Source organism: Podarcis tiliguerta, assembly GCF_965153285.1.
Source record: "Podarcis tiliguerta genome assembly, chromosome: 5".
In the NCBI taxonomy this organism is placed as follows: domain Eukaryota; kingdom Metazoa; phylum Chordata; class Lepidosauria; order Squamata; family Lacertidae; genus Podarcis; species Podarcis tiliguerta.
In genome coordinates, this window is record NC_139538.1 from 61,431,016 (window position 1) to 61,575,194 (window position 144,179).

A 144,179-nucleotide genomic window follows, 5' to 3' on the forward strand; every position below is an offset into this window, starting at 1 on the left:
CTTGTAATCATTCCTTTGGCGACCAGGGGTTAATTGTGAAGGGTTATCTTGACAACCCACTCGGCTAGAGAACAAACAGCATGGCCTGGAACTCCAGTGCAATTGTTTCTTGCTTAAGCACCTCTCTTGTTACAGCCTTGCAAGCAGGTGATTTGCTAGAATCTGTGTAAATAAAAGCAGAGCTTTATCCTTACATGTGCAGCAAGCATTTTCCATTTCTAAACATTCTCCAGGTTTGGGAATGGTCCACCTTTGATAGGAAACAACTATGTACCACACAATCTGAAGTTCTGATTTCAGAGGAATATATTTCTAAGGAGGTATGGTTAGGATTGTAGTCTAATCCCTCAGTATTCAACACTATTTCAGCATATTTGAGATTGAGCTATACTGTACTTGAATGAGAATAAGGCTTCATTGATCTCAGGGGGCACTTGTTCCCAAGCAAGGCTGTTAATCTTCAGTGTACTTACCAGGAAATAAAAGTCTGTTGATTTCAGTCTACTTTTGCTTCTGTAACTTGCAGTTTTGTGTCTATTGATCAAGTTTGGCTCCGAACAGGACTTCTGAGTGTCATAGTGCCCAGATGCAGTGGCATAGCGTGGGTTGTCAGCACCCGTGGCAAGGCAAGTAATTTGCGCCCCCCCCGCTGCACTGTCCCTCCCCCAGATAGTCCCTCGCTCTCTCTCCGCACCGCATGCCTGGCACCCTCCCCTCCACAGTGGGCGGCGACCCGGCGGCTTGGATCGGATTCGCACAGCCAGCACTGCAGTGAGAGAGAGAGAGTGAGCCAGGTAGGGGCAGAGAGCTGCGAGTGCGAGCGCCCCCCCCCGATGTTGCGCCCGGTGCGGCCGGCCCCCCCTGCACCCCCCACGCTACGCCACTGCCCAGATGGAATCCATACAGAATATACCTGCCTAGAAATAAGTTGCACTGAAATAAATGGGGCCTATAAATGGTTTGTAAACTATGCCCACAGCGTTCCCCTGTGGGGATAGTAACTCAAATAAAAAAGAAAAAAAGGAAAGGAAATGAGATTCATCTAGCATGACTTGCTTTTGATAAAGCCATACTGAGTTTTAATAATTATAGCATCCTTTTCTCAATGCTCACAGACTGACTGTTTAATTATCTGTTCTATGACCATTTCTGGTATCAATATCAAGTTCACCAGTCACTAGTTACCTGAGTCTTCCTTTTCCCCCTAGCTCCAAGTCTGCAGGGACCTTGCCTGGTCTCCAAGAAATCGCCAAGATTATAGACGGAGGCTCTGGGATTTAGAGAAAGTAGGCTGGAATTAAAGGAAACAGAAATCTCCTTGGTGCAAATTAAGACTGGAGCAGCAAATCCCTTTCTAGTAAAGCAAAAGCACTGTACTTCAAACCACGTTTCGGAGACAAATACTTTGGAAAGCTTAAAACAAAATTGATTAGTGCAGCTGTTAACTCATTCCTAATGTTTCTGCCATACTCTGGGTGTTTTAAAAAAGCAGGGTGGACCCTAAAAGGTAAAAGTGAAATGTGTTAGGAGACTTCGCTGAAAGCTGTAATCTAGATTCCTAAAATGACGTATTGTGCTCAGCAAAGTCAGCTGCTGACAAATGCATTGCTACCAGAATGTGACAAGTTAAAAATAAAACCATTTCAGGACTCGAGGTTATATTCAGATTGTTTATTGTCAAGAGTATGACAAGCACTCTGTCATATTGTGTTCAACATGCACCCAATTCCACATTAACTGCTCAAAATAGCACTTGCAAAAATTACAGTAGTCTAGTCATAATTTATGATTTGTTACATAAATTTTGTTAACGAGCACTAAAACTGAATTACAGTGTAGTCTAGGTAGTCTGTTATTGCTTGTTGACACTGCAGCTTTGGATCTACTGGAGAGAATCCACTGATATGCCTGAGTTATCAAACTGCATTTTGTTCTACTAAACTCGGAAATCATAAAATGCTGGAGAACACTTAAAAAGAAATTTAGTCTCTCTACTGGACACATTGGCATTCACAGCATGTGGACACACTGACTTCATGATATTTCAGAATAAAGGTTCATTGTACAATGGATTTTTATTTATTTTTTTACGATACTGTTGATATATTCTGCTAGCCGCCTTGGCCATTCCTATAAGTAGTGAATAAATAAATATAGTTCGGGATGCCGAGGGGCCACAAATGGTGAACTGCATGCACACATGAAACTGTAGTCAGTTTCATAACAAGCCAACTTCAAACTATGAGTTATGCAGTTGGCTAATTAAATTAGACACAATGTTTTAAACCAGCAATCCTGGTTGGTAGGTAAGACTAAGACAATATGTTTTAGAAGTGAAACCAAACTCGGCAGAAGTCCTCCTCTTGGCTGTGGAGGAGCGAAGGGGGGGCATGGGCGCTCGCTGAGACTTGCCCATGGTTTAGTGGTGCTATATGCAAACTGGACCAATATCATGTCACAAAAAAGAATGTTCTGCTTATGTTGTAACCCCAGCATTTTTTTAAAAAAACATTCAGTTCGGCAATCATGAAATCACTTTGGAGCATGTAGTGAACAGACTTGTATTCAACCAGTTCCCTGGAAAGTGGTTTCATGCTTGCTCTACAAAAATAAGGGGAGCAATTTCCATCAATGTGTAAGTTGTGATATAAATTCAAAAATATTGCATTAGGAATTATCTATTTCATGAACTGATTTTCTACACAAAGTCATTGGGTTCTTCTTGAGAGTTGTGCATGTTTTAACAAGTCTCAAAATATATAATTTTGCAGTGTGCATTCCAATCTCTTTAAAATAGTTGTGCAAATGATTTTAACAAAAAAAAGGGGGGAAGCTAAACTTATAAAAATTAGGTATTTGTGAGGAAAAATCTAAAACATTTTAAACATTTGTGAAAAGCACAGTGGAGAGAAATATGGTCTGTACGAATGAAAAAAAAGAAGCATTTTTTTGTTGACAGCTGGCAACGCAACAGTAAAATGGCACATTTTCCAACATGTTTACTCCACTCCTCCAAGATTTCCAGCAAAATGTTTTTTTTACTATTGAGGGAAGAGTGGGAGAAATGAGATTAAGACCACTGCAGCATTGTGAAGTCATTCTTGAGACTGACCAAACATTTACTCGTGCCCAATGTTCTATTACAGGAAACTAAGTATACAATTCCCAAAGTGTGTTCTCGCTGAGAGAAAGTTACCAGCACAGACGTTTAACACAAAATGGGAATCACCATGGGTATGTCAACATTTTGCATGTGAATAGCATAAACCACTACTGAAATCCTGTGCATCTCTTAGCCAGTGTTCCCTAAGGATTTTTTTGATGGTTCCTTATCACACACACTATTTGCCACAAACAGGGTCTTTCCCCCTAGATAATGAATTAAAAGCTTCCTGGATAAAATTCTGTAAGTCTTGTTCCTGTGCAACCTTGCTTGGGTTGGATGAGGAAATCCCTGAACAGATTGCATGCATATGCAACAATACTAGCATAATTAAACTCCAATGATGCCTCTGCCATAGCTTGCATCCTGTAAACAAAGTTTGCTGTATAATTAAGTATCAAGGTATACTGATATGACAATATCCATGGCGTGTGTGTCATGTCTAATGCCACTTATCACATGAAGAGTTCATCTGATTCCTTGTCATGTTTTCAGTTTTTGAGCAGGTTAGGAAGGGAGTGGAAAACCTATCATCTGTATCACATAAAAAGCTACAGCTTTCTGTGTAACAAAACAACCGAATGACCTCTTTACCATGATGCCAGCCATAATGAGTAATGAACTTGTTGGACGTGAAGGGTTAATGTTCAATAGCATTAACACTCCCTGAGAGATTATGTCCTATTTCTTTTAACTCACTGCACTGCTGTAAGATGCAGGAGGGGCCTTGAACCTTAACAAGGTAAAATACAGCAATGATAAAACATTGCGCCCTTTAAAGATACAGGCAGGTTAATTCTATGTCCCAAGGTTAGCTGTTTATTTCCTACTCGGGTGTTATATATTGTATCTCCAGGAAGATGCAACATACAATTTTATTCTGACAATTCACAAGGCGATCAACATTGGAACTAATAAAACAAAACAGTGGACGGGGTAGCCAAGACATTCAGATTCCAGCCTCAGACTGCAAAGCATGTAACCAGTGCTCTTATACGATTAGTGCTATGCAGGTCAGATTTCTGAAGTAGGAGGCACATTTTCTCTTAGAAAACCAAACTGAGACTAGAAATCCATTGGGATCTTTGAAATACTTCAGACTTAGAATCTGTATAACAAACCTGGAAAAAAAGCCAGCATTTAAAAGACATATTACTTTGGTAAATGTATGCCTTTTCTCTCCAAAAACCAGATTAAGCAAAACTTCAGCACCTGGCTCCCTTGTCTTCCTATGAGCTTTTAGTAGCACAACCTCCACTAAAACCAATAGGCTAGAGATGAAAAAATTATTCTATTTTATCATTCCTGTTTATTTTGCATACAAATCTCTGCTTTGTGCTGTTTTCCTAGAAAGCAGTTGGCACCAACTTCCTGTATCCTGATTATTAAATTGTGCTATTATTGCATTGCAGATGCCTGAAGTGTCAAATAAAAATGATCCAGGATAAGCATTTAAACTGTGTTTAAAATACTGGCTGCAAGCTTTTAAGCACAGGGAAGTTTGCCTTGGTCAGGCTCAATGTGATGTTGCCCTATTGAGCTGATGTTTAATTGCTGGCATGGCTAAGCAAATGCTAACCTTCCATTTGTTCTGGGATTTCTTCTTCCCTGTCACTTTAAAATATCTAAGCCTGATAAAGCTTGAAAGCTTGCACCAAGAGCTGCAAAAACAGTGGTAGGTCAGATTAAGGTATTGTTGTATCACGTGCCTTGAAGGGCCACCCTGTTCCGGACATTCAAATAGTGCATTTGTGGAATCAGGCACACGCTGTGCTGTGTCTTTGTGACAAAGACTAAGATTTCCATTTTATGCCTTTTCACAGAAGTCTGCCCCATGTCCACAGCTTAAACACCTATTAAGGGTCACAGCCTTTTCGCCAAGTCACATACCCAACAAGAGAGGGCAAGTTTGATGAGATATCTAAAAACAATACATGAACAACCGGAAGAAAAAGCGCCAAAACAATTTTATTTATGCAAATGAAACATTTTCCAAGTAACCCTGAGAAAACACAAGGGTTACAAGCAGAAGGTAACACTCTGGGCAAGAAAAGGGTGGCTACCCAGGTGTTTCCAGCATTTTACTAGTCTGAATATTAAAAAATGTCCTCAAATGTGTATAAAGATTAAAACTATGTCAATATGCCTGGTAACTTATCTGAAATATATCTGTTGACGTTTTCCCCTCATTTCCACTGATTTATATAGTGCCTAAACGGTTGGCTGCTCTGAGGATCAATATGCTTAAGTCTTTTTCTTTAAAAATCAGTATGTGCATTTTAATAATGTTTCGTTCCTCCACATCCAATAAATTGCTTAATCTTAATGACTTTTCATAAGAAAAGGAAGGGCCTTTAAAATAACACCAGTTTGCTCAGTAAGCTTCTTCATATTCCATTATGCAAACAAAACCTTTAAAAAGGCCTCACTATTGTAAAATATACCATTACCTACACAGACCTTTGAATATACCACTTGATTTTGGTTTCCAAGAGTGGCACTACAATAAACATGACGCATGACTACAGCCTATTTGCCTAATTTGCTGTAACCCTATCACACCAGAAATGCCAAATGAACCTAGAAGGAATCAGGAACCCTCATAATGGACAGGATTGTTTGTCCTAACAACAGCTTAAGATGTTGGTTCATTATGAAAATCCACTGAAGTCATACAAGACTCTTCCACTTCCAGTTCTTCACCCAGCAAAGGTTCTTCACAGTTTTGCAGCCATGAAATTGATATGGGGCTTCACCAGAGGAAAGAGTGGCAGACTGTGTTTGAACTCTGTCATATTCTGAATCACGTCTGGCTGCAAAGAAACATTTTAGAAAAAGAAACTTTGAGAATCAAGCACATAGCCTATATGTAGTCACTGAAGCAAAATTCATTTTTTAAATCATCAGCCAAAGGGTGACCAAGTCCTTAAATCTGTTAAAAAGCCAATAGCAAAAAAAATTATAACTAAGATCCAAACCTTGTTAACATAAGAACTTCCTTCAGATGCAAAATTTACGAGATAATATTGCCTTAAAAATGGCTTCTTACAAAACCATATATCCAATATGTTATGATGACAATCTTAAGACAGGAACATCTCTCTGTGCTTGACAGGTAGGTGTGGTTTGCTTCAAATGGCCAAATACAGAAGCCTAATTGGGCCTAATTAGCTCCATGTACCAGAAGTGCCACACCCCAAATCTATACTATTCACGACACTCACAATTTTTCTAAAGGCTTGTTCACACAGTGGTTAAGCTGTCCCAAGCATAGCAGCCAGATAGGTCTCATGAGTAATGCATTTCCTGGTGGTGATACGCACCACCAGCCCCATTTGAACACAGGGATAGTTACTTCTAAACATGATAAGGCTGAGCGAGAAATAACAGTGCTGGAGCGTATATTGGGCACTCTCTTTTTCCCCATAAATGATTAAAAAACATCTTACCTGTGGCAGTGGTGGAGCTGGTGCCAGGTTTACATCATTCTGAGATGGAAATTCTCCCACAACAGGGCCTGTTTAAAGCAACAACAACAACAGTTCATAAACCTCTAGGTAAACATCTACTTTTATACACAGATATTAAACAGACCACTAAAAGCAAAGGGTTGAACTGCTTTTCGTGCTGCTTGAAAATCTGCACACTTGCAAACTTTTCTCACATTTGTTATTCTCCAGGACTCCTGAGAGTGAATACTCCCACCAATCCACTAGAGGTCATAACCATCCTTTGCAAAAGATTCTGTTTGTTCTCCCAAGTGTTTTTCTGTGCAAACTTGAGTGAAGATTATTTGGAAACAAAGAAAGGCACTCAGTACTTACAGGAATCCATTTCCCGTGCTAGTACATGCACGGATACTTTGTGCCTTCTTTGAGCATCAACCGACAACATCTCCTACAGAAAGACAGGAAAGAGAGATGAGAATCGGTTATTCCAACAAAAGCACAGGAACATCTGCACTGCAGACCAAAGTGTGCAAGAAAGTCTGCCAGCCTGGAGCAGATGTGCCTGACCCAAGCAGGACACTTTATCCAAGTAGGGTGGAATGTCCAAAAGGGAAGAGAAATATGTAGCCTATGCACACTGTGATATGCAGCCAACTGCTGCTTCTTATGCTGTCATATACAATCTCAAGTCACTCTTTTGCAAACATGAAAACACCTGTTCAGTGTTAAACAAAACTGACCTACTGGGCCCCTCCCTGATCCTGAGCAGGGCTGGCTTGTCAATATTTCAGTTATGCCAGTGAGTCCACCCCATTACCTCACCCTGGCTATTACATAGTGCTTGCGGCCTGCCCAAGAAAACCTCAAATTCTGCCAAAATCTCTTCCACATACTGTGGAAGGTAAATAAAATTAATGATGAAATAGGTGCACTTAACTAGAGATGAGAGCCATTTTTGAATAATCTAGAAACACCAGCAATGCTTAAGAGCAATATTAAAATGTATGGCAAGACTAAGAAATTCAAAGTCGATATAGCTGTCAGTTGCTCAAATCTTTTCAAAGCTTCATTAACAGAATTAGCTGGGGAGTAAATCAAATGCCTTCCACAACAGTAATCAAATAATTTAACTACAATGCACTTATATCAATAATTAACATTTTCTTAATCGGCCATAATGACAAGTCTACTGAAAACCATGATGCAATGCGCAGTCAAGTTCTATTAGCACTGACTTGAACACAATGAGCATTCATAATTAAAAGTAACTAAAGTGGTTCTAGAAAAAGCATCTCCATTCCAAAGTCGGGGGGGGGGGGCAGTTAATGGCAAACTCCTTACACAATTATTTTTTAAAGAGAGGCTTCAATTCCAAAATATTTTTTAATTTACTTTTTTAGGTGGCAGAAAGAAGTTTGCCTCACTTCAAAGTGTGTGCATTTGGCTTCCCCCGGTACTTCATGCTCTGCAACCATTGGGGCATGGAAGGAAATACCCTTTTGTATGGTTTCTAGCCTGGGGGTGGGGGGAGGGTTCATTAGTTGGGCTTCTAGTGCTGAAGAGTCATGTGCTTCCTTGTCCACCTCCACCTTGTTGTTGTACTACTCCCAAAACCAATACTGGCATATATGTAACATGTATTCTGCTTAGGCTATTCAAACCAAAGATCCAAAAAGCATGCATGAATTTGTCTGAGTCACTTCAAAACTGTAATGACCATGCTCTTTTTAATAAGCACCAGTTATTAAAGGGGGGAAATTAGTTCGTCTGAACTTGAACCAACAGCCCTGGAATATGTTTAATGTATTCATTTTTACCTGCTTTGCAAGCTGCACACATTGAACCCTTGCTTGTTACTGCCACCTGGTCGTATTGCTTTCTTCCACTGGCAGTTTGGAGGGGGGAAATGTTTTGCATGTGCGCTACTGCTTTAGCAGACAGCGCTGTGCCTTTTGGCATTGTTTATCTTTCTGTCTTTCTTGCAAGTTGTGGGCATTGTGACCTGATGGTTGCACACCTCTTAGCATGCACAGAGTGCCTCTCTCTGTGTCCATGTGGCATGTGAGTGCTGTTGCAGTCTTGCCCCTGATTTGGGAAGGTTATTCCAGGGACATTGGGAGCATGACTGCTGTTAATATCGTAAGAGCGGCCCTATTGGATCAGACCAAAGGCCTAGCTTGTGCAGCATTCTGCTCTCACAATGGCCAAGCCAATGGCTATGGGAAGCCCACAAGGAGGACAAGCAAACAATAACACTATTATCTTTTGTATTGTTCCTGTTGTTTTTTTCTCCTTGTATCTTCCAAGCTGGGCTTGAGTTAGACCAGAGGTTTTCAACCTTTTTGGGTCCATGGCTCCCTTGACCAACAATATTCTTTCTGTGGCACCCCGTGGGCCTCTGGAGCCCAATTATGTCACCCCCTGCCTGCAAAGCTAGCAGCCCCTCACCTCTTTTCAAACACCCTCCCTTGTAGAGTGTTCCCTCAGCCTCTTCTCTTCTCCCCTCTCCTTGGGAATCCTCTGGGTAGCTGCCACCCCTGGTCTCTGAGCTGCCCCCCCAAAGAGAGGTGCCTCCTCCCACTGCCCCACAGGGGCCTGGGAAGCACCCCCTGGCCAGCCCCAGAGACACCATTCGCCTGGGGAGCTCATAGCCAGGGCTGCTGCGACAAACAGTTGTGCAAGCCTTTGGGAGGCAGAGATGCAAGAGGGTATCAGAGGAGGGAGGGAAGGAAAGGAGGAGAGACAGAAGCCAGTGTTGTCCATGGCACCCGTGACCATCATTCAAGCCACCCCAGGGTGCCACGGCCCACTGGTTGAGAACCACCGAGTTGGAATATAGGACTCCTCTTGTATTGCAATAAGAAGCTGCTCAGTAAGGCAATATTATTAATTTTGCAAAATCACCAATTACTGTTATACACACAGAGATGATTGCAAGGTTCAAACAACCCTATAACTTCCTTAAATACAGCATACAAACAGTTCAGGGGCTATACGTAACAATGACAATAGTAGCTGCAGAGATGTCGCCAAGGACAACGTGTGCTTTGTAGAATCTGGCTAAAGAACAACAACAAAAATAGTTGTTCTTCCCCACCCCCCTCTACTTTAAAAAGCTTTTAGAATATAGTGTCACAATTTTAACCCACACAGATATATATAATTGTTCTTGTAAAGAGCTTTGGCTTCTCCAGGCAAAAAAGAGAAAAAAACCTATCATTTACATGTTTGAATTATGCTGACAGTATGCACAGAATTAAGTTAGCAAGAATAATTGGGGAGCAACATTTTTACCCTGATAAAAAGAATGTGGAATAAAATAAAAAACAGAAGAATGTACTCACAGGCTCTATTTTCATGTTCATAGCACACAGCAACATTTTAACATCTGGTATATGTATACTCCATTTAGATAAAAGTTGTGATGCTCATCAAGTTCTCAAACTGTTATTAATATATTCCCTTAAATTTTACACAATTTTACAATCAGAAGCTAAACTAATCAGAAATATTATGATCAGCTTACCTTATAAAAGTGCATAATATCATCCTTAGTAAGAGTTTTGAGATATGCCACTTCAATGTTATCTGGACGACAAAGTTTCTAATTAATACAATTATGCAATTTACACTTCCTTCAAATCACAACACCTCAACATATTGTAATTATAATTATTATTTATTGAATTTATATACCCCCCAATACCCGGGATATGCCTGTCACTGAAAATATTGCTATCCTGAAGGATCAGGACATTTTCTGAATGCACATGTGACATTCCATGTCCTTAACTATGATTAATGGATCAGGAGTATCTGCATCAAGCATCATATGTTCTTAGAGTGATGCAAAGGAAGGGATAAGGCAGCACTGGAATTTCTAGAATGCAAATCCCTCATCACATAATCGGTTATAAGAATACATGCCAGGCAGGTTTCAAAAATGGAATGTGGTCTAGATGGGGCAAAGAAATAGGTAATACCACAGAAATAGCTACCGTAATAATAATTTAATTTTAAAAAATTATTATTTGTACCCCACCCATCTGACCGGGTCACCCCGGCTATGTGCAGCAATCCAGCATTGTGACTTTTGACACTAATTAATTTTCCAAGTGTATTCCAGAACTAAATATTATTATTTTATCATGCATGGTGGGGACACTTTTAGATGGTCTGAATTGTTACTTTTGTTAAGCTGTCATCCAAAAAATTTACATTTCCAGCTTGGGAGTGCTTCTTACCTCTGTCAAAGTTATATTGCTGGGAAATAATTTCGCCCCAGTATTTTGCACACTCAGCAGACAGTTTCTTTGGTTTGTCAAGGCGACGGATTGCTAAAGCCTGGATGTGCTTCTGGAAGGCTTCATCAGACATGTCCTCTATACTCTTCTCCATGGTTTTTAAAAAAGCTTCAACCCTGCTCTCCAAGTAGTGTGGAGGTTTTTCTGACTGGATGATAAATCGTAGTCCTTGGATACCATTTGCCCGCCGTGGACCACTGAACACAATGTAACCTTGGAAAAAACCAAATAATTCATTCTGTTAGACTCACTAAATAAATAATTAAAAAAGACAGAAGGGGTTTGTATTTCTGCCCTTGAATTCTGGCCAAATTCTAACATAACCATTAGTGCCTTAAATGGCCTTACATCGAGTGAATAGATGATATAACTATCGTAACTAATCTCAGGTTTTAGCTTTCGTGCAAGCTAATGGAGGGATCTCACATTATGCATTTTGACCATGAAGAAAACAGCATGTATATTAAAACTGTATAAATCACTTTCATGATTCTCCTGTATCTCTTTGAAACAGTGATTTCATTGATTTGTCACTGAGCATGAAGGGCCCCAAACCAGCAATAAGATTCCACAGCCATCACATGGACAGCACATTACATTGAACTATAGTGGCTGAAGTATACAATCCAATTTCTGCTCACTATAACAATATTTAGGTGATCTATGGAGAGAGGCAATCTATTATTTACCTAACTGTTCTTTAGTGCGCAGAGTATTGAAGCAAGGCTCCGAGATGATTTGACAGAAGAGCTCCAAAAACATATTCTCTGAGGTGCTTTGCATATCTGTTTGATAATATATTTCAATGCCACAATTGTTATGAACCTCGTTCCTCTGTTGATAGACGAACCAACCTCCTAAAAAAACATGAAAATGATGTAAAGGGTCATTTTGAAAGATGGTCAAGCAGGGAACCATCCATCGTCAACAGAATTTGAATGGAAGGGGAAATATATTTTCTTCTCTAAACTAGTGTACATCACATAGAGAGTATAAGTACTCTATATAAATGCAATCTGGAGGCCCAGGACTGAAATGAATTACTTTTTCTAGTCATGGTTTCTTTGTTCCATGAGCAAAGAACTTCAGCTTATATTATTATCAGATGCATAATTACCCCAAACAATGCCAGTGACTGATTTGGTAAACAGTAGTTCCCGTTTCCACATTAGCAACTAGCCCCAAAATGGCACAGGATCTGCCCATGATGCACCTCTACACATTGCTATCCATTTTCTGACTCTGCAGTGCTTAACTCTTTGCACTGTCAATAAATTCAGGATATATATTTGAAAGTTAAATACTGAGACTTGAGTGATTTCATTTGTATAGTAATTCTGTACTCTATTCAGTGAGGAAAACCTTTTCTTCCAAAACTAACACAGAGATTCACAACACAGACCTAGATTATTGTTGCCAAAAATATATATCATTTTGGCGTTGATTTTGAAATATTTGCCATGCAGTACTGAAAGCAAGTCACTTTCTAAAAACAAATCAAGAAATTTCATCCTGACTTATTGCAAATGTAAGCACCATGAACCTCAGCTTTATATGTTTTATAGCTTATGTCCAAATGGACAACTTACTGTCAGGCAGCTGTACTTCTCTATACCTTACAAGCTGGCTCGGAAGCAGAGGTTTTGTATGAGCATGCTCAATGAGAGTGTCTTCAATCATTTGCATAATTCCTAATGCAGCCTGGAAGAGAAGAAATTCATCAGAGAGTTTATTCATCTCCTGGCAATTGTCCATGTGGTAGCGCACAGAAGGATAACAGGTATTAGGGGAAATGGCGAAATTAGAAAGGAAAAGGAGATGACTAATTGCAGCAGATGCAAGCATTAGGAATGCAAAGCCGAGTTAGTACGTGTGACAGCTATGAAGCACGCAAAACTGAAAGGCTGAATCTCTGTTTCTACATTATGTTTTAAATACTTTTAGAAAACAAGATCAACTTTTAAATAAATAAATAAATACACACACATTTGATATGCAATGCCTGTGCCCTACATTTTAGCACACAAGGCTGAATTGTTTTTTCCTCCCTGCCACCCCTCTTCATTTACAGAAAATATATCAACTCATTGCTACTTTGATGTCCACAGCCAGCATCTGCTGTATCATGGGTCCAAGGGCCCCATATTACTCTTGTCTCCTACTCTTCTGCATTTGGTTTCTGAAAGTTTAGTGAAACCACACAATTCCTTAGTTCCCCCTTCATTTCCTACTTTATGCATTGATTAAGTTCCAAGTCCATGGTCCTCTTAAGCCTGTAACTATGAGAGACGTGTATGCATCATGGGGCTAAAACAATACAGCTGCACAAACAGCAAAAATGCCTTTGACAAGCCAATGTTATAAAACCCTTTGACCATCTCCAGAGAGGAGTCTTACTTTCTGGAGTTGATATCAAAATCACTATGCATTAAAGTACCAAAGAAAACCTTACGATAATGAGAAACAAATCTTTAAAAAAGCCTGAAGTCAATCTAGGGAAAGCCTTTATAGAGGAAACAAACCCATCAAGATGTATTGAAATTAAATCCAAAATAATAAAGGCTGTTAAAAGCTAACTGTGCTTATAGAGATGCAAAACTCCAAAGCCTTTTTGAAAGATAGAGTCATATTCAGATATGCAACTTCAAAATGAAAACTACAAGGCTGGGTCAACTGATCTGAACTCAAGAAAATCTCATTTAAAATGTGCTTTCAAATTCAGTAAGCCAAAACCTTTTGGATTCTTACCTCACAGAAAGTAACCTTGCATAGAAAAGAAAACATTTTAAAACGCTAAACCAGGGTGTGGTTTGATTAAACAAATAGGAAAGCCACTTCCTCTTCCATGAAACCAAATATCCAGGTATGGTAGATGTAATTGTTCACTGCGCAGTTCACTATCTGGGGAGACTCAAATAGTTTTTACTAGTTCTTAATGGCTCATGCGGGAGGACTTTGAGACCTTGCCCTTTTGGTTTGCCTTAAGTCAAATTATTTTACCATTACTATGGCATTAAGGGTTATTTTAAGATGCTCAGAAATAAGTGAGCTGGACATGCTCATTCACTGTTGCCTCTTAACATAAAATATACACAGTTTCTACAGATACAGTACCTTAAAGTTTTTTCTACAAACATGGCTGTTGGTATCTTCCTCTTACTTATTTTATCCAACCAATATACGCAATACAGAGCTGTCATACTTAGTGCAAATATGCAAGACCCTAGTCTCATTTTACAGGTAGGTATGGAAGCAAACTAGCTCTATAATTTCATCAAAAGTACCATTAACATCGCTGCATTAAACTCCTTTGCTAAGATAATATTCAAACATCTCACAAAGCTGTACCACGCAATCTTATACTATAACATTAAAGTCACAATGTCTATTATTTCCAGCTCACAGACTGCCATTTAACATTAGCCACTGACTTCATTCTCAGCTATTTTAAATGCATGCTCTTGGTTCAAATTATATGCCTGTTTGAGAACTTAAGTGTGTGGATCTAGCATTCAATTTTACAGCCTTATTTTATCACTGAAGCAGACTGCACAGATACCATGAAGTATAAACTGCCTGAAAGCTCATTCCAATACATGTTGGAATGCAAGTCCTTTGAACATTCAAGTAGTTTTGCTTGATTTTAAGAAATCACTTAACAGGGTCAGTTACTTATCTGGGACAAAAAGGAAGCATCACACAGCCAAACAGTTCAATCTTGAATGTGAAAAGTATGCTTAAAGAGACATCACAGATATGATTGTGCACCTGTACTGTCCCCAAGATATGTAATAAGAAACAGAAACTTAAGTCTGGGATACAGCATTGTGCAGATTTCATTTCAAATAGATGTCATAGCCTTTCTGTGTTATTTTATACTCTTTTCTCTAGTTAAAGACACCCACAGAACAATATTGGACAAGCAAACCTGTAAGAGAGACTCACTGACAGAAAAGCTTATGAAGATTTAAAAAGCAAGCATGGATCAAAAGATAGAGAAACTTAAGTAAACCCTTGATTTTACGTACAATTATCAGTATAAATCTGCTTCTGGTGAAAAACGTATCAAACCAACCTGTTTTGTTATATTGCCATGGAGAAGTGCTTCAATGTGTAACCGTGACAACAGCTGAGAAATAAAGGCCTTGAGACGGGGAAGGGTGACATCTACAATAGATATTTAGATGTTTAAAATCAATCACATTTTCCATTTCGAAAAACAAGGCCTATATCATCCTAAAATGCAATACATGTCTTAGAAGATGACAAAGAAATTTATAATAATCAACAAAAGTCAGTGGGAGTTTTCTTCACAAATATTCAGGTTTGGGAAAGTTTCCAGGACAAAATTGCAGTGCTCACTGCGTAGTTTGCCTTGCTTAGAATTCACATGTTATTTGACCCAGATTCCAACACAGAAAAGAAAAGAGAAAGGCAGACAGACAGACTATGCTGCACTGCAGTTAGGCTAAACAGACATCCAGCCTCAAAATAGTAACAGTCATTCAGGTGGTGGCTGAAGATAAAGCTTAAGCTGTTAACTACATAAAAGAACATGTAGTTTATCATTCCCCATCATCTTGACAGCAATTATTTCTGAATGGCAGTTTCAGAGATTGGTGGTTATTTTGAAATTAATTAAACTTTTCATAGATATGTATGGTAGGATTAATGCCTTTAGCTACAGGCACATCCAAACACCCACTGAAACACATGTGAGTGTAGATGAATGTAAATGGTGAATACAAGTTTAAGTGCCACCAGAGTGGATTGTGGCAATCAACCTTAGAAACTAAACAATCAGCATAACCTAGATTTCACACCTCCACTCCCTTGTAGAAGTGTACAAAGGGAAAGATGGGACACATACACAGGGGTCAGGGGGTGAGGAGAGAATGTGGGAAAGAAATTTCTTCCTCCTGCCTGTCTACAGCCAGGCATATGGATCACTAGTAAATAGATGCTGTGTGGATAAGATCTCTGATATCACTGATGGTAAGGTAGAGAACATAGGAATGCTGTATTTGGGGTTGTTCTTGAGGATGCAGCTACCGCAGAATGATTATGCTGGCTGTTACACAGGGAGGCAAGAAGCAATCATATTGCAACAAATTCTGCACTGACTGATGGTTATCTGCTTAGCCCAATTCAAGGTATTAGTACTGGTGTACGAGACCTCTTCAACCTGGGATCCAAGTATTTAAAGGAGCGCCTCCCCTGATAACTCCCAGCCCAGCCTATGCTCCAAGACCTGTGGAGGAAGTCCTGCTTGGGTGCTGCTGGAGGGCGAGGCCCATGGGGTGGTGAAGTGGAGCAGGGCCTTCTCAGTGATGGACTTCCACTTATGGAACCCCCTCTCAACTGAGATTATATTGACTAGACGGTGCTGATGTTTCAGTGTCGCTTAAAGACAGTGCCGCATGCAATGAAGTTGTCCCATTACAGCAAGGACAACAGGGGGGGGCAACATAGGAGGGCTCTTGTCTTCATGTCCTGCCTGTAAGCATCTCCAATGGCATACAGATGACCACTGCTGCAAACAGAATGCTAAATTAGAAGGATGTTTGATTTCATCCATAAGACCATTTAGCACATCTGGCCCTGAAGATGTGTATGGGGACTAGGTTGGATTGGATAGTGATTTCCCCTTTGCTTCATTCTCTGTTGCTGTCAATAGAATCACTCATGAGTTTGTGTTGGCCCAGTTCTTTTGTCTGATAACAGACATGGGCTTCTAAGTGGAGCAGCGTGAGCCCTGAGTGAGCTATGTGGCTGCAAACTGGAGTGGGTGAATTAAATATCTGCTGCTTTCTTCCCGAGACCTATATTCTGCCCTGCCCCATGCAATGTTCCTGAACAAAGTGGAGCAAATTGTACGAGTCTGGCTGAGAGTATAAAACAAATATTACTGTGCTTGCCTTTGTCTTGAAAGAGACTGAGTGTTTACAGAGTTCACAGACTTAATATGACGGAGGTTCAGCTTGCCAAACTGGAAAAGCACCAACTCTGCTTGGTGAGCAGATGAGTGGCAGTGCCTGTACCTTTCTCCGATGTTCTGATTTTCCCTAGACTCAAAGAAAATTGATGAGCTAGAACAGCTGCATCTCTGGACTTTTAAAAGGTAACAGGGAAACAGGACTTGAGAGTGGAAGAAAGGAATGGCATTCAGCATGCTGGGGTTCTGAAAAGTATTTGGAAATCTCATCTGAAAACAGGAATATTCAATGTACTGACATCTAGGTGTTTTGCACTACAATTCACATCATTCCTGAACTATATTGACTGACTATATACTGACTATATTGGCTGGGGTTAATGGGAGTTAAGAGTCAAACATGGGGGGGGGGGGCACAGTATTGGAGACCCCTCTCCTAGGACTATCAAACAGAATTTTAGAACTGCACAACTGCAACTGTAAAAAAAATAAGAGGCAAATTATATATCCATGGGTCATACTGCATAACCACTTCTTCCACAGGAATATGGAATTAATTTATTAAAGTGTTTTTATGCTGTCCAGATCCCAGAATTTAAAAGGCACTCTTTAAGGGCAGATTGTTTGAACTAAATGAAGCCGCAGTTAGGGGGATTAAGTTCTTAAAATCTGTCTGCACCAAAACTGTGGGACTTTTCTGTGAGGGACTTCAAACTTCACATCTGAGCATACTTTTGGAAGCTTATGATCTTCTTGGATTGACTAGTTATTGCTGGTGGATAATTTTAAACTAGATATATTTTAGAGAAAGATATTTTGATGATTATGCTAAGCTTCTTCACAATGGACTTATTTTAAATGCTTAAAGCTTTGTTATTTTAATATTCCCTCTGTAACAAATGTGGTTTTGGTTATCATTAAGGATTATTTAAATTCTAAATTTAGATCTTAAAAACCTAGAACATGACAATAAGGTTTTAAAAGGTTTTCTCACCACCACTAAGTCAATCTAGATTACTAAAAATCTCCATACCCTCCATAGAACAGTAGTATGAATGCAGATACTATTTAAGGCTGAGATGAAATTAAAATACTTTGCTCAAAGTTCAGTTGAGATAAAAAATGCTTGACTAATAGACAATTATAAAATCAAAACAAGTAAAAATACACATTAGATAGAAAAGATGTAGTTAAAATGGGCAAAATATATAAACTGGCAGCAGCTCACCGTCTAAAGCTTCTTTTAATTCATCTTTGGTCCAGGCAACTTCTGTCATCAGTAGTCGGAGGTAATACATGGCATGCTGGTGTGGTTGTTCAGCTCGGAAGTTATTAAGCGACCGCATGTACTAACAAGGTTAAAATTAAATAATGGTTAAGAAATGAAGATTTGCAATGAACGTTGCCTGATGTTTTGATGTTCTATATTCAAATTATATGGTCAGATAAAAGAAATAAAGATGGGCAGGGCTCCCTCTTAACTGAGATCATATCATAGTTTGAAGCTGGATCGCAAATCATTATTCATCCATGATTAAAAGGTTCCCCTGACTAGCACTCATCAACCAATACTGGGGCCAATAAAACACATCAGGAATTTGCCTGTAATTGATGAGCAACTGGCAGGTGGAGGAGAAGAAGCATGGGATCTTGTGGTCTGTTCCTAATCTCTGAACCAGCACTAAGGGATGGGAACAGAATATATGTGCTGGCTAGAGGAAGAGAACTACAGAAAGACAGAGTCATAGCTGAAAAAGCCCTCACTAAATTTAATTGACTTAAATCTTATGGATGACTACTCTGAAGTCACATTATTTTCAAATGGAGCTTACTCTCAGGCAAGTGTGCAAATGACGACAGTCCAAGTGTGGCACCAATCATTGCCCCCAGCAGTTTTATACCTTTCTGCAGGCATATGTACATTCCCTACACATTGTTCATAACTTGTTTGAACTTTTAGGCTCCTGTACACCCCCTCCTGCCTTCAAGGAATGAAATATTGCATGTATGGTGTCTTCCCCTGCTTGATATTCTGATTTATAAGGATCAAAGTCAAGTTCAAGATAGCTTACCGCCTCCTTGATAATTTCAAATCTTTTTTCATCAATCTCAAAGGTAGCCATTTTCTCAACAATCTTCTTGAGCAGGATATGCTGCTTGTCATTGTAACCTTTTACGGAAAGCTATAGGAAAAGGATATATAAGCTGTTATGTGTTTGAAATATTCTGTTTTCTAGAATTCTAGATTGTCCATCAAAGCAGTAAACAGCAACTTCTTAACACTGGGAAGCATTCTCCCTTATTTCACCAGAAATACTAAGGTTTGCCCTTTACTACATCGAAGTCTATGTGTGATATTATTACTGCTTTACTTTTTCCCAGGGCTTAACATCTTCTTTTACAATTACAAACCAAAATTATAGTGGAAAACCAATATTGTTCCATGCTGCAAAGCAATGCTTCAAACGTCAGGGAACAGAAAACGGAATGAAATGTTGTTGCAATTTCCCAGGATTAAAATCAGAAAAGCAATATGCTAATTGGAATGAAAAGAGTAGTTTATCATTCTTCTTCCAAACGAAGAATAAAAGTATCCTAGGAACCCAAATCTAGAAAAGAATATAGGAAAGAAAAACTTCTGTTCCATAGTTAATAAAGCAGAAGAGTCCATTATATACTGATTTTTAAGAAGTAGGGACTTACAAATGTTTAAGACATCAAGATGACAGGCTCATAAAATCATTGCATAACTCGGTTGACCACCATACACACAAGGCTGTATAGAACGCAGTGCCAACTGGGTGCTGCTTGTGCAATGTGACTTCAGTTTCCTCTCCCTTTCCTGCCCCACCCCAACATGCTGCACAGGCTTCTCCCCCCTTCTGGAGCTTACTCTGAAGGTGTATAGGGAGCTAGAGGGGACAGGAGAAGAAGAAAAAAGAGGATTTGCAGGTACTGATGACCAGCAGCATCTGCAAAGCTCCTTGCGCATATAAAGGATAAAACCTTTGTTTTAGCAACACCTTGCTGCCTGCAAGATGCACCTACTCACCTGTCATTTGTGATGTCTGGTGACTGGTATGTGGGAGGCTCTGCCAACCTTGCAAACTAAGCCACTGAGGCAGATCCTAATAAGGATCTGGCCTATGAAGTCAAAAGGGCTCCCCAACCCCTGTGCTACATGATGAAAGAAATTAGAACGGACTTGACTCATATTGACTAGATCCCAGGTTGCAGTCTGAAAACATAACACCTTGGCAACCTTGCTGATGCTAAATAGGTCTGATCAGGAGAGAGGCTGCTGAACAACACTTTGTAAACCACACCGAGTTCCATGATGGAAAAAATGGCAAGCTACAAATGTAAATAAGCAAAAATACTATAAAACTGTGCTGTTTCCCCCCAGCCAATTTTAGCACTGAAACCAGTACATTAAAAAGCATGCTTTTTAGCAGCCCCATGTTTCGTCAGATAAAGAAAATATATGACCTACGCAGAGATTACTGGAGTCTTAAAAGTAAGTGCAATGTTTTGGGAAAGTTTAGGAAAGAAATAGTCATGTACTCATGTGTTATATAAGGAGCCTGTTTCACAAGTCATCTTGATCCTGAAATGCAGTCTTCTCTTACCAATGATGCAGTTAGTAATATTTAGTGAATTGCATGTCTGATGAAGGTGGTTCTGGCACACAAAAGCTCATGCTGCAATAAATGTATTAGTCTTCCAGATGCCCTGCAGTACTTTGGTGGTGGCTGGGGGTTTTTATTTTTTTAAGTATACATTAGGATCTAAATGACTGAAAGCCAGCAGAACTCCATGTTTAACTAAAAACATAGCAAGTCTTTCAAGGTTACTATACTATACAAATGAGTAAGAAATGCAGATCAGTAATGCATCAGCACACTTCTCAGTCATAAAAAAAACCATTCCAATCATGGCCAAACCATTCAATAAATGGTTATAAAACTGCACAAGTCTCACGCCCTTATGATAGGGATGCAAAGGACAAAACCAGGAGCCATTTTTCCAAGCAGCACTCAACTCTCACGCCATCTACTTTTTGCTTGTTCACCCCCCCCCCCATCTTACTTACAAGTATTGCATTCATTCCTGATGCAATGGCATAGACCAAACCTGAGAGGCGTGCTGCATATGTATACTCTTTTAAATCATCCTTCAATAACCTGATTAACAGGTATGTCATGTTGCAATGGAGAGGATCAGCATAAAGGTAGCGACTAACAAAAAAGAAAAACAAAACAAAAGGATGCTTTGATACTTCAAGGAGCGACACGGTAATGGATGAAGAAACATGACTGAAGAGTATGTATATGCAGCCTCATAACCAATATTCTCGGGAGTGAAACACTGGGAATTTGATTTCTCTTTCGGAATTTGATTTCTCATTGCAAATATTCTGGGGAATGACGTAAAATGAAGTGCAAAAATTGCTGAATGCGAATGGAAATGTTGAAGACTCCAGAAATTTCAAATTATGAGAAAGTATAGCTAGAAATCAAGGTTGAAAAAGAAACTGAAAAAAACAGGTTCTCAATTGGAAAAGCCATTGAAAAATTGCTTCCAGCAAATCAATTTTTTTCCTTCTGATTAGTGGAAGTAAATTTAAGGCTTTTAAGATTCTCCTTGATTTGGTACTTACATACATCCCATAGATGGTATTTTGGAGATCATAGTTCAAGCCAGCTAGCTCTGCTGCATATGCATACTCGTTGAGGGAGTCTTTGAGTAGCTCAAGGTACAAATAGGCCATGTTACAATGCAAGGGATCCACGTAAGCAAATGGGCTGGAAGAAAATGTTGAAAGTAAAATATCTGCTGCAATTACTTCCCAGTTCTGCTAGATCCTCCATACTGGATCTCAAGGACACAGTAAAAAAGAAAATCCTGCTTCCTGTTATGAGAATATTAAGACAGTATGTGAACACAAACACATGGCTAAAGGGGAAAAGATTGATTTAACAATTCCATACTGAGACAGACACACACAGATGTATTACATCTATGTTAAATCTACTGCATAAGATTACACAAAACCGTTTTTAGCCCACATTATTCTGAATTTGTTACAAAGACAAATGCTTACAAACAAGTACAAAACATATGTAAAACACTTAAAATATACAATGAGTTAAAAATCGCCACAGTGGATAAATCTAAAAGCTTGCCAAGTAGGACAGTCTCACACTTAACTTGCTTGTCATCAGGATTAAACCTCACTGAACACAGCTGCTGGTTTCACAAAATCAGGAAATAGCGCAGTTATAGGTTTGCTACCAAACCACTGGCATTTTCTATATTAGGCACAAAAATATCAAAGTTTTGTATTTAGCTATAGCACATAACGCTACCCTGATATATTTTTGCAATATCCCAATGAGGAAGAGTACGCTGCACAGACTTCCAAAGGTAAAGACAACTCAAAGACTCAAGTCATGTTTCAACAATACTGCTTTGCACCAACATATTAAGAGTGACAAACCAGATTAAGAGCAGAAGTAATTTGTGTACAGTATGGTCTAATATCTATTATGGATATATACATATAGCAGTTAAAAATATGAAATCATCAACATCGCCCAAGTAAATTGTTCACAAAGCAACATTTCTTACTGAAGAATTCTATCATAAGTAAAATACAAAAGTACAACAATATTCAGCATGTTAAAGCAAAATAATAATTATGGGGCAGAATAATGATTCAAAGAACAAAACATTTAATTAAAACCATGCATCTCGTTTTGAAGAAAAATCAGAATGTTCTTTTAATAATGTGAAACAAGTGACTCTTTGCACAATGATTTCTGACATGCAAACCAATGCTATTTATTCAGAAGTTAAGTTTCACTGGGTTCAATCAGACTTACTCCCAGAAATGTATGCGGCCTCAATATATGTTAAAACTCACTGGACAATGTTGCATTTTCATATACATCTTATCTCAAGGCTATTATTGTAGAGACCCATCACAAGCAGAAACAACATAATCATTTTTAAAACCTTTTCAATACAAAACTCATCAGAAGATAAAGAAGTTTGGGGGGGGGTGACTGCATTTTACTTAATATAGGAATTATCATTTCAAGATACATAACCACCCAAGTTTCTATCTATAAACTCTCTTACAAAACTAAGCAGTACTGCAGTTCACATGCTTTCTCAAAAATCAAAATGGGACCATGAAATTAGCTAGCAATTATATTAAGTGTAAAAACCTAACTTACTTGGTTTTATCTTAAATTTCATTTTCAGTGCTGTAAACTGTTAAGTATGCTTCAACTTTAACAGGTAATTTGACTTCAAAACCAAGCAATTTCACCAAAGTAAGTTTTTAACTGGTCTATACAAATATCCCCAGCTCATAATGCTCAGCCTTCCTTATGAATTGAGCAGCATTACACTGGGAAATTATCAGGCTTATGAGCATATTTAGCTCATAAGCAGCTCTGGAACATATATTTTCTGTCTGAACGTTCAGCTGCTTTGGGAAAACTACACACTACATTCCAGACACGACAGAAAACGGAGGCTTTGCAGAAAGGCACCCTGGTTGTTGCTAACCTTACAAGTAAGTTTATACTATAGGGATGGTGAGTCGAGGCTCACAGATTAGAAAGGTGTGCTTGGGCCCTCTTGAGATCCCAGTGACATTGAATCAAGAGTGCAACAGAGTTTCCAAATTGGGGTATGTGAGAGCTATTACCTGAGGGGGGGGAATATTATTAGCAATGTTAGCAAATCACAATTTCAAATTGAGTAATTCATCATCACTAGATACAAAGGGAGACCTCTGTGGGTGATCAGTTGTACTGCACTGGAAATGATTTAATGATTCAAGCACAGCCAATGCAGAGTTGCAACAGTAGTATCTGGCCTAGAGGTCTGGTGGGAAGGAGGCAAGACCTGAAGCGTAGTTTATGCAGAACCGCAATGGTGATTATGGGTTCACAGGAATGCTAAAGATATTTATTTTATTACTTGTTGCATATTAACTGTTCTCAAAGCTCCCAAGCTGAGACAGACCAAAACAAAGATGAATTATTTTGTGTGCTAAATAATGTGTTTTGTTTTTTTAAATCAAAAGCTTTAATGTGCAGTTCTAAAATTGTTTTGGACATTTGAAGGGAGAGGAGAATGAAGCCCTGTTCATTTATTTCCCTCCATATGACTGTATGTGGAGCTGGATCCACTGGCCTCATCGATATTGCCCAACATGCAGAGACAGCAGGGGATAAAACAACAGTGGGAGGCTAGAGCAGGGTTTCCCAAACTTGGGTCTGCAGCTGTTTTTGGACTACAATTCCCACCATTTCGGATCACTTTTGCTTTTTTAGGATGCAGCTTGAAGTGCTGCAAAGGCTCAAGAAGTGATTCTTCCACAGAATATGGTGGGACACAAAATGCATGTGTACAGTAAGGGAATTATGGTTCTACAATACTAATTCCTGCTATCATACCAGTTTCTGTCAAATACAACAGTCCCACATTCTACTTCTTGGACAAATCTTATTAAAAAATAAAAAACCTTCCTCCAAAATGAGATGCTCCTAGCACACACAAAAATAACTTTAGGGGTTAAATAAGGATAGTAGAGAGGGACGCGGGTGGCGCTGTGGGTTAAACCACAGAGACTAGGACTTGCCGATCAGAAGGTCAGCGGTTCGAATCCCTGCGACGGGGTGAGCTCCCGTTGCTCGGTCCCTGCTCCTGCCAACCTAGCAGTTCGAAAGCTCGTCAAAGTGCAAGTAGATAAGTAGGTACCGCTCCAGAGGGAAGGTAAACGGCGTTTCTGTGCGCTGCTCTGGTTCGCCAGAAGCAGCTTAGTCATGCTGGCCACATGACCCGGAAGCTGTACACCAGCTCCCTTGGCCAATAAAGCGAGATGAGCGCCACAACCCCAGAGTCGGTCACGACTGGACCTAATGGTCAGGGGTCCTTTACCTTTACCTAAGGATAGTAGAATGGTACCAAAGTTGTATAAAAGTGGACTTGTCCAGGTCAAACAAGGCACTCATCAGGATCATAAAGCTGAGGGACTGCTCCACTGAATAGACTGAAAGCTACTTCCCTTTGAGGAATGAATTAATCAAACAAACACCCATGTAGCCATACATGTGTGTAAGCATGTTTCAGTGCATATATTCCCTGTGCTGTGAAGCTCTATCACCAGAGATATGTTTGGTGTAGGAGTGTGGTGAAGGAGGAGAGTCATTAACAGCTCTTGGATTATGTTTAAAACACTCTTGTGGCACTTTAACAGTAACAAATTAAGATGCTACAAGACTTTGTTGCTTGCGCTGCAACAGATTAACATGGTTGCTTCTCTGGAACGTGGACAATACTTTTCAGCCAGCAGAAAACCTGTGCACACTGTTGCACATCCATAATGCTGGATTGTAGCAATAAGTGGGAACCGACAATCTCAGTTATTCCACTATAGCAGCCCCAAGCATGTCTAGAATGATAAAATGTTTTCTTGAATGACTCCGCTTAGAAAGATAAATTTTAAAGACAAAAATGCTTGCATACCTGAAAAATTCAAAGTTGAGACAAGCTTTGGGTAGGAAAAATTTGTCATCTTGCTTGAACCATAGCTTGCACATAGCAGTGTCCTGAGTTTAAGAAAACATACATTTTCTATTGTTATTATTAATTATTATTAAATTACAAACTGTATTTTTATCATTTAAATCTGTTTAAAGAATATAAACATACAGAGCCCAGGCCATCTGAGTTTGGGTGCAGTCCCACAGGGTTTAACAGAGCCCAAATTTCTCAACCCCACCCCAATTACACACAGTGATGCAGACCTATTCCCTACAATGTTCCCTCGTGCTGTCTAAACACATGCCTATATGCTAACATTTCTGAGATGAAGGGAGGACCTCTAAGCCCTGTGGGACTTTTGCAGGTATGAACACTAAATCCATACGCCATTTGTTTGCACCACTGCCAGGTAAGTCTGGAAAGAAGAGACAGCTATGGCAGGGTCTGGGCTTACCTGATACTGGGATGAGCCATTAGGAGTTCATCTCCAAACTCTGCAATTTGAACTCACTTCCACCACTATGTAAACTTAAAGGTTTATATATTTTGAATACGGGGCAAAAAGCCAACTGGACAGGAGCTAGTCACCTCTTAAAATAAAGATCCAATTTTCATTCATTTTTACAATCTAGTCTTACAATACTGTTCATATTATAAGCAGCCTACTCAATGACCTTAATCTTTTAAAAGCAATTCAGGAAATAATGGTACATATTCCCAAAATTCCACCCACAACTATTAAATACATATGCTTACCTTGATAAGAGTAGGGTACTGTGGTGCATCCTTCTCTAAAGGTACAATTTCAAAGTTAGTAGGGATAAATTCATTCTTCATTGGCAGCTTGAATTTCCCATTGAGGTCAGCATTTTGCCATTTCTACATTCAATGTGCAAACAAGAGGATAGTTTTGTTATTATCCAGTAGGTGGGCTAAAAACAATTGTGCTGCAATTGTGCTGCTCTGTGAAGGATTATCGACCTCTGATGAATCATGCTTCTTCAAAATTAATGACAAAAAAACTAATTTTTCAAATTATTTAATCTGTATGATTCCTTGCAGTTCACATAATACCATTTAAGTTTGCTTTTAACTATGTTCCATAAACACTTAGAACATAGTGCTGACTGAGAGCTAGAGTGCATGTTCTAACCACTGTGTAGAACTACTAAGAAATGCTTTCTGCAATATGTATCCCCATGTGAGCAGCTGGTTTTCACTCTTAGCAATATGTGAAAATATTATACAAATCCTCCAAACACAGCTGCGTGTGTGATCATAGCTGTATGTTCAGCTAGGTGCTCTGCACATAGTTTCTCTCTCGCTAAAGCTTATCAATCAGGATTTTTTTGGGGGGTGCTTTAAGGGTCCAACATGTATAGTATTGGATGTACCACAAAGTGATGTTCAAGGATTTGGTTCACATTTTGAAGTGAAATTTTCCCCCCATAACACCAGTTGAAATTAACTGACACCAATGTGACACACTTATACAAGCAACAGTATTAGTTGCTTTTGCAAACAACACAAAATAAACTTTATTGTAAGCAGTGGCGGAGCAAGCTGTTCGGGCGCCTGGGGCGGCGCGCGTGCCCTGTACCCAGGGCCACAGTCAGCCACCCGTTGGGGCGGGCCAGCCACCCACAGGGGTGGGGCAATTCAGGGCAGGACGCTCCACGGGGCCTCTGAGGAGTCTGCCTGCCTCCTCCCACTCAGCCGCCCTACAGCTGAGGGGGAGGCGGACCATTTGGGGCAGTGTGGAGCCTGCGGGCGCTCAAGCCACTGCGTCACTGCCAGGAGAGACACATGCCTCGGGTGTGCTGCAGGCCCCGCAGTGAGTGCTGCCCAGCATTTTGTCACCCCCTTCGATGGTGACACCCCGGGCTATCGCCCCCACTTCCTCCACCCCAATTGTTAGAAGTGTGAAAATACTGGTTACATATTCAGTTTACCACCAACTTTCTCACCACACCTTAATGACTTCATCGGAAATTGCCTCTTGCTTGTACTGGGTTCCATACCATTTTTCTGTTCTATCAGTTTTTCCTTCAAAAGACTTAGAAACTATTGCAACCCTAAAAAATAAAACCAAAACATAGTAAGTAAGCAAGCATATTACCTCCCCTGCCCCCCAAAATGCTATTCAAATAATTCTGCTTGGTCACCAAGTTCAAAGATTCTGTTATTAATACTGTAAATTCTATATGTCCTATTCTATTTTTGCATTAAATCCTCCTGTCAGTAAAACAAAAAGCAACATTTATCCATATCAAAATGGCTTTGTTAAACAACCCCTGGTTATTTTTAAAAATATATATGTATTATATTTTGCCAGAAAAGATATAATATATATATATATATACACACACCACACACACACACAGAGAGAGAGAGAGAGAGAGCGCTTATACACTGAACCTGCATATAAGAGGATATATTTTACAGGATTTAATATATTAAGCTCAGTTTGCTTTTTGCAGCTATGCAAAATTTCACTAAAAATTTCACTAAAATTTCACTAAAATAAAAGATTTCTAACTCTCATTTTAAAAAAGACATTAACAGAATATTTGAAAAAATTCCCAGCAATTAAGGGCATATATAACACACCCAAGGTGCTCCTAAATTCATTTTCTACCATTTCTAAACAGAAATTTGAAGCAAAGGAAAAGACCATACAAATGTCATCCATGGGTAAAACTACAACATACTTTCGTGATCATGCTCTCTGCAACATTTTAACAACTGTTTCCAATTAGTTTTAACAGTTTTCTAGATTTCAAATGGTCTAGAATTTTAAAGAAATGCTTTGGGGGGGGGGTAAGTAAGGAGAAATAATGCAGAATAGCAAGAGTAATTAGCATCTCTTTGGCCAATTATATGCGAGAGAAAACATTTACTATCAACCCTGTTCTAGCACCTCAGAGCCAACTCGTAGTTAATTAGAAAACTATAGGATAGTTGGATATATGGAACACTTAATCAATCTGAACATTTAGTACAAACAAAACCTTAAAAACAAAGGATAGGGCTGAATCAGAGACAGAAATAACTAGCAATTTTTCATTTTAACCTTGTCCTTGGCTGCCAAATAATATCTCAAGATGGAAGATTCTGTGCTGTAAATGAAGCACCCCACTCAGCCTTCTTTCACACTATGTATGAATACAAGGCACAATACAATAGTATGAGGGAAGCTTTATTTCCCTTTGAAATTAGTTACTATGGTAACAATTCTGTCACTGGCAATGAGCGAACACTGCTTATCTCAGTATTTCTAGGATACACTGGCAGAGAACCATGGCTTCAGCAAAAAAATAAAAGTCAATTATGTACACCAAGTATGAAAGTCTATCGTATTGAAAATAGCAGGAAGAGTTTACCTGCCACTAATAAAAACCTCTGTTGCCAGTGGACAACTGTGTTTCCACTCTGCTGCAACAACCTTGTTTTACAAATCATATGACAAATACAGAGCAAGTCAATGCATTATTATGAATTAAGCAGCAGTCAGGGGTGTCTGCTAACATGGTCCCTGTATGTGGACCAAGTGCAAAATTGGGGTGAGCATACAATCACAGGTAAAAACCATGATGAACCACTGTGATTCTCAAGAAGAGCTGCACAAAGAAGACTGTTTTCCTTAAGTAGAAGCATTGGGCTCAGTCCAGTTAATCCTACAAGCACAAGTTCCCCCTCAGTCCCTATTCTGCAGCAACCATCGTCTTTACAGTTTCCCAAATAATCAATTTGTGTCATCTACACCCCTCAGCCTGCCACAACTAGAATCAGATACCTAATTCAAATCACATTTTCAGATTCTGATTTCAAGGGCAAGCACTGACCAGTTTGCCAATGTGGCAAACTATAGTTACAATAAATAGAAAACAGAAAGAAAAGCATCGCGCTAGAGGGGAAGAGCATGCCTGCTGTTCCTTTCGATGCTTCACCTACTGAGCCCTAGTGTGAAAGCATCCAGAATAGTCAGTGACATGGGTGTGAAGTTTCAATGAAGTCTAGCAACATCGTATGATAATTCAAAAGAACTGCACATTAGTTACGTAAATATGACAAAGGGTTCTATCAGTTCTTAAAATTATTATGCAGTGTTCTTCCCTTCTTCCATGCTGTGCTAAATATTTTTCTTTGTATAGAATAGGAAAACTTAAATATTTAATTCAAGGAGTTTTGCACGTGTAAAGTTATTTTGGATTTAAAAGTACAATCTACAATCCATTATCAGTTTTAACCTGCAAAATATTTCCAACTCAATCTGTACAAAATATTGGATGTGGCAATATAGCTTACCGGACATTTTCAGGTCTTAACTTATCCAATACCATTTCTATTAAATCAGGCCTAAATTCTTCAAGTAAATATTCTGCAGCAAGAACTTCTTCTATAGGATAGTACTACAATAAAAATGTGATATTTTTAGTTTAAACCGAAGACATTATGCATAAAACTAAAGTGATATAGTTACTAAGATAGTTGGCTATCACTCTAAGTAACACTTGGAGTAGACTCACTGAAATCAATAGATCTTCTCAGAGTTATGACTAATGTTAGATGTCACCCATAGTACAGAAAGAATCACTGTCATTTAAGTGCACAGCTAATAAAAAAAAAGCTACCTGTACTAAATTGTTGATATTATAAGGGATAAAAAGAAGCAAATGCTGACCCCTGGAGGATGTTTTCAAAGTGAATGGAAGCAACATAAACATGTTCATGTAGCAGTATCTAAAAAAACCCCTACTTTCACAAATTCTAACAGAAAGCTATCTTCTCTCCCCCCCCCCCCAGCAAAAAGCAAAGAATTCAGTACTTATGAATTCATTCTGGAAATAAAAAAAGAGTGTAGAAGCAAAGATGTCTCCAAGGTTGTTTTGCAAACTGGAACCTTTGGTGAGTCTGCCTTCGATCTAAGTCACCAAGGCTCTTTAGATGTGAAGACACTAAAACCTAACAGGTCTACAGATAAATAAGACAATACCATATGTTTAGGACCAGGCCCTAAGAACACCTGGTACAGGAAAGATCATTTAACCAGTAAGCATGCTTTTGCATTGTAAAAGTCATACTGATTAATCAATATACAGGTAATCAGTTCAGTTATGCTTGGAAGGAAACAGTGCAAATTATTCAGCTATATCCAGCACCAGTCAGGGTCCCAGTCCACACTTGGTAACTAGTCTTTCCATGGAGATATTAAGTGAGGAGACAACTAGCTGTCGCTACCACTTTATAGTGTAATTGTGTGCCATATCAACATCTTTTGGCCTGCAATACTCATCTTAGACAAAGTAATTTATCACTATACATGCAAAAAAAATTGTGCTTTACCCCAACCTAATGACATTGATGCCCAACTTTTGACACATTTCAGAAATGTTAAGAAATATTTCAGCATTAAATTCAGTCCAATTTCGTAACTTACGTGAAGAATCCCTGCAACTTTTGATGTATAACCCCGGGGTCTTTCCTTATCTTTAAACCTGAAGGCTACAGCATTTAAATCCTAAAACAAGAAATAAAATTAAGTTATTCTGCAATGCCACTCTTCATATTGTAAACGATCGGTAAGAATGGTATTTTTAAACGATAATGGGAAATGAAGCTTGGACATAAATTTTATTTGTTTTTTGAAGTTAGCAATCAATTGAATAAATGCACTGTGGTTTAATGAATGCAGGCAAACATAAGAGAATAAGTGAAAACCGCTTTAAGTTATTACAAAGCATTTGGGGCAAAGTAAACAATGTATGTAATAAATTGCATTCAAAAGCATTAGAAACTAATTGATTGCATTCAAGAACATTAGGAACTTAACTAAGCAGATTTAAAGAAAATGGAAGTTATAATAATTTTAATCTTTTATAAAATGAATAAGATTATGGATTATTAGATATAATATTATTTTAGGTTGGGCATCTGTTTGTTCATAAGTTCATAAATTAATTTTAAAAACAAGAAAATTTAACAGACACAGTCTATTTCTAATTAAGGTATCTAAAATAAGAGAAGATCTGGTGTGAATCTCTAAAACTACTTGAAAGAAAACCCCAAATATGTTGCAATTATCATACCTTACATTCTTGGAAAACCCACTCTTGAGGTCCTTCTGTACGTAGTTTTTGTATATACTGAAACATGTGCAAGATAATATCTTCCACGTGTACTTTTAAGAAAAAGATAAAATATTGCATGCATAAGCAATTTCTCAGGGAAACACAAAGTGAACATTTTTAGTTTTCTTGTGGCCAAGACTAAACATGCGCAAAAGAGATCTGCGATTACAATCTCCTGTACGCATGCACAAGGCTTTTAAAAAACGAATCAGCAGCCCCATGCATACACTTTGAAGACTGGGATGTTTGAAACTGTTTTCTCCGATGCCCTTCCCCAATCTATTTGCTCCAGTGGGTGAGCCATTTAGGGCTGCTATTCTTTCCCCACTTAACTGAGATTAAGTCCCATTGCATTCAGCAGGACTTACTGCTGAGCAGATATGGTTGGGACTGCATTGCTGACCATCAATCTTCTAGTTCAGCCCTTATACTTAAAACTAACAGCTCAGTCTGACAGAGGATAAACTAATACAAAGTTGTACAAACCGAATGTATGCAGTAATCACACATTATTTTACTAATGTAAAAGAATACAGAGTATCAAGCAAACAACATGCACATGATACCTTTAGATGTACAAATAATTTCCAGAGAGATAAACTTGCTGATCAGTTATGAACTTAACAGTGGCCCAATTTGCACGTAACACAAAACCAAACCAAGGCTCAGTGTGAGCAACTAAAGATAGAAGATTGTGGCCAATTTGCTCCTCCTCTGATCCTGCTGCTGTTATGCTGCTGTGACCTTAGCATTATGTCCAAACATAATGGCTTAGCTTTATGTCTGAACCCAGGTTCATGTTTTATTTTCCCTGCACAAACTACGAATGGCAAAACCATAGAACAAACCTTGCCCACAGCTCATGGCTTGTTTTGAGCAAAATAAAGCATAAGCCCAGGTTCAGATGTAATGCTAAGGCAAACCATGTAGTAGAAGTAGCACTAGAGGAAAAGCAAAATAGCCACTATCTTATCTCTGAGAACCCACATTTGCTTCCTTGTGCCAAGCCATAATTTGGCTTAGTTTTATATGCAATTAGGAATCCTCCAACTAGCTTCCTGATAATTTCAACAGAATTAGATGGGATAAGAACTTTCCTCATATTTGGGCGAACACTAGCAGTGTTCAGATGCAGGAAAATAATTTTCAGATCTGTAGAATTAAGAATGAGCACATAGGTCATTTGTTCAACCCTCTAAAAAACCCCACCTACAATCTTAAAATTACAAATGTTTTGGCAGTGAGATTGTTCTTAACTCTACATTTTTGCATGTGATGGGGAAGTTAGTTTGAAGCCAGTTCATTTGTCCCTGACCTAGCTAATATAGTATGGATTTCCATCAGATTATTTCTCTGGGAGATGTAAAAAAAGTCTACTTAGAGTAGCTCACTTAGATCAATGTGCTCCAAATCCAAACTCAACAGAATAAAAGAAGGGATCCACTTACAAAGTCCTTCTTCTGTGAGGTCAACATTAATGATGAAAAACATGAAACCTCTAGCACCTTCTTTTTGTCCTCCAACCAGGGTATTTACCCAGCCTGTGAAATAGAATATATTTAAAACTCTCACACAATAGTTTATTTTTTCTTAGTTATGTTGTTCATGTACACACACAAAATTAGGAGGTACAGTGGTACATCTATGAAATTAAATAAAAACTATGAAAGAACCAAATGACAGAAAGACACAAAATCTAAGTGCATTGGGGGCAATCCTTTGTAAAGATCTTCTGCAACGAGCATCTTAGAATTCAGCAGATTCCCAATGCAGCTAGGCTATGTCAGCCCAAGTCCCCATCCCCAGCTCAGTTGGCGATATGCCTGTGCCCCCTTGCCACTCCTGGTGGAGCTGGAGCTGGTGCAGGCCCCTAAAAGGGGTATTTTGAGGGCAAGGGGGACATATGCTACACATTGGTAAACATGCCCTGAGCATCACAAACAGTCATCCTGTTGATGGAATACTGGCGAGGGGGGATATACTGCATACAAATGAGATCCCTTATAATCTTTCATATAAGAAGTACTGAGCCATTGATAGGAAAAACCACAAAGAGCATCAGTAATATAATGCGGGATTGTTTGAAATATTACAACTGCAACTTGGATTTTGTTTACTTCACTCCTACTTTTCAGGGGCTGAGCTGTAGGGAAGCAATTGCCCCAAGGCTTCAATTTCAACTCACTGCACACCTTACCTTTAGCTTTGAGTTCTGATAGAAGACTTCCTGGACCTTCATGACCAATAAGATGGCCAAGATAATGGCCAGGGTTTGATTTATAGTACTTCTGAAGATCTGGTATTGGAAATGTGACGTAAAGATTTCTAATGTCTTTGATAGGTACCACTTGGTAAAGTTGCTGTGAAACGAACAAAAAAGCAAAATAAATCTGATTTAAACTGAATCCAGTATTTTGCCTTTACAAGGCTACTGTTCTTCTCAAATCCACCACCCACAGTTCATTACACATATGACCATTTCATGCTTAGGCCATAACATAAAATTAATATTGCTCAACTGCATTTTCTAGCAGAACAATTAGTGAAGTTTCAGGAAGGGGCCAATTACACCTACACCCACACCTGTTCCAGCCAACATACATTTGTCTTGCTGTACAAGTAATTCTGATGTGTTATCACGCTACTCAACTTATCACAGTAGTTTTCTAGTCTTGCTTAAATACACAACATAAAACTTATTTTAAAAGAAGGCACAATGCAATAAACCCACCCTGAGATGTTCTTCCTGGAAAGGATGTTCAGGGAATTCTGGTAATGGAACGTTTTTGTTCTCTACTTCAGAAAACAGCTTCACTACCAAACTTGTTAGCTCATCTAAAGATTCTGTATGCATATATTTGGGAGGAAAATAAAGTTACACATGGTCAAAAGTTTCAGACGTTTTCCTTGATTGCTCCTTTTAGAGAAATGCTTGATAAGCATCTTCTTGAGAAAAGTCAGTATCTAAAATCTGAATGCATTTTACACATTCTTCAATATAAAAATTCTGTGCCCAGAATAAAACCTGTCTATGTACTGTTGATGCAGAACAGTGTATTCTGTGTACAGTAAGTATCTTCCTAAGGAATTAAAACTATGGAGTCTAGACTGGGAGGCAGAAAGCAGTGAGAATAAGAAAGATATGGAGATTGGAGCATGCTAGGAAATGAAGGTCACTGAAGCCTGCCCTCCATGTTCTGAGTTCCGGAACATCACTGCATGTTTATATTTTAAAATTCATCTATAAGAAAATACTAGGTCTAGAAACATATACATTATATAAAAACAGACATTTTCAGAATGACAAATTCTACAGCAGACACACAATCTTTTTCTTCTAACTACAAATCTGCAGAGTACATACATCCCTTCCTATATATTTTTTTTAAATCAACCTACAAATTAATAAGTGTAGATATTAGAAATGCTACAGATTTAAGGTAGACCTGTGGTTTAGTATTTGGAGAGTGGTTGCCTTCTTTACACACACACACACACACTCTCTCTCCCTCTCTCTCTCTCTCTCTCACACACACACACACACACACACAGAGTTAAGTTCCAATGCTAATCCATTGTAAATTGATTATATATTAAAAGCAGCTCCCAAAAAGTTTGGCATTCTTACCTCGTCCTAGAACACAAACAGCCATTAAATTTGATGAATAATAAGTGGAGTGAAACTTCAATAACTCTTGTCTTACATCTATTCCTTCTTGGTTTGGTCTAGTTTCCAAAGTGAATTTGCTTCCTACAGTACATAAATAAAAAGAAGGATGTGTTACAATAAGAGCCATGACTGGGTAAATGTGCTCAGATCTGTAAAAACTGTTAATCCCTGCAATCACAAGAGGCGATACTGCACATATCCCTCAAACAGATTACAGCATCTGGATTGTTTTATTTTACTACTACGTTTACACTCTCCATTTCCTCCAATGAGCTCAGGTGGCATACATGGTTCTCCGCACCCCCTAACTTTATTCTCACAAAAACAAATGATGGGCATTGTGCATGCAGATCCTATTTATATTTCTATCACATGATGGTACTTCTATCGAGTGCAAGATGTTTATCAAATTTCCTGCTTTCATGATTTCAGCAAGACCATTTGTGGCTCAGCTTGAATAGCTTGGAGTTAGGAGAATTGAAATCTGGAATTGTGTTCTCAAAGGATTGCTTCTACAAATCCTTTTTCTAAACTTTGATTTATTTTAACAGCTTTTATACACACATCGTACAGTATCCATCACTTATCTCTTTTCCTAAGACTTCCCAATCCATCTCTCTGTGACATTCTAGGGAAATCTTGATCTACTGCATATCCTGATATTTCACCCATTATTAGTTCAAGTCTTCCTGTTTTGATGTTATCTGCTGCTCATATGTCAACTCCTACTTGTAGGTTAAATTGTGTATTTTACCCTCTAAAATAATCTCCAAAACACTTATCTTTATCTCATCCTTATTCCTTAGTTTCACAGTCATGGTTACTAATGCTATGTATTCTATCAATCTGTTTTGCCAAATTTCCATCGTGGGTATTTCTTCTTCTTTCCGTTTTTCCGCATATACTGTTCTAGCTGCAGCGGTTGTGTACAGAAAAATACTGAGTGCCTTTTTTGGAACTGGAATATCATCACCTATTATCCCTAATAGAAAGGCCCCCGGTTTTTTGAGAAACGTGAGTTTTAGAATCTTATTTAATTCTGTGTGGACCATTTCCCAATACTCTCCAGCATATTTACATGGATCAGGGTTCCCTCCATCTCGTGGCACCTCCAGAATAAATTAGACCCTTTTTTATACATTTTCACTAATTTGCAAATCCTATTCTGATATTCATAATATAAAGGTTGTGTAGAGCAGAAATACAGGTATGTTAATCATACAATTAGTGTTGTGCCTAACAACAAATGCAGTGTATATCCTCATAGTTCATGGACATGTTCAGGCCACCGTCAGATATAGTGTTATTGAGTCAACAAAGCATGGTTTGTTGGAGTAGAAATGAGCAGTTAGCTCAAGCGCTTCCTCCTCCCACCCTTGGCCTTAGATAAGACTTTCGGGATAATTAAAACAGTTTCCCCACGATACCTGACTTAGGAAACTGGTTTAAGTCAGGGTGGATGTCACTCACTTGACATCATGTGGCAACTTCAAATGGGCTGCCTGCCAGTGTCTATCTCCCAGTTCTTATTAATCAATAATAATTTTCTAAATTACTTCACTTTTTTCTGGCAGTAAAAAAGGAAAATCAAGACTAGAGTTTCTAATTTCCAGTAAGCTGACTCTAACATTGCTGCTATGCAAAATAAAGCTAAAACACAGCATTCTGGGTTGATGAAATGCAGTTATGAAAACAAGCATAATGCAAGAAATCGTAAAATAAGTGAGGTGAAGATAATGTTCTAAAAATAATGAGAACAGGGATTTAAAGAATGATCAGCTCAATTCACAAATAGTAGTAATGAATATAGACAAGCACGAATAAGAAAAACCATTCAAGATACATAAACAAATGGTCTTATTCAATTTATGATGAAAGCACAGTAGTTCAGGTCTCCGTACACTTTCATTGTGAATTACCACCCTTACAGAATAATTCAACATTGCACTTTCCTGATTGCTTGCCAGACAGAATGATCCCCCCTCTCTTCTCCTCCCCATGCCCTGTTATCCTGACCCTCCAGAGCAGATCTGGGGGTTGTGGAGGGGGAGGAAAGCCCTGTTGCACTAATTGGAGTCCTTGCACTGGCTTCCGCTAGCACACTAGGTTAGTGGAATCTGACTCAACGTCTGCATTTCACATGGCAGAGTATCTGATGCTGCTATACCTCTTTAAGCTTCTGTTTTCTTTTTTTATTTTAAAGACTGCAACTACATTTGAAAATAAGAGTTTTTGAAATCATGTTTAAGACAAAAAGTGACCATTATCAGAAAGGGTTCTTGCTACCACCATTTTAAACCTAATACGTTCACCAGAGGTAATAACACTGTAATAAAAACGGACGGAATAAAACCGTAGGAGTGAGAGCTTGCATGCTGCTCTCACTTAACCAGACTTAAACCCTTAAATTCTCAGGAATTGCTTTGTTTTCTGGTTTAAGAAGCAGTGCTGGGAGAGGTTTCTTCCACCAGTACAGCTATATAATACTTTTTCCACACTTATAAAGAAATATTTCTTCTAGTGTGGCAGCACTCACACTTTGAAACTCTCTACCCAAGTACTCTTTTATGATCTGCTTAAAACATTTTTGTTTACGCAAGCCCATCCATGTAGATGTTGACATGCTTTAATCTCTCTTCAGTCTACTGTTAATTTTAATTATCTTTTAAATGTTTTTAATTACAGTATTTATTCTTAAACTGCTTTTTATTGGTAATTTTAATACTTCTTGTAAACCACTTATAGGCTTTGTAATTATCAACTGGTATATAAATTCTGTTAAATAAATGTGACACATTCTCAGTTGCTTTTAAAGGTGAATCAAATGCAGTAAACCACCATGTGTAAAGGCTACATCATCAAATAATTTCCATACAACATGTTTTTATTTTAACACATTCTTAAAAAAATAATAATTAGATTTTCCATCATACAATTTAAGAGAAAAAGAGAAAAAAATACATAACAGAAAAGAAACATTAATTCATTATACATTAAATCATTATACAATATCCAAAAAAGAAGAAGAAAAAGAACATAAACAAAATAAAATGAACCCACCACCCTGTTTAACTTCCCTCCACCACTACTCGTCTTCTCTAGAATCAATTTTACCCTTATCATTGCGTTCTGGTTGTTTTTATTTTCTCTATATACATACATATGTCACTGATAATTTATTGTTTTGATGCATTTACATTCTTAGTCTAAGCATATTAGCATGTCTTTTTTGGAGCAGTATTTTGCCATATCATAATCAAAGCATTGCCATTCATTTTTCAGTTTTTGATTCGACTGCTGTCGTATGGATGCAGTTAGTTTAGCCAATTTTAAATATTCATTTAATTTGAAAATCCATTCCTCCTTGGTAGGTAATTCTTTAGCTTTCCATTTAGGTGCTATTACTATTCTACCTGCGGTGGTTGCATATAAGAAAATTCTTTTTTTCGATTTCAGTATTTCTTTCCCTAATAGGCCCAGTAGGTAAGCCTCTGGTTTTTTCATTAGTGGGATTTTAAGCATTTTTTTCAAGTCCTCATGTATTTCTCCCCAGAAGTACTTAATTGGGGTGCAGCTCTGACTTTAATCTTCTCATATGTTGTTAAAGCCCTCCAGGTCTAATAAATCTGCTTTTTCCAAAGTGATCCATTCTTCCAGCCATACAAGGCATTCTGCTTCATAATATATTTCTTCCAATATAAAATAATGCCTTGGAGCCTCACAGCACAGCACAGTTTAAAGGGACTCCCCAATCGAAAGCAGATCATGTGCAAATGTAATGGAAGATTAAATACCTGTTCCAAATTTACTGAAGGGGTGATTGGGATTTCCAGTAGCCTTTTCCAGCTGAAATAGTCTCCAAGCATCATTCATTAAATTCTTCTCATGCTCAGAATCAACAGCATTCACTTCTCTGTCTTTGCAGCTTTCATCAAACAGAGGGCACAAGAAAAACTGAGCAAACCTGCAAGAAAAAAAGTCAGATTTCCCAAATCAATGTTTCGACAATTAAATTGTTGATAGTTTAACACATGAAATTCATGTTCAGTGTGGAGAAGCACACAATTTATTATCAGTTCAGGATAGGATTTGCCCACCAGGTCTGAGCCTTTTGTCTTCAATGCTCTGGACAGATGCCCATAATTTAATTAAAAATTTTGTTCACCTGGAGCCACTCTGTTGCTAAGTAGTCTCATCACCAAGTGGATGTTCTAATCTAGTGCAATTTACTATAATGACCTTTTTAGCAGACAGGACACAATCTATGAGCAAGATACCATCAGCTGCCTTGTTTGCTACTTCAGATCTGCTTCTTCTTGCTGTTGTCTTATGAACTAGCCACTCAAAGTTTCCTTAGCAGAGGCCTGCTGTGTGTCTGTGAAAAAAGAGCTATTGGGACCTGCTCTACATAGACATACTGAGGACCCTTCCAAAATCACCAAAGCTAATGTTACTAAGCCTCTCCTTGGCCCTCAACATGAACCAAAGAACTTTTTTTAAAAAAGTAAAAGAACACAGACCATGAAATGAGTGAGGGCTGTGCAACCTGTTAATTACTTTGTCTTTGGAAAAAAAATCATGCTAAATTACCTGGGAGTAAGCCCCACCAAATTCAACTTACTTCTGAGTAGACATACCAGAGATTGCACTGTTATTTTGCTAACTCTGAAGTAAAATCAAATATACAGTATGCAGCAGTAGCTTGAATATCCCTATTTTCACCAAATATAAAATTCCACAGAGAGAAGAGCCTTTGAGAGTCAGCTGATAAATATGCAACATATGCTGAGAGTGTAAGCAGAATATATTTATAGAACAAACATATGTGAGGTTCCTATGCAACACTTTCATGGTTATGTAAAGTAACAGCAAAATGATAAACCATATGAAGTTTTTAAGACACTCGCCATACTGTTGATGAGTCTCTCCTCACTTAGAACCTATTTTGATATACTACCGCAAGGGCTCATTCCATATGTTTTCTTTTATCACTGTTATTCCCAAGATGTTAAAAGTATTTCAGTAATTTAGTCTTTACAATTGTATTAAAGTCATTATTATAAAAAAGCAGAAGTAATAAATACACTAAATAATGTTATCATCTGGTAGGACTCTCATGTTAATTGTGCTTGCTGGAAAGACAAAACCAAACCAATATATTTAATCATTAATAGATATGCTCACCTGTCCAGGGCACCTTCCAAGTGTTCATGTGATACATCAAAATAAAAGTTGGTGTGTTCTCCACTGGTAAAAGCATTTGAACTTCCTGCGTGTTCACTGAGAAATTGGCTGTACTCATTTTCTTTTGGGTATTTCTCAGTTCCCAAAAAAAGCATATGTTCACAAAAATGGCTTAACCCAGCAATGTTAGGGGGATCAGATAATGACCCTATGAATAGGAGAAATGGGCAGAAATAGAGTCTTACTTTAAAAGCTGATACACAAATTCAGTATAAAGCAATCAAATCATCCAGAACAATCAACATTTTAACACTTTTCTCTGGGTCAGAGAAATCATCTTAGTGATTATGACTGCAAATATTTAGGAAATTATATAGCTCTATTTCCCTTTGCAGAAAAGCTAGGCTGGAATGCACCTGCTAGTATACAGCTGCTTCATACTAACTTTAGAGAAGCTATAGGAAAGGTGTTAGCTGGAAATCAGAGGCAAGTGGTTTATGTGAGCACCCCAAGCAGTTCAAACTACAAAGAAAAGATATTTGATAAAACAGGACATACATATGTAACCATTTTGGTTTTTGGTTTTTAATCAGAACATCTAGGTAACAACCATGTTCTAATTTCATGTTGGCTTAACATGCAAATACATCATTTTCAGGCCTACTATCTGACTTCTCAAACATATTACACAAGGAATAATTTTCATATGACATGCCATATGCCATTAATTTATACCAGGAAATTAAACTATTTTCTTCCATGCATTCCCCGGCAAACACACTGGGAGCTTAAGCGCAGAAGGATATGGAGCATATAAATTGAGTTCGTCTATCATTCATCCTCGAAAAACTTAGACCTGCTTTAGAACAAGTAATTTATACAGTCAGTTTTATGACAAACCTAACTTCTGAGGCTAATCTGGCTAAGGCTACAATCCTACTTCCATTTAACTGGGAGAAAGCTGCACTGAATTCAACAGGACTTACTTCTGACTAGAAAAGGATAGCCAGCACTGTAAGACTGCAAACCTATACCCATCTTCCTGGGAGTTCAATGAGGTTTTGTGCACTTCCAAATAATGTCAACTTCCAAGTAAGCAAAACTAGGATTGCAGCCTCAGTGTAGTATGTAGAAGGTTGTAAACCATATTTTTTTTAAAGTTATCGCATTTGAATTAGATTACAGTGCAAAACCAAGTTACAATATATTATAGATGATCATATACCTATGTGTACATCAAGTGCAGCTGAAGACTTGTCTGTAGTGGGGTCACTGATAAGCATTGCCTTGATGCCATTTGCCAGTTCTAGCCCACGATACTCTCGTTTATCTTCAGGTGATTTGATAATTTCATTTGCTATTCTTTTAATAGCAAGATGACTCATTTTGTTGTGTGTTGCTTGCTGAAGCCTAAAAAAAAAAGCAGTAAAAGTTAAAGCCATATCTCAGTTCAAATAGCCTAAGAAAAGGGGGAGACACATTTGCAACTCAAGAACAGTCAACTCCAGAAGGTCCAGATCAAAAACTTATTGTCCACAGTCCAACACTGTAAGGCATACTTAAGTTCACTGAAATCAATAGACTAAAGCTATATTACTTCCTTCAAATGTAGAACAGCTCTGAGTGCTTTCAATAACAAGTTGGCCTAATAATGGTCACAGTGAATCCAGTTTATTAATATCTATTTTATAATATTAAAAGCCTGTAATTTATTTCCTTTTTATCTATAACAATATAGTTGCTGTCAGCCTTCACTAATTGATAATATTGGCTATATATTGAAAAAAGTGCAATGTAAAATCAACATATCTTGTCTAAATAAAAGCATTATTTCAGTTATGATGCAGTTTATAACATCATTTTCATCTGCCAAGAGTAGATTACTATAGCTCTTTAAATTCATGATGAATTGCTTTACAATGAAAATAGAATGCTAGAGAGCCAAAATGAACTGACCAAGCAGGTTCAAAATGTCACAACCACACACCCAATGACAAGCCAAAAACAATTTACTTCAATGTCTGTGATTCTGTGAATTAATTCAAGCCCACATGAAAGGTGAAGTCATTCATGCTGGGCTATTTACCTGACTACACCCTTATTCGGAACTGAATAAATATAATTGCATTTCCTGTATTTGTTCATGCTACATACACCCTATTCCTGACCTGTCATTGATCTAGCTAGAAGATAGGAACAAAAGAAAAGAAGAAGCATAGAAAAATAAGAAAACCATCCCTGCACATATTCCAGGTACTAGGCATCATTGCAAGAGCTTCTTGTTCTGTCTTTGCATACAGTCTCTTGTTTCTTGGCTTTCATGTAAAGCATATAAATATATATTTAAAATATATGCCTAAAAGGAACAGCATGCCTTCTTCAACCTGCCAAATAAAAATGCTTTTGTGCTGCAATTCTATCCACACTTACCCAAGAGCAAGCCAAACTGAAAACTATGAGACTTATTTCTGAGTAGAAAGACACAACATCAGCCTGTTAACAAGGTCCCTTTTCAGTTCCTAGATCATTCTCGCCTCTTTCACCCAAGTATCTTGTACTCTGCAAACTAAAGTGCTGAATGATTTGTTCCCAGTGTCTCCTGGCAATTACACCACCAGGCTGAAACACTGAAGACAAATACAAAGTGTATTAGCTATTTGGAGCAGAACAGCATCACATTACGATTGTTCTAAATAATTCATTTGATAAAACTACAAAGCTATTCCATCATTACTGTTACTGCCACAAAAGTAAAGAAACTTCAAAAGGAAAAAATAACAGCATAGAATTTTGGGAACAGTGCTATTTACGTACTTTTTTTAAAAAAAAGGTAACAGAAGAATGTGAAAAATTAAGGCTTAGAGGAAGGCGAAATAAGTACTAGAGAATAGTGTGTTTAAGGACTATTATGTATCTAGGGACACGGGTGGTGCTGTGGGTTAAAGCCTCAGCGCTTAGGGCTTGCCGATCGAAAGGTCAGTGGTTCGAATCCCCACGGCGGGGTGCGCTCCCATTGTTCGGTCCCAGCGCCTGCCAACCTAGCAGTTCGAAAGCACTCTCGGGTGCAAGTAGATAAATAGGGGCCGCTTACTAGTGGGAAGGTAAACGGCGTTTCCGTGTGCGGCTCTGGCTCGCCAGAGCAGCGATGTCACGCTGGCCACGTGACCCGGAAGTGTCTCCGGACAGCGCTGGCCCCCGGCCTCTTTGAGTGAGATGGGCGCACAACCCTAGAGTCTGTCAAGACTGGCCCATACGGGCAGGGGTACCTTTACCCTTTACCTTTATGTATCTAGGCCAAAATCAGTCCACATATTTAAAGACACACACATCACAACTGCACACTCCAAGTAGTTAGCAAGGTCTACGAAAAGCATTTTGGGTTCCACACAGTCAATTATCATGCAACTGTGCAGAGGACATCCATCCATATGGAACAGTGGATATTTTTAAACATTTTAATAGAGAAACGTAAATAAAAATAAATAAACTTACTTGCATAAATATTTTTATGTTCTCCAATCAATCTCATACTGATCATGGGTTAAACTACAGAGTAAAATTCCACTGTCTACTGACACTATCAAAGTCCATAGCCCTCACTTATATACTAAACATTTTACATTGATGTTTTATGCAAACCAGTTTGATCTCAGCTACAGCACACTGCATTTCTAAAATCAAGGTGTTCATCTTGCTCTGTATAGACTTCCTCATCCCTCATTGAGAACTGTGCTAACCTATGAAACAGCAGATGTGAACAAGACAAGCAAAAGAAAAAATAGTCAAAAGATACCATGCCAAAGAGCAGAGGTTGCAGACAGGCACAATTAAGAATCAAACTGAGGGGTCAGGCAGCTGTAGAAGCGAAAGCCTGTAATAGCAACAACTGCTCCAGTAACAGAGGATTAGGATAAATTAATAAGAAATAATAGTTAAAAAGTAGGGGTATAGTGGGGTTTAAAAGAACAGAAGGAAATAGAGCCAATATGATACACAGATGTCATATTTGAGAGTTGCATAGGTATTCAGTGCAGACAGCAGTCGGACTCTGTGGAGCTTATGTTGGGATTCATGTTCCGGTTGGGAGTTCAACAGTGCGCCAGCTGCCCAGCTGATTTCCTAGCTTAGATTATGGACATGATCTGAGACCTAGTATTGGAGTGATCAGTGGAGCATAAAAGGAACTGACTTGTGTACCACAAGCCTCACTCTGACACTAATGCTGTTTAACGTGTATATGAAACCGTTGGTAGATACCATCCAGGACTTTGAAGTGAGACATAATTCATATATTGATACCACCCAGTCCAGGAATCACTTGGTTCTGAACCAGTGACTAGAATGCCACAGCCAAGTGCTGGAAGGAACCAATTGGGTAGCCACCAAGGGAAGAAGGCTCAGAGCCCAAAGAATGGTAGTGGGACAATGATGAGTAGTCAGAGGGAGAAGACTGGGAAGTTGAGATGTTGGAAGCTGAAGGGATAACAGGGCTCAGTGAGTTGGGAGAGTGTGGCAGAAAGAAGTCAAGAATCAGAGGCTGAAGCGGCAGAGTAGAAGAAGGGAGGTCAAAAGGCAGAGGCAGTCAGGCTGGTGAAGAGTCATGGGTGTCTCCCTCTCCTGCTGCAACAAGTTCCCCCTCCCAACTCACAGAACCAAGAGAGGAATAAAATGGGCAAAGCAGACAGACTGCACACAGGCAAAGTCTCCAATCGCTTGCAAGAAGCCCTGGAGAGGAGGAGACTTAAGACAAGGAGTACTCAGCTAAATCTGTGAAGACTGATTCTCTAACCAAGAGTTAACCTCAGCTGTGTGATTTGCTGACCGGCTTGCTCTGTGACATAGAAGGTGTGGATGTGGTCAGCCAAACTAATTGTAACCAGACAAGTCAGAAGTGATGTGAGTAAATAACCCTAAAGCTTTGGAGGGAGGTTATGCACATAATCATCTAAGGCATAGTTTTGGACAGAATCTGCAATTATTTAAATCAATGAGCTCTCGCCCCACTGACCCATGTTTTTATCACCTTGAAAATCAAGTAATGCAATGTGTACTACGTTCAGCTGCCCTCATAAATGACTCATGAGCTACAGCTAGTACAGAATATCACTGCTTACTTCCTGATGAACATGGGGAGGTGATTAACATATAATCAATTTTGCAGGAGCTGTACTAGTTTCCTGAGAACTTCTGAGCCTAATTCAATATCATAGTACTTACCTTTAAACCAGAGAAAGCTAACCTGTGACCCTATAGTTGTTTCTGGACTACAACTTCCATCATCCCTGACTATGGGTCATGTTGACTAGGGGGTGATGGGAGTTGGGAGACCAACATCATCTGGAAGGCCACAAGCTCCCTATCTCTGCTTTAAATCATGCACAGCCTGGACCCAGCATTCATCAATAGGAACCACCTCTCTCTGTATTGAACCCTATTATGGTGTAAGATAAAAGATCAAGTCCTGCTCTGTATTTCCTCAGGAAGTGAAATCAGCAGCTAAAAGCCAGTCTTTCATTTGGTATCACTCCGAGATTCTGGAATAACTTTCTAAATGGATTTTTTTAAATAAAAAAAGTCTGTCTTGATGGCATTCTGGAGGGATTTGCAAACTATTTTACATGAAGTAGACAGAAGATAAATAGGATGCTTTGGAGTGGTATGACTATTATTAGGTTGTGGTTTTTTGTGCTTTTATGTTCTATCAGATTTTAAGTATTGCTTTTCATTTTAATGCAAAGTGCACTGAGCTTAGTAAAAGTAGCATACAAATGTTTTGAGGCACAGACACTGGACTGGAAGTAAGAGGAAAGGGTCCACAGAATGGGTCCAAGTTAAGTTTTTCACTTAGAAAGCAACCAGAAAAGTGCATTTTGCATTTAAGCTGTGGGCCTTTCCCAATTTATACTGGAGCTAAGAAGCTGTATATAAAGTACTGCTTTGGCTGAGTGGCCTCTGAAAGCTGACATTATGGAACAGTTAACAACATTTACCTTTCGATCCACAGTTAAGGATGAGTCCTAAATTAGAGTAATAAAGCCTGTAATGAACAGTATGTTGCAAAATATAGCACAAGGTAGAGCAGAAGGATTCAAATGGCTACAATGTCAGAAATTCCCGCAACTGACAAATTCAGGTATGACACCCACAGAAGCCAATGTTTCCATTAAATAAAATCCACCAGCTGCACAATTCCTGCCAAATGGCAATCAGGTTAATGTAACTTCTCACCTCTTCTATAACGAAGACAGCATTCAGAGCTTTGGAGGAATTCATTAAAACTCACTACTATCATATACAAATAAAAAATAACCAAGTCCATTCCCTAACATAGCTTTTAGCCTAGTCCTCCTTATACACATTCCTTGTTGACCTTAAAAAACTCTTAAAGACAGGGAGTGAAGATGAGGGGGCTGATATTGTGACATATTTCCTAAAGTAATAGTGACATTTAAAGGCACATCAGCCAATAACAAGCTTTTTTTTGATATATTACTCTCAGTAATGAAAAAGAGGCATTTTCATCAATGTACAGATCTATTTAAATACATTACTGTTCAGTAGTTTTAAGTCACACTTTTTATATTGTTCAGTGTGGTACAACACAAAAGTTCATTGTACTTAGAAAAGATCTAGCAGTGTCACCCCCCTATCTCCAGAGTCAGACTTCAATCACATCTGCATCATCACTCATGTCCCAAGCAAGTGGTGTGGTAAAGTACCATCACTCACCTGACCTCTGGTCAGTTGTTGCTCTAACCAGGAGGTGAAGCCATGTTGGTACAGTGCTCTCACTGGTGTGTTTGTACCATGCTGCCCTTGCTGCTGCCTTTCCCCTCCCAATAGTCCTCCAGCTAAGCAGCAGCAACATGAGGGCAGGTAAGTGGCGACACCACACCACCTGCTACTTACCCCAAGTAATTTAAAAATCTTTGTAACTATTAAGTTCACTGTTTGAAAGTCACTGGCTATATCTAGTAATCAAGGAAGTGAGATAGATCATAGAACTATAAGCTTGGAAGGGACCTCAAGGATCATCTAGTCCAACTCCCCTGCTATGCAGAAATCACTAGTGACTCATGTTAAGTTTGTGGTCTACTAAGACCCCTAAAGCCTTTTCACATGTACTACTGGCAAGCCAGGTGTCCCCTATCTTATATTTGTGCAGCTGGTTATTGCTGTGCATGTGCAGAACCTTAGATTTGTCCCTATTGAAATTCATTTTGTTAGTTTGGCCCATTTCTCCAATCTGTTGAAGTCATCTTGAATCCCAATTCTGTCTTCTGCAGCATCACCTACCCCTCCCAGTTAGGTGTCATCTGCAAATTTGATGAGCATCCCGTCAATTCCCTCATCAAAGTCATTAAACTGACATTTAACAACAGGCCAGACTTGTCACTTTTTTCCAGGATTAAAAATGATTTTGCCATAAATGCTTTAAGAATTATGATGTTTTAAAGACTTTTACATATGAAGTGTTGACAAACTCAGCTACAAATATCTCTACTCTACCTAATTCATAAATCTAAGTCAAAAGTACCTCCAGAAATGTATAAATGGCATCTCCCTGCATCCCGCTTTTGTCATGACGTTTTTAAATTGATAACTGTCTGCTTTATTTTAGAATCCCGAGTTTAGTTCTTGTTCAAATGCTACATAGAAGCAGAAAAAGAAAATGAATCCTAGAGTTGATAGATCTCACTGTGTAGGTAAGAATCTGTTTCCTTCTGCATGTTACAGCAAAAGCATGACTCATCCCTACTTGTGCTTCCTATGCATCTAATTTAACACACACCTTGGCTTTCACAGTTCCTACTTTTTTTGTCCTGGCAAGGGCTCTGTGTCTTTATTAGGCCTCTGACAGGCAAATAAAACATGTAACAAATTTGCCAAGCAATGGTACATAGTCTTCAGAAAGCTACATCTGTTGAAATTCTACCTGTTATGCAGCTGTTAGAGGCACAAAAAACTCATCATAATTATGAAGATACTTTCAACAGAAGCTAAATGCACTTGCTAAGGTGGTACCTAATAATACTTCTGGGAACAAGTATTGAACTAGCATGTGACAGTCTGAGTAATCTATATTTATAGCAGCTTAAACACTGACCTGGAATAACCCAGATAATGAGATCAATTAATTTCCAGTTCAATTAAAAACAGGACTTTTCCTATGGAGATACAGTTTGGATGTATAGTGGCTTATTCTTCCCTCTCTCTCTGCCTCCTGGATATTTTTATAGAGAAACACATTACTTACATGCTATATATTAGTGACACTTCTCACAACCTCAACAGGGAAATGGCTTTCATCAAATTAGTTCCTAAGCTTGTGCAAGGCAAACCAGAGCTCATTAACAATAAGCATTCTTCTAAACAAGAATATGAACACTCCCCAATTCACCACTTGTATATCTTTTTGCTTTATATATCTAGATATATAAAGCGTATCTTTATACTTCCTGGGGATTCTCAATAATAGCCAGTTCTGAAATAGTTAATACTGTACCATTAAAGAGGAAATGTACGATGGCACATATCACGGATGCAAAGTTTGAGTTGCCTTCAACAGAACATTTTTATGATGAAAGTGGCTTGCAACTGAGATCTAAACAATTGCGTGGGAAGGAGTTACAGAAAGGATACACACAAAAACACATACATACTCCCAAGCTGTTTATAGAGGTTTTTACAGTGATTTAGAGGAATGCTTCAGTCATAAGCATTTATTTTCAGTAATGATAAACTATGTTTATCATTTCTAAAAATAAAGAGGACCCATAGTGGTATACAATATAATAAACTAAAATTAAATTATGAACATAATGACATTAATTGAAAGAAGAACCCTCACAAGTGGTGTACAAAGTTCTGGCATTTCAGGTGCTGTCATTAAAGGGTAGCCACACAGGAAGTGACTCAAATGGAATAACAGGAAGGATAAATGCTGTTATTCATGGATTGAGTAAGGGGTTGGGCTTAATGGCTTACAAGCCCCCCCCCCTTCAATCAAGACTATTTGGTGGCAATAACAAGCATTAACATGCTTAGAAGAGGAAACAGAGAAGTTTCACCGGAGTGAGAATAAGATAGAGGAAAAAATACACAACAGTTCATTTCGAAAAGATATTTTTTTATACCATGCACAGTGCAGCAACACAGAAGCGGGTGCTCACAAAGCCTGAAGTTCTCTGGCAATAACTTAATGGGAAAATATCAGTGAGGTGCACAGGTGTCTGCAAGAGCTGAAATGAAAGGTTAATTTACTGCAACACATAGGACTTTATTCGCACAATGAAAAGAAAGATTACTATCTCATATCAAAACAAGTAGGAAGCCCAAAATGATTCAGCTACATCCCTAGCTGACTATCTTGCATCACTCAAAGGTCACTGTTTTTCTACAGTATTGTGAACTCCATCCAGCAGATATAATAACCAGATATATTCACCTGATACCTCTCTTTCCTCACAAAATAAAGGGTCAAGAGCTCCTGATCTTACTGATTATCTGTCAATGCCTTCAAGCTTTGATATACCTGAAGTATAATTTCTATCCCAGAAAACCAGAGAAGACTCACTGCCCTTGCTCTGGTCTGCACAATTATCTCTTATTTTTAGTCTCTGTAGAACTTATTTACTCATTTTATTATGATTATCCCCCACCTTAGGAAAATAATGAAACTAGCTTTTCATCTTGCTTCCCCTTTTCCTTCATTTCCCTTGTAGTTTAAGATCACATTTCTTTCGGCCTTCCAACAGTATTCCTCTCTAATTGGCTTGTTTCTTGCTGCCCCTTCCATTTTCACAAGGGCCCACACAATCTAATGTTTCAGTGACAAGGGATGGAGACAAGACTACTAATCATGGGAACACTACCTAGAATTGATCCCAATGGTAGGTTAAGTGTGTGATGAGCTGGTTGCTGGGAGGGTTCTACTCACTTACTTCATAGGGTACTTATAAATAGGAACCATGTGACAAACTGGTATCTGTTTCTATCTGGGAAATATGTCAACCAATATTTTAAATATTAAGCCACCCTGTATACTACAAAAAAAACCTAGTTAAAAAACTGGACTGCACTCTCGCCAGCTGCTTTAACCAAAAAAAGTAACACAATTTTTTCCTAACCACTTTTGTTGTTTCCTGTAATCAATTCTTATCTAGTAGGTACCTTAGAAATATAAAAGAAAACCAACCTATACCCTCTCTTTGTTATTTGCTGCTGTATGATCACCTTATAACAGGGATGGCTAATCTCAGTTCAGGTCTGATCTGACCCCTTAAGCAATTTTTTTCTGGCCCTCCCAGAACTCTGATTTTTGCTGCAGCAGCAAAAAAGAAAGAAAATGAAACAGGCACAGTGCTGGAGTGGGAAGAGCCCAGTGCCCCAAAGGGAATTCAAATCACTCTCCAGTGTCATGAGATTGATCATCTGAGCAGAGAGGGAATGATAATCACCCTCAGCGTGGATCAGCTGGGGTGGGGAGGCTGTCTGCCTGTGGATATTCTGTGTAAGAGTGTCTGCACGCATGCAACAGGCAAGTACATTAATGAGTGTGTGGCAGCCACACCTACTACTGGAATGGGACCCCTAAGTGAACCCCTCAATTCAAAGAAAGCTACCCTGCCTTACAGAGAGAAGACTCAATTAACATGCCACACAAATTTTCTATCAAGATACTAACCTTTCATGAAATCAGCAACATAGGGCCTGATCTATCAAGAAAAATGGCTCTCTTGTTTTAAGCCTCTGTGAGAAACAGTTATATTTCAGTAATTGGGATGAGTTCATCAGTTTGAAGCACCTGCGTTATCTCACCCTCCTGTGTCTCAAGGTCAGCGACTGGGCCTGCTAACTGAGAATCGACTTCAGCTGTGAGAATGAACATATGCCCAAGTTCAGGAAGTTTCTAAGCATTGTCATTGGCTCAGGGGACTCACCCCAGTTGCTATACCTTTTTACTATAAAGTTAGTCATTGCCTTCACCCCTTTGTCTCTTCTTTCCTGTTGCTTGTACCTGTTTCTTTGTAATGCCTGCAAGATCCTATTTTCTGTGCTAGGGAAGCTTTCGGGTCACTGTTTTAGAAAGTTAGGGTAGTTTCATGATTCCATTCATAATTGTCAATTGTATTTAAGATCTGCACTTTTTATGGGACTTTCACATGCTTTTCTTTTGAATAACTATCTCATTTAAGATGGGTATCTGTCTTTTGGGATAAAGCCTTGGTACTGAATCCAGTTCCTAAGTGCCCTGCTTTTAACTTCTCCTCTGATATCCTAGAAGGATTCAGTAAGGGTCTCTCAGCCCAGGCTGGTTGGACTTAAGGAGTGGTGGTAGTATACTATATTGCAGGGTTGGTTTTATACCCTGCTCAGTAGACAAGATCTGAAACATCAAGAACTGTGCCCAGGGATTTGAGGTAAAAGTTCTTGACGTCAATGTAGCCCACAACTGTGACACACATTTCAGATTCAATGATACACTGGTACTATAAATCTAATGGGATCAAGAGAAAGTAAAAGAGCATAATTTCATACTCTGACATTGAAATGGAGATATTCTGTTAGCAAACAGGAGCCACAGCCCAAAAAAATTGGGGGGGGGGGAGAGAGAAGTTAAAAAACCTTTTGCTGGAGATGATAGAATTTCTTGTGAATAAGAAAAAATAACAAACAAAGTGAACAAAAGCCGTAACAGTGTAGGATGGGAGCCTGGATGGATGATCTCATTGTATTAGCATTGGCCATGTCCAAACATTCATAGGGTGGATAGAAAATCCAACTACTGTCTATTGCTCCAGCAAAACGAAGCTATCTTCTGTTGTGCGATTCAGCAACTATTTGATCATTGTGCCCAACTGGAAAGGTATCCTCAATTTACCTTTTTTTAAAAATCAGTATTGATAATGTATTAAAAAGTTCAAAGAACATTTTAGAAGTACCATTTCCTCCAGGAAGACACAGGAGGGCTGAGATATCAAATCATCTGAAGAACTTTTAATGTGCAAATGTATGCAGAGCAACTAAAAATTAAGATTTCTTTAAATGGGAGATCGCCCTACTTCTGATGTTGTGTACAGTACATGCATGTGGTGCACATACGGGCAAAAAATAGTAATTAAAGCATGAAATAATCTGAATTGTTGCCAACTCATTTTATGGATTGTGTTGTTGAAACCTTTGTCCCACTTCTTTAAAAAATTTACTGATGCAGTTATGTGGGCCTAATTCCAACAGAATCAAGGGGTGCATTTATTTCCAACATATATCAGAGTATTAAGTTACCTTTGGTGAAAGCTTCTCAGTCATCCTTTCTTAATATGTTAGCAACAGATTTATATTTAATAAATAGATCAAATAATTTTTTATAATAGTTCTTAAGTTCAAAAATCTTGCTACTAAATGACACATTCACTGGAAACCTGTACAACCTGATCTTATTTATGTATGTTTAGTGGTAGGCAACTCCCACCAAGTTCAATGGAGCTTAATTCAAAGAGCACTTTGTTGCACCTCATCTTACTACATTAACCTAAGCCTATACATTTTTAAAGCTTTGCATGCTTTTGTTCAGCACTGTGGTTGTTCTTCCTCATACAGACCAATCTGTCAGAAAACAGATGCCCTATATACCTGCTGTATACTGTACTTAAACTACTGTATTTAAACTAACTGTTGCCTCATTTGTATTTAAGTAAGTTTTCTGAGTACAAGCCGAATCCTATTCTGTTCAATTATGGCATACCTTTTGAATTCAAAATTATTTATGGTGCAATTGTACAGCTGTCTACTAAGAAGTTTTATTTAGTTCAGTGGGGGCTTACTCCCAAGTAAGTGTGTTTAGCATTGCTGCATGTGTTCTATAAAGTAAAACAGTTGTTAAACAGTGTCAAAACCACAGTTTTGAATGGGTGGGGAGAGAAGCTTCCTTCCTGCGGAACAACTTATAAAGGTGTCTAATGCATTCCTAACTTACATAATGTTGGGCTAACATGGTTCCCGATTCTTGCTCTAAACAAAGTTGTCTGCACTGTGTTTTTAAGTCCACATGAAAGCCATGGAAGCATTAAAAGCTAATCCTCTTCAAAGACAACGGAGATCTGATAAACCTGTTACGTACACACTTGCAGGGAAGTACTTTCCATCAGCCCTGTAGGTAAACAACTAATATTGCCAACTCATGCAAAACAGTCGCACTTAAAGAACAGCAGCACGATATTGCAAAACCCTCGCCTGCATGCATGTATTTTGTGCTCTCGTTTCTGACATCCACACACACTAAGAGAAAAGCATTCGTGTACCGACGGCGACACAGTATTTAAAGACGATCGCAGTTTGCGAAGAAAAAAACTCGATTTCCCAGATTTTTTTTTGCGAAAAAAAATTCTTTCGCTCGAATTTCAGCGATCGTTCGCCGCTTGCTAAGTTCTCCCCTTAGTAAACCGGTTACGACCAATGTGACGTTGAATTCCTCCCATTAAAAACATGACTCCCAGCAAAAAATACAAGGGGTGGGCGGAGGGGTAGGGAAAAGAAAACAACCACAGCCACCACTGAGCGTTATTTGCGCCAGCTGTTTACGACTTGCTTACTCCTGCTTGCACCACTACACCCGACTCAATCGCTTGGGGGCTATTTCGCAGCCGCATACGACCCCCTTTCTTGCCTACCAGAGTCACTTCGCAGACTCGGAGAAAGAGGCCAATACACCGCCCCCTCCCCTCAAAGCCAAGCCTCCCTCCTTAAGCAGCTCAGTGCCAGAGTCCACCTTCCCTTCCCCCACGGCCTCGCATTAGCACTGATTCACCCGCTCCCAGGTAGAGGTCCCCCTCCAGAAAAATCACACACATTTAACCGCCTGTTATACAACCAGGGCAGAAACCCAGGTGGGGGGGGTGGAGAGAGACACCCCACCCCACCCTCCTCCTCGCGCCTCCTCAACGGCTTACACAACGGAAAGAGGGAGCTGGGGGGCGCGCGCGCACACACACACACACCCCTCTCCCCCCCCCGTTAATACTACTCCTGCTACTACTACTACTACTACACTGGCACACAACACCCCCATTTTGGGGCAACGGCGCGCCGCGTGGCGGAGGAGGTGGGGAAGGAGACACGATACCCGGAGACGAAGAGCCGCTGTCGCAGCGAAAGCAGGCGAGGCGGAGCGAGAGGCCGGGCGAAGGAGCAGCCCCAGGAGAGCAGCACAGTCCTGCTGAGGAGAGGAATAAGCCGGGGGAACCACTGCCGCATTATATCCCGGCCCTGCCTGTTGTCGCCGGTGCTCAAGCCCGGCCTACCTCTCCGCCGCTCCTCCCTCAGCTGAAGCCGCTTCTGGCCGGCGGAGGCGCCATTTTCTCTGCCCTCGTTTACCCGGCGGAGTGTCGCTGCTGCTGCTGCCCTCGCCCACCTCCTCCTCCCTTCAAGCCCCGCGCCGAGGCCTGGAAGCACTTCTGCTGCTCCTACCTGGGGCCGAGGGGAACAAGTCGCCTTCCTGCGAAGGGACCGCTAAGAGAGAGACCGAGGGCGGCGGCGGCGGCGGCTGCAGAAGCGACGCGGCGGGAAAGCGCCTGTTGCTGCTGCTGCGGTATAAAAGGAGCAAAAGGCCGCCGAACTGTCTGCTGCTCTTCTCGATCGCGGGGTGGAGGGATTCCCGTTATGGAGAACGATGACAGCCTGGTTTCTAAGACACTCGCCCTTTGCACGCTTTGCTTCGATAGTCGACCCCGTTTTAACTTCCGAGTTAAAAGCATGCACGTGCGAAAGGAACTGGCACATGGGTGGAACGCCCCAGAGCGCGCGCTCTCATTCTGCTTCTCCGGGAGACCCTCCTAACTATACACTTACCTAGGGGGAGAACGAGTCTTGCCACCATCCACTGGATTTTGCTTCCAATTAAAATGGGTTAGGAGACATCACCGCTCGAGCCCGGCATCCTTCCGATTCCGGAAGAACAACGCGATCTGCGGCAGGGGCTGTTGCAGGCGAATGGCTTGCTCGGCACGAGCGTCGGCAGACAACAGCCTACTAGACGGTTGTACGTATGCGAAATCGGCTGACCCAGTAATGAAGCAGTTGGAAGGCAGCATCACCTGTCTCCTGTGTGGGATCCTTTTTTAAACAGCCAGATCCGATGCAGATAGGCGCGCCTATGCCTTTTGATTTCGATGGGGTATGCGCTAAGCTGCGTAGAATCGGTGTAAGGACAAAAAGGGCTTCAGAAATACCGGTAATCTGTGAAATGGCAACGGTAAAATCAAGCTAAATGATCAAGGCACACGTATATTTGGCACAGAGGCAAAAACTAGCCTTGGGCACAAACTGAAGCATTCTAAGAGTTTCTGTTTATTATTAAAGGAAAGTTCTAGCCCTCTAGTCTGAAATATAGGTTCCTTCCTACATTCATGTTTGCCTCTCCCTGCGATTAAAAGCAAAACAAATTATGCAAATAAGTACAAATACTTTGTTTTTAATTTACATATACATATAACTAGTTTTGTGTGGATGAGACCAAATGTCCATCTAGGAGTCTAGTGTTACATTTCCAGCTATGACTAGCAAGCTACTTGTTGAAAACTTAAAAGTGTAGCATGAAGACAACAGCCTCTTCCTGTTCTTTGTCTCCAGCACCTGGTCATAAAATTCATCCTTTTTTCACAGAATTTTATTGATCTTGGTGTAAAATTCTGGTGTTAGTGGGTTGCTGTTTTTCCCTTTTAAAGCACAATTTATATGCAGGCTGGTATTTAGTCAAACTTCATAAGAGGAACCTGCTGGATCAGGCCAATACCCCTTCCTAGTCCATCATCCTGGAGTATAATGGGGTAGATGGTGAAGAACTCAGGGTATTTCTGCAAGACAGGAATCTTTGGAAGAATTATACAGGCCTATAAAATCAGTACAAAAGTTCCCATTAACTTTAATTGCAGCTTTCAAGCTTGTTCTGTTTGGCTGATGATGTACAGTTTAAAAAAACACTGTTAATTTCTTCTTCCAAAGTTGTACAGACGACATTTGACATATTTTAATTAGAGTAACATAATTCATACTTCCAGGAATACTAAACACATGTGGAATCAGAGAGTTGTAGAAGGAAGGACCCCGAGGGTCATCTAGTCCAACCCCCTGAAATTCAGGAATCTCAACTAAAGCATTCATGACAGAGGGCCATCCAGCCTCTGCTTAAAAACCTCCAAGGAAGGAGAGTCTACAACTGCCTGAGGGAGTCTGCACACATTCCACCTCTGCACACATTCCAGTTTGCCAATATCCTCAAATTGTGGCACCCAGAACTGGACAGAGCATTGGTGCCAAGGTCTGTGTGACATGGGGGGGGGTGCTTGTTGTGTGCGCATGTCACATGTTTGACATATGTATGACATCACACAAATCAGGAGGAGGCCGCAAGGCCCAGGGAGGTCTGTTGCCACCACAGTTAGGCCTGATAAGGCCTTCCGCCATCATAGGGAGACAGCTCATTGCCTGACATACATTCTGGGTCTTATTAACCCTATAAACAATAATGGCTCCCAGTGGGTTTTTAATGATGGGCAACTAGGCCAGTTGGGCCTCCTGAAGCAACAGCTGTGATGGAAAAGTTTGTTTTGCTTGGCAGTTGGGTCAACAAGTGATTTCTTTTTCTTTTTCCCTGCCAGCAAATGGTTAGCGAACGGCAGCTTATGATTCCAGGAGGGGAAGTTGAGAAGGAGAGGATTTGGAGAGACAGTTTTTAGTTGGGGATAGAGTAGGTTGGGAGAATAGGTTGGGGCATAGGTAGGGAGACAGGGAGTAAGAGGAGAGAGTTTGTTCTGGGTAGAAACACCCACTCTAAGGAATATATCATAAGCTAGAGAAAGGAGTCTCTGAGCTTATTGTGAAGGACAGTGTGTGGTGTCCTGTAAGAGTAATTAGGCCAGGAATTAACTGGGAGGCTGAGCCAGGAGAAGTAGAAGTTGTGAGAATACAGTCTACTTAGGTCTCATTCCAGTCAGGAGGGGAGAGATTCTTCTACGAAAAGAGAAGACTCCCAAACCAGTTAAGAGGGGTGTGGAGATCCCTTGAGTCTGTTACTTGGGAGTACCTCAGAAGTAGGGTTGTCTGAAAAACCAACATTCTTGCAAAGTCCTGCTGGCTTTGAGGTTGGGGTGCTTGCTTGTTCTTTTGACATCCACTTGCCAGTAGGAATAAGGGAACTATGGGGCTTGTCACAGAAAGAGCTACAATCTATGGAGTACAAATCTTAGAACTTCCAGTACACAGATTTGTGCTCTCGGTCTCCCTTCTTTTAACAGGAGTGGCAGAAGGTGGAGTAGGTTCTGGTGGTAAACCTCTGAGGAAACTGAAGAAATTTGACAAGGAGCACTCAGTTTTAGCAGCAATATAAAGACTCACCATCCACCACATGCTACTGAAATGAAGTTGAGAGATAGGGAGTGTAACCAGAATGGGTAACCAGAAGTAGCTTTTTGAGACAGCTCATTTAAGTTATGGTATTCAAAATGAACGAATGAACGAATTCCTATGCCCCAGAAATAACCCAGAGATGCATTTTAAATAAAAGGACACATTCTTCTCATGTAAAAACACACTGATTCCATTTAGAAGACGATTGGGCTGGATCCGGCCCCCGGGCCTTAGTTTGTCTACCCATGAAATAGATCTTGCAAGCCTGCAGGCTGCCTATACCTGTTCTAGAGAGCCTACACCAACAGCCTAATGTTCAGCGTGTTCCCTGTTGTTGTACCAGACCTGCTCAGTGATTCCAACAAGTTTCACAACATATTACAGGACTGGGACACCCCGAAAGAATACAACTTTTGTAAACATCCTCATCCGAGGCTAGTTCCTGCTTTGCTTGTTTAGAATCTGTAAACATTTCCCTCTTTCCTTGACCTCCCTAGTCCTTCAGCCGAAGGGGTGGGGGAACCTTTCCTGGCTAGTGATCCAGATTCTTATCTTTCCACCTCTGCTGAACCAAGTTTTACAGGTGGGTGGGACTGTCCTATCAGTCACCTGATGTCACTATGATGTGAGGTGATATGGGGTTTTGAAGCCCCACTTGTTGACCCTCCAGGACCAGGGTGAGTTGCCACCACTCATCAGCTGTAGGCAGGGGAGAAACTATGCTTTATTTAATCTGGGTCAAAAACACACTCCCATGCACATTTGCGTACACACACACAGGCTGGGAGCCCCAATGGTAATCCTCTCTAGAAGCTTCACCTGGGGCAAAAAAACTGGCTACCCCTCCTGCCACTGCCACTATGGCTCTGCTATAAGGATTCACTTTAAGCTCCTAGTCGAATGCCTTGGCCTCAACACCTAGTTGAAAAAAGGCTTCATACTCATCGTCAAGGTGAAAAGTAATTAGTAAGAATGTGATTATTTGATGCCAATTATATACACACCCTCCTTTCATTAAGCCTTATACGTAATGACATATATGAGGAAATGCCTAATTGCAATCATGTCAATTACAGCACGGCACACAAGCTACTTGTGCTGTAGTCTGCTGTTCTTTGACCAATGGATGAATTCCTCTTAAACTGAAGTGCTACTTATTAATTTAATTCATATCTCAATCTTTTCTTTGAGAAGCTCATGGTGGTGTACATGGTTCTCCCCCTTTCTCATTTAATACCCTCAACAACCCTGTGAAGTAGGCTAGGGTGAGAGGCAGTGATCGGCCCAAGGTTACCCAGTGAGTTTCATGGCCAAGTGGGGAACAGAACCCTGGCTCCAGGTGCTAGCCTGACATGCTAGCCAGAGGTTTGGAAGGGATATCAAATTTGGGGGTTCATAGTTAATAACCCTCTACCCACTCATTTGAGAGAAAGCCTCACTAAAACGCAGTGAAGTCACCTGTGCAGAGATAGGCAATAATTTTAAACCACACAATCTTACCTGTCTCCAGTTGTAGTTCAAGTAGGTGGAACTGTCTGTGACCTGGCAGATCCTTGCTGCAATATCTTTGTTCACTGGTTATTCCTGCCTGCTGCTGTCAGTCATCCACCCATGTCCAAACAAATCTAAGGCATTTGTATAAACCCAAGAAACCAAAGTAGGACAATGAATCTGCATTAACAGGCTGTTAAATATATTCAGAAGCCAGGGCAACAGCTAATTTAAATTTGACCCCGCCATAAAGTCTTGGAATGCCTCGTCTTCTGTGCTCTGCATCTTGAAGATGTTCAAGCAGGAACATGAGAATCCAAATAAGTTCTGATGAGAGCTACAGTATACACAAGACAGTGACGAAGCTCCATTCACAGCTAATATAATATTTTTGTTCCAGATTCTTGGGAGGGAGGGAGGGTGCCCTGCCAAAGGCAAGGGGGCTCTTTCTCTGGGATTCAGAAGCAAGACAAGGCACAATTGGGGAAGAAAGCCTTAAGATTTATTAAAAAGCAGGCAGATTATACATAAGAGTATACTACACCAAGTAAGCAACACCTCCGTTCAGTTGCTGGGAGCTCCACAGGGACAGCAACGGAGAGGACCCCATAGGTAGTCACCAAATGACACAGCATGGCAGGTCTGCACTGATGCTCTCCCTGTGTCTGAATCACAGGGGCCTTCCTAAATTGGGCTGCATGATTGGTGCGACAGCTGCCAATAATAAGCCTAATGCTGCTTCAAGGGATCTTCCCCCAATCACAGCTGTTCTCTCTTACAGGTATTTAGGCTGTGATCCTCCTAAGATGGTATGTTGTTGTTTAGTCGTTCAGTCGTGTCCGACTCTTCGTGACCCCATGGACCAGAGCATCTATACCTAAGATGGTATAGTTGTACGCTATCTCTTCTAAATGTTTAAGCTGGGAAGCAGACAAGTAACACATTTTAGCAAAATACTGTAAGGTTGTTTCTAGCCAAAATAAGGATAACTGCTGCCTAGGAGAGTGAAGGTCACTGGCATGAAGGAGCAATTGTGACAGGCCACTACACCACATCGATGTACAATATATCTTCTGGTGCATTTCCCATACAGGGTGTAGCTACATTTTTTACTTCTTGACTTCATGACACGCCCCCCCCCCCCCCAATCTAGGCTTCTCTTCATGCCCACAGACAGCATGGTAAAATCATGGTCTTAACACCATCTGCTCCCGAAAAGCAAAAAAGTATAAGATGCAAGGAACAAGCCCTCATGATTTTACATGCAGGTATCACAGTTCCACCGTACAATAACAGGCCACATCCATGCCACATAAATCCACAGTGGTGCTGCAAAGTTCTGGATCCATCGGTTTCACAGCACTCTAAAAGCCTTTAAAAATTTTGTTTAGTAAGGTTTAGATAGCACTAAGAACAACTAGGTGGTTTAGGTAAAATAGTACAAAATATTAATTTAAATAGTGACAAAACAGCCTTTAAAATTTCATAATACAATTTTCAAAATTTAAATAAAAGCAAGTTTTAAAAAACAAATATGCATGATAAAATTACATGTCTGTGTAGTCTTTCATAAACAGAAAAGCTTATAGCAGGCATGGAAAACAATATAATTATGGTGCTTGCCTAGTAATTATATTATTGCCCACTATTGCCTAACTTGGCTCATAATTTTGTTATGTTTTGATTGGTCCTAGTAAACTGTCATTAGGTTGTTAAAAATTCTTTGTGTCACTCCCAAGGATACTTAAGAAATGCCTTTTTATAGGCCCCAAAGGTGGTCCTTTCACACCACAGAGGACAAATGGTAGCTTCCAGCAAATGAATCGCCCTAGGTGAGTCTCCTCCCTCTGCAGTTTTCCTTTCCTCACAGCAAGGAGGCAGGGAATGGGAACAGTTCACCTGGTGACTGACTGGACACGTCATATGTAAATAAGTACGCTCTCTCTCCCTAGTTTCCACCATAAGGAATCCTGCATAGCAACCGTGTAACACCGGACTCAGGTTTCACAGCTTCAGAACTATGTGATAGGCAAGCCGAAAAGGGCAGTGGAAACTACAACTCCCAGCATGCCCTGTTGTCATTAAACTGACGGTGCTTTTACAAATCCCTAAGCATAGAGATAAACGATTAGAGCAACAGCCAGTAGTTTCCCTATTTGGAAATTTCTATTTTACTCCGTGAGATGACTAAAACAGAAGAGTGTCTGTCTGCAGAAGTAATGCTGCGCAGCTTCCGCACAGGACCACCGAATAACCGAGCATTTGCTTGGGATCAAGTGTTCACACGTGCCAGTCCTGGTGTTATACACGAATATTTCCAGCAGAGATGCGTCTCCCGATTCTTTTTTCCTCTGAAATGTGAGAAATGGTCTTCTTACCGCGGCTCAGGTCCAGAGGCTGGAATGCGCTTCCCATACATACATACATATTTTTTTCATACAACGTAAAGACCTGCGCACAAACTGTGCCTTTGCTCTAAACACTTTGCCACCAAATCTCAGCCTGACATTTTATTTTGTTTTAAATCTTGCCACAGGCTTTTGCGTCAGAAGTACCCCAGAAGTCCTTTCTACAAAACGGGAACGGACTGCTTATACATTAGTGGTCTATGTTTCATTTTGATCCTTGCGTCGCCGGATCACGCAGTCAAAAACGTAAGTCCGCTTCCTGGGAGGAAATAATAAACGAAAAGAGGGAGAAAAAGTCCCGTGTTGCCCTGCGCGCCTCCTCCCTTCGCGCTGATTGGCCGAGGCGCGAAGGAGCGAGTCGTTCAAAGTAGGCGAGTGTGGAGGCGCTTTGGGCGCGCGTCTCGTTTGAGGCGGTTCTTCTTGACATTTGCCGGTCCGAAGCGTTTCTTTTTCCTCCGGGAGCCGGCGGCTCTTTTTCTCCATCTCCCGCGGGCGTTTCGGCCAGCCGGTGGAGCTCGCAAGTGCGGGGACCCCCCTCCCGCAGCCGTTAAAGACGAAACGGGACTCGAGCGGCCGCCTCCCTTCCCTTCCCTTCCTCCGCTCCGCCCGCGTCGGGGTCTTGCCTGCAGCGGCCTGAACATGAGTTCAGCGGGTGGTGGGGGCAAGAAGGACGAGAAGGGCAAAAACATCCAAGTGGTGGTCAGATGCAGGTGAGCGCGGCGGCGGCGGGGGGGGGGGCGGTCCTGCAAAATAAAAACGAAAATAAATATGGGGGATTAGCTGCGGAAGCCAAATTAGGCGCCTTTCTCGATCTTGTGCATGTAAGCCTCGCTGACTTCTCACTAGGCTTGATCCCCCCGCGATGGTGTTGTTGTGGATGCTTCGGGTATCGAAGAGATCCTTTTTCTAGGCGTTGTCGGCGATGGTGAAATTCAAAGAGGTTGGGTGCTAAAGACTGCGGTCCTGGGCGCACTGGCTTGGCAGCGCAGTGGGACATCTGAATATGCATACAGGGTTCTGCTGTTGTCGAAGAAACCTCCCCCCCCCCCCCCAGTGTTTTGTAGGTTTGGGCAGAAGGTTGGTGGTGGTCCTCGGGTTGGTAGCTGGTCATCTTCCCCGTGGTTGGTCCAGGTCCATCTCCTGTTGATTGCTGGCATTTTTACGGAGAATGTTCAGCCTCGGTCTGATGCAGCAGTCGGTTTACTTACATATCTTTAAACAAGAGGGTGTATATTCAGGATCAGTTATACTTTAGCTTAGCAATTACTGGATACTTTGTGGGGAGAAAGCAAGATCCTTGATCTTGCAGACAGAACCTACACATTTGCAGTTTTTATGCATTAAGTTGCTTTGGGATTTGTAGATCCTGTTTCTTCCTTGATGCATATTAATCATAATGTTGGAATAAGTTCCCAGCTCTTTTTGCTTTGTAAATTTCATATGTCAAACCTAAGGAAGACTGATGTGTGGCCAACACATGCTCCTCCGGATGTTATTAGATTCCAGCTCCTATCAGACCCAGCTAGCATAGCAGCCAAGGGGTCTTCAGCCCCCCAATAAAATATTTGATGGGCCAGCCCCCCCCCCCAAGACATTGCCATTCAAATGCTGTATGCACCGTGACATGTGATTGCTTATGCCGGGTGCAGCTTACCTGTTCCCTCCCCCAATATTTTATTAAAGTTGGCACCACTGCCAACTAGCAGGGTCAGTGGACAAGAATAATGGGAGCTGAAATTAAACAGCCTGCTGTAGACAGTGGTGATGACTGTCTTGCATTATCTGCTTAAAAAAGAAAAAAAAGCATTGTGCCTCTTTTGTTATGCCATCTTTTATTCCCTCTTTCCTTTTCCCAAGAGGTTTAAGTAGTGCATGTCAATAGAAAAGCTATCAGTTCATTAAGAACAAAGTGAAAGAGATGAGATGAGTCATTTTTTTCTAGCTTGGCATAGAAAATAAGATTCTTTTTTTAAGGTGGAGACAATCTTCAGCAATTCAGTTTCCACTATCTGATTGCTTGGGACAATTTAATTTCAAGTATAGTGTAAATATGCTTACCTATAACATTTAAATCAAATTGTATCCTTGATATTTTCTTAGTCACTTATTTCAGTCATAATACTTCTGTTGGGGGGCAGGATGAGATACTGATTCATCACCTAAATGCATAGCATTATTTTTAGTTATCCTCTCTAAATAACCCTAGCAAATATGCTGTATTGAATCTCAATGGATTTAGGGCATTGGAAAACTTTCCACAATTCCAGATTTTCCAAGAATCCCACATCACTGTAGGTGATTAAGTCCAACATTTTCCCATTTTTATTGTGTACAATTGACATTTCTTAAACTTGTCAAAGCTAGTTCAGCAAAACCAAATTTCAGCATAAAACCTGCATATATTGTGTTCGTAATTCAGTGTTCAAGGTGTTAGTGCTGAAGGCTGCTCCCTACAAGGCCCTTTCTACCTGGCCTAGGTGGAAAAGGCCCCGGCTCACCTTGCCCTATTTTAGGAACTCCTGGGAGACTGGAGGGTCACTGCCCTCTTGTGAGTGCTGAAGAGCCCAGGCTCATAGGAACAAACTCTGGGGTTGGGGCAAATGTCAAAAATGCTTTCAAATGTTTTAAATAGTTTTTAATTTGTCGTGTTTTAAATTTTGGTTTTATGGTCTACTTTTTGCTCTGTTGGGGGTGGGATTAATGTTTTGTTGGGCCTGGGAATTAGTTTAATTTTTAGTATAACTGAATTGTTTTTTTGTTTTATTTTTTAATTAGTTTCTATTTTATATAGTTTTATTCTGTTCTTAAGCGGGGAGGGTCAGGGTTACATAACACCGGTTCTGAAAGACCTACCGGTACATTGGCTCCCAGTACATTTCTGAGCACAATTCAGTGTTGGTGCTGACCTTTAAAGCCCTAAACGGCCTCTGTCCCACCCCCATTCAGCCCAGATACTGAGGTCTAGCTCCGAGGGCCTTCTCAATAGTGGCACCCTCCCTGTGGGATGCCCTCCCATCAGATGTCAAGGAGTTAAAGAACAACACAACTTTTAGAAGACCTCTGAAAGTAGCATATCCACTGTTTACAATCTTGTCAGCCTTGTGTTTGCTTGGAGCTAGATTAGTGCATATGCAATTTGAGAACAACACTTTTACCGTTTTTTAAAGGCCCTTCAATGCAGCTGAGCGCAAATCTAACTCCTATTCTGTGGTGGAGTGTGAAAATGGAAGGAAAGAAATTTCAGTTCGCACTGGAGGGGTGATGGATAAAACAACAAAGAAAACGTACACATTTGATCTGGTAAGTATCACTATTTGGTTGGCTTCCTAGCATGTCTTAGCTATTTTATCAGTTTTGGGAATTTAGGACAGGAATCATAGCTCAGAATAGAGCATATTCTTGGTATGCAGAAGAGTCCAGGTTTGATCCCTGACATTGGGATAAGGTACAACTGGTTAGACAGTCCTTTTGCCTTAAGACCCTAAGGATTCATTTCCAATCTGAATAGATACTAGACAAGATAATACTAGGACCAGATGGACATATCTGATTTGAACATAATGTAACAATTTGATTTAGTGTTGCCTACCTTGGCCCTTGTGTGTTTCCCATCTGTTCTACTCTACTAGTACAGCTGTGAAAAGGAGATCAGAAGCTTTTGGTCCATTTTTAAACTATGAAAGTGAAGTTAGTCTTGACGGTGCTATAGGGAACCAAGCCAGAACCATAAACTTTAGTTTGAAGTCGGCTGCTTTCTCTAAACTATAGTTAAGACTCATGATTTATTGGGGTTCAGACATGATCATAAACCACACTTAGTGAAAAATGGAGTCAACATTTTCCAGCACAGTTGCACCAGAGGAAGAAAATGCGAGAAGCATATGAGGCTGGTGCTCATTCACAGAACACTGACCCCTAAGTGACCATCATGCCTGAATGAGCATACTTCTTGAGCTAGTATGCAGCACTTTCTATTGTGGAATAATATACTGTATTTTTCGCCCTATTGGACGCACCGGCCCATAGGACGCACCTAGTTTTCGGGGGGGAAATCAAGGAAAAAAATATGATTCCCCCCCCGCAGCTCTGGGAGCAGCGGACAGGCTGCACGCAGCCTGTGGGCTACTCCAAGACCTTCTCCCTGCTTTTGCAGGAGGTTGCGGAATTCCCCCACCTCCCGCAAAAGCCCACAGGAGCCGTGCGCGACTCCTACGGGCTTTTCGACCAGGAGGGAAAAGGGACTGAAACGGCCAGTCAGTCCCTTCTCCCTCCTCAGGGAAAAGCCCCCAAGAGGGGCGCGCTCTTCAAAGGGTGCGCGGCTCCTGCGGGCTTTTCTACGAGGTCGGGGAATTCCCCCACCTCCTAGAAAAGCCAGCAGAAGCCGCGGAGCCCCTTTAAAGAGCGCACAGCTTTCGCCTGCTTTTGCGGGAGGTGGGGGAATTCCCCCATCTCCCGCAAAAGCCCACAGGAGGGTTGGAGAGTAGGGGGAAGGCGTCGCGCGCCTTCCCGCTGCCCCCCATCCTTTGGGGCTGGCGATGGAGGAGGCGCTGCTTTCCCCACCACCAGCCTCAAAGCCGGGTCGGAGAGTAGCAGGAAGGCGTCTCGCGCCTTCCCGCTGCCCCCCATCCTCTAGGGCTGGTGATGGGGGAGGCGCTGTTTTCCCCCACTGCCAGCCTCAAAGAGCAGACTCTCCTGGCTTCAGCGGAAGCAACGCGAAGCCTCCAGAGCACAGGCTTCGGAGGCTTCGCGTTGCTATCGCTGAAGCCAATGAGCCTGCATTCACCCCATAAGACGCACACACATTTCCCCTTCCTTTTTGGAGGGGGAAAAGTGCGTCTTATAGGGTGAAAAATACGGTAAATTGAACTAGCTTTACAAATAATTTGCAAATACTGTATGGATAGGAAGTGGTTTGTTTGTTTTTTAAAGTCTTTTACGCTGGGAAGAATTAAGAGGTAGGTGGGAGTGGCAAGTCTTTTGTCATGTAACAGGTAACCTACCTGATCAGCCCTATTTAATTTGCCTATAGAACATGAAATGTCCATGGAAAATGGGTATTTATTTCAGATATGTGGGGGAGAGGATGGCTTCCTAGCACAGCCTTGTAAGCAAGCCCAAAAAGTGCTTAGCCTACCTGGACTGCAGGAAGAGGGATGACTCACTCCATCTCCCTTCTACCATCATACTTACTGAATGTGGAACAAAAGTATTTCCTCCCACTCCCTTCCCCAATGCCTACCATAGAAAGCAAGAGGACAGATGAGTGATCTGTTCCCCCTTCTCCATCTTGCTCACATGTCTGCATGGAATTACTGGTAGACAGTGCCTACATATTAAAGTTAAGTACAAAACCTCAGCTTTATTTTAGAAAAGTCCTAGATTCTCCAAAACACCCATTTCCTTGAAAACCTTTGATTTGGTCGACATCTTTCCTTAAACAATGGGTGCTTACCATTTAAACTCATTTAAAACAATCTTTAATAAGGAAAAGTTCCTTTTATTACTTTTCTTTCACATCTTTCCTTCAGGTAACTCAAGGTTGTGACTGGCCCAATGTCACCCAGTGGGTTTTATGGCTGAGGGGATTATAATCCTGGTCTCCCAAGTGCTAGTTCAACACTAACTACTACACCACCACACTGACTGTGCTACACCACAAAAATTTCTCTTGATTGGAAAACAATTGGAACTTCTACCACTCTTCTTGGGGGGAAGCAGGTGCAAATGGCATGAGATGACAGGCTGGGAGATGAGAATCTGTAGCTAAATCAGAATATAATTCTGACACTGGTGAAATTATGTGGCAAGTTGGAGAGTTCCTGTTTCATAACTGAAAAACATGTAGCAATGATGCCTTGTATGAACTCTACAGGTTTTTGGAGCTCAGGCTAAACAAATTGATGTGTACCGGAGTGTTGTGTGCCCGATTTTGAATGAAGTTCTTTTGGGTTACAACTGTACAGTGTTTGCGTGAGTATCATATTTATTTTTCTTCTAACTCCATCTATATCTGTGTTCCTGAAGTTAACATTCCAAATTCCTTTGTACAGCTATGGTCAAACAGGAACAGGAAAGACCTTCACTATGGAAGGGGAGAGATCACCTAATGAAGAATACACATGGGAAGAGGTAAAATATGACAAATTAACAAAACAGCAGAATCCTATGCATGTTTATTTGGAAGGAAGTCTTCTTGGAAAATACACACACACCCCTCTCCGAGTGGTGCAAGATTCTAGGCACTTATGTTTCCGTTTGGAATGAGGCATAGTGGAGACTGGTGATACATGGTTTATTTACACATACAGGAACCTGAAGGGATTCCTGGCATTACCACCCAAATAAAGTCTTGCTTCTCTCATAGCCACAGTTTTGGATTCCAACAAAAATCAAACATTGCTCTGACTCTCTTGCTTTAGGTCTAGGTCACATCACTGCAATTCAACTCTAAACTCAGGCCTTTTGTCTTTCTAATTAACCAGGGAAGGAGGCACACACATTTGCCCTCTGACACAGCCACTCCCTTTGTTCCCTTAACAGCTCATACTTAGCAGGCCATTACCAGGCTGGCCTGGCTATTCCAGCAATTGAATTGTGATGGATCCAGGAATTGGATGTGAGGCTCAGGAATATAGCCTAGCCACCTCAAACTCATAACATTATTTTCAGTGTCTCCAGCGTAAAACCATATATAATGGATTGTATTAGACACACTTGCATTTTAAAGGGGTTTGCTCATACTAGCATTCTAGTGTCAGCTTCCTAAAAAAAGAAAACCAGTTAATGCTGGTATGCGATGTTTCTTTACTTTTAATTATAGGATCCATTAGCTGGTATAATTCCCCGTACACTGCATCAAATATTTGAAAAGCTTGCTGAAAGTGGTACAGAATTTTCTGTGAAAGTATCTCTGTTGGAAATCTACAACGAGGAGCTCTTTGATCTATTGAATCCCTCTCCAGATGTTGGGGAAAAGCTGCAGATGTTTGATGACCCACGTAACAAGGTAACCCCCCCCCCCCCGATTTGGCTTCTCCTGAAGGCTGTGGGATTTAAAATTACTTGCTAACCTAGCATTTTCTTGTGACAGAGAGGTGTCATAATCAAGGGTTTGGAAGAGATAACGGTACATAACAAGGATGAAGTTTATCAGATTTTAGAAAGGGGAGCAGCAAAAAGAACCACTGCCGCTACTTTAATGAACCAGTATTCCAGGTAAGAAACATGTCTCCATGAGAAGCATTTTGTTCGTTCATGGTATAGGTAAAGAAAAAAAGAAAAACGCCTAGCTAGCTCAGTTGGTTAGAGCATGGTTCTGATAATGCCAGGTTTGATCTTGGTATGGGACAGCAGGTCCCTTCCAACTCTACAATTCTATGATTCTAATATGTAAGAATTATATCCAATAGTTCCCTTAGGCAAGCCCCCCCCCCCAATGTTTTGGATTATGAGGTCCTTGTCTGCTGCAGGATTCATTAAACACATTGCTCCAGTTACCTCCACCTTTGAAGGTTATTAATTTATAAGGTTTACCATAAGCACCCAGGGCAGGTTACAACAATATAATGTAATATTATTTATTTTATTCACTTTTATTTCATAAGTTTATGTACTCCCTTGTCATCCAAGGAAAAGATACTTGATTTTGAATTCTGTGGAATGCAAATTATAACACAATAAAATTCCACATAAGAAATAAAAGAAGTAATAAAAATACAGTTAAAAATCATAGGGCATTTAGCACAGTGTGTTGCAGTTGCTACAGCAGGAGAACAATCAAGTACTCCACTACTTAGTGTTACATCTGTCTTATTTGGTTGAGTTTTTGTAGAAAATATTATAGGAAGTTGGGTTATGTAGAATCAGACCACTGGTCCATCTAGCTCAGTGCAAGGAAGCAGTTCTGTGGGGTTTTTAGACAGGCTATACCGAGGATTGAACCTGGGAGCGTTTGCATTAAGAATGTACTATACTATTGAGCTTACAGTCCTTCATTTTCACAGCAGTTTGGTTGTCCTGTTTCTTTGTATTTTCTCACAAGGAAGCATAAGAACTCTTTCTGAACTCAATTCTTTGAAAATTGCATTTGAATGAGGCAACAACACAAGCTCATGTCACCCTCACAAATCCAGTGTGGATCAGTGGGAGTCCGCTACTAGCCACCCAGGTTTTGGCTAGTGGGGAAAGAAGGCTCAAGCTACCTTTCGATGCAGTTTTTCCCATGACCCATAAGCCTTCTCCCTTTCCAGGTTCTATGCCCCCATAAGGGTCCCATCTAACAGTTTGAATGAGGCCTTGAACTTTCTGCCCACTTATATGGAAGAACGCATTGGAGGCAGGAAGCCAGCAGGTGGCGCCAGAGAGACCAACACAGAGTACTTCCTGCAGCCCTACTTGCAATAAGAAACAAAAGGCTTTATTAATGAAGCTTTGTGAAAGAGAAGGTGCTGTACTGTAGCTGAGAGATTTGCAGAGCTTGGAAAATGCAGTGGTAGAACATTTCTGTCCTGCTGTTTGTGGCAGCACATATTCTGAATTGAAGAAAATCTGTAAAATGAGCCAATTTAGCTTCTACTTTGAGTTGACTTGATGTAAGTGAATGCTGGGTCTGTGTGTGTGTGTGTTTTAAAAATGTCCACTGGAATATTTATCTGAAATGCTTCACTCCATTTGCAGTCGCTCCCATTCGGTGTTCTCTGTCACGCTACACATGAAAGAAACGACAACAGATGGTGAAGAGCTTGTTAAAATTGGGAAGCTAAACTTGGTAGGTGCTCATCCTTGGGATTAACCCAAGAAGAGATTATATTTAGGAGCAACAAAAAATGAGGGGTGGGGGTGCGGGACACAGTGCTGCTTTGAAAACTCTTACTGAATGTTTTAACAAAGTGATCTGCTTAAAATGCATGTCTTAAGAGACCATAGGTGCTAGGGCAGTGCACCAGACTTGCCCAAGGCCTGAATCCAGAGCCAAATGGAGCATATTAAGAGGGCCTCCAATGTCGGGCACAAAAACCACTCATTGCTGCAAGTTTGGTTGGATGGGCCCAGAATGATCTGTGGGTGTCAAGGAATGGGCAGGACATCAGGCAGAAAGGAGAGACAAGCAAGGTGGAAATACCATGGGGAAAGAGCCAAGACCTCTCTGGTCAGTGGCTGCATTTTCATGCGAGAAGGTAGACTGAATGTCGCAGCTCTCCTTCTGGCTGACACCCCTCAGGATCCATGCCACACAGCTGTTGAGCAGCGGCATCAATTTTGTGGCATGTGGATGCTGCTGCACAGAATTGGATGTGCCAGCTGGTAAGCAGAAGGTGTTCTCTTGTGTGTTGCCATTGGTTCCCTTGGCTTTAGTTTGAAACCTATTTTAAATGTGTGTTAAAATTGGGTCTTAAAACCATTAGTCCTGCCCCTAGAATTGTTTTGGGGGCAGATCCAGGGTGGGTGACCCCCAGGGCAGCAGAAGGCAGATTGGGGATCTGCACGCACGCCTAGCAGATAGGCATGTAGCACAGGAGAGTTTGGCTCATCACAAAAAGTAGGTCACACTTTACCTACTTGTGTTGGCTTATTATACAATTTGAAAGTAAGGTCTCACCTACGACTGTCACATCTTATTAACCTAGACATGGTATTGCTTCCAGGTTGATTTGGCAGGAAGTGAGAATATTGGTCGTTCTGGAGCAGTTGACAAAAGAGCTCGTGAAGCCGGAACTATCAACCAGTCCCTATTGACTCTGGGAAGAGTCATTACCGCACTTGTTGAAAGAACCCCTCACGTTCCATACAGAGAATCTAAGCTCACTAGAATCCTGCAGGACTCCCTTGGAGGGCGCACAAAAACTTCCATAATTGCTACCGTATCTCCAGCATCGAGCAATCTGGAGGTAAGGTTCTTGCCTTCAAACTCTGCTAGTGACTGAAAAGTACCTTGTTTCAAAGATAACTTGAGTGATTGGGTGGCCTTCCAAGACTTCATCACTGGACTCCTAGCCTATTCTAGGGAGACTCTGTGTATGCTGCAGGGTACGGGTTAGGGCATGCTAATCTAAGCCTTCCTACAGCATTGTAAAACTGGCTCAGAACATATAGATTGCTGTGGATGATAGGAGATAGGTTGCTGGTAAAGCTACAGGGTTTGGTTGATTAAGGAGCTACATTAACTTAAAAATTCTCAATTAAGTAAGGTTCTGTCTCCATAGAGCAGGAGGATTAAAAAAATTAATACAAAAAAACACTATCACAGAATTGTATCACTCTATTAGAAAATAGAAAATATCTATTAGATAATGATTTCTACCACCTTCTCTCTGATACAAGCAGGAAGGATTTTGAGAATGTTAGCCTATTAAATCAAAAACAACAGAGTCACATGGCACTTTAAAGGCTAACAAATTTCATAATAAAATTTGTTATTTTTTAAATGGTGCCACAACCCTCCTTTTACTTCTGAATTGGTGGTTGCTGTGACATGTGTATCATCTGTACACCAATTTTCTTTAAAATGCATGTTATTTAAACACACACAAATGTACAGATTTTGCCAACTTGAAAACTCAAATCATGATTTAGTCAACCATGATTTATTTTAAACTGAGTTACAGCCCTAGAGCCTGATTTAGACAGGGCTGATTAAAGTTGGTAAGATGCACAGCAGATCACAGAGTGAGATGCCATTTCTCTATACAGAAATTCAACTTTCCCCATTGGGATTGACTAGTGGAGATTGATTATATGTTTATAGGCATACTCTTGCTGAAACAGAAAACACTTACCTGTCACTTTTATATCTTTTGTACAACAGGAAACTCTGAGTACTCTTGAATATGCCCACAGGGCTAAAAATATCATGAATAAGCCTGAAGTGAACCAGAAACTCACGAAACGGGCACTCATTAAGGTTCAGTATAATTTCATTATGTATAAGTTCTCTTCAGATCTTACCTACTGCATTAGTTGCAATGTGAGATCTATTGAGATTGGGGTTTGCAAAGGCCAGTCAGCTTGAAGGATACGTATCAACACTGTACTGATGTTTCAACAGGAATATACAGAAGAGATTGAACGTTTGAAACGAGATCTTACTTCTGCACGAGAGAAAAACGGTGTCTACATTTCTGTGGAAAACTATGAGTGAGTACTTTGAAAACAGCAAAGCTTTGCCGCTGTGGGTTAGCATGGCATCTTCGTTTCTTCCTCTAATCATGAACTCAGGTGGTTAGTGATAATAGGATTGGTGCCAAAAGCCAAGAGGGAGGCTTCAACATGAGAGGATTTTATACAAATCCAATCTATTTTTAAAAAATTTTAAGAGTACCCCCCCCCCCAAATAGCCCAGGGAGAACAGGCCATGCTCAGTAGTTAATGGATATTGAGCGATGGTTAGAAAAGAAGAAATAGGAACACGTGGGAAGGAATGAAATGGAATATTATTGAAGAGGGCTCAGCTAACTAGAACCGTGAGTAAGGAGCACTAATGGTAGAAGGTGAGTGTACACTGAGATGTTTTGTTTCGGGTCTTGCTTATATCCTCTAAAAATGAACTCAGGTTATTGAGTGCCAACAGGGTTGGAGCTGCAACAGTGCCATTGAGGCATCCGCACGCTCTGGTGAAACCCGAGGAATGCAGAAGAGTGAAACGCTTCTTTAAAAATTCCCCAAAATGACAGTAACGCAATGATGACCGAGCATGTTCCGTGGCCTTTGACAGCCACAGATTGCTGAGTGTCAGTTGGAAAAGGAAATGGGGGGGGGAGTATGAATTGACCACTGTGAACCCCTTTGCAGTTCGTACCATCTTGAAGGAGCGTGAAGGTGATACACTTACAACGTTTTGTTGCAGGTTCTGCTTGTCTAATATGCCGCCTAGGCAACATTCCTGTACAAAATTATTTTGTTTTAAGTACCACACTCCTATCTATATATTAGAATGCCTAAAGTACAGTATAAGTTACAGGCCACTTGCACTTGTTTAATCTCAGAGACTTCATTGTAAATGGGCTGCTCCTATATCTTAAGAAGAAATCTGTATCAATAATTAGTGATAGAAGAAATTTAAAATCATAATATCGTTTAAACAGGGAGTTTCCAGATATGTCTTTCTTTCCTTGCTCTTACAAATATTTAATTGTCTTGCGCAGGCAGAGTCAACTTGTTCAGTGTTCAGCATACGTATTTTTTTTATTTTAGTGCTCTTAATGGGAAGTTGACAGTTCAAGAGGAACAAATTGCAGAATATATTGATAAAATTGGCGCAATGGAGGAAGAATTGAAAAGAGTAAGTTGGTAGACTGTTATTAGTCTACATGGCTCCTTTTGGGAGGAGTAAGGAGGGGTAATATGTTTACATCCTGAAAAAGCTTTAGAATAGCTAGATGAAAGTAAAGCATCTTCACATTGACATGTTCCCATCTAACCAACAGCATTCAGCATGTCCAGGAATGAACAATGTTGGTAAGAAAAAGGAGACAATAATGTACTTTACTCACTTGATTCAATATATTTAAAGCATTTTCAACTTTTGTTCACATGAAAGCTTTTCTGTGAGATGCAAATTAAATTTGTTGAAGCTAGTGTAACGAAGCAGTCTGACAATATCTCCATTCAGATGCAACAACAAACCATGGCTTGCTGTTCTGATAATCATTAGCAGCAAGCTTTTCCTTCCCTGGGTCCCTTCCTTCAGGTGGTCCCGCCCACCTGACAAAGTTCACCCTAGGGGGAGAGAAATCAAGAGTTGGGCCAAAGATGGTCCCCACCCCTGCTCTAACAGCTCATAGTATTTCTTTCTAGTGTTTTTAAACTGTTTTGGATTACTTTCAATTTCAGGTCACTGAGTTATTCACAGTTCAAAAAAGTGAAATGGAGAAGTGCAAGACAAACCTGCAGGTTAGGGAAAAAGAGCTGGAAGACACACAGAAGCACTTGGAAACAACCAAGGTTCTTCTTGAGGAAGAAGTGTTTATAGCATCAGCTTTGGAGAACACAGAGGAAAAACTTCACGGCACTGCAATTAAGGTTAACAAAATTCACACTCCCAAGTTCCCCCCTCACTAGCACTTGAATGGGCAATACGGTTATAACGTCATGATTATAACTTACGCTGTCAGCGCTGCATAGGTTTTCAGGCCGCTTTTCAAAATCTTGAAGTGCATCCCAAACCATAAGAATGATCTGTTAATGATTTGGGATAAAAGGGGAAGAGAATAGTCTACTTCTCTCATGAAGGGCATCCAGAGGGGACTGAAGCTTCAACATCCCACCCCTTCCATCTCTCCTTTTATTTTGTTTGGAAGGTCTTTTTTGTTTGCTGCTGTTTATGCACCAAGTGTGTTTTAGCACCATGCCTTGCAGCGAAAGGCACAGGGTTGCCTTGGAATGAAGCTTTGAAGTTGCTAGGAAATAGTGTGTTCCCCAGCAGGCTATCTGAACTCAATAGCTCTTTTCAACTTTCACTTCTGGACCCCAGCAATTCCATGCAGCTTGGGCCACCTCTAGTTACAACACTAGCTTTTTCATGTGTTGCATGTTGGCACTTGCTTAAAAATTGAGTGTTGGACTGCACTGCAGAGTCTGCCCCTGATACCCAAACACTAAACTGCTTAAACGTAGGGGTTTAATATGACTGAGAACACAATTGTGCGAGAGTCCTGACTGCATGGAAGCCATTTGTGAGCAACTGTCCATGCACAGGTTTTCCTTTGGGTGCTCACACTAGATACTATCTTCTACAATTTGGAATAATTGCTTGTTTGATTTGAAGGTGGCTTAACGTTTGCGACTGGACTTAACCTTTACCTTTTTAACATCACCTAATCTGTACTGATTTTGTAATCACTGTGATGCGAACTGAAAACTGTCAAAACCTTTCTGCCTTAGCTGCTTAGTGCTGTTAAAGAAACAACCACAGATGTTTCGGGTCTGCATGCAAAATTGGATCGTAAAAAAGCAGTCGAACAGCATAATGAGGAAGTCCAAAAGACATTTGCAGAACACATGAATGCCTTCTTTTGCGATATGAAGAGCTCCATCAATGAGAACTGTTGGAAACACCAGCAAATGCTGGACTCTTACACTTCTTCGGTTGGTAAGTGCCTCAATTCATCTTTCTGTGCAGTAGTCATTCAGAAGACCTCCCTTCCCCTGAAACTGAATTTGAAGTCAGACATGTTCCTGAAATCATAGGGAAGACTGTCCTGTTGAGAAGTGACTCACTTAAACTGTGGCGCCCATCTCTCTCTCGGTAGGTGATCTTCTGTCTGCCAATTCTTCAGCTTTTGGAGTTACTACATCAGCTATAATTTCAGCGTTCGGCTCTCTGCAGGAGATGGTTTCCACTGAAGTTTCTCTAGCTTCTGAAAAGATACTGAATCAGGAGTCTCTGACATCTCAAAATAAAAATGATCTCCGGAAACTCTTAGTAAGTATAAGTGCCATGGGCAGTAACACTTCTAAGTAATTATTGAATTGTTTCTGTAAAATATCCTGATTGCTTGAAATGGACAGCTGTGTGGAAATGTAACTGATAATGGCTCTCTAAACCAGGGAAGGAGAAGCTCTGCAGTCAGCAAAAGAAATGATGTGTAGAAGCCACTTACTGATGTTTTGAATGGTTCTTGTTCAGCCTCATTAACCGTCTCCCCAGCCATTCCCTGTTCCTTGGCAGAGTGGCATCAGGGAAGAAGCTAGGAAAGAATATAGCCAGCTGCTGTAGGGAAAAAGCTTCTGAGTTATAACAGAAAACAAATAATACAGTCATCCAGCAACTGATCTGCTGCAAATGACCTATCTACCTCATTGCGACAGGTGAGGTACTTGGTCATTGGGCATCTTGGGAGTTGCCTTAGCTCTCAAGCAAAGTCTTGCTCAGTCAGCTGCCACCCTTCTGTACATCCTTGACCATTCTACCAGACTGTAGTATAGTTATAGTAGCCATTTCTGGAGCCAGGTTACAGCTGCCCTTGCTTTAACTTTTGCGCCAACATGGCTTTTGAACAAGAAGCCATCGGTGGTTTTGAGCTGTAACATTTCCTTTTCCACTTTCCACAACAATCAGTTTTCTTACTGAATTCAAATGATTTAAAGTAGAAGAACTGTCTTATACCCCACAATCTACTCTTGGTTCTAGGAAGAGCACACATCAGGATTGGACCAAGCCTTGAGGAGTCTGTCACCTGTGTTGAAATTTGTTCTGAATCTGAACTCTCAAGTTCATGATAATTTGCATAAATATTCATCCCTGGCTGAAAAGGTAATTTTTGAACAGCTTCTGCCATATCCTGAACTATTGCACTCAAGTGTGTGCGAAAGTTTCTTTGATATAAAATATATATAACAGCAACATCAATAATATTTTAAGAAAGTATCTAAGCAAGGTAGTAAAACATCCCATGCTTTGGCATTGTGAATTGATTGTGCATTGTGTGTGGTTGTGTACAGAGATTGTGTGGCTGGAGTAATTTTTAAAAACCCTACTACAAGTCCTAACATTGGTGTATTTCTGAACCTTGATCTATCATTTTCTTGTTTATAGATGACAGGTTATAGAGAGGAAATGACTATATTCTTCCAAGACCATTCTCTTGCTTTGAGTAAACTACAGGAGGACATTTCCCAGAAGCTGGCTCAACTTCAGCATGATTGTGAGAGCTTACAGGAAGAGGTGGTGTTGTCTAAGGTGGCCCTTAAAAAGGTATCTCTGCTTTTGCGGCACAATAAGGAATAGGCCAAGTTAGTCTCTGCAGCAGGTTCTCAATACAGTCAGACAGAAGCAGGCAGAACTGTGACCATGGTTGATAGGCAGACTGGACTGGGGAGGGTTGTTGGTTCTGGTGCCCTTCACCTTATGTTTCAAGTCGTGCATAGAGGTGGAGAAAGTCAAGTTGCAGCTCTCAACTTCAGGTTCCATTTAAATGCCACAATATGCAGGAGAAAGGCATATAACACAGCATATTTGGCCCTTTTTTGTGTTGAGCAATCCATACAAGCCACATCTTTTAGTATGGGAACTGGAAGTTTATCTGTTATTTCATAGGGTTCATTCAAGAAATAAACACTCATTTGTGCACCTTGCAGCTGGGGTGTGTGTGTTTCTATGCACTTCACTCTCGTGTGCTGTGTTCCCTCTGCACCACTGCCCTGCCCCCCCCCCCAATTTGTAACAGGGTTAGTGTGTTGTGCAATATGGCCTAGATGCTGCTGTGTCATGAATTTCAACATGCCTGCCTGCTGCCATTGATACCTTCCTGCAGAGCAGTGTGCAGTGAAACCATGTGAGAGCCAGCTGGCTGCACCCTATTTAGGTAGATGAAGGAGTTGAGTGTTACGCACCTGAATGTGCATCTGAGAGAGGGAAACAATGAGGTGTTAGCATGCATAAGAGCATATATACAACAAAAAGGAGACTAATAGTGCTGGAGAAGAGTGTACTTAAATATAGGTGCTATTATCTGTAGGAACAGATGTTACAGTGGTGCCCCGCAAGACGGAAAACCCGCAAGACGAAAGGGTTTTCCGTTTGCAGAGGCGCTTCGCAAGACAAATTTCCCTATGGGCTTGCTTCGCAAGACGAAAATCGACGAAAATTTTCGGGGGGTTTTCCGCTCCAAAACCCCTTTTTCTGAAGCGCTAAGCTGCTAAAAGCATTTTAGCAGCAAAACCGCTAATCCCTTAAGCCTTAAAAAGCCGTTTTTAGCCCTTAAACTGCCAATAGCGCTAATAGCGCTACTCCGCTAATGGGCTTGCTTCGCAAGACGAAAAAACCGCAAGACGAAAAGACTCACGGAACGGATTCTTTTCGCCTTGCGAGGCACCACTGTATTTTTGAATACGCTTGTCTGCCTAATGTACAACTTGTGTGGTGCAGCAGGTAACTGTCCCCATTCCTAATTCACGAGCTCCTGTCGAGGGCCTGAAGTTCCATGCAGCAGAATATTTAAAATGTTTTCCCATGTTCATCCAAAAGTACACTGGCTTTCTTTTTATGCTGTGGCTCTAAAAACCAGTAGATTTGTGTTTTAATTCTCTGCATTTGTTCTAGGCCTCTTCCCAGCTTCTTGCTTCTCTGGGCCTCCTAGAGCAAGAAACCCAGCAGAATCTAAGTGAAGTGCTGGAGAAAGGTGAAATGGTGAAGAAGAGTATTGGTGCTGCCCAAGAAAGCATAACCTTGTAAGGAAGCTCTTCAACTTGCTTATCGCTTAAATGTCTTTTAAAGGCTACGCACATGTTCCTTAGGCTTACCCTGCAATAATTTTGCAGGTAGGCTATGTAAGAGTTCAAATGTGTGAGCCTTCTAAATGTAGAAGTCTGATTGTAAAAATCTCAAAACCTAAGCATGCTTGAATGCAGCACCTAGTAATAACTAACTGACTTATTGTACATTTTTGGGGACTTGCATTAATTAGTTGTGACTGCTATGAACTTAGTAATGAGTAATTGTGGGAGTTGAATGAATAAAACTTAAGTTTCGGACTGCTTCCAAACTATTATCAAATGGTCTAAATTAGTTTCTGAACAATGTGGGTGCCTGACCTATTTTTGTGGTTAGTTGTCCAAAGGTTATATATTTAATAAAACATAAAATCAGAGAGCTGATGGTGTGCCTGCCGGATGAATGAAATAAAACTTTGTGTAACAGAGTTCCCAAAGGTTGTTTCTTTTGCTACATTCTTCAGCTACCCTTAAGGATATTCATTGATGCTGTCACAATGAAACACTGTATTTATGATTAGGCTTTCTCCTACAGAGGGCTCCCAAAATTACTAGTTACTGTATCAAGAAAGGACTGCAGCTCAGTGCTTTTGAGGACTCATACACTATATAAATGCAGTAAAGTATCCACAGTAATAATGTGACCTGTTCAACACATAGGAAGTGATAGCCAACGCAATAAGCCTGCTGTGTGCCATGAAAAGCAAGTACACTCGTACCTTAGAAGTCGAACGAAATCCATTCCAGAAGTCAGTTCGAAAACCAAAGCATGGCTTCTGATTGGCTGCAGGAAGCTCCTGCAGCCAATCGGAAGCTGCAGAAGCCCCGTCGGATGTTTGACTTCCCAAAGAACGTTTGAAAACCGGAATAGTCACTTTGGGGTTTCCGGCGTTTGGGAGCCAAAACGTTTGAGAACTAAGCTGTTTGAAAGCTAACGTATGACTGTACTTGGATCAAAAGTTTTAATAATCTGTTACTAAATCTGTTAATACAGGCAGACTACTGGCCTTGTCAACTCTACAACTTCGCAGCACAGCAGATTAACGCTGCCTCTGAATGATTTTTCACAAGAGATCAGGCAATCCAACGAAGAAAATGTTCAGATATTGCTGGAATCAGCCAGCCACTGCAAGGACCTGGACAGGCTCCTGAAAGACATGTGCCAGGAAACAAATAAGTGGAGTGAAATTGCGGCTACAAAGATGGACTGCATTGTTGATCAACAGGCAGCCTTCCTCAGCACCAGAAAGGAACACCTACAAAGATTCTACAAGGTTACTTAGCATCTTACAGCCTAATGACAGACTTCCTAAAAGTACTGTATCACTTTAGGCCATGGGTGGAGAATCTCTTGGGGGTGGCGTGTTGGGTGGTCGGGGCAGTGGTTCGCTGGGCCTCCTGTTTTTTCTTCTTCTTGTTGTGTACCTTCCTGTTTCTCCACCCCTTGCCACCCACAAAATAGGCCAAATACTGTAGGTTGCCCACTCTTGCTTTAGATAGACAAGACTGGTCTGTGGCTAGCATATATAAAACATCTTGGATTGGATAACATTTGGGTGTGAAAATTACTTGATTCTCAATCGAGAACAGTTGGAAAGGCTGGGCCTATGAGAGTTGCCCATCTTTACATGGAAGAATTCAAACACATTTTGGCCCCCTCTGCACTATACATTTAAACCAGCACCATACCACTTTAAACAGCCATGCCTTCTCCCAATGAATCTGGGGTATGTTAGCTAGTTAAGGGTGCTGGACCCTCTACCCCACTCACAGAGGTATAATTCTCAGAGTGGTTTAATAGTTAATCCCTCTTCTCTGGGAACTCTGGGAATTGTAGCGGTCTCCTAACAACTCTCAGCACCCTTAGCAAACTACAGTCTTTGGGGAAAACCATGGCTGTTAAAGTGGTATAGTGCTGCTTTAGCTGTATAGTGCAGATGAGGCCTTCTGAGAGTTTGATCACAAGTGGCAGCACTATCAGATTTGGCCACCTGATATTGGTGAAGGCAAATGAAGTTGCAGTACTCTTGCTTTGAGCTCTGGTTGTGCCAGGATGTACAATGGAACGATCATTTCTGTGTGCAGTGTGGTGTGCTTTCAAGCACAATATAGCGCTTTTAGAAAATGTTTGCCCTCTGGCCTGATTCTGGACCAACTTTTTCTAGCCAACCTTCCTGCCGAAACTGGCTCACATGATACATTAAAGCATAGTTAAAGCAAACTAGGTGGTTCAGGATGAGCATGCAGAAGGCTGGGGCACATTGCTGAAATTGGAGTGCTTCGTTCCTTCCCCACACCTGCTGCTGCTCCCTTTTGCCCCAGCCCAATTTCTGTGTCTGTTAACACCCTATACGCTGCTCCTTATAATTTGACAAAGAAGTCAGGAGATGTCTGGGCAGTGCCACTAGTGGTTTTCCAGAGTTTTAGAAGCCTTTGTAGAGGAGAACTGGCAAAGAAGAAAGCTTAAATATTTTTGCTACCTGGAAGCTAACTTGGTTTTCTGAGAACATGGACCTTTGTATGTATGAAACCAAGCTTAAGCCCTTTTTGTCCAGCATTATATTTATTAATTCCACATTTTGTAAAGAAAGTTCCTAGTATTAAGCTCATCTAGGAGTTTTCATGAATTGATTAACAAAAAAATAGCTGTGTATGTGTGGTGTTTAGATTTCTTACAGTGGTTAGTAGGAACCATATGATAGAAAATGAAAATGTTCACCAGTTGCTACAACTCTGGAGTGTTTTAAGACTTGCATTTTGTTTTCAGGATTTAGATGAGAATTGCAGCTCGTCAGTTGCTAAGGTCACAGACCATATTGCAGGACAAAAAGATACTGAAGCAGAAGCCCTGAAGGCGCTCCTTGACAGGATGAGGAATGATAAGAATGTGCTCCTGAAGCAGAAAGAGATACTCCTTGAAGAAACCGAGGATGGGTCAACTCGCATTAATGGCTTCCTGAGGGAGGAACTTAAAGTGGATGTCCCGACAGGTATTTGGAGGGAAACGATGAGTCATGGAGAGATCCAAAAGTGTGTGGAATTTAGCAGCTTTTCTGTGCCAAAAGACGGCGGTTTTAGGTGTCACTTAAACTTACTTTTCTCCTGAAGGAGCCACCCCAAAAAGGAGAGGATACCAGTACCCAGTGACAGTTGTGAAAACAGAACCTCGCGATGTCCTGCTGGAAAGATTAAGGCAAAAGCAGACAGAAGTCACAGCTACGCCCAAAGCTCCTGAAAAGGTATTTGCGGAAGTTAGAAGGGGGGAGGAAAGATGCTTCTTCAAATGTGCAGGGACACAGAAGTACATAAATAGAAGTGAGATATCTATCTCTCTATCTAAGCTATCATACCGCCCTATACCTGCAGGTCTAGGGTTGGTAAGTAGCTGTAGAGCAAGGGGGCAAACCTTTTTTAAGGACCACACACCAGTGGTGGGCAGGGCTGGAGGCAAAAGTGCACACAGCAAGGAATGAAAGGTTTTCATTTGTCGTGTACTCATGAAACTAGCCTGTTACACAAACACCTCCTTCCGGCTGTGCATTTAACTTTATGACGGGGCTTCTATCTGTATTCACTGATATAGCAGGCTTACTGTTGTTGTGTTCCCAGGATGATTTGGAGGAGGAGGAGGATGAGGAGGATATAATAGAGACCAACGGGAGCCCGCTAAGTGAAAAATCCTTCTTGGAGACAAGTGTGTGTATCAGTGGAGGAGTTCCTTTCTTCCAGGTAACTGCTGTATTTTCTGTAGAATAGGAAAATTACAAGGCTGTAACAATCTACAGTTTTGTGGGGACTACTCAGAGCTAGGAGATAGCCATAGTTCAGTATAACAAGCACACTGGAAATGTAGAAGATTAGGGACGTAGTCCTTGAACTCACTGGGACTGATTTCTGAGTAGATAGGCCTAGGACTGTGCTGTAGAAAGTCTGCTTCTCATGAAGAGGTAAAGTGAACTTGAATGTGTACTTGCAGTTGTCCAAAACGAAAGCGGTGCAACCTTGTACCTTTGAAGCATCACACTTTCAAAGCAAAGCCAGAATCTCTGCAGAATTTCTAGCAAAAATCCTTAGGCGGCATAAGCTTGTAGAAGGTTTTAGATAGAATTGAATGAAATACGGAATTTGGTACTGGGAAGAGAGTTAATCTTGAAAAGTAGCTTTTATTTTTAAAAACAAGAATCTTACCCTTATTGGCTCCTGTAGTGGTTCTAGGGGTTGGTCATGCGTAAGCCGGTGCAAACACCTGGCTGGGTTGCCTGAGTGAACCTTTTCCGTCCGGACAGCCACTCACCCGTGGCTGTCTCAATCGCTGGCAGAATCCGTCAGTGGGCGTTTCTTAAACTTCTTCCAGCAAAGAAGCTCTTTGACGCCTAGTCTCCTCCTACTCTCTCTGCGCAAGGAGGGCGTAGGCAGCGGAGGACCTCTACTCTCCCCGCTGGTCCCCGGCAAGGAGTCATGGGACCGCCTCACCACTTACCCCATCTGCCCCCCTTCTCCACTGGTGCTACGCTGATTCTCTTCCCCAGAAGATGGGCTGCCTCTCCCAATCCCGGGACGCTCTCCGGAATCCCTCTGGATTTTGCTCTCTCCCTCCGGCACTGATGGCAGCTCCCTGACAGCTCCAAATAAAATTTGGGCAGCTGCTAAAATCAGGCAGTGGGGCTTCAGTGCTGTGTATCTCCTTGTCCCACCCCATGATTAGCAGATGGAGAATAAATACAGGTAATGTTGCAAAAGAAGAAGAAGAAGAGTTTGGATTTGATATCCCGCCTTTCACTCCCTTTAAGGAGTCTCAAAGCGGCTAACATTCTCCTTTCCCTTCCTCCCCCACAACAAACACTCTGTGGGGTGAGTGGGGCTGAGAGACTTCAAAGAAGTGTGACTGGCCCAAGGTCACCCAGCAGCTGCATGTGGAGGAGTGGAGACGCGAACCCGGTTCCCCAGATTAGGAGTCCACCGCTCTTAACCACTACACCACACTGGCTTACAGGTCCTGGATGAATTTGGAGCAGGTTACATCCGACTGTATGTTAGGTCACCAACCCGATAAATACAGTTGTCTTGAAACAAAAGACCATACTGTCTGGTAACGAATATAATTACGAGTTTCTTTTTCTGGGTGGTGTTGGTGTGGTTCTCTCATAGATCACTGCTGAGACTTGATAATCCACCTTAAGCGGCTGTGCCAATAAAATACCACAGAACAGAACTTTTTTGCTGATATTGCTGGTACCTACAGTTGTCTCAGAATGCAGATGAGTCTCTCTGTAAGGATGAGAAACTAAATTCAGTATTCCACCTTGACTGCAGCTTATAGTAGAGGTATCTGGCTTTTCCAGTGTTCTCATACAGATGGAAAATAAAATTTTGCAGAACGCATTAGAAAAAATGGTTAGTGGAACCCTGTTTTCCATATATTAAGGCATGGTTTGCCCAACAAGCCGAAAGAGATGGTAGGGTAGACTCCAGATGAGGAATGCAATTTTTTAAAAATGCTCCCCTACATTTCAAAGCTCCTTGCTGGTAAAAAATCAGCGTGACAGGCCCAGACCTGGACTTGAACATTTTTACATTGTGCTAGTTTTTTGTTCACTGGATTCCCCCCCCCCCTTTAAGAGGAGCAATCTCTTCTATCACTTCATTTTGCATTTGTTGACCCAGCTTTAAATCATCACTAAGTTGCTAGGCCAGTCTAAAATTGTGATAAGTCTACCTTTCAAAAGAGCCAAATTTCCAGTGTCATCTTCTGTGTGGTTTTGCCAGTCAGTGAACTGTGTACCGTAGTGCGTACCGTAAATTTTAAAACATAAAGTGGAATAAATGATCAGCTGAGCTCTTTAACCCTACAGCATAAAAGGAGTATCAAAAAGGATAAAGAGAACAGATCTGCATTGATCCTGGAAAAGACCAGAGAGGAGGACAAAGGAGACCCAACTTTTTCAAAGTCAAGATATCCATTTAGAGTACAGAACTAAGGATGTACAGCATTTGTCTTTGTTTCTTCAATGTTTCACGGCTTATTAGTTTGACCTCTGTATGTAGTGCTATAATGTTGGTGTCCCAAATTAGCTGTGAAGAGAGTTTGAAAATACCAGTCTCTTAATAAATGCTTTAACTCACTATTTTTGAATTTTTTTAACACCTTATTTTCTAATAAATACATGAAATGTCCAGCATCGTTAAGCTTATTTTTCTGCAAGAGGAATCAACACACATCGCTGGGTGGGAAACAGGCCTTTTGAACATGTCAAACATGTGTGCCTAATTTGTAAATTGAATTAACCTGGGTTTCTCTAACAAATGACCAAAAGCACTTTTAGTATCAAGCCTTCCTTCCCAGATTGGCCTCTGCTCTGAAGGGCTTTCCCAGACTCAGGGATACTATCTTCATACACATAACGCATTGACTCATTAAGTGAAGATATATGGGGATGAACTCAACAGATCTCCATCACAGAAGAAAGCCCCAGAAGATGTTCGACTAACCCTATTGTATCTTAAGGATCCTAGATTCCTTGGCAGCAGTGTATAGAGTCATCAAACCCTTGAGCTCTGTCTCCTGAGGCTTACTCTACATAAGAAGGCAAGTCTTCTCCACAACTGAGACCTGAAGCTAAGCCAGGACATTTGCCTTCTACAGCAGTGCACGTGTGTGGATCTTACCGAGTTGTTCCTATGCTCCTGCTGTCAGGCAAACACTCTCCAATGGTATTAACCTATTTAGAACATTTAAGAACAATTAAAAACATCTAAAAGCGTGTATGCTGCCTGTCTTTAGTATCAAGCTCCAATCACTTTTAAATTCACTCTCTCATCACCCATATTTAATCTGTTGGAATGTTCAGGGAGTCAGGAGAGGATATATTGTTTATTAATATTCCTCCTAACTTGCGCTAGCAAGTTCCTTTACTTAGCAGAGTTTCACATTCCCCTTTTAAACGCACAGTGGATAACTGGTTGCAGGCTTCTGTAAGCCTCTCGCTGTTAGGTTCCTGGTAAGTTCCCTTATATCTCTCTTAAAAGAGTAATCACACCACAATATTGTGTAAGTAGTTTACTTACATTCAGTTCACAGTTGGATCTCTGAGGGCAGACTTAGTTACAAAGTATATACAAGTGGAGCTATCCCATATGGGGATACTCCCAGTGTCCTCTGTTGGCTGGAAGCCAACAGAGCATCTCTAGCTAAAAACTGCTCTAACAAGGGAGGAAGTCAAAAAGAAAGTGCTGCGTGCCTTGTCCTTTTGTTACCTGGACAGGTAAGGTCACGCCCACCTCTAGTCACATGCAAAGGAAGTATGTCCCAGCCAGGAGGAAACAGGAAGTTTTTGACTGGCTGGACCAAACATTCCCCCGCATGTCCACTAGGAAAACAAGGAACGTTGTACTTGACTGCTACTTATGTATCACATCCCACACAATCAAATCTCATTGGTGTTTCAACCGATCTTTCTGCAACTACGCACTCTGACTGTGCATTGGAGGGTGCTACATGTGTCCTTTCAGTTCATTATTTCTTTCTTGGGTCCAGGGTCGCCAATAGTTTCCAAACGTAGCACTGATTCAGTAATCTGTAACAACAAATATTCAGCATTTGCTCAGATATTCGTTTATATTAGGTTCTATCTATAATGCAACTCAATCTAGCAAGCTAGCACCTGAATAGGTGGCCTGAAAGCAGGGAAGGAAATTTTATTACATCTGTTAACGCGGAAGCCAGTCTTGTTCATCCCAGGTTTACAGAAGGTCATTTTATTAGCTGTTATCCATAGCTTATGTTGACAATTGATTTTCATTGTTGAACAGCGAAATTTATTATCTGCCATTTGATAAAGATAATTAAATTGGCTTTATATAGAGTTGCTATTGTAAATGTTATGCCTGCGAAATGCTCGCGTAAAACTGCTGTAAGAGTGGAAATGTGGAAAGTGAAAGCTGCTTTCATTATATTTAATGGCCTCTGAGCTTTTCTGCCCTGACTCTGATTTCACAGGTTATTACAGTGCCTATTAAAACTTGTTTTTGAGACATGGTTGTCCCTCTTGTTCTTCTTCAGGGACTATCATTGTTCTTTAAATGAGTCTTGCCATTTTACACCACTGCAAAATTGTACAAAGGAAAGAAACGATTCAGCTGTCCAGGTTGGAGTGATGTGTGTTGCTTTCTGGCTAGTTTTTCTATCCAATATATTTTTGTAGGTTCTAAGTATACACTTCGGACTACTAGTGGCTCTAATAAAAAACTCTTCAGGCTTGGTTTACTGGGCTGGTGAACTCTTCCGAAATGTCATTGGCTCAACTTTCCATCTCCTTGCTTGTTAAACACAGATTGTACTTGCAGATCATGAAATCGCTCTTATGGATCATTTTGTACAGAGCAGAAAAGATTGCGAACGGTTCTTTTTTCTGGAAACTTGACCAAGTAAAAAAAACACTGGCTGGTTTTAACAGCTGATGGAATGGAACTTAAAGGCTTCTAACGCTGACCTTCCTTTGGCTATGTTACAGCATAACTACTTGAGGGCAGACAGGATGCATTTGCAGCAGGACCCGGATAGATGGACCACAAGGTTGGACGGTGGCAATATATAATGGGGGCCTATAATGGAAGGCTTTGAGCCAAGCAGGGAACCTGTAGCCCTCCAGAAGTCATTCAACTCCAACCCCCATCAGCCTCAGCCAGCATGGCCAGTAGTCAGGCATGATGAATGTTATAGTTGGCAGGTTCCCCACTTTGACTTGAAGGACACACCTGTTCGTAGGCTGGGCAAAAGGTTGAAACGCAGGAAGTCCTTGACTCCACTCAGATACAGCCAAGCCTGAAGGATGCTGAGAGGTAAAGGAAGGTGGACCCAGGGTGGCAAGAAACATTGTTTAGCTGGGATGGGCACTGGGGACAGCACTGCTCATTTTCAAAAGTCAGAGTTGTGGAGCACAGTCCAGAATTGTTGATCTAACAAATCTTCTCAGCAGTCCCACTAAGCATCAGAAGAGATGCTTGTTTTTCTGCTGCTTTTAAAGGAAAGGTTTTTTGGCAAGAGGAACAGCAAGCTGATAGGAAGTAAAGTGAAGTATGGGAGACATGGGCAGTATATTCTGGGACAGGTGTAAAGCTGAACAGATCATTATCAGGGGAAATCATTATCAGGGGAAATCAGGCTGCTGTTTAAATGACATTGAGTTCTGCTTGCACATCAGTGATTTCACTATTAGCTACATATCATTTTAAGGATGAATAATCAAATATTTGAGCATGTATTTCGCTTGCAATCTCTCTGCATCATGAGTTTTGTAGTCTCAAATTAGTACAGCACACATGTTTTGCTCACCAAAAGGACTGGCATCAGAAGGTTATATATAATGATATTGTAGGTGGTCTGGCTGCTATACCACAATATAAGTCTCCTAAGTATGAGGATGGTAAGGCTACATGAAAAAGATGTACTGCAAGGATACAAATGGTTTGGTAGAAAGTCTGTAATATTGCAAGAATGCAGCTATGGAGAGAATATGTACCACTCATTCATGCACATCTGACTTGCAAGCAGAATTTGTTTGCGCCCTAGTATTTTTTTAAACTGCCTTGTACTCCCAGGTTAACCTGCCCCATAATCTTTAAAAGGTGCTGGCATTTAAATCTTAGTCCTTGACTTTAACTGGATTGTCAGTTATCCTCCTTGTAATGGTCTCTAATTGCTCAGATGCCATTTTGTACTCTCTTCAAGTGAACAGCCAGGATTCTGTTCAAAGGCAGTGTTCCCCTGCCTCCTCCCTCTGCTTCTCTTATGTTGCAGGGTCCAGATAACAGGAAGAGACAGACAGATAACAGCCCCTTCTACAGATTTCAATGCTGCTTTTAGCCAGAGAAAAAGACGCCAGACAAAACCGAATCAATTAATTTGAATGATCTGCTGATTGTCTGTGTTAGTTATTCTCTCATTATCTTGCCCAGAGTTTAGTTCAGGCTCTTTAACCTCTGTCACCTAGGAAAAAGTTGGTGCTGTTCTATATTCTTATACATGTGATGTAGTGAAATAACACCTGCGTTATATATATATATATATATATATATATATATATGCTTTCGTAGATTTTCACGGGTACAGGAATGCAGGTTTTGGTGTCCTCGGGTGTCTTCCCGTGTAAAAGTTGGGGTGTCTAGGCGACGTTTCGACGAGGTCTCACTCGTCATCTTCAGGCTGGTGCTTTCGGCTTCTTGTTACTGGAACAGAGCAGGATCTCAGTGTTTGAGTTCCTATAAATACTGTTGAGGAGGTGTGGTGTATAGCCTCCAATGTTCTGGGCAGAGAGGAGGTTCCCAGGCTAGTGTGCCTTTTCTTCTTTTGTTCCTTAATTACTTGAGGGATATCTTGAGTGATTTCTTGAGTGATTTCCTGAATCCCACTTAGGTGGGTCATTAGGTGTGGATTAGTTGCTAAAGCCTTCGTGTCTTGAACTCTTGAACTTTGTGAAGAGTTTTTCTGAGAAGATGGCTGTACTGCACTTGGTTGTGCTCTGGCTTGGCTTCGTGTATAGGGGCGAGCTGTGGTTTTGTGGCCTGTGCCAGCCAGATCTGTGTAGGGATTGCAGGGGGGTGCAGCATCCGGAGGTGCCACCCTGGTTTGGCTACTGGATGGTGTCTGTAATTTATCTGTGGAGAGGGTCTGGGTTTGGGTCTGGTGTGGTTGATTGGTGATGGCGTTCTGTGTGCCTCTGGATCTGGTGTCAGATTTTGTGGGGAGGGCTAATTTCAGATCCAGAGGCACACAGAACGCCATCACCAATCAACCACACCAGACCCAAACCCAGACCCTCTCCACAGATAAATTACAGACACCATCCAGTAGCCAAACCAGGGTGGCACCTCCGGATGCTGCACCCCCCTGCAATCCCTACACAGATCTGGCTGGCACAGGCCACAAAACCACAGCTCGCCCCTATACACGAAGCCAAGCCAGAGCACAACCAAGTGCAGTACAGCCATCTTCTCAGAAAAACTCTTCACAAAGTTCAAGAGTTCAAGACACGAAGGCTTTAGCAACTAATCCACACCTAATGACCCACCTAAGTGGGATTCAGGAAATCACTCAAGAAATCACTCAAGATATCCCTCAAGTAATTAAGGAACAAAAGAAGAAAAGGCACACTAGCCTGGGAACCTCCTCTCTGCCCAGAACATTGGAGGCTATACACCACACCTCCTCAACAGTATTTATAGGAACTCAAACACTGAGATCCTGCTCTGTTCCAGTAACAAGAAGCCGAAAGCACCAGCCTGAAGATGACGAGTGAGACCTCGTCGAAACGTCGCCTAGACACCCCAACTTTTACACGGGAAGACACCCGAGGACACCAAAACCTGCATATATATATATATATATATATGCAAAGCCCAGTGTGTGCTAGCTGTAGATATAACTTAAGGGGTTTGTTTCTGAATGCCTCCAGGTTCACCATTAGTGGGAAGGACAAATATCATATACACAGCAAAGTTGTCTGTCCCAGGACTGGGAGTCCTAGTTTCAAGTGCCCATTTGACCATAAAGCTCAGTGAGTGAGCTTCGGCCAGTCACTAGCCTACCACACAAGTTTGTTGTGAGAAGAAAAAAAGGTGGAAGAACCATGAGCTCCTCGGATAAAGGGCAGGATATAAATTTAGTGACCAATGTTGCTGTTCCAGGTGGTAACCACCTGTGGAGAAGAATGGTGTATGCCCTTGCTTACAATAGTAGGGGATTAATAGTAAAGTATTTTTGCTGTGCCTTTGGTGGAATTTGTGGGCTGTAACATAAGCAGTCAAATACAACACTTCCTCTTTGCCCAGAGTGGACACGCAGGGAGGGTGTTAATCCAGCCAGGAGGACTTCCTGTCCTGCATGTGACCAGTTAGAAGGGCGTGACCCTGGGAGACCCCAACAAAAGGCCAGTCATGCAGCCATCTTCCCTTGTTGTTGTTCTTCTTTTGATGCAGATACTGATGTATTTTGCTGTCTGCTGGCTTTCAGCCAGCAGCACATGGGCTCATTCCCATATGGGATTAACTCAAACTCTGTTCTGTAGCTACAAGCTTAAGCCTGCCTTCAGGGAACCAACTGTGAACCAAATGTGAGTAAACGTCTTATTACTTTTAAAGAAGACTATTGTGTCTTTATTATTTTTAAGAGGGATAAAAGGGGAAATTACCAGGAATAACCCAATCTGGACAAAGCCAGATTGGATTGCTTAAGTAAAGAGATTCAAACAAATCTACCAAATACACAAGGAGTAATCGATTATGAAACTGATCTCCCATTGCGGTATTATTCTGAATATAAAGTGTCCTGGCATCTCCTGATATTTGCTAAAAATGGCACTCAAGGCGGACAAAACCCAGATTATTTCTAGTTGTTTCCAGGACACCAGATGATAAACAGAATGATATATATATGCCTGTAGCTCTGTCTATGTTTGGGCCCTATGCCCATTTAACGCTTCTTGGCTTTGGCGTGATAATTCAGCCCACCACAAGAGGTCACCCAATCGCCCCGGGAAGCAAAGGCAAAGCTTTGTAAGGTCAGCATCTGCAAAGTGAAAGTAACTTTCTTCTGGCCAAGGGGCAATTGACATTACCACAATCATGGGCAACCTCTGTCCTCTTCCTCTGAGGTTTCATAGGTTTCTGCTTGTTCTAGATCTATTGCTCAGTGCAACCCCTGATTTTTCCTAGACCATATTTTAACTTGATGGTAAAATAGGGTTAAGAAACCTCTAGCCCTGCTTCCTGAATTGCTTCAGGGATGCATTCAGCATAGGGTGGATGCCCTCTGGGGTTGTCATAGGGTGAATCAACTTGATTTGGGAGGGCACAGGGTGGATGTGGGGGAATAATAATAATAATAATAATAATAATGTTTGTTTATACATACCCCGCCCATCTGGCTGGGTATCTATGCATAGCTCTACCCATCAGCCCCCAGTCAGCTGTCAACTGTACTCCAAAACATATGAAGGGCACCAGGTTGGGAAATACTGTCCTTCAGTCGCTAATGTTTCCCCTCTGAACACATTTCACAAATACACATGGGATAAGGGCATGCTTGATACTAATATGCAGGAGCTGAAGAACAAACTCTAGTTCCTATTATTTGGAATAGAAAGCAACTGGGAACACAAAGAAAATTCCTTTAGAAACTTGGGAGTGTGCAGGAGCTTACTATTACAAAGATGGCAGAAGGAAAATGGAATCCTATCTACATTTCAGAACTGGGACCTGTTCCATCGGGTGATACCTTCAAAAAAAATCCCCTGCTGAAAGAATGACCTTATTCCAACAAAAGATGGCCAATGTCAACCTTCTGTTATCTTGGCGTGCACACTTGTGCCTTAGTTTATTTGTTGCTTTTAATTCCAGGCGGATTGGGTGCTTAAGGGGCAAAGCTGATAAACTGGCAATTACAGGAGAAAGTCAACAAGGTGAGATGGCACCACCCAGGCAGGTGAACTGTTTGCACTGGAGAGGAGGGGAGACAGTCTCTCTGGACAAGACAGGCCCCAAACAGCGGAGATAAGAGGTTTCCCTTTTGACTACAGCCCCTGCTGCAGCTAAAATGATCTGAGAAGATAAATGGACATTCCGCTCAATAAACCTGTGGAAATACACCAGCTTTCAACAATTGCTAATTGATTTGATTTTCATTTAGTCCACCTTCTTTCCAAAAGTTCATAGAGGGCCATTTGCCCCTCTATTGACATGCCATCTGGTCCCTTGGGGTATATAAATTCAATAAATCAATTTTTAAAAATGCTTTTAGATTTATAGCCTATTGTTTTATTAAATGGGCAGGCTGCAACCTTATCTTGCCTCTTCCATTTGTGGTTACCTTTTACTTATTTTTAAATAGATAACTTTGCAAGATGCTGTACATTTAAATTAAATACCCAAGCAGCATGCAAAACCTTTGCCATTGAGTCACAGGACATGGGTTTGTTGTGTGACATTGTTAGGGAGTGGGCCTGGGGCACTGAGCGATAGGTCTTTTGTAACAGGCCTCATTGGTCGCCCGCCTCTGCTTTGCAAAACTTTGCATATAGGACAGCTGGGGGTGGGGCACCTCAAGGCCACCTGCTGGGGAGACCCAGTCACTGGGCATCTTCATCTCCCAAAGCCACCCTATATGTGGCCAAGGTGTGTCCCGGGTTGGAGTGCCAGATCTTTAAGTTTCCCATCCCTGGTTTATCCAATACTCTCCTTTGCGACTTAAGTGATGAAGGAGGATGGACAAAGGAGAAGAAAAGAGGTGGGGCAATGGTGGGGAAGAGAGGGCTGCTAGGAGGGATGGTTTCATCATCAGAAGCTGCCTTAAGCACTTGGATCACACCATTAGTCCAGCTAGCTCACTAGCTGCCTACTTGACTGGAAGCAGGTATTTCCCATTCCCTCCTCCTCCTTAATAACTAATAATAATAATTTTATTATTTGCTACTGCTTTCTGGACCAGTCTTTCCCATATCTATTATTATCTGTATCTGTATCTATATCTATTATTATTATTATTTTCAGTCTTTCCCTTATCTATTATTATTATCTGTATTATTGGCATACAAATTTAACAACAACAACAACTCAACTCTGCTCTCCTGCCCACCTCCCACTATTTTACAGATCCCGACGTCTGTAAAATGGCTACAAGCTCAGACCAGCAAGGGGAAGGGGAAAACCTGAAACCTATTTTATTCTAAAAGGAAGAGGTGGAGAAGAGTGTGAAATTCCTGTGCAGATTGTGTTGTGGTCTGCTTGAAAAACAAAATAACACCCCCCACCCCATCCCATGGGCAGGGGGGCAGCTGGCCCCTAAATCAATACAAATCTGAGGTTCTGCCCCGCAAAAGTCTGCCCCCCAACAAAAGCCTGCCACCTCCTCAAAAAATCCGGGCCACGCCCATGTCCTACCCCATCCCAAGCAGGAAGGCTGGAAAAATCCACGGTGTTTCGAACATTCCTGTTTCCCCAATGGGTCCTTTTCATCTACCCATCCTGAAGCATTGAGTTTTACTCTGAGGAGTCCAGTCCCCTTCTGCTCAAAGAGAACCAGCCTTCTCGGGGCCCGGGAGCCAAATTCTAGGTACAGTAATCAGTGGCTATTGCTTCTGATTGCAGACTGAGGCGATGGGTGTCGATAACGAGGGGACCGGGAGACTCTGCACTGGTTGGCTACCACGCGGGGGAGCGTCTGTGTTGCGCTTTCACTTGGGTTTAGCCTCCCAGGGGTTAGAGACCCGCCTCGCGCGACGTTCGCTCTGAGCTCTGGGCTGCAACCTCTGTTCCTGCACCGCTCGGCTGCCGCCTGAGGAGGCGTTGCAAATTTCCTTCCCAACCACGACGGAACCAAACATATGTTCTTTCTTTTTTTCTTTTCTTTTTTTGTTTAAAGGAGAGGGGAAGAGAGGGAGGGAGGAAGTTTTATTTTATCCAGAAAATAATTAAAATCTCCTGTATTTTTTATTGCTTCGAGTATCCAGCAGAGTGGAAATATTGAAACTTCAAGCCCTCTTGCATTAAAAAGTCACAACTGTTCCATTTTATGAGTTCTGAGTGTGTGAAAAGAACGGACGGGGACAGTTTTAGAGGGAGGAAGGGAGCCGGGTGGGGAGAGCAGGGTTTTTGGAGCCCCGAATGGCCGTAAAAACATAATACAATCGACTATAAAAACCTGCGAGGGTGATATTAAAAATTATGTAGCTCCATAAATGCGGCGTTTTGTGGAGAGTTGGGCTTAATCGCTTTCAGCCTCTAGAAAAAGGGCGCTGGGATCGCGAACGGAGATGGTGGTGGGAGTTTATTTGGGGGGGCACTAAAAATTAAGTGCCGATTCCCCCCCCAAAAAACTCCTACTTCTCTTGCTAGGGCTTATGCAGCAGCCCAGGAATGCAATAACTTGGCTATTGAAACTTCCTTTTAACAAGGCCTATTGCCTGTATAAAAGTCAGCAAAGAATAATCTCCCCGCCCCCCCCCCGCACTTCCCTCTTTATTTGCTTCCCACCACTAGGAGTACAACAAACCTGAGCTTGAATCTCTTTCAATCTTGAGGTATCTCGCCTTTTAAAATAAAAAAACTGGGTGGCTTGTAAAAATATCGAGGGAGGGCTGAGGCGGGATTAGTTCCGATCATACCCGTCGTTTGTTTGTTTACCCCCAAAGAGCAGCGATGTTGGGGGTGGGTGCTATTTTTTCTTTTTCTTCTACTACTTAAGGAAACTAAACTTGCAAATCCAATGCTTCCAGGTGAAAATATTAGCCAATTCGCTTGGGGTGGGCAACAAGGCAAGACCTTGGGGGCGCGCTAAGGTAGGCAGAAAAAAAGTCATCAAAGAAAGGGATTCGGTTACCTATACCAGATTTTTATAAGACTCTGGCAATCGCAATGGGAGGGGGAGGCTCTCGCGCGTGATGAAGCCTCGCTGGCTCCATAGAACTCAATGGGGCTTCTGTAAACGCAATGATTTATGATCGTTCTGCATCTCGGTTTGGGGGCTCCTCGCTTGCTCTCCTGTGATGAGCCTCGTGGATTTAAGAAAGGAGACGCGCGGAAGAACTGCAAACGGAGCAGCTGCCCTTGCTTGTCTTCTGATGAGGACTTACTGAGACAGACAGACAGACAAACAAATATAGATGTTCATATATTCATGAATGAAGCCAAGGGAAGGAAATTCCCCCCTCTCCCCACGATACTTCAAGTCTTGGAAGAATGGGGGTGGGGGCAAGAAGAGAAACTATGGGTTTGGACGCTGCAATCCTAGCCCCACTTTCCTAGGACCTTAAGCTTTAGCTGTCAACGTTTTCCTTTTTTTAAGGGAAATTCCCTTATTGCGAATAGGATTCCTCGCAAGAAAAGGGAAAAGTTGACAGCTATGGCTTAAGCCCCATTGAGTTCAGCGGGACTTGCTTCTGAATAGCCCTGGTTGGGCTCGCGAGTTAAGCACACTCCATCGAAATCTATGGGCCCAGCGAGTCCCATTGATTGCAGTGGGAATAAAGCAGGATTCATTTCGCCCCACATCCAGCCCTAAACGTTCATAGCCGAGAAAAGTCACTTTCCCAACGATCAGCGGCGGGAAAAGACTTCTGAGTCAACGAAAAGGGCGTGTTTTCCTTCTCGGCTGGAGGAGGAAATTGGTTTACAAACCAGCAAAACCGTGGCGTGTTGGAGAGGGTGGGGAACAGGAGAAGGAGCCTTCCTTTCTCTGAATGAAGTTGGCCCAGCATGAAAGGCGACGTTTCTTTGCGTTTCCTTACACCCACACCCACCCTCGACGAGATGCGCAAACTGGAAACGAACCAGGAGACTTCACTGGCCGAGGTTTCGTCTGCCTGCAACTGACCAAAAACAAGCCAGAATGGACTTGAGAAAGAAAGAATCCTTTCGCAGTCAGGACATTTGGCTATTTCAAGGCTATTGAAAGCGAGGTCCCCCCAAATAAAGGGATTTTTAACTCCAAAAGAAGCCTGCGTGTGATCGGGCAGTTGACGCCCCTGACATCTGTAACATCTGTTTGGGATAGTGGCTTTTTTGAATGCAGGAGGGAGGACGGAGGACCTGGAGAATATTCCGGGGATTAAAATAAAAAATAAACTTAGAACGAACACCTGGGGAGCAAAGGGAGGAAGGTAACTGCGCTGCCTGGCATTCCCGTTTGATCCAACTTGTCTCGCGCCTGGTCCTATCCTGCTGCTAGTCAATACACCCCCGCGTGGAACTGATGGTGACTTCTGCGCTTGGCATAGCGGAGATTCCCAGGTGTATGGATCCGTGTCTGACGCCCCCGCCAGCCCCGGAAGGCCCGGGTGCAAGGAGGAGCAGGAGGTGAAAGGTCCTCGCGCCTCAGTTAGCACCCAGCCAGGAGATAAGTGGGGAGGAACGAGCCTAGCTTAGCCTCAAGACATCCGCAGCTTCTTCCTAAATTGGAAGGAGGAGCCGGCAGTTTCAAACAATGATCTGTCGGATTAAAGGCAAGCGAGCGAACGGAAGAATTAATGGGCAGAGAAGAAGTTGCAGAAGAGCGAGAGAGGAAACGATCAGGTAGACAGCGAGAGCTGTTCGACAGTGGAACAGACTCCCACTAGAGGTGGTGGATTCTCCTTCCTTGGAGGTTTTTAAGCAGATGTCGGGTGGCCACACCTGTCTTGGATGATCTAGCATTGCAGCTCGGCCGTTCTATGATTCTAAATTGTTCCTCCATATTGCACGAAGGATATACACATATGGCCAGAGTGTTAGCCTATGAGGTGTGGAGCCCTGAGTTCAAATCCTTGCACGCTCATGAAGTGTCTTCCGGTCACCACCTATAGCCTTAATCTACCTCACTGGGTGCGTGTTTCTGGGGATAAGATTCGGGAGGGAGGAAACCACCTCGAACTCCTCGGAGAAAATATGGGATAGAAAAACCCCATAAGCAGCCAACAACTCAAACGCTGTTTAGTGGGAGAGTAAGAGAGAAACTGTTTTAAACAAACCCATCTGCAAGAAAGAGAGAAGGAACAAGGGCCCGTTGGAGAAGGGAGTCTGATGCTCGCCCAACCTGGGCTCAGCTCCGGAACCTGTTCTGCAATATTTGGGATGAGCTGTGAAAAGAACGGGAAGGCAAGCGTTCCCCTGCGCGACTGCAGAGCGCCTTTCCCGCGGTAATCGGAGTAAACTGCCTTAGAGAATGAAGCGGCTTCCAAGGCAAGAAAATGTGACTCGGACACATATTTCCCCTCCCCTCTCGAGGTTGTTACAGAGGAGGTGCAAAAGAAGGGACCCCCCCCCCCGGGAAGGTTTGGTTCCCAAACCGTGCTGGCAAAATCCCACTGGAATTTTGTGCACCTTTACTTAGGAGTCCCATTGAACTCAGCTAGAATTACTCCCAGGTCAAAATGCATCCATTCTGACTGTTCAGGTGACAGGTGGCATTGAACCAACCACTATGAGCACACAGGATCCGGGCAAAGCTTGGTGGTAGAAAGAAGGCAGAGGAGGCGGAGGGAAGCCTTTCAAAAAGGCTGCCGCGGGCAGGATCCAGCCAGCTAGATCATCCAAGCGGGGGAAGGGTTTTCATGGTGACTATGGTCCCAGTTGCCCTGAGAGCATTGACAAGCTTCCCCTGTGTAGATCTGGGCTGCTTCATCACCATTCTCATGATCATTGCAACTCCACAATATGAGATCTTTCATGGAGCCCCAGACCGAGGGAGGCTGACAGTTATTTTGTGTTTCTTCCATTTGCGAATTATTGCACCAACTGTTGTCACCTTCTCACCAAGCTGCTTGGCAATAGTCTTGTAGCCCAGTCCAGCCTTGTGCAGGTCTACAATCTTGTCCCTGACATCCTTGGACAGCTCTTTGGTCTTGGTCATGGTAGCTACTTTGGAATCTGCTGGATTGGTTGCTTCTGTCGACAGGTGTCTTTTGTACAGGTACTGCAACGAACTGGGATGACAGGTAAGACCTCTCCCTTACAGCAGGTGCTTCTAATCTCAGCTCCTTACATACAGTGAAGATACCAGGTAGCCTGACATCTGGCTGGTTGATAGGGGATCAAATACTCCTTTCACTCATTATAATGCACATCAATCTCTGACTTGTGACTTCTGGGTTTCTGGGGTTTCCCCCCTCTTGTTATTCTGTCTCTCACAGCTACAATAAACCTACCATTAAAATTATGGCCTGGTCATTTCTTCATCATAGGGCAAACGGGCAAATTTAGCAGGGGATCAAGTACTTTCCCCCCCTCACTGTCCCTCTTGCTGTCAAGAACCACTTAGGAGCGCACCTGGGGCCTCTGGCTGATCCTCTGGGCAACCCCCCCCCCCCCACTTTCCCTTGTGGATTCGCTCTGCGGCCGCTCCATCGGCTGCTGTGGATTGGCACCGTGGGGTTGGAGAAGGGGAGGGGGGCAGGATTGGCCACAGGCGGTGGGCGTGGCTTCTCCGCTTGCCCAGCGCCCTCATTGGCTAGACGGCGGTCTGACATGAGGCGGCCCCGCCCCCTCCAATTGAAACCTGCTGCCCGGAGGGAAGACTCAGAGCAAACTTCCCAGCGCCTGGGGCAGCAGGGCTGGCAGGAGAGCGAGGTGCCAGGATCGCGACCATGCAGTACCAGCCGCCTGCCCTGTACGCGCCCACCCCGCTGCTGCAGCCCGTGCACCCCACGCCCTTCTACATCGAGGACATCCTGGGCAGGGGCGCCCCGACGGGGCTCCCCCACCCCGCTCAGCCGCCACCGCCGCCTCCTCCGCCCACGCTGCCGTCCCCCAACTCGTCCTTCACCAGCCTGGTGGCGGGGGCCTCCTACCGGACCCCGATCTACGAGCCCACCCCGATCCACCCGGCCTTCTCGCACCACCTGGCCGCTGCCGCCACCTACGGGGCGGGCCCCTACGGCGCGCCCGCCGGAGCCCCGCTCTACCCGTTCCCCCGCGGCGTCAGCGACTACGCGCACGCCCTCATCCGCCACGACCCCCTGGGTAAGCGGCGCGGGCCGAGGGAAGGGGGGGGAGTGCATGGAGGGGGGCTCGCAACCCCGGGGGCCTTTCCATACTGGTTGCGCTGCTAGATCCGTTGGCTCCTGGTCAAGAAGGATGGGATTGATAGACCAATTAAGGGGCCGGGGGGGGGGAGAGGATTGGGGAAGGTATGGGGTCCTCTCCCCAGCCCCTAACCTCCGGGTCCCCTTACCCCGCGGTCTGTTGACCCACTTACCACGCGCCTTAAGCCGGCGCTCCCAGAAATCCAGAGGAATGATTGAGATCGTGGTGAGGGCAGCGGGCTTCCGAGCTGGAAACTTTCTTGGTTGTCAAAGAAGGACCAAGCTAAGTTTTTTAAAAATATATATATTTAAATTAAAATAACCGAGGAACGAGCCAGTGACTTTTCGACCCCAAACGTTTCTTGAGTAGGCTGGGCAGTATAGAAGTTGCATTGAAGGGTGCAGATGATTCTGGAGGAAAAGGAAAACTCAGCTCCTCCTGGGCCTTAGGCCTCCCGAGAGGAATCGATCGCCTCCATTGCAAAGGTGACAAGACTAGCTCAACTTCTTCCGTGGCCTTTGAAATCGGTGCGTATTCTTGTGGACCCTTAAAGGACCCGGGTTTTGCGGCACCAGCTTTCGTGGGCCAGAGAACCCAGGGAAGTGGACGAAACATGAAGCCCCAGCTGGCCTCTTGCTTTTGCACGAAGCGTGCAAGCCTGTGCATGTTGACTCATAGTCCCCGTGGCTTTCTGCTGGGGGCTCCGAGGACTTTGCAGCCTTGATCTCTAAGGGGTCACCGTCGTGCTAAACCTTTTGGGGTTGTTGTTTTTTGCTGCAACTGATTAACGAGGCTGCAAGGGAGAATCTATGGTTTGTGGCGGGGCAGTGAAAGAGCCATCGCCGCAGCCGGGACTGGGTGGCGCTCAGCTGCAGCAGCAGCCAGCCCCGCGCAGGGTGTGTCCGCGCTGCTCTCGTCCAGGATCCGACCTGCAGTGCAGGAGGATTTGCTGGGAATTAAGTACGTGCGTTTAAAAACGTCGGATCTTGTCACTCCTCCTTCGCCAAGGCGTGCTTACTCGGAACTTAGCTCCGCGGCGTCGGATGGGCCTTAGGACGAGGGAGCGCGCAGGCCGAACGCTTCTTCTTTCTTTTGGGCACCGATTCCACTCAAAAGCATTTCTCTAGGTTTTAATTCGGATCCGAGGCTGGGCTGTGCGAGGGTAGTCCGCCGCGATTTCTCTCGCGCTGGTGGACTTGCTGGCTTCGGAGCCGCGGGATTCGACGTCCAGTTGTAACCGGCGCGGAATCCCCCGGGCTTTCAGTCTTGCTCCAGATTCATTTCTTGCTGAAATGAATGGAACTGACTTACCTTAATCATGGCTAAATTAAGTGCCATCGACTTCAAAAAAGCTTTCCTCCAAGCAGGGATCCAGTCTAACGGGTTGAAGTTCAGGTGGTTTGCCAAAGCGGAGTCACTCCGGAGGCGAAACGGATTTACGATTTCTCGATTATTTGTGTATATTTGCGCTTGTTTCTCTTTCGAACCGGAAGAGGGGAGCTTGTGCCCCATATGGTGTAAAACTGAAGCTTGCGCGGGCCCCGATTCTCTCTCCCCCCCCCCTTCCCGCCCCCCAGTCACCGCAGGCCGCCAGCAAACCTTGCAACGTCTAAGATTTGCAGGATTGGCTCGAGTTCGTGCTGTCTGAGAGCGGGTTGGCTGACCCTTTCCGTTCATACAGGATATCTTGAGCTCTTGATAGGAGTAAATCTGGGTTCAGAAGCTGTTAAGTGTTTTCCTGGCCGCCCGGAGCTGGCTCTTCCCCGGGAGTCGTGCACACTGCTGATTATTTTATCGACATCCTCAATACAGACAAATTCAGGAAACACTCGGCTTCTGATAGCCCGGATCCGTTTTTCTGATATTGTTCATTTCCTCTGTGTGGGATGGGGCTTTATGACAGCTAAAATAACTCGTTGCTTCCTTAAAAAAAATCAGCACATGCAGAAAAAAGAAGCCTGTTTTCACCAGAATTACTAAGGCCTGACGCAAACGACATCTTGAATAACAATGTTTTTTGCATTTTTCAAAGGCTTAGGCCAGACAGAACACAAACACGGACCGACACGGTGAGGGGATGTGGGGCCCTTTGAAACTCGGACGCCCGCTCTCCTTATTATGGCGTAGGATAATCTCCCGATGCGGGGCCTGTTTACTTGAAAGTAAGCCTTTTGTGTCCTAAGGGGGCTTTCTGCCAAGTGGATCGGCGTAGGAGGGCAGCCGCCTTCTGAAGCGATGTGTTTCATGACCTTACTAGCCTGCGTACTTTTCAGCCACATAGATTCCCCTCTCAAATCCCGGGAACTGTAGTTTGTTTCCCCCCTGACCTACAATTCCCAGCACCCTTACACTACGGTTCCCAGGATTCTTTAGGGGAAAGTAATGTGCTTTAAATGCGCTTTAGATGTATATTGTGCGCGCGGTCCAAAAGGTTAAGGATAAACTTCCCACCTCCCGTTTCCACTGCTACGTCCTCATGCTGCAATCCTAAACTGCACAGTAGCAATGGTAGATTACACTGATTTCCGTAAACGTCGTTAGGATCGCGCTAGACATGATTTTTATATACGGTGTGTGCGTGTATATGTGTGTGTGTGTGTATATATATATATATATATATATATATATATATGGGAAATCCGACCGGGTTAGTCTGCGTGAGCTCTGATTTCCGAGTGGATTATAGACATCCGAGTGGATTACAGGCATCCGAGTGGATTACAGGCATAGAACTTCTTTCCGAGTGATCATGCATAGGATTGGTCTGTTATTGTTTCCTGGCTGCGATTTTATGCAACCGATAAATCCCACAGAAGCCATGCACGGGAAACAGCACCGTAGTAATGGAACAAGCAGCCTACCTCACAGGGTTGCTTGTGAGGGTGGCCTTAGATTGCAAGAGCACCCAACATGGTGCCCGCCAGATTTTTTAGGACTACAACACCCATCGTTCTAGACCATGCTGGGTGGAGCTGATGGGAGTTGTAGTCCTTAACATCCGGGAGGATATCAGTTTGGCTGCTTTTGATGGACCGAAGCCGGTTATGGGGACGCTGGGGGCGAGCAACGAGCCAAGGCCAGATCCTGCTTCTCGGAAGCCTGACTCCTGCTGAGGACGGAACGGTTGTTCTATCTTATCGAGCAAAATTTATACACCGCTTAGTAGAACGAAAGACCTCTGCGCGGTGTACAAGTCTAAAATATACCTTTAAAATGCTAATTAAAAATGAAATGAAATAAGATATTTTTTTAAAAAAAACAAATACAAATCGGTATTTTTTTTAAAAAAACCTTATGCCTACTAAAATCACACGCCAGAGCAGGCTTGCTGGAACAAAACAAAACAAAAAGTTTTTAGCAGGCGCTGAAAACAGCGAAGGAGCCTACCTAATTTTCAATCGGCAGGGAGTTCCACAGTGTACTCTCTGCCGATGGATAATTATGCGGCACTTGTAAAGACCCCAGATCCGCAGGTCTAGGTGGAACTTTCTTTGGTCTGATTCAACAGGGCCAGTAGTGCGCTCTTAAATTCGTGGAAAAACTTTAAAAGCGCCAGTGTCAAATAGTTTTCTTGCGGCAACACTGGAATAGCGAGCCCACCTCAGAAAATAATGATTTCCCCTTATACAAACGGGGAAACTGCTGTTTTTGGAGGCCCACGCTTTTAATGCACACACAAACTTTTTTGCATTATTTGATATGATGCAGAACGTACCAATTAATTCAATGTAGCAATTAATTGTTACAATTTTTATCCTGCTTCCCCCCTCCCTCGGCAGAGATATGATTCTCTCTTAACAACCCTGTAAAGTAGGTCAGGCTGAAAGACACGGGCAGGGTTACTCACCTGGTGAGCTTTATGGCTAATTTGAACTCTGGTCACCAGGGTTCTAGTCCAGTGCTCTAACCACTGCACCACCCTACCATAGTAAAAAACAAACAAAACCATTTGCGTGGGGACGAAAACAAATCCATGTGTTTCCACGGGAGTTTTGCCCCCAAGCTCGCTTGGCAGCAGACGCTAAACTAAAAGCTCTTCTCTGCTTCCTCTTACACAGTTCTTGTCCTCCACTTCCTTAAGGAAGCAGCCCTAAATCACGTGGAAGTCAATTCCATTGAATTAAACAAGACTAGGCTTCAGTCCTGCACACGCTTCCTTGGGAGTAAGTCGCGTGAACTCCGAAGAACTTAATTTCTGAGTAGACCCTGTACAGAATTGCACTGCCTAAAACCCCGGTTAAAAATAAACCCTTTAAGGGATAGGGTGTTGTTGTGCACCAGAGTCGAAGTCACATTGAATTCAATCCAGAGGAAACTGAACGGAGGTGCCTTCATTAAGATTTGGGGACAGGGCATGCCACGGACTCCGTGGGTGGAGTTCCGCGTGCTTCCACATAAACTGGTTTACATCTCGTTCAACAAACCAAAGTATTTGGATTTTTGCGTGATACCATATTTTTAATAATTCGTCTCACCTTCCCACTCCAGCCAACCAACCAGTTAATGGAAGTCTATAGGTTCGTTGCACGGATGGCCTATACAGTATATAATACCCATGGGCGTAGCCGGGGGGGGCAGGGAGAGGCAGCTGACCCCCCTAAATTAATAAAAATACATAGCTAACTGAGGTTCTGCCCCCCAACAAAACGCCTTCCCCCCCTAACAAAAACCTTGGCTACGCCCATGATAATACATATGACTTTGCACGTTGAAAACGTTGTATAATAGCTAGGGATGGTTATTCCTGTTATTTCGATCTTCATTGTTTGGAAAGGAATTCCGCTGGTTCTGTGTTTATCGCGTTATTTTTGCGGAACTTAAACCTGAAAATGAGATCCAGGTCAATGAGTTTAGGATCAGGAGGCAAATCTGCTCATTCAAGGTTTCAGACTTGTAGCTCCTTTAGATGGAGGGAAAGACCACCAGCTAAAATGAAATTTGCATCTGACTAAGCGCGCCCGTCTAGCTTTTACGTGGTTGGACATTTCCAGCGATTTCCAGAGAATCTGCCGTAGCATCAGGTGCCTCGGTATCTCTTGACACCGAAAACGGCCTCTTCATATTGCCGAGCTCGTGAGGACGCTGCTCAAGCTCGCGTTCATTCCTGCCTGGGCGAATCGGGCTTGGTCGTTAAAGACCTGGGGCTCCGTTAAAACAATAAGGACTCCCCGTCCTTGCAGGAGAAACTTATGACGTGCTCTAGTGCTAAGGCCCGTGGGGCCCCCTCCTCCGAGTAAGCGCGTGCACATCAGGACTTGCGGCACCAAGTCTAAACGCAAGCAAGCGCGCTCCATGGATTCAAAGCATATTCCACTCTCCCTTTCCCTCCCAGTGTACAAGCACCACTTTAAAAATGATCTTATTACTTATCTTCAATTTATTTACGAGTCGCACACGCGTAAGGGCTCCAAGCTACTTAAAACCATTTTTATGAGCATAAGCATCAGTTTTGTAATATCTAGATACAGAGATAGATGATACAGATATAACGATTCGTTTAAAAATTCACAAAGCAATCCACAATGACAGCAGCAAAATGCTTTGAACAAACAGCTAGAACGTTGACGTCCCCCTCTCCAAGAAACACCCACATTTAAGTGTCCGGCTTAAACAACGTTTGCACTGGCAGTGCAATTCTCTAACACGTCTATGCAACGCCAATTGGGGCTTATTCCCACATTCGCGTGCAGTGGGTTGCAGCTTTGCCTGTTTAGTAAGCGCCCAGGACTGTGCGGTTGATCTGGAATACCTACGGGACCGTCCTTCAGTCCTCTTGTGGGCGAAAACTGGGACGAATGATTTATTATTATTATTATTATTATTATTATTATTATTATTATTATTATTATTATTATACACTACATTTGTTAATTAGGCTTATCCATCTGCCCTTGTATCTGTGCTACCTATTGCTGTTCCTTGCGAATGGTTCCCAGACCCCCACTAGGGTGTTAATACGATTATGTGCCGAGCACATGATCACCAATCTGTTTCTGTAAAACAGGCATGACCAAACTTGGCCCTCCAAATGTTTTGGGACTACAACTTCCGTCACCCCTAGCTAACAGGACCAGTGGTCAGGAATGATGTGAATTGCAGTCCCAAAACATCTGGAGGGACAAGTTTGGCCATGCCTGCTGTAAAAGATGTTTGAATATACAGTACATTCAAGCTGTGATTGTCACCGACTGTAATGTTCGCATCTCATTGCCATTCAGCTCCCACCTTACAATTTTCCCCTTTATGTAGCTGACTGCATGCATCTGAGGAAGTGGGTTTAAATCCACGGATAACGATAATAAACTCGTTATTCTTCAAGTTGCTTCAGGAACCTTTTTTCCCCAAAAATGAAGTCGATGAAAGAGTAGGATAAAGCAGTAGCTTGTTAATAAAATAAAATAATAAAATAAAATAAACACCGAGAAAAAGACCATCAAGATGATGCCAATTTTCTAAGCGTGTGAACAGAATAGAACTCGTGAGTCCAGCAATATCTGGAGCGCGAAAGGTTCCCTTCACCTGGATTAAGAACTGCGGAAACAAAGTGCGCACGAGGTATAATTAAGTGTCCGAAATGGCACAAGAAGTGCAGATCGTTTCAGATGACTTTCGAAGGGGTTTAGATGCGCCCATCTTAGCTGAGATCTACAATAAAATTTAAAAAGCCAGTATGGTGTAGTAGTGGTTAGAGCGTCGCACTAGGACCTTGGGAGACCAGCGGGCCAATCCATACTCAGCCACTGTAGCTCACTGGGTAACCTTGGACCAACCACAGTCTCTCAGCCTAACCTACCCCACAGGGTTGTTGTGAGGGTCAGAATGGGGATGGGGCAAACAGAACGTGCGCACCGCCTTGAGTCCCTGGGAAGAAAGGCGGGTGCGCCCTTATAATAATAACACATCGAATTAATCAACTAAAAATGGTGTTGACTAACCAATGGAGGACCGCGATTAGACGCGGGCGCTAAGTGGAAACTTCGCGTTCGGAAGTCTCCGAGACCTCTTTGCTAGGGACGCAGCAGAGAGGAAAGCCCCGAGGGTTTCAAGGCTTCCAGGCTGGCTGGCGAGGGGTGGGCGCGCCGCCTCCGGGTCTGCGCGTCTCCGGCTCCGGCCTGCGCTGCGCTGGCCGCGCTCGGCTTGCGGGGAGCCTTGATTTGCCTTGGGAGGCGGCTTCCTTGGGCGCGAGAGAGCCGAGAGGAAGCCTTGGGTGTTTCTTCTTCTTCTGAGCAAGAGAGACCAACAGGAAACACATTGGCGGAAATGTTGCCATCAGCCCATTGCGGAGAGCGGCTTAAACTGCCCTCTGGCTGATGTGACAAATCGGGGGAGGCTGGAGCGGAAAGTGAAGCCGCGAGGAACCCCAGGCGGCTCCGGGCGCAGCACCGACCTCGCAACCGCGGATTAGCCGCCCCGGATTAGTGGCTCCGCTTTGAAATCTTGTGACTCACTTTGCCCGCCCCCAGCTTTCAGTTAAGGACCCACGTCCACCTCAGAGGGCTATTTGAATCCCAAAAGACATTTACTAGCCCCTTGGCAAGCGATTTCAGGATACTTTTGTTGTGACTGTATGTAGGAACTATATACCTTTAAAGCACATGCAAACACATAAACTCACTCCGACCGGAATTCTGGGAAGCGAAGGGTGCTAGGAATTGTAGCTGGGGGGTCGGTACTACAGTTCTTTTTTTGGGGGGTGGGTGGGTAATGTGATTTGAATGCACTTTAAAGGTACAATGTATAGGAAGCCTGCGTTTGTGTGTGCGTACACATATATGCATGTACAAACACATACAAGTGTGTGAGTGTGTGCATATGAAGCGATGTACAGGTGTATATTTTTCATTCCCTTCTACAGTAACACCTGAATCAATCTAGAAAATGTTGGTTCAGGTATGTCACCGTAACAGGGAATGAAACACAGAAGGTGTTTTCTTCTTCTTCTGATAGTAAGTGATTTTTGTTTCTTAACACGTCAGCTGTTTTGAACTTCCTTCAATGTCTCCAAAAGGCACTGTATTGCGGTATCGTCTCCTAGACCGGCGATTTATTAATTGCTGATGGAAAATATTTTCATTCAGCAGGAATGCCGAATGAACTCAGTGGTGGCTCATTCCCCTTTTAAGTTTCTTAATTGATCAATTAGATTATTTAATTGACGGTGCGATCCTGGACATTTTCACTCAGGAGAAAGTCCGGCTGTACTCAATGGGGCTGACTCCGATTTAAGTTTGTTTTTGGATAGTGGTAGCACCGCAAAAGTATTTCATCGTTAGGGAGTCAACTAAACACTGGCTGCGTCGTAAAAGGCAGGTCCTCATCATAGGATGGAGGATTACTTTGGGGTAATTCATGCCAGTTTGATTAGGCTGGATGCAGGAAAAGAGGTGTTTGAGCTGGCCCAATCGGAAAACGCCGTCCTTTCCTCCATATGTCCCGGGCTTCAGTCGAAGTGACCGGGACGATGGATCTAGAAAGCGGGAAGAAACTACCCAGGCAAGGCAGGATCGCTTTTTATTTTATCTGGGTCGGCATCGCTGGAGGGAATACAGTCCTTGGAACAGGAAAGAGTCGGCTGGGTCTCCAGCGGCTTCTCCTTGCGTCGGCCTGCGCTGCTCGTGTAAACGCCGGGCGAGCGGACCCAGAAATCGGAGTGGCGCCTGAATGAAGTGAGCGGTTAAAGTATGGGAACGTGGCTCTCTCTTTAAGCAAAAGGGAACGAACGACGTTCGTGTGAAGGGAAGGACGAAAAGTGGGACCCATTTGCTAACAACGGTGTATTTATTAGCCTTTGCGAAGAAATGATCCATTCTGCACCTCATTGAGCTCAACGGAGTTCAATAGGCATTGCAGCATCAGCCCCCTCTTAAGCGTCTTTTTACGGATCTTGCTCATTCATTCATTTCAACGGTTGATAGACCGCTTCACACCGCAGTGTCGAAGAGGCGCACGTTGAAGTTACAAAAAAAGAAAGGATCAAAAGTTGTGGCATGTGTTGTCTTCGGGCACCTTCTTGGCAGAATTCATTCGATGTATGCCGTTTGCACGGATTTCCAAAATAATAAAATAGAATAAGAGTGAATAAAAGGTGGCTAAGGTTTTTCGCACTTTCCCTTCAACCTGCCTATGCATCAAATAGGCCTTTCAGTACAAGTTAGCTCCATGGGAATTTATTTCTTAGTATTTTCAGATTCTGGTTTTATGGGGTACCCCTCCCGGCTCAACTCTCTGTCTCTTTAGTCGGCAATGCACATTACTTGTCAAAATATGGTGAGCTAGCCCTGCTGCGCTCAGGGTGCCCTTCTGCGCATTCTGCTGAACCCGCCTCTGGACTTCTGTTCCAAAGTCCTGAGCAGAAAGGGCACTACGGTTTTGCGGGCGGTGGTGGTGGGAGGGAGCTGGAAATTATTCCAGATTAAATACCCCTGGAGTTGAACCAACTGAGCGTTCTATGGAGTGAAGTGAACGTTCCATCCGGTGAACTGAACGTTCTGTGGGGTAAACTGAACCGTTCCATGGGCTGGAATCAAGTAGAGGGAAATTCGGATTAAATCAGACTTCGCCACCGAGGGCGCCCTCCAGATGTAGCGGACTACAGGTAGGAATTGTAGCTGGAGGGCATCAATTTCGGCGAAGAGGGTATTGCGATCTTGGCACAAATGGGGATGTGGAAAGCGTTGCCCCTGGACGCTCCGGAGGCCCCGCGGGCGCCGAGGTGCCTCTCCTTGCCATGCGGTATTAACAGCGCCACCGTCTCTCCGCCTTCCGCAGGCAAGCCGCTGCTGTGGAGCCCCTTCATGCAGAGGCCGCTGCACAAACGGAAAGGGGGCCAGGTGCGCTTCTCCAACGACCAGACCATCGAGCTGGAGAAGAAGTTCGAGACGCAGAAGTACCTCTCTCCGCCGGAGAGGAAGCGCCTGGCCAAGATGCTGCAGCTGAGCGAGAGGCAGGTGAGGTGACGCGAGGGAGGCAATTGAGGGTGACCCTTCCAAGACTAAATTTCAGTAACTTTCCCTTCACCTCCTTAGTGATGGTGCCCGAACGGTGCAATCATCTGGGTTCGGTTGGTATATTATATTATATCGACATACCTTGGTTTTTAGGAACAGTTTTCTTTTTTAAATAAACCTGGCCACCTTGCATTGGCAGCTAACGATTAACTGGTTCGAATTAGGCTAAATTCCTCTCTCACCACCAAAGGAACCCGCACAAGCAACGCTGACACAAAACCCCACATATATTAAGTAAAATAGAAACATCACCACCCGACCCCACCCCCACTCATCTTTCCCCCCTCCACCTCTTTCCCCCTATTCTTCCTAATGTCTCAACAAATGAAACCGATTTGTTTGTTTTTTAAAAAAGTGTTACGTGGGGGAAAATACGAGAGACATTGCACATACCTTTGCAAATCAAGAAAATCTTCAATAAAAATACATTTAAAAAAAAGAATTAGGCTAAATTCCAAGAAATGTCTCCCTTTTTAAAAAACCTGATATCACAATAAAGGAAGATCCGGAGCAATATCTTCAAGTAGGGAGTAGACTATACGCCCAATATGCAGTCTGGCCTCTCCGAATTTCACTCCGAAGCAAGTGTACAAACGCATACCTACTTGGAAACAATATTCAATGATTTCAGCAGGGCTTACTCCCATGCAAGTGTGCATAGGTTTTTTATTATGCTCTTTCTCCCGACAGGAGCCCATGGCACAGGACTGCAGTCTCAAGTCCCACTGTGAAGGGGTGGAATTAAAACTGTAATCCTGTATAAACTTTATTGGAAATAAACTCTCTAGTCAACTCAGTGGGTCCCACTTCTTGAGTAGGCATGATTGCCATTGCACTGTGGGTGTATTGAGGACTGTAGTCTTTTCATCGGTCTCTCTTTAATATCCCCTTTTCTCTCTTTTTGCTGTTGTTGGATTGCTTAGGTTAAAACTTGGTTTCAGAATCGTCGGGCTAAATGGCGGCGTCTAAAGCAGGTAAGAGAGATGCTCCTATTCCTATAAGATATTGTCTCCTCATTTTACACACACACAGAGTGCTGAGGAGGCTGTTTACCCTCTTCAGTTATTATTATTATTATTATTATTATTATTATTATTATTATTATTATTATTATTATTATTATTATTATTTTATTTGTACCCCACCCATGGGTTGCCCCAGCCACTCTGGGTGACTACTGTTAAGATGACGAACAGTCCTGTTGGGATCTCTGAGTTGCTGTTTAGCATAAACCTTATTCCTCCCCCTGCCGTACCCCAAAATTGGCTCTGCTTTCTGTCTTTGCAAAGGGTGCCAATTATGTTACTTATTTTGGGAGCCCTAGAAAAAGAGATGGCCACATTCAAAGGAAAAGGAGCCGCTCCGAGTCATAAGAAGAGCCCTGCTGGATCAGGCCAGTGGTCCCCCTTTTCCAGTATCCTCTTCTCATAAGGAAAGCACACAAGTAGGATTTGAGGGCAACAGCTCTCTGGAGATTGAGAGGGATAGAGAACGTAGTCCTGTCTTCTCCCTGACTAACTGTTCATCTGGCTTGACCCATGAACTGAACGTGTTAGGAAAACGAGTGGGACCCTCCAGTCATTTATTTCTGAGCACCCCCAGTGAAACAGGCAGAACCCCTGCACCATCATAACCGGCTTTAGGATCACACCAGTGATGCAGCCCAAGTCAATGGGCTCATTGCTTTCTTGGGTTTCAGTATGCATAAGCAATCATCTTTGATTCAGATGACAAAGTGGCCCTTAGAAATGCTAAGATATAATCACAGAGTTGGAAGGGACCCTGAGGGTCATCTGCTTCAACACCCTGCAATGCTGGAAAGAGAACATGCTCCCTGGAGCTGTGAACATAGGTTACAGTGGTACCTCAGGTTACATACGCTTCAGGTTACAGACTCCACTAACTCAGAAAAATAGTACTTCAGGTTAAGAACTTTGCTTCAGGATAAGAACAGAAATCGTGTTCTGGCAGCGCGGCGGCAGCAGGAGGCCCCATTAGCTAAAGCGGTGCTTCAGGTTAAGAACAGTTTCAGGTTAAGAGCGGACCTCCGGAACGAATTAAGTACTTAACCCGAGGTACCGCTGTATATGCAAAAATGGAAGGCTGCATTCTTTGCTTTAAGAAAGAGTAAAAAAAAAACCAACATCCTCTGAACAAACTCCACAATCTGTTAATGAAAATCAAAAACAATCTCTAATGCAGTACCAAGAAGTTTTGGGCATGGTCATCCACAATCCAAAACAGACACTATGCAGCCCAATCCTATGCATGTTTACTCAGAAGTAAGCCCCATTGAGATGGATGGAACTTGCTTCCTAGTAAGCAAGTACAGTGGTACCTCGGGTTACAGATGCTTCAGGTTACAGATGCTTCAAGTTACAGACTCTGCTAACCCAGAAATAGTACCTTGGGTTAAGAACTTTGCTTGAGGATGAGAACAGAAATGGTGCAGCAGCAACGGGAGGCCCCATTAGCTCTTCTCCCTGACTAACTGTTCATCTGGCTTGACCCATGAACTGAACGTGTTAGGAAAACGAGTGGGACCCTCCAGTCATTTATTTCTGAGCACCCCCAGTGAAACAGGCAGAACCCCTGCACCATCATAACCGGCTTTAGGATCACACCAGTGATGCAGCCCAAGTCAATGGGCTCATTGCTTTCTTGGGTTTCAGTATGCATAAGCAATCATCTTTGATTCAGATGACAAAGTGGCCCTTAGAAATGCTAAGATATAATCACAGAGTTGGAAGGGACCCTGAGGGTCATCTGCTTCAACACCCTGCAATGCTGGAAAGAGAACATGCTCCCTGGAGCTGTGAACATAGGTTACAGTGGTACCTCAGGTTACATACGCTTCAGGTTACAGACTCCACTAACTCAGAAAAATAGTACTTCAGGTTAAGAACTTTGCTTCAGGATAAGAACAGAAATCGTGTTCTGGCAGCGCGGCGGCAGCAGGAGGCCCCATTAGCTAAAGCGGTGCTTCAGGTTAAGAACAGTTTCAGGTTAAGAGCGGACCTCCGGAACGAATTAAGTACTTAACCCGAGGTACCGCTGTATATGCAAAAATGGAAGGCTGCATTCTTTGCTTTAAGAAAGAGTAAAAAAAAAACCAACATCCTCTGAACAAACTCCACAATCTGTTAATGAAAATCAAAAACAATCTCTAATGCAGTACCAAGAAGTTTTGGGCATGGTCATCCACAATCCAAAACAGACACTATGCAGCCCAATCCTATGCATGTTTACTCAGAAGTAAGCCCCATTGAGATGGATGGAACTTGCTTCCTAGTAAGCAAGTACAGTGGTACCTCGGGTTACAGATGCTTCAGGTTACAGATGCTTCAAGTTACAGACTCTGCTAACCCAGAAATAGTACCTTGGGTTAAGAACTTTGCTTGAGGATGAGAACAGAAATGGTGCAGCAGCAACGGGAGGCCCCATTAGCTAAAGTTGTGCTTCAGGTTAAGAACAGTTTCAGGTTAAGAACGGACCTCCAGAACGAATTAAGTTCTTAACCCAAGGTACCACTGTATTCTATAGAGTTGCAGCCTAATCCTGTAACCCTTCTGATCATCATGGTTTTAGATGTAAATTCCACCATGTTCCATGGGGCTTGCGACCAAGTAAGTGGTCCTAGGGTTTTTACCTGATCACACACCCCCCACCCCCACCTGTACTTGTGAGAAGGAAAATAGTTGTGATTTTAATTGGTTGGTATCTCTGTGAGAAGGGACGTGGGTGGCACTGTAGGTTAAACCACAGAGCCTAGGGTTTGCCGATCAGAAGGTTGGCGGTTCGAATCCCCGTGACGGAGTGAGCTCCTGTTGTTCGGTCCCAGCTCCTGCCAACCTAGCAGTTCAAAAGCACGTCAAAGTGCAAGTAGATAAATAGGTACCGCTCCGGTGGGAAGGTAAACGGCATTTCCGTGTGCTGCTCTGGTTTGCCAGAAGCAGCTTAGTCATGCTGGCTACACTGGCTCCCTCGGCCAATAAAGCAAGATGAGCGCTGCAACCCCAGAGTCGGCCACGACTGGACCTAATGGTCAGGGGTCCCTTTACCTTTACCTTATCTCTGTGAGATAGTGGAAGGGTTAAAAATGTTTTTTATAAATAAACACCTCCATCCTTGCCTCCCTTCCCTCCTACTTGACTGCCCCAGTGTTTCCTTCACCTGAGATCCTTCATTGTAAATTTTCTCCCTGACTTTTTCAGGAGAACCCTCAAGCTAGCAAAAAAGAGGAAACCGAAAGTGGGGACAATCACCAGGATCCAAGACAAGAGGACTGTCTGAGTCCTGACCACGATAAGGAGACTTCTCCAGGGAGACCACTGTACACCCCATCACCAGCCTCCCAGGAAGAGCTGGATACTGACATCTCTGATGATTCAGACCAAGAGGTGGACATTGAAGGTGACAAGGGCTATTTCAATAGTCCTCATCAGTAGTGGTCCTCTTGAGGACGGACGTTCCCTCTGCTTGCACTTTAAGAGGAGTTGGCTTGACAAAAATGAGGAGGGGAAATATAACTCTAAGTCAGTGTTTTTGTTGAGACAATCAACTGAAAAATGGGGCAGATCTTTTTACTTTGAAATGACAGGAAAGAGCCTGTGCTTGTTGATAGATTTGTACAGTGATCAGTTTTTATATCCTTCTGGGAATATAACTACTACTACATCTTCTTTGAAGACCTTTAACTGGCTGAGAGGGAAAAAAACCACACCAAACAAACTGGATGAAAAGGGCCCTTTTGATTCCCCAAGGAGAATTTCACTTCTGGGATGGAAACTTTGCAAAAAGACCTTTTGAATGTTGCAGGACTGAAACAAAATGTTTTGAATTTTGGGCCCAGGGGTCCAAAAAGTGGGGAGAAAGTGTAGCAGATACCATCGACATAACCTTACTTTCATCTCCTCAAAACACTGGTGCAGTTAGGTAATGTTAGATGCTGGGCTTGTGGGACTTTCTCCTTCGATCATATTGTGTATTATTTCACTTAACACTTAATTCCAGTGGGTTTACAGGGATGCTCTTCGTATGGGAATATGTATCACCTCAAAAGGTGGTAAATCGGCCTTAATGCATTTGAGGGCCCTCTGGCTCATTCAGTGGGGTCACCTTGACCTCTGCCCCAAAGTCCTGCCCCACTGACTGAAAACAATGTATAACCAATGTGGCCATCATGATTTTTTTTAAAAAATGTTTTTATTAAAGATTTTCTTGGGTTACAAAAGCACGGGTATTGTCTCTATTTTCAGTTCATAAAGTCCTTTCTACATATCAGCTATATTCAATGTGAGACATTAATGCTGTATGCAGCATAAGGTTGGGGAAGAAGAGAGGTGGGGAGAGAGAGGAGGGGAAGGGCGTAGTAAACTTTCATTCTTTTACATGGTGTATGTGCAAGTTTTTGTGTTGGCGTAATGTGGGTAGGTTCTCTTTCTATTCCTCTATTAGTTATTGGCAGTGAGAGAGGTTGTGGGCCCAGGGCATGGTTGTTTGCCTTCAGTATACTGCAGTAAGTTTTGTTTGTGTGTGTGGGGGATGTTATTGGCTCAAGTTAGCTATATTGATTTGTATGCTGTTGGTCAGATCAATGTGGGCATTATGATGTGAAGTGAGTTCTTAAATGATTGGAATATGAGTGCGGGAAGGAACAATGGCATGGGCAGGAAGAGAACTCCCTTATCTTTAAGAAGAATGTTGCCAAGCTGGAACATCCGCAGAGGAGGGCAACGAAGAAGAGCAAGGGTCTGGAAACCAAGCCTGATGAGGAACAGTTGAAGGAGCTAGGTATGTTTAGCCTGGAAAAGAGGAGACTGAGAGAAGATACGATAGCCATCTTCAAACATCTCAAGGGCTGTCACATGGAAAAGGGAACAAGCTTGTTTTCTCCTGCACGGGGGGGTAGGTCTCAAATCAATGCTTCAAGTTCTGACTAAACATCAGGAAGAACTTTCTGACAGTAAGAGCTGTTTGACAGGAAAACAGACTTCCACGAGAGGTGATGAACTTTCCTTCCTTGAAGGTTTATAAGCAGAGGTTGGGTGGCTCTGTCAAGGAGGATCTAGCTGAGATTTCTGCATTGCGGGGGGGCTGGGTTGTCCAACTCTACCATTCTATTCTTCTAAATTATTCTTCCCTATTGTGGGATATACACATGTGTATTGTGGGGGCTTGTGGTGAGAGTGTTAGCCTAGGAGTGGGGAGACCTCAGTTCAAACCTCACTCACTCATGAAGTGCCTGCCACCACCTGCAAACCTAATTTATCTCGCTGGGTGGGTTTTTGTGGGTATAAGATTCTCAAGGAAGGAGACTATATATGCCACCCTGAGCTCCTTGGAGGGGGGGGGGGCAAAAAAACATAAGCAAAGAGCAACTCAAACCCTGTTTAATGGGAGAGTGGGGTAAACTGTTTAAAACAAATAAACTCATCCTCTAGGAGTTAGCTTTATTTATTTCATTTCATAAAAATTATACACCATTTGATTGTAACTTCCCCTCCTCCCCAAAGATTTGAGATCCAGTTGCTATGGACACATCCCTGTACTTATTCTAAAGGCCAAAAGAGATTACTTTCATGCCCTTGTACCTCGGGTTAAGTACTTAATTCGTTCCTGAGGTCTGTTCTTAACCTGAAACTGTTCTTAACCTGAAGCACCACTTTAGCTAATGGGGCCTCCTGCTGCCGCCGTGCCGCTGGAGCACGATTTCTGTTCTCATCCTGAAGCAAAGTTCTTAAACCGAGGTATTATTTCTGGGTTAGTGGAGTCTGTAACCTGAAGCGTATGTAACCTAAGGTACCACTGTACATCGAAACACACACACACATTTTTTGCAAAGAACTTGTGTATTAATTAATATTAAGTGGGCAGCCTGTCTGATATTCTCAACTGCTGAAGGTTGGATGATCCCAAGGAGGCACAAGTCAGCTAAAGGAAAGTCATTGGTGATCTGTCTTGTTCCTCATCAAGAATTAGAGGGAGTCCCCCATACCAAGACTTTCATAGTGCAATCCTAGGCACATCTACTCAGAAGCAAGCCCTTTTGAATAATCTAATTCCGTGCACTTGAGATGCGCTACTGAACTCAGTGCGACATGCCCAAGGAGCCATATCAAGGCTCAAACTGAATTCCCCCCACCACTTTGCCATCTAAAACGAATCAGATGTGTTAGAAAGTCTACCACAGTGGTAAATTCCCCCGGCCCCTTCCTTCATGATGAACTGTTTGCAGTACACGGAATGACTTCCAGACAAGGCAGCTATTTGTAGGCCTACGTGAGTTTCCGCCAGTTCCCGGGAAGGTGATCCTGGAGAGGAAGCCAGCCTGATCTTTTGGAAAACCCCTCAGTTTGCTTTGAGTTTGCAAACAGGATGGCAGGTCATGTTAACAGGCTGGGAAATGACGATCAGGACTGATCCTGAGCATGATTACTGGAAAGTAAGTACTACTTACTACTGAGGGGACGCGGGTGGCGCTGTGGGTTAAAGCCTCAGTGCCTAGGACTTGCCGATCAAAAGGTCGGTGCTTCGAATCCCCGCGGCGGGGTGCGCTCCTGTTGTTCGGTCCCAGCGCCTGCCAACCTAGCAGTTCGAAAGCACTCTCGGGTGCAAGTAGATAAATAGGGACCGCTTGCTAGCGGGAAGGTAAACGGCGTTTCCGTGTGCGGCTCTGGCTCGCCAGAGCAGCGATGTCACGCTGGCCACGTGACCCGGAAGTGTATTCGGACAGCGCTGGCCCCCGGCCTCTTTGAGTGAGATGGGCACACAACCCTACAGTCTGTCAAGACTGGCCCGTATGGGCAGGGGTACCTTTACCTTTACCTTTATGTTCTACTCATTGGGCACCTGCGTGTCCAGACACCTCTCTTCCCAGTGTCCTCAAAATAGAAATGGAGTGGGGAGGGACAGGGAATGGGAGATTGAAAGGAATAGCTGGAATTCTGGACAGGGAACTTTCAGCACTGTAGCAGTAGTTGCAATCCCCACTACTATTTGCAAGTGTGGAAATCAGTTACAACAATACTGTAGCACCAGACCATCTGTTGTATATTCCCTTTCATGCAGTCCCTTATTTATCTCACCGACCCCAAGATCTGTACGTTGGTGTGTTATTCTCCATCTTTCTGGACCGTTCTCTGGTTGACGGTTGGCTGTTTTGGTTGAATTGGCATGGGTGACCTTTACGGCATGGCTCCCATTTTGTTTTGGAGCTCATTTTATCAGGAGATTCAACTTGAAAACGGTTATCATTTAGCAGGAGAACAAACATGGGAAGCGCATTTTTGCAAGCAAAACGTTAATGATTGGAAGAATTGCACCAATTTCAGCATGGCAGTGTGTGATTAATCTTCTGGGTCAGGTACTTATATTTTTAGCCATTAGGTTCGTTGGCCTTTGATAGTCAGAACTCTTTCTAGCCTAATAGGATATTGATTTTGCTGGATAGTGTACTTTGACTCCTTAAACAACACCCACTTTTGAAGACTGTCAACAGTGTCTAACAGTTCAGCTGGACCAAAGTGCCTGGCACAGATTTTGGAGGGGGGTGGAGGGAGCGAGAACAGAGTGGTTTTCATTGAGGCAAGTGGCTGGCATGTGGAAAGGAGCATGATTTCTCAACAGGCATGGCAGTGCTTAAAGTACAAGCATTTTCATCAAAAGGGAGTTTTGAATCAAAACAGCTCTTCACATGAGAGTACAAGTGTTCTCTTTATAACCCTAAACCAGGTTCTGTTATCAGTGCAGTAGTTTGGCTCTTCACAGATACTCAGGTTATCCTGTCAATAGCATAAGAAGAGCCTGCTGGATCAGGCCAATGGCCCATCTAGCCTAGCATCACAGTGGCCAACCACTCTTAATAAGGAAGAGTGGGAGGAGGAAGTGTTGGAAGCTGAAGAGGTAATAGGGTTTAGTGAGCAGGAAGAGCCTATGGCAGAGAGCAGTCTAGAAGCAGAAGCAAGCAAGGAGGGAGGCCAAGAGGCAGAGATGAGTCAGGTTGGTGAAGGAGGAGGGTGTCGCCACCTCTACTGCAATGACATTGCTGGTCTCCCAGGACTAGAAGAGGTATGAAGAGAGAGGAGCAGAGGCTGGTTCATTGGTATAGGAAGGACCCAGGTGGTGAGCAGGAGATTTAGGCAGATGTGGGAAGGCAGGGACCTTCAGCCTCCATGGCTGCTTCATAGGGGAAAGACCTATGAGGAGTTGGTGTCCTCATTAGGCCTGGCACGCCTGAGCAGGCCTGTTTGCTGAAAGAACTTTGGCTGGTAGCCAACAAAACCATACTCAGAGTAGTCCCACTAAAAGCTACTTTTAAGTCTACTGACTTCAATATGCCGTCTCTGAGTGTGACTAATACTTGATAGTACCCTTTATTTTTATTCTGCAGTGTTTCACAAATTCTGTACGGATGACCTTATCAGCATGAGCAGATATATCTCAATTCGTCATCAAACCTTTCATCAGGAGATAAGGACAAAACAAAGTAGTTCTAGTTGAGCTTATTGATTAATCCATTAATGATTTTGTCAATTTATGGAGATTGTCTTCAGCTACCCGGCTTGGTTGCTAACCACATGATTAAATAGATGCAACCTTGACTTCCGTTGGAGTATCTGCCAAATTGCAGGCTCTGGAAAAAAACACCCCACACTACAACTTCAAGGATTAAAATGAATAGTCAATTGCACCAGGAAGTGCGTGATTAACAGTTAATCAACCCGTTAACCGTCTTGCAAATTGGGGTCCAATTTTTCCTTAGCTGCTTATGGAATCCACATTCCATTATTTGCAAATTACAACAGATTAATTGAACAAATGCTTTCAAAATGGACCAGAGTGCTGGTTTAGAAGCACAGAGGAAGTGGTTTCTTAGACAACGGTTTCCCACAAATAGATTTGATAACAGGTACGTGGCTGTGGTGAGATGGTGATATTGAAGTACAGAACGGTTGATTGTTTTACTGAAGATAGAGCCTCCTTTTTAATATTATTAAAGCCTTTTGCTAGTCAATTACCTACTCTCTTTAAGTCCTTAAAACTCACTAACATACAATGCTGGTTGAAGCAGCTGTGCCTTGTCACTATATTTTTCTAGCACATTAGGATAATTATCTGGCTAATGGTGAATAGCAAGTGCAAACATGGGAGAACAGCTTTCCTCATTAAGGACGTGTGATATTTTCAAGGATCACAAGTTGGCAGAGGAAAGGAGGTAAGAAGTCACTGGATTATGTTGTTCTCCCTTTTAACCTATAATATTAGGCCTCGGTTATATTCATCATTAATTGCTGTGTTGCAAAAAATAACTAACAGTGAAATTCTATGCATGCCTACCCAGATGTAAGCCCCACAGTGGGGCCTGGTTTCAGATAAACAGGCAGTTGTGTGGGGTGGCTGCCTTAAGTATCAGATTAGGGGATCTTTCAAGGTGATGGAGGTATGGATCTGAATTATTGACGTATAAACCCTAAGGAAGAATCTCGGGTTCATTTGTTGTTATTTTTTCAATTAATAAATAAAAATCCCCCTGCTCAGTCCCTGGTTGAAATAATCAAGAACTTTGCAGAAGGTGACTTCCCAGTTTTCCAAATGCTTCCATGAAGTCCTAGGGTTGGCCCAACCATTGGACAACTGGAACGAGGTAGTAGATGTTGGCAGGTGGGGAGCATCAGTGAGGTGTTACGGGACAGAGCTGTGTTCCATATGCCCCTAAACTAGCCTGCTACCCTCAGATGTGACGGAGGATGCTGTCCAGCCACCGTTGCTGAAATATGATTCAGTTGCCAATGAGGTTGGATGTTGGAGTTGGAACAGCAGGAGCAGATCCTTGCCCTTGGTGTTAGGTAGCAAGGAACTGCCACTCCTTACCTTCCATGGCTCTTTCCATGAACACTGGTACACAATTGCATCCTGTACTCTCTATAGATTTAAAAGAAAAAAATCTGTCTCGAAACAATATGGGCTCAGACACCTCAACTGGGCCTCTGCTCTACAACTGTAAAAACTGAATAAACCAGCAGAAGGCTTATGGAAACAACTTGATCAAAAGAGATGACTTTTGACCACCACCTAAAAACAAAACAATGTATGGTCATAGCCACACAATGCACTTAAAGCGCATTAAATTCCCCCCAAGGTATCCTGAGAACCATAGTTTACCCCATACAGCTACAAGCCCCAGTACCTTCAACAAACTATAGTTCCTGGCATTCTTGGGAGTAAATCATGCACTTTAAATGTATTGGAGAATGTCAATACTGGCTCTTATGATCAGCAGAGTGGGGAAGCCACCATAGGCAGCCACCATGGAGAGTTTTGGTATCATGGAAGAACATTTGTTAGTTTTTAATTCATTATAATTCTATGTTTATTTCCAAGAAGAGTCACTTATGGGATTTTCTACCTCAGGTGCCAGAATATATTGTCAAGTCCTGGGTGTATCATGCACCTTGACTTGGGAGAGGTGGACGTCATGAGTTTGAAGGAATGGCTGCTGAAATCAGGACAATTCTGCTCATTGTAGTCCCCAGATTCATATCTTGGCTCTTGAAGCAGATCCAAACATAGGAGGGGGACCTTGTATGCAAGAATGCCCACCCCGAGGCCCTATGTTGTTGGACACTAATTCCCATCAGCCTTAGGTGGCAAGGCCAGTGGTCGGGGATGATTGGAGATGTGGTCCAGCAACATCTGTAGGACCACAAGCTCTCCATCTGTGTCCTGAGATATACTAGTCCTAGACTGTTTAAACAACAGAGGAACCAGCATTTTGAAAAGCACATGGAAGCTACATGGAAACCACTGCAGTGGGGTTTTTTAAGTATGGGAGTGAAACCAGCTTCCACTCTGGATGGCCTTCAAGAAGTTCACAGCAGTATTCTAAACAGGAGCTCAATAGAGGTACAGGCATAGCAGATCTGGTTGGCACACGACCCTTTGTACTCACCTGTTGTCTGCTCTGAAGGATGCATTTTAAGAAAAATGATCAGTGGGAGGGAGAGTTGAACAAACAGAAGTATTATTAATAATATAAAGAATAGTATTTATACCCTGTCCATCCAGCTGGCTCGCCCCAGACACCCTGGGTGGCTTCCGACACACATAGAAACATAATAAAATATCACACATTAAAAACTTTCCAATACCGGGCTGCTTTGAGATGTCTTCTAAAACTGGAACTAACAATGTCAGAAATGAATCCCACCCCCATTCAGAATTTCTCAAGCCATTATGAGCCAGCTGCAGCCACCTTTCAAATTTTGGGGTGCAATGGCTCCGCACCAGCCGTTTCCATCCGCTTCCCTCCTCTCCACTGTATCTCCATCAAAATATGATCAAGGCAGTGTGGGGTGCAGGGGTAGACAAGGTGGAGCCTTGCAGATGTTGTGGACTACAATTCCCATCAGCCCCAGCCACCATAACCAACGGTCTGGGATAATGGTAGTCGTAGTCCAGTGTTTCCCAAACTTGGGTCTCCAGCAGTTTTTGGACTACAATTCCCATCATCCCTGACCACTAGTCTTGCTAGCTAGGGATGATGGGAGTTGTAGTCCAAAAGCAGCTGAAGACCCAAGTTTGGGAAACACTGCTGTAGTCCAAAATATCTGGAGCGCACCCTGTTGGCTGCCTCCATTATAGTGTACACAAGCAGGTAGGTAGATAAAGTATAGCTGTTTTTAGTTCTGGCAAGTATTTTTGCTAAAATGTTATTGACCACATCCACACTCCTCTTTAGATACGTATCACCTTTTATATTCCTCTTAAACCGGCTTTCTTCTTTAAAGGTTATTCAGAACCATATTGGATGATGCCGATATAATTGCTCTGCCAATACTGCCTGCAAATGTAGCAGCAGATCACCTTTTAACTCCTAATGAGCCTAAAATTAAATTAGCAGCAGTGTGTTCTTGGCAGTGCTTATCTCCAGATCTAGATGACTGTTTATCTTAGCAATCAGAGGACTCAACTGCATACAGCTCAGGCAAGTGTCTGCAAATAGCCTCACTTATGCCATATTAGCACCCTTTGCAAATGGAGAAATAGGAATTAATCATACAGGCCTAGTTTGGTTCCTCTTTCTGCATGTTTGCCAATACATTTGTAATGTTATTAGAAAATGAGTCAATGTTCAGCATTAATTAGATGTGGGAAATGGAGCAGAAAAACCACATTTTAGCTGTTTTAATCAAGAGGAAATGTTCTAATGCTGGATACGGATTTAATGCAAAACTAAATATTTGACTCAAGATGGCTTATGCTAGTCAATTAGCCAGTGTTTGTCATCGTTTTCAAGATTAGTCGTTTAATGCTTCATTTGATATGGCTTTGCCACTCCTGGACAGAGAGCTGATTAATGACCCATTTTTTGCTATTATAGTGATTTCTGTGTCCCTGCATTGTTAGACTGAAGGATCACACACTGTTTCACCTTATACCTTATTTTTTGTTTTAGTCCTTTATATATTGCACGTGACCTGTGTAGAATACCACTAGGTGAAATACATTTTTACATCTGATGTTTTTTATTGTTTGATGTTTTTATTGGAATGCTGTGGTTTTTAGTCTGTATACTGCTTTGTGATATTTTATGTGAAAGTGCAGTCAGTTAGTAAATAAATAGATAGATAGATGATAGATAGATAGATAGATAGATAGATGATAGATAGATAGATAGATAGATAGATAGATAGATAGATAGATAGATAAAAGTGTAGAAAATATATCCACAAATGACTCCCCCTCCTTCCCTCCACAACCAACCAATAACTGTTAGAAGGATTCTGGGAAGTTCAAAAGCTTGCTCACTTCTCTATGGTATTTAAAATGGTCTGACCATTAGACAGCTTTAGATATTCTTTTCAAGGTAGAAAAAGCTACCTACCCTCCATCTCACGACTAAGGGGGCAGGGAGGCTTTGTGGGTGCCATGGAAAGAAATCTGCAGTTGTCTATTTTAAGGAAAATAGTAAATTGTCGTCATAGCTGAAGGAGCGTCTCCACCCCCATGGTTCAGCCTGGACACTGAGGTCCAGCTCCAAGGGCCTTCTGCCGGTTCCTTCACTGAAAGAAGCAAAGCTACAGGGAACCAGGCAGAGGGCCTTCTCGGTAGTGGCACCCGCCCTGTAGAACGCCCTCCCATCAGATGTCAAGGAAATAAACAACTATCTGACTTTTAGAAGAAATCTGAAGGCAGCCCTGTTTAGGGAAGTTTTTAATGTTTGATGTTTTATTGTATTTTTAATATTTTGTTGGAAGCTGCCCAGTCAGATGAGCACGGTATAAATATATTATTATTATTATTATTATTATTATTATTATTATAGCACACACTGATATTTCAGGAGACAGTTGAAAAATGAATAGCTTAATGAGTCATATCTTAAACCGAGGATACCTTTCTCACTCCATCATAGAAGTTGGGGTGTTAGTATTCTATCATTTTAAACATAGATTCCACCCAAATTCAGTGTCAAGGAAAGCTGAATTTCACAACCCGTACACATAATGCAAATGACTCCTATATGCATACAGTGGTATCTCGGGTTACATACGCTTCAGGTTACATACACTTCAGGTTACAGACTCAACTAAGCCAGAAATAGTACCTCAGGTTAAGAACTTTGCTTCAGGTTGAGAACAGAAATCATGCTCTGGCGGCACGGCGGCAGCAGGAGGCCCCATTACCTAAAGTGGTGCTTCAGGTTAAGAACAGTTTCAGGTTAAGAACGGACCTCAGGAACGAATTAAGTACTTAACCCGAGGTACAAGGGCATGAAAGTAATCTCTTTTGGCCTTTAGAATAAGTACAGGGATGTGTCCATAGCAACTGGATCTCAAATCTTTGGGGAGGAGGGGAAGTTACAATCAAATGGTGTATAATTTTTATGAAATGAAATAAATAAAGCTAACTCCTAGAGGATGAGTTTATTTGTTTTAAAGAGTTTACCCCATTTAATACCATTACCTGCGGCAGCAGGAGGCCCCATTAGCTAAAGTGGTGCTTCAGGTTAAGAACAGTTTCAGGTTAAGAACGGACCTCCGGAATTAAGTACTTAACCCGAGGTACCACTGTATAGGCTAAGTGGTAAGCAGAAGCAGATGGTCAAATATCCTCAAAACGACTCACAACAACTGTGAAATAGGATGACAAAATAATCAAAACATATACAGTGGTACCTTTGGTTACGTACTTAATTCGTTCCGGAGGTCTGTTCTTCACCTGAAACTGTTCTTAACCTGAAGCACCACTTTAGCTAATGGGGCCTCCCGCTGCCGCCGCACCACCGGAGCACGATTTTTGTTCTCATCCTGAAGCAAAGTTCTTAACCCGAGGTAATATTTCTGGGTTAGCGGAATCTGTAACCTGAAGCGTATGTAACCCGAGGTACCACTGTATATTGCAGCAAAAGGCAACATAACTATCCCCACAACCGATATAGGGAAAGAAGCAGCAGACTCAAGATTAAGGCCAAATCAACAGTGACCGGTGGTTGAGTCCCAAAGTCCTGTAAAACAAAGCCCTGTTTATTACATTTGTATTTATTTTTTTATTTATTACATCTGTATAGCACCCATCCAGTCAAGATCTTTGGGTAGCTTCCATAAATGGTAAAATAAAAAAATAGAGTGGATGCTTGCAACAAGAACCAAGATGAAAGAAACCATTACAGTAAAACAACAACAACCTGTTTTATGATTGGAAAATGAAAAATACAGAACAGCCACCCATAACTGAGTTTCAGGCATGAAAAAGGATCAGTAAACACAAGTAACTGGAGGAGGATGAATGATTTACCACAGAATTTGTCTTCACCTGGCAGGCTTGCTGTGTGCTGGATAATCAATGAGTCCATTGCGTGATACTAGAGAAAACAGTCAGGGGTAGAAGCTTGGCTAGAAATACCAAATATGTGTACACTGAGACAGTCTAGGACATTTTTACAGTTTATCTAATCAGAATGAATTGCAATCATTCAAGCCAAACCTGAACTTTAGCCTCTTTGGAAATGCAAGGACAGTTAGCTTACCTCTTCGCTTTTACACAGTGATTTCCCCTGAAATCAATTACATTCCTCTCAAATGTGTAAAGGGGGACTTTATTTCACTGTTTCAACTATTGTGTAAGACAGGCACCTCCAACCTTCGGCCCTCCAGATGTTTTGGACTACAATTCCCATCATCCCTGACCACTGGTCCTGTTAGCTAGGGATCATGGGAGTTGTAGGCCAAAACAACTGGAGGGCTGAAGGTTGGGGATGCCTGGTATAAGATGTAAATACATCCATTTAGATGTATCACAATAAGAGAGAAAATTCGGGAAGATTGCACAAAAAAGGGAGTCTGTTGAAATTTGATTTGTACTTAGTGTCTTAGCTCGAATCTGATCCCCATTGCTTTCCTAACACTAGCCAAAGAACCTAACTTTAACTTCAGCTCATTTGTACTGAATGAGTGTGACTGACCCAAGGGGGAGAGATACATGGGGTCAGAAAAGAAGGGTGGTCCTTAGAAGACCTGGGACTGAGAAGCAGGAGTTCACAGGAGAGGGTGTTTCTTGTTCAGCCATTTCAACAGCAGGGGCAGTTTGGTGTGGTTCTGAGGCTCCCTCAAGTTCTTCGCCTGATCACAAAAGACACCACAACTCCCATATGGATAATACCATTAAATTTCTTGGGTTTTCAAACCTTGGGACATTTGCAGAAGCAACGTTGTGAGAGCAGAACAAGCAGCATTCAGTTCCTTCCTCAGTTGCCTGCTGGCCCAGGAAGACTGTTCCAGAAAAGTGAAGAGAGTCCAAGTCTGGCAGCCACTCGCAATAGGAGTGGTCCTTCTAAACCTCTTCTTGACTAGCTGGATGTGTATGTGCCTATGTCCATTAAAATAAACACCTTTAGGGTTGAGGGAACACCCTCGCTGGCCCCTGCAGGCACCCATGTTGAGTGGTGATTAGATTGCCTTGGATGGGGTTGGACTTTAGGAGGCTTAAAGGAACCCTTGTTGGGAGTGGTTTTAAATCCAGCATGGCCACTTGCGGCTCAGGTAGCCTTCGTATCACATAGAAGCTTCAGCTGACCTACCAGCAATGGGCTGATCTAGGCAGAGATAGCCTGGCAACAGTTATTAAGCTCAAAGCAAAGTGCTGGTTGTATCCTATAAAGTCCTAAATAGTAGTCAGGACAGAGGTTACCTGAAAGACTGCCTTCTGTTGTATGTACCTGCTTGACCATTGATACTCCTTGATGCAGGACATCCAGTAGTGTTCAGATGCCAAGTAAAAACTTTTATTTTCTTTATCCTATGCCGGTGATGGGGAACTTGTGACTTTCCTGTATACCTGAAGGAACATCTCCACCCCCATCGTTCAGCCCGGACATTGAGATCCAGTGCCGAGGGCCTTCTGGCGGTTCCCTCATTGCGAGAAGTGAGGTTACAGGGAACCAGACAGAAGCCCTTCTCAGTAGTGGCGCCCACCCTGTGGAACACCCTCCCTTCAGATGTGAAGGAAATAAGCAGCTATCTTATCTTTAAAAGACAACTGAAGGCAGCCCTGCTTGGGGAAGTTTTTAATGTTTGATGTTTTATTGTATTTTTAATATTTTTAATATTTAATGCTGTATTGTTTTTAACACCTGATTGGCAGCCGCCCAGAGTGGCTGGGGAAACTCAGCCAGATGGGTGGGGTATAAATAAATTATTATTATTATTATTATTATTATTATTATTATTATTATTATTATTTCCAGATGATGCTCTTTCCTTCCTGGAGGAGAAAAAATGCACACAACTGCATACAACATGTAGTTTGGCCTTTGATGCCTGCCATCCAAATGGAGTCAACATTAGAGTCAACTAGAGCCTATCAACCCCCCCTCCCAAATATTGTATAGTGAAGGTATAGGGGGAATCTGTGGCTCTTTAGATCAGGAGTTGCCAGTGTGGCACTCCTGGGTGCATAGACTCCACAAAGGCCTTTCCTGTCTATCATAAGGTCCCCTCCCTCCAACTTTTTCTCCTTGTGAAAATCTGTTGTAGCCAATAGATTAGGTTGTGATGCATTCTTGGAGGTGGTGCCTGTGCGCGCATTGCAGTTTCTCCCCAAAAGTTTGACAATCTTTAGATGTTATTGGATTCCAGTTCCCGTCAGCCCCAGCCAGCATGAGCAATGGTCCAGAAGGATGGGATTTTGAGAATAACAGCAGTTGGCAGGTGACATCACAGGTTCCCCATCTCTAGCTTAAGGGATGACCAATTATAGAAGATTTATCTTCTCCCCCTTTTGTTTGCAAACTGTTTTAGCTGCTGCATTTGTCTATTTCTTGTCTTTTAAACTATGCAGTTTAAAACTTTTGATGTTGGCCGCTGTTTATTTCACCCATTGATGAGATGGAAAAGTACTGTAAAAATATTGAATAAGCTGGTGGAGGAAGCAAGCAAGTAAGTTGTGGCTATAGCTGCCCTTAAGAGAGCATGGAGTAGGAAAATGTGTACTGGAGAACTATCAGCATTAGGAACAACTTGGCAATGGGAGTTGTTTTCAACATTGCAGTGTTTGTTCTTTCTGAAGGCTACGTGCTGACTAATCCTGCTACTCTCATTTCTGTCGGATTGAGCTTTTTCCCCCTCCTGCCCAGGTTCTCAAATCTACTTTGTTTGCCACTAGATTGTAGATGATAGGAAGCTCCTATGACAGTGGCAAGATAACCTTTTTGGAGCTTACAGAATACCACACAGAGAGGCAACCTGGGGCAGAACATAATCTTGAGGGCCTTCCTCTTGCACCCCCTCCCCAAATTGTCAGCAGGCAATGTAGCACATGGAATATCAGCTTAACTTGCAGGTATTGAATGGTGAAAAATTCATTTGTAACCATGCATTATCAATGCACTAGATAGGCAAATGGTTTGCTTATCTAGTGAATTAGCATTCACAGCTATTAATTAATTCATGGCTGTTAATAAATATATTCTGCTTTACAAAACGAATACCTTGCAATCTCAGGAAATTACAAATCATCTTTGTATTCCAAACGTTATTTAGAATTGCTAAAAAGCAAGAGCAATATTGATAGAAAGTTCACATAATTAATAAAACAGTAATTCGTGAATCGCCTGCTGCTTAAACCTACTTGTACGACTTCTTTCTCTTGTCTTCATTTTGGCAAACCTATAATTTAAGAGGTCAAAAGAGATTTGCCAAGCGAGTTTATTTTCTGCTCTGCGGTACTTCTTGTCCTGTGGTCAATCGACTAGGTGAGCACACTTACCATTGGGGGATATGAAGTCCCTGACCTGTGGAGCAGATCAACCCCATGGCTAATTTCTACCAAGCTCATGTTATCCAATATATGCTGCTGTCCCATCCCCTTGGAGCCAGCAGGCACAGAGAGCAGAGGAAGCCAGCCTGCCTCACTCTGCTACTCCTCTTCTGATCTGGGCTGGAGTAGGGTAGTGGATAACCTTCATTTGGTCTCTGCCTTCCCCTGTGTTTAGAACAGAGGAAGCCGTCTTATACTGAGTCAGCCTGTTTGGTTCAGTATTGTCAATGCTGACTGGTGGTGGCTCTCCATTATTTCATCTAGGAGTCCCTTCCAGTTCTATTTGGATATGCCAGGAACCAAACCAGGATCCTTCTACATAGAAAGTCCCACATTTATGGTGGAACAGACACAGGACGGTTTGCAGTAAGTTAGCTTTTTAGAATTGACAAGCAGAGCAAGTCTGTAAATAGGAGAAGCTTGAGCAGTTACTTGCTAGTTTTAATTTTTTTATAGTTTTGTGCAAATACAAAGAACACTTGACATATCAAACAAATCTACAGAAAACAAAGAAACAAAGCAAAAAAGAAAAAAAGAGAAAAAAAGGAAAAACAAAATCATGAACATAAATGTAGTGCAATTAACTATACAATACTATCCCAAAACATCAATTCTCAAACAAAATACTTTCTCTTTTGGAATAGATCTTTTTTGTTATTCTATTTATTTTCGACTTCCATCTACCTCACCACAATTCATTCTATCTACCTGATACAATTTTTTCCTGTATTTCAATTAATGTCCTCATCTTGGTATAAGGAAACATTTTTTCTATTTACAGATTTATTCTAGCCACAACCAAATTTTGCTTGTTGAACCTTGTCCCATTAGATAAGTGTTAAAGCATTCCCACTCCTTTTGGGCCACATCAATTGGTTTATTCCTTAATGATTCGGTCATTTCTGCGAGTTCCAAGTACTTGCTTAACTTTAATTCCCATTCTTCTCTAGTAGGGATCTGTTCACTTTTCCAGTACTTGGCTACCAGTACCCTAGCTGCTGTAGCTGCATATAGAAATAATCTTGTTCTTTCTTTTGGGATATCATTGGTTAAAATCCCAAGAAGGAATGCTAGTTTTACTTTTGGTCCAACATACACAAGATGGTACTCTGCACATTAAAGTAAAGCCAAGAGCTAGGCTGACAGAATTAAAGGTTTTGGATTTTAAAAGCATGCATCTTATTAAACATTGATATAACACTGAACCAAGTTTCAAAGTTTTCTGAAGCTGCAGGAGATTACTAACTTTTCTAGTAAACAAAATGAGGTGGATGATGCATGCACATTAAAATGTTCAGTATTGCCTTGCTCAATGATTCGGGGGGGCTAATGATTCAGTCAAGACCAAGCCTATGTGTCTGTAGGGTTAAAATTGAATTGGGATTAAGAATTGCTAACAATAGATAAGGCTGAAGGATTTTGCAATTGTTCTAATCTCAGACAGATGTTACCCATGACTCCTAAATTGCCAAAGGTTGTCCCTATGCACCAATATTCTGGAAATAATTGTACTTGAAAGGATCCAATCCGATGTCACAAACATCTTTCCCTTAAGCTTTTGTTTGTAATGCCATTCTGTATCTCTCCAAGAGCTAGTTAAAATTGACTCCAGACACTGGATTTGCAAAACAACTCCTGGGCAGAGATAACATTTTTTTTAACCGTAAAGTAAGCCCATTAGTATGTCTGTGAGCAGCCATTAATGATGGTCAATTGCACTGTGGAGGGGCTACTGTGCTGTTGACCAAGCTAATGCAGTGTTCAAGAAGAGTGACAGATTTATTTAAGTTCTCTTCTGGATATTAGAGAGTCGGGGAAGCCAAGGATAATACAAGACAAATGATAGACATTCCTTTATAAAGCACCTGATGTCTGCCTCAATGATCTCTAAGTGCTACTTTGTATGCTTAATGTGCAGAACGTCCCAATATGGGTCAACAGAGAAGATCAACAGAAGTTACATTTGAGACACCATGAACAAATTTCACGAGTTTTTTTTGTGTGTGTGCCTGAGTGCTGGATGATGGTTCTGCTTTTTAAAGGATATACGAGTCAATTGTGGGCTCCATTATTAGTTTCGCTCCATTTTGCAGGCAAGAATTGTGAAATCTGAGGCTATGGGGCCTTCAGGGGAAAACAGAAAAGTTTGGAAAGACTAATAAGAAGGCCTTTGCTCTTCCATGCACAATTGTACTATCGCTTTGTATGCACGGATCATTGTATGCAATGGATTTTCTCCTCCTTGTTCTCCTTTAGACACCCCTGTGTTTGTTGTGGGATCATTCTCAGAAATATTGGGCAGCATTATATATGTGTGCATTGTTATTATTATTGAGCTGGCCCTAACATTAGGCAGAGTACGGTGGCAGATGTTGGAGGGTAGCAGCTGTTTTCCCTGTCCATTTCTGCTAAGCTGCCATTCCATTCCTTCTGAGCCAGTGGCAGTGAAGCTTCCTTCTTGCCTACCTGCCTCAATGCCTGTGGCAGTGAAGCTTCCTTCTTGCCTACCTGCCTCAATGCCTGACCTGTGCTCCCTAACCCAGTTGCCATCTCTCATCTCCAGTGCTGAAGTAAAGTTCAGCTGCCAGTTTGGTCCACTACGGTAGGTGGAATGGCGTTTTGTCTTGTCCTTAGCTGCCGATAGCCAAATATCTTCACCTGCCCCTGCATGACATTTCCCTGTGGCACATGGCTTGACAGGATGAAGTTCCATTTCCCACCGAGGTGGTAAAACCCATAAAAGAATTGTCTGCCTGCTCTAGACATAAGCACCCACTTGCAAATAACTTCCAGTTGCTCACTGACCATCACAGTTACAGAACTAGAACCTGAGATTTGTTCACAATCACACATGCATTTTCAGTCCAAGTGATGACTTGCATTATGTGAATGAACCACCACAGGTCAGACACTGTACGCAGAATTGTCACATCATCTCATTATACCAGGAATAGGGGACCTGTGACTCTCCTGATGCTGACATCCGTCGTCTCTGATCATCGGCCGCGGTTGATGGAGCCCCGCCCCCATCTAGATATACACAGTTTCCCCCATTTCTCCACTAATTATGATATGATATACATAATATCCCCTTCATGGATCACTGCCTTGCCGTGGCGAAGGAGGTTAACTCAGAGAAGCTATGAGCTAAGCCGTACAGGGCCACCCAAGATGGACAGGTCATAGTGGAGAGTTTTGACCAAACGTGATCCACCTGGAGCAGGAACCGGCAAGCCACTCCAGTATCCTTGCCAAGAAAACTTCATGGACATTTGACCAAACTGTGGGAGGCAGTGGAAGACAGGAGTGCCTGGTGTGCTCTGGTCCATGGGGTCACGAAGAGTCGGACATGACTAAACGACTAAACAACAACAATACATAATATAATGTAAATTATAATATAATGCTGCCAGGCATCAAGGACCAGACCACATGTTGTGTATCTGCCCCCACTCTGGGCTTTTCTTATCTTATCGGAAACCATCTTCCAGAGGCTGTGAGCTTCAATGGGAGAATGAAACGTATTGCCTCCACTGGGACGACAAGCATCTTGCGGCAGTGTGATTTTGAGCAGGAAATGGCAGCAAGGGGAAGGGTTAAGCAGCCTCTTTAACCTCTCCCACCTTATTCCTCAGCAGAAACTGTTTGAGAACCTTCTCCTTGGCTTGGTTATCTTCCTTCTCCTCCCTGCACACGCCCCAGGTGAAGGAAGAAGGAAGTGGCGATTGCAATCTTGGTATGTCCCCACCCAGGATGTCATTGGGCAGGTGTAGATACACCCCCTATTGCCACCTACATCTGTTTTCAAATGGATACACTGTGGGGTGATGCAGAAACAAACTGCAACGAGCTATTATTTTCAGAAGGAAACCAGTTTCTCAGGGACACAAAATAATATGCAATAGCTCTAGAGAAAACAAGTATCCGAATCGATTCTAGAATTAAATGTTCTGTGTAGGCAGCTTCAGTTCGCAAGAAAAGCTTTTGTAACCATACAAGGTGCCACAAGACTCTCTCTCTCTCTTTTTTTTTAACCTGACATCCTTCAACCGGAGATGTTACAGATAGTACCTGGGGCATTCTGCATGCAAAGTATGTGGTTTACCACTGACCTATAGGTGACATAGCTGGCAACCTAAATGATCAGAAACACAATGGGAGGACGAGAGGTCTTTTGTGCACTTCCTTCATCTAAAACCACAGCACCCTTATCTTCTACTGTAAAAAGAAAAAGCTCCTTCTGCAACTCTTATAGTCCTATTTTCTTAGCAGGGCCTCGGCATTAGATTTGCTCCCTTAAGCATCAAGTTCTGACGCAGACAGCACTTTGCTGTCCACAGTCTAGCATGGGATAAGGACTCTCCTTGGAGTTCTTAGAAAGTCTGCTAACCGGTGTTGTTTTTGCAGCTGAAGAAAGCAAAAAGTCATTCATGGTTAAGATAAAATGCTCAAAAACCCACTACAAGATTACTGCCCCTGCCAAATCTTTCAATTGTATTCATGAATGCATTTGTTTCCTATCCTGTACTCTACTGTTTGCTTTTCACAACAGGCTGCTCCAGTAAGCCTCTCATCATTGGTTATCTGCTCTGGGAATTTACATGTAATGAAATTGTGCTATTTGTTAAGTATATTTTACTCACTGGAATCCATTCAACAGATGAGAAGCATGTTTATTTTAAAAATCACATTTCCTTTGCACTCTCTCCACTCTGTCTCCCTCCACTATTTTGCAATGCATTTAGTTTTAATCCAAGTGAGTAAGCACCATTGTATTGCCTGCGAAGACCTGGGAATTAACTCATCAACATTTCCTATGCCTGCAAAAACAAGCTAGGAATCTATTATCAATAAATCTAATGGCAATGATTTCTTTGCAAGCAAAACTACTTCACAGCTGAAGTAGTAAATGGACACATTGCTTTAAAGTTGTTGGTTTTGTTTATATCCTGTCATTCTGTATAAAATACACTCTAGGTGACTTAGAATAAATGAGATGGAAAATCCATAATAATATAAAGAAATCAAATGGGAAGAGGGTCTTTTCAGGGGTGGCACCCTGGTTTTGAAATGCCCTCCTCATCTTTTTCTGGTACCTGGTGAAGCCGAATAATTTTCCAGACTTCTAAACTTTGTATTGATCTGTTTTATTTAGATGCTGATTTTATAGTTGCTTATTTCTTTTTATGTTTCTAAAAACATATTACTTATCTTACAACGTTTTAAATGTCCTTACTTATTACATTTATTTACTTATTGAGTTTTTGTGTATGGCACCTTAATAAGGCACACAGCATTTAAAAATAGCAAGTTTTTGCATTTATATGTTAAAATATAAATACATTGCTGAAGTTGCAGCAGATTAAAAATATATATTTCAAGCAGGCTGTGATTTTGTGAGACTGCATCATGTCACAGATCTAGAAGGGCTCAGCTTAGAGGTGCAAAGGCTAAAATTAAACCTCGGTGTTTTGTGCACTCTAATCTCCAATGCTTTGGGGCAGGGCAATCTTAATCTTTTCCCACCCCTGGTAAAGCAGCACCCAACAGGACTGAACTGTCCGCTCATCAGCTGACTCACAGGGACTTTAGTCCTGCTCTCTGCAGGGGACTGCTTGGCCAGTGCTTTCCCCATAAGGAAGGCACTGATAAATCTGGATCCAACTGATTGACTGCTGGGTGTGCTTTTGGGGGAAATGGCCTTGTGGGCCAAACAAACTGGCCCATTTGCTGGAGGTTGCCCACCCTTTGAGATTTTCAAAACATGGGACAACTGCATATTCCTGAAAGGGGTTGAACTAGATAATCCTCAGGGTCCCTTCTATGGCTCTATGAGCACAACCTCACTTAGCGGTACTGCATTCTAGTTGAATGGAAAAGGACAGTAAGTGAACAATTCATTGCACACCCTGAAATTAAGGGCTGCAACTCTGTACATGCAACACTTAACTGCAGCATAAATTCATATCCAGAACTAAAGCGGCTGCAGCAGAGGAAGAGATGAGACAAGACGTCCCGCTCTATCAGCTCTGCAGGGAGACCAGCTCCATTTGACTCCTCTCTTCCTGCAGCAGTCAGCTATAGGCAGCCCTTCCAGCTTCTAAGGTGACCATGTGCCCTACTTTGCAGAGGGCAATCCTCTATTTGAAGGACTAACTGGTCCGAGTCCAGGTTAAAGATAAAGAACCCAAAGAACAGAGAGCTTTGGGGCCTTGATATTGTTCACCAGCAGTTAGCACCTGAACAGCCACATTCCACACTACTCCAGTGAGACGAATTGCATTTCTATTTACATTGTAGCAATTACTTGTAAACTTGCACCTGTGCACAGGCATCAATGTATGCAAATTTTATGCAAATATGTGTCTTGTCTCCTCCTCTTCTTTGATGATGCAGTTCCTCTTTTTCGGGCGATGCCAAAGCCGCCAACCTAATTCAATGTGGGTCTAGGAGAGGGAGAGAGGGAGCAGGAGGGCCCACTCCATTGGCTCAGCAGAAAGACCAGTTGCCATTTGATTCCTCCTCACTCTGAATTCTTTCCACTGATTCTAACCAGTCGTTATAAGAACATGGTCCCTTGGCAAACTGGTACCTTGAATTTGTGTGTATTCCTCTTCCATCCCAATCTGCTTTTCCATTAGCGTGCATCATGTTTCTTAGATTGTAAGCTTATGGGCAAGGGAGTATCTTGTTCGCTACTGTTTTTGTTGATCTGCTCTGGGAACTCCCCCCTTTATGCTGCAGAGATGGGTAAAAATGCATTAAATATATAGTGCATTTTAAATAAATATCCACCCCCCCCCCAAGTGTTGCTGTGCAGTGCAGTATGTTAGAGAATGGCTCTTATGTTTCTGACTGTAGGTAATTAGTGCTTTCTGGCTTTTGCAACAGCCACGTGAAAAAAGAAAAGGTCATTTATTAAGAGCAGAATGAGTTCCCTTTTAGTTATGTGGCAATTTGTGTCTGTCTTCTCGTCCTCGTCGTCCCCCCCGTCTCCCCCCTCCCAGCCTATGGAAAGTGTTATCTCAGGCTGTTTTGTGCAGGAAGTTCTCTTTATCACTTCCTCTCAGTTGCAGTTTGCCTAGGACTTAAATATGAGATCAGATTGCATCAAAATGTGGGCCTTTGTGTGCTTAACTCATCAAAGGAGCGGACCCTCTCTGGCCTTGATATCACTTCGCTGCATATGCGGCTATGTAGCAAAACAAATTATATCTCAACAGGACAGGGCTATTTCTGTTGGTTTGTGCAGCAAAGGACAGGCCCAGAAAGTGGGGGCGGCTGGTTGGTAGGGCTTCAGGTATCTGTGCTGTTTCACTTCTTCTTTTTTTATATACATGCATAAGCCTTGTTTTTTCCCCTTTCAAAAAAAGAAAAAAGGAAAGAAATATGGTTCGGCTGATTTTACTATGTAAACCAAAATACTTAACTATTATCGTTTGCAAAGAAAGGAGCTTTCACTCTGAATCGTTTTTGCTGCCACCTTGGTTCTGCTGGGAAAATAAGCACTCTTCTTTTGATTCTGAATGAGGAGTAGTCTCACTGAGAGAACTTCTCTCAAACTCAGATCTACCTACTTCTGTGCTCAGCAGTGCAAAAATTGTGGCCCGTGTAGGAAGGTTTAGAAAGTTTCTGTTCTCCCCTTGTGGTTGCTGTTTCTATTTTCTTTTCCTTCTATTAGAGAAGTTCTCTCTTCCTATCGCAGGCTTGCATTACCAGATGCTAGCTTATATTGCCAGCCACAGGAAACCCATTCAATTGTGTAGTGGAGCAATACTTCTGCTTCAAGTGAGGGGGCCCATCTCCTCCTCTGCTGACTCTGGGGGTTTTCTTTTCTTTTTCTGTGCATGTGGTGGCAGTGTTACCTCTGCACAGCCACTCTGAACTCTTCCTTGGAAAAGAAAAAAAACCCCACAGTGCTGTTACTCAAGACCCTTGCCAGCAGCTGGTCGGAGCTGTCTGAAGCCCTCATGGTGTAGCCGTGCTTGGCCACTGTAAAAAAACAAGAACGATGAATGCTGGCTTGGTACTTCTTTTCCAGCTCTGAGTCTGCATGTTTTCATCATGTGATCCTGTCAGTACGGCTTTGGTCAAATGGCCTAATTGAGCCATGCAATCTTTCCATGAAAATCTGCCACATCAGAATGTACTCAGGGGCTTGTGGTTTTGAAAGTGTCCTCGCATCAAAATCTACTTTCATGCAGGAAACTAACGTGTCTAGGAGAAAGTGAAATCTCCCCCCAGGACCACCAGTAGACCCAATTAGAGTCATGTAACTCAAATCTACTTATTTTTTTTGTGGTATATATTTTGACAATCTCGAAGTTTGAGAGTCAGTGGTGTGGATGCTGCAAAGGCAGAGCAGTAAGTTGGCTGCTCTGCTGAAGAGCGCTTAAATTCTTTCCCCATCTTGTCTCCAGAAAATGACATTGCAAGGAAGCTCTCCACTGATGAAACTGGATGTGAATATGTTGCTTAAAAAATCAGGGAGGAAAAGGAATCCTAGAATTATATGATAGAATTGGAAGGGACTCTGAGTATCTTCTAGTCCAATCTTTTGCCCAACATGGGGCTCAAAAACTATAGGGCATAGGACATTTTTATTTACCCCAGTGACTTTGACAGGTGAGATAATCCAGGGCAGCCATTGTAATCAAAATCTGAGATGTATTTATGTTTTTGTTTAATGCAGTGATCTGTTGTGGAACAACTCAACTGAAGAAGGTAACAGGGGTTACCAAGACCTCATTGCTGGTTGAGAAGAGCTCCCCATAAGTTTGAGCTTCAGGGCCCCCCAAATGTAGGTCCACCATTGTAGCAACCATACAGCAAGATCCAGCATGCTGCATTGATTGGGACTGAGAGGGACTGGTCTGCTTTGGCTGATGGCATTTGGTGCATGTTGTCATGTGCCAGCTGCCAACAGCTCAAAGGGTGTTGCCTCTGACCAGAGATTTGTAAGGAGGGGTTGAGCTTGGCACCTGTCAGTGCAAACAGGCAAATATGTCACTAATCTAATCTTAAATTAATTGAATCACATTTCCATACCTGTTTGCATTTGGAAAAAAGCCCTCGTGAAAATTCACCAGTATTTTAGTGCAAATTTCTCCTGGTATACACAATTTCCCATATTTTATGCATTTTTGTATACTAGTCTTCACTCTGCAGTTATATGCAACACTTACTCTAGTACAGTGGTGCCCTGCAAGACGAAATTAACTCGTTCTGCGAGTTTTTTCATTCTACGAGTTTTTTCGTCTTGCGAAGCACCAATGTGTATTGACGGTTTCCCATAGGAATGCATTGGCGGTTTTAAAAAAAAGGCACAAGTCATTTTCGTCTTGCGAAGCAACTCAAAAAACGAAAAACCCTTTCATCTAGTGAGTTTTTCGTCTTGCGAGGCATTCGTCTTGCGGGGTACCACTGTATATGAAATTCAGAGAAGTTCAGTTTGTGTGTTGTCTTGTACAATGTGTGCTACTCAAATTCTTATTTTAAAATTAACTCATTTGGTCAACTGAGTTCGCTACTGCAGCAGATGGGACTGTCCTATTCCACCTTTCCAGCTGCTGCTCTACTGTGCTGAATTCAGCGAAGACAAGCAAGGCTGTGGTACATGTGTGATAGGCAGAAAAATTGAAATGACAGCCTACAAAATTGCCTACCAAAGACTTTAGAGAAAAATTTTGTTTGGAGATTATGGTTTGTTGTCGAACACCCAAGTGTGATGCAAACCACACGGTTCTAAGGTCTATCCACAAAGTGCTTCCTTTCGCAGTTTGGTAAATGTGGCCTTCCTATCTACAAAAGTGATGATGCATCTCATGTATGGCTGTCTTACGCAATTTAACACTTATGTTGGTGTTGTTCTTTATTGTGCCACAGATGACTGACAAGCCATAGAATCACTTCTCTATTGTGGGTTTAAGAACATCACCCCAGTAACTATTGTGTCGGCAGTCCCTCTTCTTAACCCTTCAGTGCCCTTTCTCTTCTTCACATACTAAGTCTGTTTAATATTTTTTTTTCTAATGTTCTTCAGTTAATTCACCCTCAGGGGCATCTGGTGTGGGGTGGTGGTGTCGTGGAGCCTCCTCCTCAATATGAGCATGGCTGTCACCTTCTGGGATGAAGTGGGCGCAGAGCGGGGGTTTGTGTGACAAAGTCCTAGCTAAACCAATGCTTTCATGTACTAAGAACTTCTCTATTTTGTGATGCTTAACTGTGCTATTTGCCTGTTGCCTTAACAAGTCCCCCCACATTCCAAATTAACTTTGTTAATTCCATTAGGGATTGGTAATATCTCTTTCTCCAAGTATGCTCCTGACAAGTGGGTGTTTTATTTGGTCGGCGATGTCAAATATCACTTGCATGCTCTTATTGCTGCTGCTGTTTGGTTGATCCTATTAAATGGGTGAGGCTTTTTTTGAACAAGGAAACAAAGCAACGTTCAGCCACAACAAGCAACCCTGCATTAGAAAGAACCAGCCAGGAAATAGAAAAGAAAATGTTTGCTTTTATCTATCACTTCAGTGCTTAAAAAGTTTTAATCAATAGTGATCAGGCATGTCTTTGCCACCGTATAATTAAATAGCCAATCTGGTTCCCCCTCACAACATCTTTCAACAAAGGATTGATGCTCCCCTCTCTCTTCCCCGAAAGAAACTACCAGGTAACAAGACAAATCTGGCTTCTAATCCAAAAGGCTGTTTAACTAGTGATTCATTAGTGTGTGTAAAAATAGCTAACTTGACTTGAAAACTCTACCTGAACACAAAGAAAAGCCTTCCATTAACATAACTCATGTAAAGTGAAGATTAAACATTTTAACATAGACAGTGCCTTAATCCCACGAACCTTATTTATGTCCAGATGTAGCGCTATTGGCAATAAACAGCAATTTGAGAAGTCGTAACCCAAGAAAATCATTGTCAAGTGGCTTTAGAGCTGGCTGTAAATTTCTCCTTGATGACTTGAGCGCTGGTGTACAACTGCACAGTTAAATATTTGTATTAGGGGCTCCTACCTTTTACAGACTAATTAAAGAAGACGGAATTCTTTCGTTCTCTCTCATATCATGCTAGTTCTGATCTCTCTCAAGAAAAGGCTACTCTATAAATTGAAGTAAAGATTTTTTTGTGTGTGTGGCCATCCAAACCGGCACTTTTACTAGGTTGCAATAAACCCAGGCAGTAAAAAAAAGTAAATGTAGCTGAAGTGCTCTTAATGATGCTGTGGGTTACAATCCTATTAAACAGGACTTTGCATTGAATGCTACAAATTGTTTAAGAGGTTATTATAGCAGGGAATGATACTACTACCTAAGCAAAGTGATTGAAGTCTAAGACAATCCAATGCTTTGACAAAAACGATTACATTTAAAGCTGAGAAGCAAAAATATATATATTATATGCTAAGATTTGTCTAGTTATAATAAAAATAAACCCAACATTCATAAGGCAGAGTAGATTTATCTTCTTCCCATTTTGTCAGTGCTAGTGAAAATAGACAGGAATGGACAGGTTTGGGGTTCTGGCAAACAATGATGGATCTGGCATGCATTTAATCTACATTCATTACCAGGATGAAATTGTCCCTGTCAAAATATGCTTGAACATACAAGGCTGTCTTATGCTGAGTCAGACCATTGACCCATCAAGCCCAGTAATCTCTGTAATGAAACTGTAACACAACATATTAAACTGTGGTCACAGGGGGAAAAAACATACACTAACTAAAGATGATCTATTAACGTTAGCAGCATTTAAACACATTAACTAAACCAAAACATAAACAATGAATAATAATGAGAATGAAAATGGAAAATGGAATTAAATAGAAACACTGATTATATTTTGAAGCTAATCAATAGAGCATTCTGTCCCTGTGTCAGACTTCCTCAACTGGGTGCCCTCTGCTGATGACCTGAGAAAGCTGGGTGATGGTGGTGTTCCTTCAGCTAACATGTGCCAAACTGAAAAAAAAAGCTTTAAATGCAACCACCAGCACTTTAAATTGGGTCTAGAAACAAGTCATACAATCATAGAATCTTAGAGTTGGAAGAGGCCAATGCAGCTGTTTCAACTGGAGAATTAACGTGCTTATAAACTTGTGTGATTTCTGAAAGCCAGGGAAGGAGGAGGGAGGACTATGATGGATCAGACAGGCAACAAGTTCCAAAGATATGGGTCTTTTTATAGATTGTCTTAACATATCCTCCTAAGACACAAATCTATTGGGAACAAAGTAAAAATTACAATGTTCTCCAAGCAAAATCTAAAGAAGCCCCTGACCCCAGTGGGATTTACTTCTGAGGATGTATGAAGAAGGTGTTGCACAGCAACTGGGACCCAAGCCATGCAGAACTTCACAAATGATATTTAGTGCATTGCACTATGATGAAAAACTGGACCCAAGTCTCACCCAGGTGTGGAAAACTTTAAACAGGAGGTGCGGTAGATGTTATGTGTCTTGTACTTGCAAGCTGCTTAACCTCCATACCACAGAAACTCCTGTGGTCTCAGATATGAATAATGTGTAACGGGCTTCTATGTTGTCTTGCTTAATTACTTTGTACAGCACACTTAGTATGACCTCTTCTCTAAAAACTCATTCTCAATTGACGTGGTATTAAAGAGCCCAACACCATAATCGCCCACCTAAAAAAAGCGTCATGTGATTCTTCTTCTTTTTCAACAAGCATTATGGCTTCACAGTGTGGTTTTCCTTTTATCTGCTCAAGACAATGAACTCAATATGTAACCCAGGCATAGGCAAACTCTGGTCCTCCAGATGTTTGGGACTACAATTCCCATCATCCCTAGCTAACAGGACCAGCGGTCAGGGATGATGGGAATTGTAGTCCCAAACATCTGGAGGGCCAGAGTTTGCCTATGCCTGATGCAACCAATCAAGAAATATATAAAAAAGAACATTTTATCTCCTATAGTGACTGTGTTTCCTGGAAGTGATCTTTATTTTTTATTTTTTTAAAGTTTCCTTTATCAATAGATTTCTGTGAGTGTGTGTGGGGTTTCATTCATAGTCACAAACTAACATAATCCACTGACAGCTTAGTTCTCCAGTCCTTTCAGCTTGAAATAACTCGAATTATTTAAATAAATTTTACTTGCAAATCATAAATTAAGAGTCAGAGCAAAAGGAAGACACCTTTGGATCTAAGCCACATTTTTCCCTAATAAAAATTGGAGGCACATTTGAATCTCACACCCTAAAAGGTTTCATTTTCAAGCAGGGGTCACCAGCTGGTGCTCTCCAGATGTATGTATGTATGTATGTATGTATGTTATTACATACCTATTCCACATTTCCTCCAAGGAGCTCAAAGTGGCATACATGGTACCTGCTACACATTTTATCCTCACTACAACCCTGTGAGATGGGACGCGGGTGGTGCTGTGGGTTAAACCACAGAGCCTAGGACTTGCCGATCAGAAGGTCGGCGGTTCGAATCCCCGCGATGGGGCGAGCTCCCATTGCTCGGTCCCTGCTCCTGTGAACCAGCAGTTCGAAAGCACGTCAAAGTGCAAGTAGATAAATAGGTACCGCTCCGGCGGGAAGGTAAATGGCATTTCCGTGCACTGCCCTGGTTCGCCAGAAGTGGCTTAGTCATGCTGGCCACATGACCCAGAAGCTGTACGCCGGCTCCCTTGGCCAGTAAAGCGAGATGAGCGCCGCAACCCCAGAGTCGTTCATGATGACCTGACGGTCAGGGGTCCGTTTACCTTTACCTTTACAACCCTGTGAGACAGGTTAGGCTGTGACTGGCCTAAGGTCACTCAGTGAGCTTTTTGAATAATTGGGGATTTGACCCCTGGTCTTCCAGGTCTTGGTCCAACACTGTAAACACAACACCACACTGGACTCTAATCTTGTTGGACTCTCACTCCCATCAGCCCCAGTCAGCATAGCCAATGATGAGGGATGATGGGAGATGTGACACAATAACATCTAGAGAGCACCATGCCATGTTCTGTCAGCATGTTTAGTCACAGCTATTACTCACTCTATGGAATATAGTATCTGCCTCTGTTGCCTCTTGATTAGAAGGCCATTCCACAGCCATAATTTGGGTACAGACACCACCATCATCAGGAAGTAAATTCTGATACATCCCTATATTGGAATAAATTAAATGACCCAAGCACACCTAGTACAGTGGTACCTTGGGTTAAAAACTTAATTCGTTCTGGAGGTCCATTCTTAGCCCGAAACTGTTCTTAGCCTGAGGTACCACTTTAGCTAATGGGGCCTCCTGCTGCTGCCACACCGCCACCACATGATTTCTGTTCTCATCCTGAAGTAAAGTTTTTAACCCGAGGTACTATTTCTGGGTTAGCAGAGTCTGTAACCTGAAGCGTCTGTAACCCGAGGTACCACTGTACAAGCACATGGTCTTGCTGTATGGTCCTTGTAGCTAGAGGTGGCAGGGACTGAATGAGGGATCATCTGTATGCAGAGCATGTACTTGTCCCAGGGCTGATCCAAGGCACTTTGCTGCCTGAAGCAAATCAAAGATGGTGCACCCTCCCATTTTGTAGAAAAGCCAACCAGACGGGCAGTTGAATCTTACTTCAACAAGTGTGATGGGAAAGCATCCTACAGTGCACTTGAGAGCAGAGGCTGGCCTAGGTGGTGCAGGGCAGGTCCCATTGCATACACAGCGTCAGCAACTCACAATTCCCTCTAGTATCTGCTGTTTGGGGCATCCACCTCACTCTGCCCAATAGTAGAGCCGGCCCTTGGGATGAAAAATGTCCTGAATGCAGGCTTCAGTGAATCAGTTAATTCAACTGCCGTGTGGGAATTGCTGCTCTAAGCAATGTAGGGTGTGTCTCACACTGTATAAACTAATTAAAGCAATAAATAAATAAATAGTTTAAGCCTCATGTGTGAAAGCACCCATAGCTGCTAATGAAATCTGCAGCCATTCATCATACTGACCTCAGATTATTCTAACATCTTCAACAGCAACATCCAACGTAACACAAATGTAAGCTCCGTGTAAAATCTTATCGGGCCCACTAAAATAATGGGATTTTTGTTTACAAGGTGTTGATGGGGTTTAGAAGCTTTGATAATAATTCCAGACAGTCAATAAATACGGAGACTTTTACACTGCCGGTAGGAGCCTAGCTAAATTATCTAATCTTGAAAATGACAGACAGCACAATGAACTCTGAACTTAATCTCCTCCAAACACTGAGGACACAGCTGAGTGTTTAAAGTGCTATATAACCTCAGTACCTGCTTTGAAAAGGAATCACTCGATATCTGGAGACCCAGAAACACAGAAGGTGGAATCCACTTGGTGCTGCTTGCTCTGTTCCTCCAGCAGAGGCATCCACTAAGGGAAAAAATGTGGGTGGGTTAT

The 144,179-nt window shown here is 42.3% G+C and overlaps 3 protein-coding genes and 1 long non-coding RNA gene across 17 annotated transcripts; 2 read left to right on the top strand and 2 right to left on the bottom strand.

The window, feature by feature from the left end:
* Positions 1-1,656: 1,656 nt before the first annotated feature.
* Positions 1,657-57,468, bottom strand: IDE (insulin degrading enzyme). 10 transcript variants are annotated; one of them, XM_083443571.1, is made up of 26 exons: positions 48,194-48,343; positions 47,939-48,050; positions 41,627-41,811; positions 40,402-40,609; positions 39,012-39,181; positions 35,176-35,298; positions 34,279-34,391; positions 33,745-33,907; positions 32,996-33,088; positions 31,506-31,597; positions 30,857-30,937; positions 29,725-29,828; positions 27,389-27,491; positions 26,173-26,295; positions 25,399-25,481; positions 21,512-21,656; positions 18,924-19,034; positions 18,080-18,200; positions 14,992-15,083; positions 12,506-12,617; positions 11,606-11,773; positions 10,857-11,129; positions 10,139-10,200; positions 6,988-7,060; positions 6,613-6,680; positions 1,657-5,976 (listed from the first exon to the last, which is right to left on the bottom strand). In XM_083443571.1, the coding sequence occupies exons 2-26, from the start codon at positions 47,983-47,985 to the stop codon at positions 5,881-5,883; spliced, it is 3,009 nt and encodes a 1,002-aa protein (XP_083299697.1). In that variant the 5' UTR covers positions 47,986-48,050; positions 48,194-48,343; the 3' UTR covers positions 1,657-5,880. The 10 variants fall into 10 exon arrangements, with proteins under 10 accessions (XP_083299697.1, XP_083299693.1, XP_083299701.1 ...); XM_083443567.1 differs by lacking the exons at positions 21,512-21,656; positions 47,939-48,050; positions 48,194-48,343 and adding exons at positions 20,945-21,089; positions 55,252-57,468; XM_083443575.1 differs by lacking the exons at positions 47,939-48,050; positions 48,194-48,343 and adding an exon at positions 55,252-57,467.
* A 2,310-nt stretch (positions 57,469-59,778) lies between these two features.
* On the bottom strand, positions 59,779-60,869 carry LOC310678992. The gene is made up of 2 exons (XR_014512077.1): positions 60,176-60,869; positions 59,779-60,099 (listed from the first exon to the last, which is right to left on the bottom strand). It is a non-coding gene; the product is annotated as an uncharacterized lncRNA (long non-coding RNA).
* Positions 60,870-61,066: 197 nt separating this feature from the next.
* KIF11 (kinesin family member 11) lies at positions 61,067-85,088 on the top strand. 5 transcript variants are annotated; one of them, XM_083443580.1, is made up of 23 exons: positions 61,067-61,130; positions 61,800-61,952; positions 64,874-65,006; positions 67,579-67,676; positions 67,757-67,835; positions 68,527-68,712; positions 68,797-68,921; positions 70,383-70,473; positions 71,351-71,593; positions 72,511-72,606; positions 72,751-72,839; positions 73,896-73,983; positions 74,535-74,723; positions 75,585-75,792; positions 75,953-76,125; positions 76,834-76,956; positions 77,239-77,397; positions 78,745-78,872; positions 79,909-80,188; positions 81,682-81,904; positions 82,023-82,153; positions 82,524-82,643; positions 84,767-85,088. In XM_083443580.1, exons 3-23 carry the CDS (start codon positions 64,968-64,970, stop codon positions 84,890-84,892), a joined length of 2,994 nt encoding a protein of 997 aa, XP_083299706.1. In that variant the 5' UTR covers positions 61,067-61,130; positions 61,800-61,952; positions 64,874-64,967; the 3' UTR covers positions 84,893-85,088. The 5 variants fall into 5 exon arrangements, with proteins under 5 accessions (XP_083299706.1, XP_083299702.1, XP_083299703.1 ...); XM_083443576.1 differs by lacking the exons at positions 61,067-61,130; positions 61,800-61,952 and adding an exon at positions 62,022-62,416; XM_083443577.1 differs by lacking the exons at positions 61,067-61,130; positions 61,800-61,952 and adding an exon at positions 62,039-62,416 and having other exon boundaries at positions 82,023-82,165; positions 82,539-82,643.
* Positions 85,089-98,962: 13,874 nt separating this feature from the next.
* HHEX (hematopoietically expressed homeobox) lies at positions 98,963-114,704 on the top strand. Its single transcript, XM_083441144.1, has 4 exons — positions 98,963-99,398; positions 109,230-109,408; positions 110,392-110,442; positions 113,683-114,704. Exons 1-4 carry the CDS (start codon positions 99,023-99,025, stop codon positions 113,914-113,916), a joined length of 840 nt encoding a protein of 279 aa, XP_083297270.1. The 5' UTR covers positions 98,963-99,022; the 3' UTR covers positions 113,917-114,704.
* The last annotated feature ends 29,475 nt before the right edge of the window (positions 114,705-144,179 follow it).

What these genes read in the sequence shown, in the direction of transcription:
- KIF11 (XM_083443576.1), top strand. Translation starts at nt 62,346, where the DNA reads ATGAGTTCAGCGGGTGGTGGGGGCAAGAAGGACGAGAAGGGCAAAAAC. An exon ending in TTCACGGCACTGCAATTAAG is followed by an intron (nt 74,724 to 75,584) that starts GTTAACAAAATT and finishes TTTCTGCCTTAG; the next exon opens with CTGCTTAGTGCTGTTAAAGA. An exon ending in CGCCCAAAGCTCCTGAAAAG is followed by an intron (nt 82,154 to 82,523) that starts GTATTTGCGGAA and finishes TTGTGTTCCCAG; the next exon opens with GATGATTTGGAGGAGGAGGA.
- HHEX (XM_083441144.1), top strand. Translation starts at nt 99,023, where the DNA reads ATGCAGTACCAGCCGCCTGCCCTGTACGCGCCCACCCCGCTGCTGCAG. An exon ending in CATCCGCCACGACCCCCTGG is followed by an intron (nt 99,399 to 109,229) that starts GTAAGCGGCGCG and finishes CGCCTTCCGCAG; the next exon opens with GCAAGCCGCTGCTGTGGAGC. An exon ending in AATGGCGGCGTCTAAAGCAG is followed by an intron (nt 110,443 to 113,682) that starts GTAAGAGAGATG and finishes TGACTTTTTCAG; the next exon opens with GAGAACCCTCAAGCTAGCAA.
- IDE (XM_083443568.1), bottom strand. Translation starts at nt 55,157, where the DNA reads ATGCTTTTAACTCGGAAGTTAAAACGGGGTCGACTATCGAAGCAAAGC. An exon ending in ATGGCAATATAACAAAACAG is followed by an intron (nt 12,618 to 14,991) that starts GTTGGTTTGATA and finishes CTTCTCTTCCAG; the next exon opens with GCTGCATTAGGAATTATGCA. An exon ending in ATATTATGCACTTTTATAAG is followed by an intron (nt 7,061 to 10,138) that starts GTAAGCTGATCA and finishes GTCTTTCTGTAG; the next exon opens with GAGATGTTGTCGGTTGATGC.